Genomic DNA, 144,179 nt, shown 5'->3' on the forward strand with positions numbered 1-144,179 from the left:
TGGAGGAGAGCGGCGATTCTGAGTACGGAGAGTTATAGGCCATGCAATGCCCCATGGGAAATAACATATGCAAATTTCCTTTTGCCAGATGCAGAGAACAGGGTCTCTAGCGCCACCTACAGGAGGCGGAAATCCTAGGAGTCAATATCAACTTTTCAACCCCGTCCCGATGGGGCAAATTTCCATTTTTTCATTTTTTTCCTCCCCTTCTTCTATAGGCCATAATATTTATATTTTTCCATCCGCAGATGTTTGAGCTCTTCTGTTTTTTACATGACAAATTGTGCATTTTACCGTATAATGTGCCGAAAAACAGGAAAAATTCCAGATGAGGCCTAACAGTTAATAAAAAAAAGAAACGCTATTCCACATTTATGTTTTGGGTTTTGTGACCTCGCTGTGAATTTCCAGGTCATTACAGTTACGGTGATTCCAAACTTCCATTTTTTTTTTTTTAGAATATATTTTATGGGTTAAATATTCAGAACTGTTCCTGACCCATCACTATCTTCCGTTATCGGAGCTGTGTGAGGGCTTCTCTTCTTGAATGGCCGCTGACCTTTTTATTGGTACCATTTTAGGGGTGTCTGTGACTTTTTGATCGTTGTTCTTTCATTGCAGTTTTGGGAAGGTGATTTTGATGTTTTGTTGTTTTTTTCCTTATGGCGTTTACCGTGTGGGATAAATCCTGAAGTGAAAATGCCAAATATGTTTTTTTTTTAAAAAAATAAAAATAAAATTCTTCTCATTTTGGGAGACAAAGCAAAAATAATGGCGACTTCAACCTAAGATCCTTGTTACGGATCCGGGTGGTGAAACCTTTGTGCTGCGGTGCAAGGAGGGACCAGAGGGGCGTGACTAAGGTCGCACGGTGGCTCAGTCGACTCCGTGAACCAGGGAGGGACCAGGTGCCACTCTGGGACCTACCTTGTATGAGAGCAGGTGACTCCCACGGGTCAGATGGCAGTAACTGACCGGTACAGCGGATGAGCACGGCAGGCAGGTGGTCCGGGTAGACAAGCAGGCTGATAGCCAGACGGGTGCTCCGGGTATGCAAGCTGGCGGGCACAGCAGGTAACTGGCAGGTGCTTCCAGGTAAGCAGGCTGGCGGGCACGGCAGGTACAGGCAGGAGCTTCCAGGTAAGCAGGCTGGCGGGCACGGCAGGTAACATAGTAACATACATAGTAACATAGTTTGTAAAGCCGAATAAAGACTTGCGTCCATCAAGTTCGACCTGTAAGTTCTGTAATTGCTAAAGTTGATCCAGAGGAGGGCAAAAACCCCAAATGATTTAGCCAATCTTCACCTGAGGAAAAATTCCCTCCCGACTCTGAAACCAGCAGTCAGAATAAATCCCTGTATCAACCTACTATTTTATTTTATTTTTAAGTATACAGTGAAATCTGCCTGGTATCTAGAAATGCATCCAGTCCCCGCTTGAACTGGTGTAGTGAATCCGACATTACCTTCTCCTCACTCAGTGAATTCCATATTCTCACTGCTCTTACCGTAAAGAACCCCTTCCTATGCTGGTGCTGAAACCTTTTCTCTTCCAGTCTTAGTGAATGCCCTCTTGTTACCGTAATATCCCTCCTTTTGAACAAATCCCGGGCAAGGTCTCTATACTGTCCCCTAACATATTTGTACACATTTATTATGTCCCCCCTCAACCTTCTCTTTTCCAGGCTGAATAGTCCTAGTTTTGCCAACCTCTCTGGGTATTGCAGTCCCTCCATTCCCTTTATTAATTTTGTTGCCCTCCTTTGTACCTTTTCAAGCTCATTTATATCCTTTCTATATATTGGGGCCCATAACTGAGCACAGTATTCCAAGTGTGGTCTGACCAGAGCTTTGTACAGTGGAAGAACAATGTTCTCATCCTTTGCAGCTATACCTCTTCTGATACATCCCATTACCCTGTTTGCCCTTACAGCAGCCGCCTGACTTTGTGCACTCCAATTTAGTTTGCTATCAATCAAGATGCCCAAGTCCTTCTCCATCTCTGAATTCCCCAATGATTTCCCATTCAGTGAGTACTGGTAACTTCCATTTTTCCTTCCCATATGTATGACCTTACATTTCTCCTCGTTAAACCTCATTTACCATTTAATGCTCCACCTACCCAGCTTATCCAAATCCCTCTGTAGGTCTGCACTATCCTCTTTTGTATTAATTGTTTTACATAACTTTGTGTCATCTGCAAATATTGATATTTTACTATTTATCCCGTTGACTATGTCGTTAATAAAGATATTAAATAACATTGGGCCTAGTACAGACCCCTGTGGTACCCCACTAGTGACGCTTACCCAATCTGAGTATATTCCATTTATAACCACCCTCTGCCTTCTATCCTTTAGCCAGTTAGCTACCCACTTGCAGACATTTTCCCCCAGCCCCATCATTCTCATTTTGTATACCAACCTATTATGTGGCACGCTATCGAACGCTTTTGAGAAGTCGAGATACACGACATCCACTGGTTCCCCCTGATCTACTCGAGAGCTAACCTCCTCGTAGAAGTCAATCAGGTTAGTTTGGCAGGAGCGATTCCTCATGAATCCATGTTGGTTCGGGGTTAATAGATTATCAGCATCAAGATGCTCCATAATTGCCTCATTAATAAAGCCTTCAAAAATTTTGCCCACAACGGACGTCAGACTCACCGGCCGATAGTTTCCGGCGTTACTTTTTGCTCCCTTTTTGAATATTGGCACTACATTCGCCTGTCGCCAATCAAGTGGTACAGACCCAGTCTCAACAGAGTCCTTAAATATAAGATATAACGGTCTGTCTATCACATTACTTAGTTCCCTTAGTACCCGTGGGTGTATGCCATCAGGTCCTGGTGATTTGTTTATTTTAATGTTACTGAGGCGTTTCTGTACCTCAACTTGGGCCAGGGACTTTTTAGGACGGCGCTCACGGCCCCTTTAAGAGGGAGGGGGCGCGCGTGCCCTAAGCACAGTGCCAGGGAAGCTGCGTGCACAAGCAGCAGCAGAGAGGCCAGAAGATGCCGGAGCAGGACTGCGACGGTAAGGGGGACGGCGTCTCTGCCTGGAAGGGGGCAGAGACGCCGATGCTACAGTACCCCCCCTTTACGCCCCCTCATTTTTAGGCCAGGAAGAAATTCTTTAAGAAGAAGAGGAGCATGGATGTTCTCCCTGGGTCCCCAAGACCTCTCCTCCAGGCCAAACCCCTTCCAATCGACCAGTAAAAAGTTTTTTCCTCTTACCCTTTTGGTGGCCAAACTGTTCTCTACCTCATAGACGTCTTTATCGGAGACTGGAGCTGGATTGGTACCTGGATCGTCAGAAAAAGAATTAAGAACAACTGATTTGAGGAGAGATACATGGAAGGAGTTGGGAATCCTTAAGGTGGCTGGGAGTTTTAGCTTGATTTGCTTGAGAACCTCAAACGGACCGATGAACCACGGACCCAACTTATACAATGGTATTTTGAGCTGAACATGTTTGGAGGAGAGCCAGACCCTGTCTCCTGGACGGAATTGAGGCGGATGCAGACGCTATCATCGGCATGTTTCTTCATCTGCTCAGAGGGCTGAAGGAGTGCGGATCTAGTGTCCTCCCAAATAGAAAATTCTCTGACCAGAGACCCTGCGGCAGGATTGTCCACAGAAGCGGAGACGGGAAACGGAATCCGGGGGTGTTGACCGTAGACCACAAACAACGGGGATTTGGAAGAAGACTCACACATGGTTGTTATAGGAGAACTCAGCCCATGGTAGGAGCTCAACCCAATCGTTATGGTGAGCATTGATAAAATGCCGGAGAAAGCTGGTCAGGACCTGGTTGATACATTCCACTTGACCATTGGACTGAGGATGATAAGCAGAGGAGAAATCCAGGGTGACATCCAGCACTTACACGTAGCTCTCCAGAAGTGCGAACTGAACTGGACCCCGCGATCAGACACAATGTGGGGGGGTAGGCCATGGAGACGAAAGATGTGGTGGATGAAGTCCTTAGCCAGCACAGATGCGGACGGGAGACCAGGCAGAGGGATGAAGTGGGCCATTTTAGAAAAGCGGTCAGCGACCACCCAAATGACAGTACAACTGGCAGAAACAGGGAGATCCGTAATAAAGTCCACAGCGATGTGTTGCCACGGAGAGGAAGGTACGGGTAGAGGCAGGAGACGGCCGGCGGGAAGATGCCTGGGAACTTTGTTATGGGCACAGGAGGAACAAGCCTTGACGAAATCCGCAACATCCTTGCATAGAGAAGGCCACCAGTAAGGCTGGGCGATGAGCAGGAAAGTCTTCCTCTGGCCTGCATGGCCTGCTAGTTTGGACGAATGACCCCAGAGAAGAACCTTCTTACGATCCGGAAGAGCTACAAAAGTCTTACCGGGTGGAAGACGAGACAGGTCAAACGGGGCTACAGTCATTACTCTGGAGGGGTTGATGATATGCAGAGGCTCCTCCTCTTGGTCGTAGGACAGTAATGAGCGGGATAGAGCATCGGCTTTAATGTTCTTGTCCGCAGGGCGGTAATGTAGAGTAAAGCAGAATCGGGAAAAGAATAGAGACTCCCGGGCCTGACGCGGATTGAGTCTCTGGGCGTTTTGTAAATAGGCCAGGTTTTTGTGGTCTGTGTAGATGATCACCGGGTGCAGAACCCCTTCCAACAGAAGACCAGTCTCGGAGATAATATATCCCAAGAACGGAAGGGAAGTCTGCTCGAAGAGACATTTCTCAAATTTTGCATAGAGACGATTCTGCCGGAGCCTAAGCAGAACCTGACGAACATCCCTCCGGTGTGTGGGCAGATCCGGAGAGAAGACTAAGATATCGTTCAGGTACACCACTATGCAAGAATACAAGAGATCACGGAAGATGTCGTTAACCGGCTCCTGAAAGATGGCTGGGGCATTGCAGAGACTAAAGGGCATAACGTAGTATTCATAGTGACCGTCTCGGGTATTGATTGCCATCTTCCACTCATCTCCCTGGCGGATCTGGACCAAATTGTACGCCCTACGAAGATCAAGCTTAGTGAAGATCTTCATGCCTTTAAGGTGGTCGAACAGCTCCAAGATGAGAGGAGAGGCAGGGGGTACTTATTCTTGATGGTAATCTGGTTAAGACCCCTGTAGTCGATACATGGCCGTAGCAAGCCGTCTTTCTTTTTAACGAAGAAGAATCCTGCTCCAGCCGGGGAAGTAGATTTCTGAATGAATCCCCTAGCAAGATTCTCCTCAATGTACTCAGACATGGCCCGGGTCTCAGCCAGCGACAAGGGGTAGATACGCCCGCTGGGAGGAGAAGCACCGGGTACCAGATCGATTGGGCAATCATACGGCCTATGAGGTGGTAGTGTTTCAGGTTCCTTCTTGTCGAAGACGTCCGCATAGGACCAGTAGGGTGCCGGCAGACCAGGTAGATTAGCCGGAGTAGACGGAGGTCAAGCCGGACGAACCGGAGCCAGGCAGGTCTCATGGCAATCCTGACCCCAACGGAGCACCTCACCAGATCGCCAACTCAGGACGGGTTCATGTCTTTGTAGCCAGTGTAAACCTAGCAAAAGGGAGTGAGAGAGTCCGGATAGCACATGAAAGGAGATCCTCTCCAAGTGCAGCATTCCCACCTGAAGGGTTACAGGCTCTGACGAGGAAGATGGTCTCCGGAAGGAGTCTACCATCCACGGAAGCGACTGCCATTGGTTCGGCCAGACGTTTGGTAGGAATCTGATACCGCTCCACAAGAGCCTGAGAAATGAGATTCCCAGCGGCTCCAGAATCCAGGTGGGCGGTCTCAAAGAAGCGGGTCTCACCACTGGAAATAGAAACGGATAGCGTCAAGGACGGAGAGGATTTACTCTTGCCTAGGACGACCTCTCCGTACAGTCCTAGACACTGGAGTTTCCCGGCTTCACCTGACAGGAGCTGATCAGATGTTCCTTACTGCCACAGTAGAAGCTGCTCCCCTCGGCTCGGCGCGTCTCTTGGCGAGACTTGGCCATCTTGGTCTGGTCAATTTGCATGGGTTTGGGCGAGCATGCCCGGGGAATTGTGGGTTGGGAGACAGGTTTCTGGAATACAGGAGCGAGACGAGGAAATCTTCTCTCCCGGTTAGTCTCCTTAACTCGTTCCAAGAAACGGATGTCAATCCGGGTAGCTAATGACACCAGGTCGACCAGGGTGGAAGGAATGTCCCGACTGGCTAGCTCGTCCTTGATCCGTCCGGAAAGACCCTCCCAGAAGGTGGACACCAGCGCCTCGTTGTTCCAGGCAAGCTCAGATGCGAGAGTGCGGAAATGTATGGCATACTGGCCCACGGTGAGACTCCCTTGGTGGAGAAGAGAAGAGGCAGTAGAAGTCTTTCGTCCGGGCTCATCGAAGACCTTCCGGAAAGCATCGAGGAAAGCCGGAAGATCGGACACCAGGGGATCCCCTCTCTCACATAGAGGGTTTAGCCATGCCAATTGTAGCATCGGCGTCTCTGCCCCATTCTAGGCAGAGACGCCGTCCCTCTCACCTCCCCGCTCCTGGCGCGGCGTCCTCCAGCGCTTCTCTCCCCGCTGCTTCCGGTACGCGCTCCTTCCCCGGCAGTGTGCTTAGGGCGCGCGCGCGCTCCCCCTCTCTTAAAGGGACCGCGCGCGCCGTCCTAAGGAGTCCCCGGCCAATTGCCGGAGGACCTCCCATATAAAAGGCACCTCCTCCAAAATGGAGGTGCCCGAGCAATGTTGTAGCACTGTTCACTACTCTGCTTCAGCCCTCAGGTCCCGTTGCCAGTTACCTGCCAGATACCTGCCAGATTCCTGCCAGTCTGCTGTCTAATTCCTGCCTGATATCCTGCTACCTGCCTGCTAGCCTGAGGTCCGACGGTCTGCCTTCCAACTCCTGTCAGTCTGTCTAAGGACCAGCTTGCCCGCTCACCTGGGAGCGCACATCTTCTACCTGCCTGCTTGCCTGAGGTCCGATGGTCTGCCTTCCAACTCCTGTCAATCTGTCTAAGGACCAGCTTGCCCGCTCACCTGGGAGCGCTCATCTGCTGACTGTCTGCTAGCCTACCAGGAGGCTCTGCCGTCACGTGCTGTGACCACCCGCCTGTCCAGAGACTCCTGCCCGCTCACCTGGGAGCGCTCATCTGCTACCTGTCTGTTGGTCTTCCTGGAGGCTCCGCCGTCACATGCTGTGACCACCCGTTTATCCAGAGACTTTCGCCTGCTCACCTGGGAGCTCACGTCTATCATCTGCCGCCACAGGTCGTACCAATCCTTTACCCAGAGACTGCCCCGGTCACTTGCCGTGACCTCCTGCCCGTTCATCCAGAGACTGCCCTGGTCACTTGCCGTGACCTCCTGCCCGTTCATCCAGAGACTGCCCCGGTCACTTGCCGTGACCTCCTGTCCGTTCATTCAGAGACTGTCCCGGTCACCTGCTGTGACTGCCTGCCCGTCTACCCTGGTCACCACCCGCTCCCTTACAAGGACCGCCCCCTTGTATAGTAGCTCAGAGGTTCCGCCGCCCAGACCCGTTACAGTTTGCTCGGGCCATGGAACCCGGTGGCACCCAAGCTCCCTCGCTCTCGGACCTGTGTCATGAACTGTCCCGTCAGAGGTCCCAACAGGAGTCCATCCTGGGTCACCTGCGGAATGTCAATTCTCGCCTGGACACTCTGACTGCTCTGCCTGCAACCACCGCCAGTGCCATGACTCGCAATCCGGCAGCTCCACTGCTCACTAATAACATGGTATCCTACCCCGGACCCCGGCTTTCTGCACCTCCTCGTTTCGGAGGCGACTCCGCCCAGGCTCGGGGCTTCATAAATCAGTGCACCCTGCACTTTGAACTCCTGTCTCACCAGTTTAACTCCGACCGGGCCAAAATTGCCTTCATCATTTCCCATCTCACCGGGGAGGCCCTGGCCTGGCTAAATCCTCTATGGGAGAGAGGAGACCCCCTGGTGTCCGACTTGCCTGCCTTTCTCACGGCTTTCCGGAAAGTCTTCGACGAACCCGGACGGAAGACCTCATCCGCATCATCTCTGCTACGCCTCCGTCAGGGAAGTCTCACCGTGGGCCAATATGCCATACGGTTCCGTACCCTTGCCTCGGAGCTGGCCTGGGATAATGACGCTCTGGTTTCCGTCTTCTGGGAGGGTCTGTCCGGCCGTATTAAAGATGAACTTGCCGGTCGGGACATTCCTACCACTCTCGATGACCTAATAACTCTTGCCACCCGGATTGACCTGCGGTTCCAGGAGCGTGCCAAAGAGGTCACCCGTGAGAGGAGGTTTCCACGTCTAGCTCCTACTTTTCAGAAACCCGTCACGCCCTCCGTCTCTCCTCAGGTACACTCTCCTGAGCCTATGCAAGTCGACCAGACCAAGATGGTCGGTTCCCGCCAAGAATCTCGCCGAGCCGAGGGAAGCTGTTTCTATTGTGGCAGTATGAAGCACTTCATCCGTTCCTGCCCGGAAAAGCCGGGAAACGCCAGTGTCTAGGACCACTCGGAGAGGTCGTCCTAGACAAAAGTAAGCCCTCTCCGTCTCTGACCTTACCGGTCTCTATTGCTTGGGGAGAGAACCGTCTCTTTGAACTCGCCCATCTGGATTCTGGAGCTGCTGGAAACCTCATCTCCCAGTCTCTGGTAGAGAGATGCCATATTCCCACCAAGTCCCTGGCTGAACCATTGTCAGTCGCCTCCGTGGATGGAAGTCTTCTCTCGGAGACCATCCTGCTCGTCACTGAACCCATAACCCTGCAGGTGGGAATGCTGCACTCTGAGGAGATCTCATTCCATGTGCTGTCCGGACTTTCTCACTCCCTGTTGCTAGGTCTACCTTGGCTCCAGACACATGAACCCGTATTGAACTGGCGGTCCGGTGAAGTACTCCGCTGGGGTCCTGACTGCCATAGGACCTGCCTGGTCCCGGTCCGTCCACTTCGCCCTCAGCCTACTCCAGCTAACTTACCTGGTCTCCCGGCTCCCTACTGGCCCTATGCGGACATCTTCGGTAAGAAGGAAGCTGAGACGTTGCCACCCCATAGGCCATATGATTGCCCGATCGACCTGGTACCTGGCACCACTCCTCCCCGTGGGCGTATCTACCCGTTGTCTGCAGCCGAGACCCGAGCCATGTCTGAGTACATTGAAGAGAATCTGGCTAGGGGATTTATCCGAAAATCTACCTCCCCGGCTGGAGCCGGATTCTTCTTTGTCAAAAAGAAAGACGGCTCGCTACGTCCCTGTATTGACTACAGAGGACTCAATCTCATCACGGTAAAAAACAAATATCCCCTGCCACTCATCTCCGAATTGTTTGACCGTCTCAAGGGCGCCAGGATCTTCTCCAAGCTGGATCTACGAGGAGCGTATAATCTGGTCTGTATCCGTCAAGGAGACGAGTGGAAGACTGCATTCAATACCCGGGACGGTCACTACGAGTACCTTGTGATGCCCTTCGGACTCTGTAATGCTCCCGCGGTCTTTCAGGAACTAGTCAACGACATCTTCCGTGACCTCCTGTACTCCTGCGTAGTGGTATACCTGGACGATATCTTGGTCTTCTCTCCGGATCTCCCCACACACCGGAGGGATGTTCGTCAGGTCCTGCTTAGGCTTCGGCAGAACCACCTTTATGCCAAATACGAGAAGTGCCTCTTCGATCAGACCTCCCTTCCGTTCTTGGGCTATGTCATCTCCCAAACAGGTCTGCAAATGGATCCCGAGAAGCTCTCTTCCGTTCTAAAATGGCCTCTTCCTGAAGGTTTGAAGGCGATACAGCGATTCCTGGGCTTCGCTAATTACTATCGTCTTTTCATCCCACACTTCTCGTCTCGGACTGCTCCCATATCTGCACTTACCCGTAAGGGGGCTAACCCCAGGACATGGTCGCCTGAAGCCGAGGAGGCCTTCCTTTCCCTAAAGAAAGCCTTCGCCTCTGCTCCCGTCCTGCACCGTCCGGACTGTAATAAACAATTCTACCTGGAGGTTGATGCCTCCTCCTCCGGAGCCGGAGCGGTGCTCACCCAGAAGTCTTCTACCGGGAGAATGGTAACGTGCGGCTTCTTCTCCAAAATCTTCTCCTCGTCGGAGCGCAACTACTCCATAGGAGACCGTGAATTGCTAGCCATCAAATTGGCACTGGGAGAGTGGCACTATCTGCTTGAAGGGGCTCTCTACCCGGTAATTATCTACACGGATCACAAAAACCTGGCATATCTCCAAAATGCCCAGAGACTCAATCCTCGCCAGGCCCGGTGGTCGTTGTTTTTTGCCCGCTTCGACTTCATTCTTCATTTCCGTCCGGCGGACAAGAACGTCAAAGCTGATGCCTTGTCCCGGTCCTTCCTGTCCTCCGATCAAGAGGAGGAACCTACGCACATCATCGACTCCTCCACGGTGATGAATGTGGCCCCCTTGGATCTGACTCGTCTTCCACCCGGTAAGACGTTCGTAGCTGTGCCAGATCGGGAGAGGGTTCTTCGCTGGGGACATTCTTCTAAACTAGCTGGCCATGCTGGCCAAAAGAAGACCTTCCAACTTATTACCCGGCATTACTGGTGGCCTACCCTGCGTAAGGACGTGGTAGACTTCGTCGCGGCCTGTTCATCCTGTGCCCGTAACAAAGTTCCCCGACATCTACCTGCCGGCCATCTCCTGCCCCTTCCCGTACCTGCTGCTCCTTGGCAACACATCGCTATGGACTTTATCACCGACCTTCCAGTTTCTGCCGGTTGTACTGTCATTTGGGTTGTCGCTGACCGTTTTTCTAAGATGGCCCACTTCATTCCCCTGCCTGGTCTTCCGTCTGCACCCGAGCTGGCTAAAGACTTTATCCGCCACATCTTCCGTCTCCATGGTCTGCCCCTCCACATCGTGTCGGATCGTGGGGTTCAGTTCACCTCTCGCTTCTGGAGAGCCACATGTAAGCTGCTGGACATTACCCTGGATTTCTCCTCCGCTTACCACCCTCAGTCCAATGGTCAAGTGGAGCGGATCAATCAGATCTTGACCAGCTACCTCCGGCACTTCGTTGATGCTCACCACTCGGACTGGGTGGATCTCCTACCATGGGCCGAGTTCTCTTATAACAACCATGAGAGCGAGTCCTCTTCCAAATCCCCGTTCTTTATAGTCGGTGGCCAACATCCCCGGATTCCACTTCCTGTCTCCGTTTCTGTGGACAACCCTGCTGCGGAGTCTCTTGTCAGCGAATTTTCTACTGTTTGGGAGAGCACCAGGTCCGCTCTTCTTCTCTCCTCTGAGCGGATGAAGAGATATGCTGATAAGAGACGTCTGGATCCACCCCAATTCCGTCCGGGAGACAAGGTTTGGCTTTCATCCAAACATGTGCGGCTCAAAGTATCCTCCTACAAGTTGGGTCCTCGATTCATCGGCCCCTTCGAAGTCCTCAGGCAAATTAACCCTGTGGCCTACAAATTAAAACTCCCGGCCACCCTACGGATCCCCAACTCCTTCCACGAATCCCTCCTCAAACCCGTTGTCTTTAACTTTTTTTCCAAAAATCCAGGTGCTCCTCCTGCTCCGGTTTCCGCTGATGACATCTTTGAGGTAGAGAGTATTCTGGCCTCCAAGAGGGTAAGAGGAAAAACCTTTTTTCTGGTAGATTGGAAGGGGTTTGGTCCTGAGGAGAGAACTTGGGAACCCAGGGAGAACATCAACGCCCCGCTTCTCCATGAGAAATTTCTTTCTGGCCAAAAAAAGAGGGGGCCTAAAGGGGGGGGTACTGTAGCATCGGCGTCTCTGCCCCGTTCTAGGCAGAGACGCCGTCCCTCTCACCTCCCCGCTCCTGGCGCGGCGTCCTCCAGCGCTTCTCTCCCCGCTGCTTCCGGCACGCGCTCCTTCCCCGGCAGTGTGCTTAGGGCGCGCGCGCGCTCCCCCTCTCTTAAAGGGACCGCGCGCGCCGTCCTAAGGAGTCCCCGGCCAATTGCCGGAGGACCTCCCATATAAAAGGCACCTCCTCCAAAATGGAGGTGCCCGAGCAATGTTGTAGCACTGTTCACTACTCTGCTTCAGCCCTCAGGTCCCGTTGCCAGTTACCTGCCAGATACCTGCCAGATTCCTGCCAGTCTGCTGTCTAATTCCTGCCTGATATCCTGCTACCTGCCTGCTAGCCTGAGGTCCGACGGTCTGCCTTCCAACTCCTGTCAGTCTGTCTAAGGACCAGCTTGCCCGCTCACCTGGGAGCGCACATCTTCTACCTGCCTGCTTGCCTGAGGTCCGATGGTCTGCCTTCCAACTCCTGTCAGTCTGTCTAAGGACCAGCTTGCCCGCTCACCTGGGAGCGCTCATCTGCTGCCTGTCTGCTAGCCTACCAGGAGGCTCTGCCGTCACGTGCTTTGACCACCCGCCTGTCCAGAGACTCCTGCCCGCTCACCTGGGAGCGCTCATCTGCTACCTGTCTGTTGGTCTTCCTGGAGGCTCCGCCGTCACATGCTGTGACCACCCGTTTATCCAGAGACTCTCGCCTGCTCACCTGGGAGCTCACGTCTATCATCTGCCGCCACAGGTCGTACCAATCCTTTACCCAGAGACTGCCCCGGTCACTTGCCGTGACCTCCTGCCCGTTCATCCAGAGACTGCCCTGGTCACTTGCCGTGACCTCCTGCCTGTTCATCCAGAGACTGCCCCGGTCACTTGCCGTGACCTCCTGTCCGTTCATTCAGAGACTGTCCCGGTCACCTGCTGTGACTGCCTGCCCGTCTACCCTGGTCGCCACCCGCTCCCTTACAAGGACCGCCCCCTTGTATAGTAGCTCAGAGGTTCCGCCGCCCAGACCCGTTACACCAATGTTTCCCCGGTGAGGTGAGACATGATGAACGCCACTTTGGCCCGGTCGGAGGGAAACTGATGTGCCAGGAGTTCAAAGTGCAGCGTGAACTGGTTTAGAAAACCCCAACGGGGTCACCACCAAAACGTGGAGGCGCAGAGAGCCGGGGACCAGGGCCGGATGCCATGGCACTAGTAGGCAGAGGCGCCGTTGGAGCGGGTGCCGCTCGGCTCGAGACGGATGCGGGTGGGATGGACAGCGTGTCCAGGCGGGAGTTGACAGACTGCAGGTAGGTCAGGATAGTTTCCTGTTGGGATCTCTGACGACAAACCTCCTGGTACAGGTCAAAAAGCGAAGGAGCCTGGGGGCCACCGGGTTCCATGGCCCGTGCAAACTGTTACGAATCCGGGTGGTGGAACCTCTGTGCTGCGGTGCAAGGAGGGACCAGAGGGGCGTGACTAAGTATCTACTCGGCCTGACCAAGGTCGCACAGCGGATCAGTCGACTCCATGAACCAGGGAGGGCCCGAGCAGAGGGACCAGGTGCCACTCTGGGACCGACCTTTGTATGAGAGCAGGTGACTCCCACGGGTCAGATGGCAGGAACTGACCGGTACAGCGGATGAGCACGGCAGGCAAGCTGACGGGTGGTCCGGGTAGACAAGCAGGCTGATTCGGCTGATAGCCAGACGGGTGCTCTGGGTATGCAAGCTGGCGGGCACAACAGGTAACTGGTAGAGACGCCGATGCTACAATCCTATTCATACCGGGCTTCATAGGAAAACCATGGAGGCAGAGACGGGGGTCTTCTGCAGGCCGCTGGTAGTCATGGCAAACCGTTGTTGGGATCCTCCGATTAATTGACTGATTGGCAGGAGAATGGGACACCCAACCACATAAAGGGAACCTGTCATGTAAAATAACACTATTAACCTGCAGATGTTCCCTAGCAGTGTTCGGTTTCCAGTCATAGAGTTTCGGCCGGCGCAGCAACAGTCCCTGTTGAGTGTATAGAGAGCAGCTTATGTTACCGCGCCCCCCGGCACTGACTGACAGCCGGGTCAACATTTGAGCTGGCTATCAGTCAGTACCTCGGGGCGCAGCTTCAGTCTCTCCTCAGTATACAGTGAGCAGCGGCTGAATCCGCACCCCCGGCACTGACTGACTGCCAGCTCTAATGCTGAGCCGGCTGTCAGTCAGTGCCGGGGTGCGGTAAGTGCTGCCGCTCTATTTACACTGAGCAGTGACTGTATCTGCTCCGGCCCAAACTCTATGACCGGAAGCCAAACACTGTGGAGTGGAATAAGGTTCATTTCCTACCGGCAGCGTGGCTGTAAGTGTGGGCGCCAAGCAGGTTCAAAATGCTATTAACCTGTAGATTAGCCTGATGTCTGCAGGTTAATAGCATTGTTTTACATAACGGGTTCCCTTTAAATGGCACTGCTAGGCTGTCAGCAGCAGTGAAGTGGTTAAATGGCAGCAATTGGAGCTCGCTCCACATACGTGCACCTGGCATGCTCCATGCATGAACACCAGATATCAGCAAGGGGTTAAAGAGCGTTATCACATGATATCAGAATGCGCGGGACGGGGTGTTCTCGCCTCAAGGGCTCAACGATAGCAAAATGTCAGGTGGTGCGCTCCTCCTCTTCATGGGGTCTGATCAGAACGATATAAGTGGGATGATGACGCAGGTGTTGGCCCTGCAGGAACATCGGGCAGCACAAGGGTGGTAATAATAAGTGTAAGTCTCCCTTACAGGGATGTTTGTTCAGAAGAATATGTATTATGGAGCTTTTCTGTGGAGTCTGACCAGACAATCTCTCCTTGGCTCCCCGTGTGCATCAGTAAGCGCCCATGACCCCGGTGCCGGCTCTCTAGTTGTCCTTTCTACACATTGATAGGTGCTAACCGCTGCGTACCGGGTGCTCCCCACAACACCGTCCTTCCGGGTGCTGTGACTTCATCCGTCAGTCGTACATGTGCCTTTTTTCCTCCTTTAGAAACAAACGCAGAACTTGCTGCCTATTTTAGTGTTTATATCGAGGCGGATATTGAGATTTCTCTCTATTTAAAAAATAATAAAAACGCAGTAACTCGTCTTTTAATAGGAGGATGTCAGGTTCTCTCCTCTGAGTGATCCCAGAGGATCCTGTCCAGGAGGGAGGCCACATCCACATGGTGACATTGTTTTTTGAGAGCTCACAATCACTGGTAAATGGTAACCATCCGTCCCCCAATCTCCATAATGGCGAATTAGGAAAGGAACCGATGGATGGAAATGTGGAGCTTTCTCCAGCTCCTCTGTGGTTCCATCCCTGGTGGAGATGAATCTTGGAGAAGTTGTGTTTCTTAGTACGGCTCCTTCATCTGACTGACGAGGGTCTTCTCCAGGGCTGTGGAGTCGGTAAGCCAAACCTCCGACTCCTCAATTTCCATGACACCGACTCCAACTCCCTCATACACAGCTCATGTTTAAGTGATAAATTTACTGTAGCACAGATTAATCTCAGCTAAAAGTCTAGACCCTTAGATCAGGAATAGGACGGACATTTATAGGACATTTCATAACTTTCCCAAATTCTTATGAAAAAATATTTCCCACAAACTGCATTGAATTTCTATACCCAATTTATTATATATTTTAGGAGTCAGTCGGTCCATTTTATATCGACTCCAGCAAAATGGGCTCCGACTCCACAGCCCTGATCTTCTCTGTCCCTCTCCTCGGGGTCTTCATCCTCCGAGTGCAGAGCAGAGAGCATTAGGCTTTGGTCTCGCTGATTATCACTTCATACTTGAGGCCACAATGTGCTGGGACCTCGGTACCGGTGGTGAGGACCACAACAATGTAATTTAGTCCCTGATGCATAAACATAGAATTACTGGTTCTGAGAGACGTGTTTCATATATAGACCGATACACGGCAGGTCATGTATTCAGTCTGTGTGTCTCCACAGATGGATCCAGGAGGAGAAATCCACCAGAGAGATGTCCCCGTCCTCTGTATTCACAGGACTGTCCAGAGGAGAATCACAACATCCCGGAGGATCATCAGGTAGATGACACTGAAGTCCCCACAACATCTGACCATGAAGTGATGGGACCTGAGCTCATCTTACATTGTTCTTTTTAGGGTGAAGATCTGGTTGATATTAAGGTTGAGGTTATACATGGAGCACAAGAGGCGACCGCAATATGGGCCGATCAGCAGGGTGAGGAGGGAGACTGTCATGTCTGTTCTGTGGTCACCTACTACTACTCCCATCATCACATGACACAATCTGCAGTGTCATGTAAAAGTTCGGTCACCCTTGGTCAAAATGACTTATTGTGAACAGTTAAGCAAGTTGAAGATGAAATGATCTAAAAGACCTAAAGTTAAAGATGACACATTTCCTTTGTATTTTAGGAAAAAATAAGAAATATTGACATTTTTTACATTTTAAAAACTACTAAAAGGAAAATGGGCTGATGTAAAAGTTTGTGCGCCCTTGGAGATTTGTGTGCTCAGATGACTTCAACCAAGGTCTCAGACCTTACTTAGCCTGTTAGGGTTATGGTTGTTCACTATCATCGATAGTAAAGACCAGGTGATGCAAATTTCTTAGCTTTATAAAAACCCAGCCTCCTCTAACATTGTGCCAAATACAGCAGCCATGGGTTCTTCTAAGCAGCTGCCGAGCACTCTGAAAATGGTGGAGGCCACAAAGCAGGAGAAGGCTATAAGAAGATAGCAAAGCGTTTTCAAGTTGCCCTTTTCTCAGAAATGTAATTTAGAAATGGCAGTTACCAGGCACAGTGGAGGTCAATATAAGGTCTGGAAGACCAAGCAAAATTTCAGTGCTAGCTGCTCGTAGGATTGCTAGAGAGGCAAATCAGAACACCCAGCTGACTGCAAAAGACTTTCACAAAGATTTAGCAGACTCTGGAGTTGAGGTACATTGTTCTACTGTTTAGAGACACCTGCACAAATATGGCCTTCATGGATGAGTCATCAGAAGAAAACCTCTCCTGCATTCTCATCATAAAATTCAGCGTCAGAAGTACAAAAGAACATAAAGACAAGCCTGATGAATTTTGGAAACAAGTTCTGTGGACCGATGAGGTTAAAATAGAAAATGATCAGAGGTATGTGTGGAGAAAAAAGGGCACAGAATTTCAGGAAAAGAACATCTCGCCAACTATTAAGCATTGGGGTGGATCAATCATGCTTTGGGGTTCTGTTGCAGTCAGTGGCACTGGCAACATTTCACGGGTAGAGCGAAGAATGGATTCAATGAAATTTCAACAAATTCTTGATGCAAACATAACACCATCTGTAAAAAAGCTGAAGGTGAAAAGAGGATTCTACAAATGGATAATGATCCTAAAAACATGTCAAAATCCACAATAGAAGACCTGAAAAGGCGCAAGCTGAAGGTTTTACAATGGCCCTCACAGTCCCCTGATCTGAACATCTTGAAAATCTGTGGCTAGACTGCAAAAGAGCCGAGGAGGCAAGACGACCCAAGAATCTCACAGAACTGGAAGAATTCTCAAAGGAAGAAAGGATGAAAATCCCTCAAACAAGAATTTGGCCAGAAAAAGGTTTACAAGCTGTGATACTTGCAAAAGGGGGCGCTACTAGGTACTAACCATGCAGGGTGCCTAAACTTTTGCATTATTTATTTATTTATTTTTTGCCTAAAATACAAAGGAAATGTGTCACCTGTAACTTTAGGCCTTTTAGAGATCATTTCATCTTCAGCTTGCTTCACTGTGCACAATAACAGTAATTTTGACCATTGGAGCCCAAACTTTTACATGCCATTGTATTGCGTCACTTTGTGTTTCCTACAGATGGACTCATGGAAAGAAATCCACCAGAGAGATGTCCCCGTCCTCTGTATTCCCAGGACTGTCCAGAGGAGAATCACAACATCCCGGAGGATCATCAGGTAGACGGCGCTGAGCCCTGTACCGGAACTGTATATGGGGGGACATTTCTGATCGAGGTCATAGATGTCACAGATTTTGGTGGTTTCTTGTATTGTGCTGATTGTTACATCTGATATATCAGGAGGAAGATCCGACTAAGAATAAAGTGAAGGACGAGACAGAAAAAGAAGCAATGACGAGGGGGGATCAGCCGTGTGTGAGTGACGGGAAGGAGGAGATTCCGGTAGATGTTTCCACAGGTGTGTAATAATGTCCAGTGTATAATAATGACTGGCTTTAATATTACTTCCATATTATTCTTACACAAGTCTCATGCTGCCATATAAATGATTGAGCTTGTGATTCAGACAGAACCCCGGGGGAAGATTCCCTATAATGAGACAGATGGAGACACTGTGAACGCCGTCTGACCTGTGATCCGTCGGTGTCCTTTTTTTTAAGCGTGCATAAAAGTGCGGTCCGCCACAATGTTGTGCACTTTTGAAAAGAAGAACACCGCTGATCAGAGCCAACACAGACTCCAGTGTAACTCTGCTGCCTCATTATAATGAATGGATTCCTCTCGGGTGTCATCTGAAACACGTATTTTATAGATTTAGATTGAAACCCCGATGTAAGTGCTCAGCGTAGAGCACCGGACAAATGTGATCCAAAATGTTCTGTACCCCAAAATTCCACCAATAAAAGCTTCTACTCAACCCACAAAAAACAAGTCCCCACTCAGGTTCATCATCTGTAAACAGAAGTATAGGTTGTGTTCACATTACTGGTAGAACAAAGGCTCTGGAAAAGTCACGTGGCTCCCACTAAAAGAAATCAAGCAAAATCTGCGCTCCCAAATCCAAATACCCCCTTACTCCTGGGCCGCACAGTGTGCCAAAACCGCAGTTAGCGTCCACATGTTTGTCATTAATGTAGATAGAAGAGCCAACATAATTTACAGGGTGCGTGACTCCAGAAGCACGAGCCGGGCATAATGTAATGGGCACTACAATGTAATGGGCGCTACAAAGTACTGGGCACTACAATGTACCAGTCACTACAATGTACCGGGCACTATAATGACATATTTCCATTTTCACTTGGCAACATTCATTGCTGCTTGTTTCTGGTCACTTGGGTCACTTGAGGGGGAATTTTGCTCTTCTGCCACTTAGGGGCTCTGTATATGGAGTCTGCAAATTATTCTATGAAAATTTGTTCTCCAAGAGTCAAATATTGCTCCGTCCCTCCCGAGTCTCGCCATGTGGCTAAGCAGTACAGTACAGACACATATGGGGTATCGCCACGTTCAGCAGAAATTGTATAACAAATTATGTGGTCATCTTTGGCCATTTTCGCTTGTGAAAATGTAAAATCTGGGGCTAAAACAACATTTTAGTGGTAAATATGTAATTTTTGTTCTTCACCGTTCACTGGTATAACATTTTGTGAAACACATATGGAGTCAATATGATCACTGCACCCCTGGATGATTTCTTTGTGAAAATGAAAAATTTGTGGCTAAAACAACATTTTTGGAGAAAAAACATAATTTTTAATTTTCACAGTCCAATTTCTTAAAATTTTGTGAAGCACCTGTGGTTTCAAAATGTTCACCATACCTTTAGATAAATTCCTTGAGCGTTGTAGTTTCCAAAATGGGGTCAGTTGTGTGGGGTTTCCACTGTTTAGGCACATCAGGGGCTCTGCAAACGTGACATGGCGTCCGCTATCTATTTAGACGATTTTGTACTCCAAAAGTCAAATGGCGCTCCTTCCCTTCTGAGCCCTGCCATGCACCCAAACAGTAGGTTTCCCCCCACATATGGGGTATCGGTGTACTCAGGAGAAAGTGCACATCAAATTGTATGATGCATTTTCTCCTTTCATCCTTTTAAAAATGCAAAATTTGGGGCTAAAGCAACATTTTTGTGGGAAAAAAATAATTTTTCATTTTTCTCTTCCACATTGCTTTCATCCCTGTAAAGCACCTAAAGGGTTAATAAACTTCTTGAATGTGGTTTTGAGCAATTTTGATTGGTGTAGTTTCTCAAATCGTGTCACTTTGGGGTATTTTCTGTCACATAGGCCCCTCAAAGTCAAACATGATGTGGTCCCTAAAAAATAGGTTTTGTAAATATTCTTGTAAAAATGAGAAACTTCTGATAAATTTCTAACCCTCTAATTCCGTAACAAAAAAAAAAAATGATTTAAAAATGACTCTGATGTAAAGTAGACATGTAGTAAATGTTAGTTTTACCACCAAAAATAGTTAATAAATATCTGGTTTAAGGGCATAAAAATTCAATGTTGGAAAATTGCAAAATTCTCAATTTTTTTTTGTACAATTTTTGATATTTTCATAAATAAATGCAAATAATAACGACCAAAATTTACCACTAACATGAAGTGCAATGTGTCATGAAAAACATTCTCAGAATCATTGGGATGTGCGGAAGCTCCAGAGTTATTACCACATAAAGTGACGCCGGTCAGAATTGTAAAATGAGGCCGGGTCATTAACATACAAAGTGGCTCGGTCCTTAAGTGGTTAATGTGTCTTCAGTGCTATTCCAGTCTTCTAAGGTTTCCTATCATGCTAGTAGACATACTGTGGACATGATTACTGATGAGAGATAAAGTAAATCCAGCTCACCTGTGTGGTTCATGATTGGAGCACGGGAGAAGCTTCTGATCAAAACGTGATGAATAACCAAAGAAGATGCGGTATCCAGCTCCAAGTAAAAACATGCGTTTAATTAGTCCATGTTTAAAAATTACATCCATGGGGCGTGGCCGGACATGTGAGTGGAAGTGTGCTAGGAGAGCCCCTGGGATAACTAGCCTGCCGGAGGATCCATTGGTCCCCTAACTTAATAAAAAGCGGTATTACCCCTTCTATACACGTCCTAGCACTTACCGGTGTGCATAGGAGGAGCGATCATGGCCAGAGGAGCAGCAGCGAGACGACGGGGAGCAGGAGGGAATGGAGGCACCCAAGATGGCGCAGGCTCCTCTGCAGCAGGTAGCAGAACAGGGAAGTCAGTGGCTGCAGGCACAGCACTGAGGCTGGCTGGATGTGTTAGAGCTTCAGACACAGGAGCCTGCACTGACAATGAGGCACAGACACAAATCATTGAGGTGTCTAATCCTTTCTCTGTGCTCTCAGAGGAATTCAATAACACTGCTGATAAGGTCTCTGCAAGTTCCCGTGCCCGCAGCCTCAGCCAGAAATCACTGCTTCCCACCATAATACAGATCAGAACATTAATGAGCCCACGATAAAGGATGTGTTGTGGCTGTAACACAGTATGAAGCTGCTTTAGCCTCACTTAACAGTCAGATGGGAGAGATTAAAGAGGAACTTTGTTTTATGAGGCAAGGGCTACAAAAGGTTAACGACCGCACTACAGCAGCAGAGGGCAGAACCAGTGATCTGGAGGATAAACAGTCTCAGATATCACAGGACAGCCACAGACATGGACAGCAGATCATGACCCTATTACCTAAAACAGATGATTTGGAGAACAGACTCCGGCGAAATAATATAAGAGTGATGGGTTTCCCTGAAAAAATTGTGATCAATAATCCGAATGAGTACTTTGAGACATGGTTATGTTCTTTGTTTGGGGCTGATTGCCTGTCTGCCTTCTTTGCTGTGGAAATGGCGCACAGGGTGCCAACCCGGCCACTGTCACCAGGGTCCCCTCCACGTCCAGTGTTAATAAAGCTGCTGCACTACAAAGACAGAGATGCCACCCTTAAGGCCGCCCGTGATAAAGGGGGCATCTCTATTAACGGCCAAAGAATTTCTTTTTTCCGGATTACTCCATTGAAGTTTCAAAACGTAGGGCGCAGTTTCTTGATGTAAACTGAAGGCTGCGTAGTCTGCAAACCTCATACTCCATGATTTACCCTGCGAAACTTAAAGTGGCGGCTCTGGGAGAGACTTTCTTTATTGAACATCTGAAAGACGCACTCCGCTGGATTGATCTGAATGAGCCGAGGATCCATCAAAATCAGTAACTGTGAACCTGGATAATTAAAGATATATACGATCAGAGTTTCCCGATTGACTGTTGGGGTCATATCCTTTACTGCCTAGCCCACGGCCCAGTGGACACAACTATCCTGAGCTATATCTGAATATTGCAGGCCCCCAGGAAGTGTTTAACCCTTTTAGTTTTAGGTTGATTGTTCGCTTGCCTTGTGTACGGCTACAGGATGGACTGGTGGCTTTCTTCATTCGCTTGCCTTGTATACGGCTACAGTATGGACTGGTGCCTTTCTTCATTCGCTTGCCTTGTATACGGCTACAGGATGGACTGGTGACTTTCTTCATTCACTTGCCTTGTATACGGCTACAGGATGGACTGGTGCCTTTCTTCATTCGCTTGCCTTGTATACGGCTACGGGATGGACTGGTGCCTTTCTTCATTCGCTTGCCTTGTATACGGCTACAGGATGGACTGGTGCCTTTCTTCATTCGCTTGCCTTGTATACGGCTACAGGATGGACTGGTGACTTTCTTCATTCGCTTGCCTTGTATACGGCTACAGGATGGACTGGTGCCTTTCTTCATTCGCTTGCCTTGTATACGGCTACAGGATGGACTGGTGCCTTTCTTCATTCGCTTGCCTTGTATATGGCTACAGGATGGACTGGTGCCTTTCTTCATTCGCTTGCCTTGTATACGGCTACAGGATGGACTGGTGGCTTTCTTCAATCGCTTGCCTTGTATACGGCTACAGGATGGACTGGTGCCTTACTTCATTCGCTTGCCTTGTATACGGCTACAGGATGGACTGGTGCCTTTCTTCATTCGCTTGCCTTGTATGCGGCTACAGGATGGACTGGTGACTTTCTTCATTCTCTTGCCTTGTATACGGCTACAGGATGGACTGGTGCCTTTCTTCATTCACTTGCCTTGTATACGGCTACAGGATGGACTGGTGGCTTTCTTCATTCGCTTGCCTTGTATACGGCTACAGGATGGACTGGTGACTTTCTTCATTCTCTTGCCTTGTATACGGCTACAGGATGGACTGGTGCCTTTCTTCATTCGCTTGCCTTGTATACGGCTACAGGATGGACTGGTGGCTTTCTTCATTCGCTTGCCTTGTATACGGCTACAGGATGGACTGGTGCCTTTCTTCATTCGCTTGCCTTGTATATGGCTACAGGATGGACTGGTGGCTTTCTTCATTCGCTTGCCTTGTATACGGCTACAGGATGGACTGGTGGCTTTCTTCATTCGCTTGCCTTGTATAAGGCTACAGGATGGACTGGTGGCTTTCTTCATTCGCTTGCCTTGTATACTGCTACAGGATGGACTGGTGCCTTTCTTCATTCGCTTGCCTTGTATACGGCTATAGGATGGACTGGTGACTTTCTTCATTCGCTTGCCTTGTATACGGCTACAGGATGGACTGGTGGCTTTCTTCATTCGCTTGCCTTGTATACGGCTACAGGATGGACTGGTGACTTTCTTCATTCGCTTGCCTTGTATACGGCTACAGGATGGACTGGTGACTTTCTTCATTCGCTTGCCTTGTATAAGGCTACAGGATGGACTGGTGGCTTTCTTCATTCGCTTGCCTTGTATACGGCTACAGGATGGACTGGTGGCTTTCTTCATTCGCTTGCCTTGTATACGGCTACAGGATGGACTGGTGCCTTTCTTCATTCGCTTGCCTTGTATACGGCTACAGGATGGACTGGTGGCTTTCTTCAATCGCTTGCCTTGTATACGGCTACAGGATGGACTGGTGCCTTTCTTCATTCGCTTGCCTTGTATACGGCTACAGGATGGACTGGTGCCTTTCTTCATTCGCTTGCCTTGTATGCGGCTACAGGATGGACTGGTGACTTTCTTCATTCTCTTGCCTTGTATACGGCTACAGGATGGACTGGTGCCTTTCTTCATTCGCTTGCCTTGTATACGGCTACAGGATGGACTGGTGGCTTTCTTCATTCGCTTGCCTTGTATACGGCTACAGGATGGACTGGTGACTTTCTTCATTCTCTTGCCTTGTATACGGCTACAGGATGGACTGGTGCCTTTCTTCATTCGCTTGCCTTGTATACGGCTACAGGATGGACTGGTGGCTTTCTTCATTCGCTTGCCTTGTATACGGCTACAGGATGGACTGGTGCCTTTCTTCATTCGCTTGCCTTGTATATGGCTACAGGATGGACTGGTGCCTTTCTTCATTCGCTTGCCTTGTATACGGCTACAGGATGGACTGGTGGCTTTCTTCATTCGCTTGCCTTGTATAAGGCTACAGGATGGACTGGTGGCTTTCTTCATTCGCTTGCCTTGTATACGGCAACAGGATGGACTGGTGCCTTTCTTCATTCGCTTGCCTTGTATACGGCTATAGGATGGACTGGTGCCTTTCTTCATTCGCTTGCCTTGTATACGGCTACAGGATGGACTGGTGGCTTTCTTCATTCGCTTGCCTTGTATACGGCTACAGGATGGACTGGTGGCTTTCTTCATTCGCTTGCCTTGTATAAGGCTACAGGATGGACTGGTGGCTTTCTTCATTCGCTTGCCTTGTATACGGCTACAGGATGGACTGGTGCCTTTCTTCATTCGCTTGCCTTGTATACGGCTATAGGATGGACTGGTGACTTTCTTCATTCGCTTGCCTTGTATACGGCTACAGGATGGACTGGTGGCTTTCTTCATTCGCTTGCCTTGTATTCGGCTACAGGATGGACTGGTGACTTTCTTCATTCGCTTGCCTTGTATACGGCTACAGGATGGACTGGTGACTTTCTTCATTCGCTTGCCTTGTATACGGCTACAGGATGGACTGGTGACTTTCTTCATTCGCTTGCCTTGTATACGGCTACAGGATGGACTGGTGCCTTTCTTCATTAGCTTGCCTTGTATAAGGCTACAGGATGGACTGGTGGCTTTCTTCATTCGCTTGCCTTGTATACGGCTACAGGATGGACTGGTGGCTTTCTTCATTCGCTTGCCTTGTATACGGCTACAGGATGGACTGGTGCCTTTCTTCATTCGCTTGCCTTGTATACGGCTATAGGATGGACTGGTGACTTTCTTCATTCGCTTGCCTTGTATACGGCTACAGGATGGACTGGTGACTTTCTACATTCGCTTTCCTTGTATACGGCTACAGGATGGACTGGTGGCTTTCTTCACCCAGATTGAATGGATGGATTAATGTTTTCTTGTTTAAATGTGTTTGTGGGGTTTTTGTTTCTATAACTTGTTTTTTGCTTCTGCAAATACTAGCGGTCAAGCCGACTAAGTGGAAATACTGTAAAGAGGGTCATAAAAGGGAAGAGAAAGGTGAGATACCTTACAATTCACCTGTATTTTTCAATCCCTTATAACCATATATAATGGCTGATAAAGTAAAATTCCTTTTGTGGAATGTCAGAGGTCTGGGGGACTCCTTAAAGAGAGCGGCGGTCATGGAGTATATCCGGGATCACCTGCCTGCAGTGGTGCCATCCTCATGGCTGCCCGGGTCAGAGGTCTGGGGGACTCCTTAAAGAGAGCGGTGGTCATGGAGCATATCCAGGATCACCTGCCTGCAGTGGTGCAATCCTTAAGGCTGCCCGGGTCAGAGGTCTGGGGGACTCCTTAAAGGGAGCGGTGGTCATGGAGCATATCCGGGATCATCTGCCTGCAGTGGTGCCATCCTCATGGCTGCCCGGGTCAGAGGTCTGGGGGACTCCTTAAAGAGAGCGGTGGTCATGGAGCATATCCAGGATCACCTGCCTGCAGTGGTGCCATCCTTAAGGCTGCCCGGGTCAGAGGTCTGGGGGACTCCTTAAAGAGAGCGGCGGTCATGGAGCATATCCGGGATCACCTGCCTGCAGTGGTGCAATCCTTAAGGCTGCCAGGGTCAGAGGTCTGGGGGACTCCTTAAAGAGAGCGGCGGTCATGGAGCACATCCGGGATCACCTGTCTGCAGTGGTGCCATCCTTAAGGCTGCCCGGGTCAGGGGTCTGGGGGACTCCTTAAAGAGAGCAGCGGTCATGGAGCATATCCGGGATCACCCGCCTGCAGTGGTACCATCCTTAAGGCTGCTCGGGTCAGAGATCTGGGGGACTCCTTAAAGAGAGCGGTGGTCATGGAGCATATCCGGGATCACCTGCCTGCAGTGGTGTCATCCTTAAGGCTGCCCGGGTCAGAGGTCTGGGGGACTCCTTAAAGGGAGCGGTGGTCATGGAGCATATCCGGGATCATCTGCCTGCAGTGGTGCAATCCTTAAGGCTGCCCGGGTCAGAGGTCTGGGGGACTCCTTAAAGGGAGCGGTGGTCATGGAGCATATCCTGGATCACCTGCCTGCAGTGGTGCCATCCTTAAGGCTGCCCGGGTCAGAGATCTGGGGGACTCCTTAAAGGGAGCGGTGGTCATGGAGCATATCCTGGATCACCTGCCTGCAGTGGTGCCATCCTTAAGGCTGCCCGGGTCAGAGATCTGGGGGACTCCTTAAAGAGAGCGGTGGTCATGGAGCATATCCGGGATCATCTGCCTGCAGTGGTGCAATCCTTAAGGCTGCCCGGGTCAGAGGTCTGGGGGACTCCTTAAAGGGAGCGGTGGTCATGGAGCATATCCTGGATCACCTGCCTGCAGTGGTGCCATCCTTAAGGCTGCCCGGGTTAGAGATCTGGGGGACTCCTTAAAGAGAGCGGCGGTCATGGAGCATATCCGGGATCACCTGCCTGCAGTGGTGTTTGCAGCAAACGCACTTTGAGAAAAACAGTGTTGTGGGCATGAAATACTCATGGATCGGCCACAGCTTCCACTCTGCCTTCTCCACATACTCTAGGGGGGTCAGCATCCTAGTACATAGGACGATCCCTTTTGAATTAATTGATTCCAAGATAGATGGAGAAGGCAGATTTCGGGGATCCACTGTAAAAATATTTACAAAAGAAATTCTACTTGTGGCCGTCTATGTTCCTCCTCCATATAACAACATTAGTCTGAAAAATATTGCTTCACTAATGAATAAGAGACCGGCAGTTCCAGTCCTTTGTTTGGGAGATTTCAATAATGGTGTTCATCCATATTGGGATAGACATAAATCAGAGACTGCTACAAAAACTGCCCCATAACTAAGTTAGGAGAAATACTATCAGAACTATCATTAGTGGACATATCGCGTCTCACATATCCTAACGCTAGACAGTTTTCTTGCTATTCTAAGACACATAAAACATTATGGCGTATTGATCTGGTATTGGGCACAGAACATATTTCCCCCTTGGTGAGAACAGTGGAATATCTGCCCAGACGCTATCAGGTCATTCACCCTCGCTGACTACTCTCTGTTTGTTACCCAGGCCGCTGGATTCTCTGACTATATCGGCCATGAATCCCTTCTGGCTTCAAATTATAGATATTACACGGATCACATCGACCTTAGAACATTATTTTAAGGAAAACGACAAACGAGTGTCGCAAACACATTATGGGATGCCATGAAAGCGGCTTACGAGGAGTCTTAATACAGGCCATTAACAGATCCAAAACTAAGACAAAACAGTTTGGGGAGTTTTTATGGGATAGAATTAGATCTACAGAAGAGAAATTTGTACTAACCGTGTAAAAGAGGACCTGATGGAGTGGGCAGAGGCGCAAGAAGCATATACCACACATATTAGGAAAAAAGCTAAAAACAAACGCATGTTTTACCCAGACACACTTCATCGAGGAGGGGGATAAGACAGGAGACTTATTGGCCATGATGGCAAGAGCCCAGACGGGGAGGTCTATTATTGGTGCTGAAGGACTGGGAAGGAGCGGTAGTAAACCAGACTGACCAGATCTCAAACACTCTGCTAGAATTTTATAAAGATCTATATACACCCAAACTGCAATTTAATAGAGAACAAATCTTATCTTACTTGAGGGAAATGAAACTACCGACATTCAGCGGTAAAGATCAAGAATTATTAAACAGACCACTACAGCTGGAGGAGGTACAAATGGCAGTAGCCTCTATGGCTAATAACAAATCGCCAGGACTAGACGGGCTTCCCACAGAAATATATAAGAAATTTGGAGATATTCTACTTCCCCACTTACTGGCTACCTGCGGAGACGGTGAGGGGGTAAAACCCTACCCCATTCAATGCAAGAGGCGGTGTCACGCTGTCTCTGCGTACAGGAGGTCAGGGGCCTAAGCTGACCCTAAGCTGGGGCCCTGACTAATCCCTCTACCTGGAGGTACTGTTAAAGGTACAGAGGTCCAGGCCGCCAGCGTAACCCCTACCTCCTGAGGATCCCTGCACCTCAGTAATCTAGTCCTGAGAAGGACCCCGATCACAACAATAGGGGACAGGAAATAATATGCCAACACTCAGTACTTAGACGAACGAGACAGTACAAGGGTCAAACCAAAAACTACCTTGCATACAAAAACTACTCACAACAACAGAGGGAACACCAACGGGAAAGGAGATAAATGATAAAGCGAGGAAGGGAAAAATCACACCAAATACACTTAGCTCAGAACTCCAAAACACCACGATCCGCTCTGTTTGTCTGTATGAAATGCTTTCACCGACACTTCCCTAACAGACCGGCAGGCATTTGAAGGAGTCCCACTACAGCAGCATTGATTGCAGCTGGGCGAGGCTGGACCTGTCTAGCACAGAGAGAGAGAGAGAGTTAACTCCCTCACTGCCGAAAAACACAAAGCACCAAAAACTCAGCTGCGAGAAGTCAGGCTGTGTAATCGTGACGATCTTCGTGGCGACACACCCGTGACAGTACCCCCCCTTCTACGAGGGGCCTCCGGACCCTCAGGGCCAGGTTTATCCGGGTGAGTCGTGTGGAAGGCCCGAACTAATCGGTCTGCGTTAATATCCGACGCAGGAACCCACATCCTCTCCTCAGGACCATACCCCTTCCAATGAACCAGGTACTGAAGGGACCGGCGATTAAAGCGTGAATCGATGACCCTCGATACCTGGAACTCCAAGTTACCATTGACCACCACTGGAGGGGGAGGTAAAGGTGACGGTACCACCGGCGCCACATACCTCTTAAGCAACGATCTGTGGAACACGTTGTGAATTTTAAACGTAGGGGGGAGGTCAAGACGGAATGCCACCGGATTAATTATAGAACTGATCCTGTACGGCCCGATGAACCTGGGACCCAGTTTCCAGGAGGGAACCTTAAGTTTTATATTCCTGGTAGACAACCATACCCGATCGTTCACACTTAGGTCCGGACCAGACACTCTCCTCCTATCAGCCATACGTTTGTATTGGTTCCCCATAGTATTCAGATTCTTCAGCACCCCTCTCCATACTGAAGCGAGTGATGAGGAAAATCGTTCCTCCTCAGGAACCCCCGAAGAGCCCCCCCTACTGAAAGTACAAAACTGGGGGTGAAAACCATATGCCCCAAAAAACGGGGACTTACCAGTGGACTCGCTCCGCCTATTATTAAGAGCAAACTCTGCCAGAGGTAAGAAAGAAGCCCAGTCCTCCTGGTTCTCTGACACAAAACACCGGAGATATGTCTCCAAGCTCTGGTTCATACGTTCCGTCTGTGTTATGTTCTGCTACCAAAGCTAAGGAAAGAGAGGAGATCTGTCCCTACTATAGGACTCAGCTGAATCCCTACGATGTAACAGGGAACCTGATCCTGCGATCAGACCTGCTAAAGTCCTAATCTAGTCTGTACGGAGACCTATAGATGTGGGGAGGGAATCCCTACAAGTACTAAGGACTGGGAGGAATATGGGACACCTCCTAACAGAAATAGTAGCAGACAGACGAACAAACAAAATAGATAGAACATAGAGGTCCGTAGACCAAGCAAACTAACAGAGCAAGACACAGAGCACAGGCTAGCTAGAAAGTAGATATACAATGAAGTCCAGCAAAGCCAGAAGGGCGGAGCAGGATTAAATAGGCCAACAAGGTCATGTGACCAGCAAAGGAAAAAAAACCTAACAGCAAGGTTCTAACAGTACCCCCCCTTCTAAGAGGATCCTCCGGATCCCCTAGGACCAGGCTTATCAGGAAATCTCCTGTGAAACGCTCTGATAAGTCTGGATGCGGAAACATCATCTGACCTCACCCAAGAGTTATCCTCGGGTCCGAAACCTTTCCAGGCCACAAGATACTGCAAACTACCTCTATACCGTCTAGAGTTAAGGATGCGAGAAATTTCATATTCCCCGTCCTCCACCACCGGAGGAACAGAGGCAGAGGCGTCACCATCCGACACAACAGCTTTTTTTAACAGAGAGACATGAAATACCGGATTAATTCTCCAGGAGGTAGGAACCTCCAACCTAACAGCAGATTGGTTGACAACCTGAAGCACCTTAAAGGGCCCTACAAACTTGGGACCCAATTTCTTAGAAGGAATCCTCAACCGCAGATTCCTAGAGGACAACCAAACCATGTCACCAACAGCGAACAAAACCTCCTGTCGTTTCCTATCAAAGTAGTCTTTAGATTTTCTGTTGGCCTCCTGAAGATTACCACGCACATCCGTCCAAACTCTCTCCAAATCACCGGAAAAATTCTCCTCCTCAGGCACGGCAGATCCCAACTTGGAGAACGACCCAAACGACGGATGTCTCCCAGAACAACAAAAAAAAGGCGAACAACCAGCAGAAGAAGATGTATGATTGTTCAGAGCAAATTCAGCAAGTGGCAGAAACTCAGACCACCCCTCTTGATTGTCTGCCACAAAACAACGCAAGAACTGCTCAACATCCTGGTTTTTCCTTTCTGTCTGGCCATTAGATTCAGGATGATATCCGGACGAAAACGACAAATGAATTCCCAACCTGTCACAAAAGGCACGCCAAAAACGAGCCACGAACTGAGGACCCCTATCAGAAACAATGTCAGTAGGAACGCCATGAAGTCTGACAATTTCCTTGACAAAGGCCTTAGCGAGAGTTTTAGCGCAGGGCAGTTTGACGAAGGGAACCAAGTGACACATCTTGCTAAAACGGTCCACGACCACCCAGATGACAGTAAAACCCTCAGAGGGGGGAAGGTCAGTTATAAAGTCCATAGCCAAATGTGTCCAAGGAGCACTGGGGACCTCCAAAGGACAAAGCAACCCCGCAGCAGGAGTATGTGAGGACTTAGATCTAGCACATATAGTACATTGGCGCACCCACTTAATGACTTCCTTCTGCCATCCAGGCCACCAAAAACGGCGACCCACCAGTCTCTTGGTCTCAGAGATTCCGGGATGACCTGCCAACCGAGATTCGTGACACTCAACAAACAAATCTCTCCTAAAGGTCCCAGGCACAAACAATCTCCCATGAGGAGTGTTAGATGGGGCATTCTCCTGAGCTTTAAGAATCTCATCTTCCAAAACGGAGTCTAAAGCAGCTATCACAACACCTTCTTGTAAAATGTTTTCCTCTTTCTCAGTACCGACTATGGGAGAAAAACTGCGAGACAAGGCATCCGCCTTAACATTCTTAGTACCAGGGATGTAAGTAACGGAGAAATTAAACCGCGAGAAAAACAGTGCCCACCTAGCCTGACGGGCATTCAGGCGCTTGGCAGCATCAAGATATATCAGATTTTTATGATCCGTAAGAACCTGAACGGGAAATTCCGCACCTTCCAAGAAGTGGCGCCAGTGTTCAAATGCGAGTTTAATAGCCAATAATTCCCGATTACCAATATCGTAATTCAGTTCAGTTTCCAAAAAATTTTTTGAAAAAAAGGCACAGGGATGTAATCCATCCCCTTTATCCTGAGACAATACTGCTCCAACCCCCACAGAGGAAGCATCAACCTCAACCAAAAACGGCTTAGTCACATCAGGCTGCATAAGGATGGGAGCAGAGGTGAACCTCTCCTTGAGATACACAAAAGCTTCAATGGCCTCAGAAGACCACTGAACCGCATCAGCACCTTTCCTGGTGAGATCGGTCAGAGGTTTGACAATACTAGAAAAATTTTTTATGAATTTTCTGTAATAATTGGCGAAACCTAAAAACCTCTGTATCGATTTCAAACCAATAGGCCTAGGCCATTCCTGTATAGCTTGAACTTTAACCGGATCCATCTCAAAACCTTCGCTGGAGATAATGTAACCCAAAAAACTAATTCTCTGTACAGCGAATTCACATTTCTCTAGCTTAGCAAAAAGCGAATTGTCCATTAATAACTGTAATACCTCACGTACGCTCCGCCAATGAGACTCCAGATCCGGCGAATAAATCAAAATGTCATCCAAATACACAACCACATTTTTGCCAATCAAAGGCCCAAGGATGTCATTAATAAGATTCTGAAAAAATGCAGGAGCATTGGTAAGACCAAAAGGCATCACCAGATTCTCAAAATGACCCACAGGAGTGTTAAAAGCAGTCTTCCATTCGTCACCCTCCTTCATGCGCAACAGATTGTATGCCCCCCGGAGATCAATTTTAGAGAACCACTTGGCCCCCATTAACTGGTTAAACAGATCAGGAATCAATGGCAGTGGGTAAGGATTGCGTACAGTAATTTTGTTAATCTCACGAAAATCCAGACAAGGACGTAAACCACCGTCCTTCTTTTTTACAAAAAAAAATCCAACCGCCATAGGAGACTTAGAGGACCTAATGTGACCGGCGGCCAAACTTGTCTGTATGTATTCCTCCAAAGCCTTCCTCTCAGGAATAGTAAGGTTAAATAAACGACTTTTAGGAAGAGTCGCTCCAGGGACAAATTCAATAGAGCAATCATAGTCTCTATGGGGAGGCAAAACCTGCGATTCCTTCTCAGAAAAAACTCTCCAAAAATCCTGAATAGGAACAGGCAATTCTCCCCTATCCAAAGCTGCAATACGCCCGTTACAACACTTGTCATAACAATTATGGCTCCAGGATTTAATTTCACTGGTAGACCAATCCAGTACAGGATTGTGAAATTTTAACCAGGGCAAACCCAATATTACTGGAGAAGGCAAGTTATTCAACACTACCAAATCCAATTTCTCATGGTGAACACCATTAATAGTGAGAGGAAATTCACTGACCTTGAGAGTAATATTCTTCAAAGGGGAACCATCCACAGAAACCACAGCAATGGGGGATGATAAAGGTTCAGGTTTTAAATTGAGTCTTTCCACAAATCCCCCATCAATTACATTCAGAGTAGACCCACAACCCACAAACACCCGAAATTCCATTAATTTTTCCTGAGCAATCGTGGAAGCAGCTAAAAATATACCCTTGGAATTTAAACAGGCAATACGGGCATGACTGACCTTTTTTTTTTCTTTCTTCATACGAAGCTCACAGCCTTTAATCAAATGACCAGATTTTCCGCAATAGAAACACAAGCCTTCCGAAAAATGACGGTCTTTTTCTTGAGAGCGAGGTGTCACCGATCCAATCTCCATCGGTTCACCACTGTTAGTACACACATTCTCATAACCAGAAACTGACATAGCAGAGGATTTGCTCTCATTAACCCTAGCACGCAGTCTTCTATCCACCCGTATAGCTAATTGCATAGCCTGTTGCAAATCTTCAGGTGTAGGATAAGCAATTAGCAGGTCTTTAACCCTTTCACTGAGCCCAGCAAGAAATAGACTTTTCAGAGCAGAATCGTTCCACCCTGTTTGAGTGGACCAACGACGAAAATGAGTACAATATTTTTCCACATTACCTGATCCTTGTTTTAAACGTCTCAACTCAGTCTCAGCTGATGCCACACGGTCAGGATCATCATATAATAGTCCTAAAGCAGAAAAAAAACTATCCACTGATCTGAAGCATGTATCACTAGGTTGCAAAGAAAAGGCCCACTCCTGAGGCTCTTTGCGCAAAAGTGACATTATGAACCCTACGCGCTGGGATTCATCCCCAGAGGACTTGGGTCTCAAACGAAAATACAATAAGCAAGCATTTTTAAATGAAAAAAATTCTCGATGTTCACCAAAAAATAAATCCGGCAAACATACCTTAGGCTCCAAGAAATATGCTCCAGGACAGTTACTCACGTGCTGACGGAGCTCGGCCACTTCCAGAGAGAGTCCCTGCAGGTGTTTAGCCAAATCCTGAACCGACACCATGATGGAACAGAAAAATCTTTCCTTAGAGAATTTGCTGGCTGGACTTACTGTTATGTTCTGCTACCAAAGCTAAGGAAAGAGAGGAGATCTGTCCCTACTATAGGACTCAGCTGAATCCCTACGATGTAACAGGGAACCTGATCCTGCGATCAGACCTGCTAAAGTCCTAATCTAGTCTGTACGGAGACCTATAGATGTGGGGAGGGAATCCCTACAAGTACTAAGGACTGGGAGGAATATGGGACACCTCCTAACAGAAATAGTAGCAGACAGACGAACAAACAAAATAGATAGAACATAGAGGTCCGTAGACCAAGCAAACTAACAGAGTTAGATACAGAGCACAGGCTAGCTAGAAAGTAGATATACAATGAAGTCCAGCAAAGCCAGAAGGGCGGAGCAGGATTAAATAGGCCAACAAGGTCATGTGACCAGCAAAGGAAAAAAAACCTAACAGCAAGGTTCTAACAGTCTGACCATTGGTCTGAGGATGAAAAGCCGATAAGAACGATAAATGCATCCCCCGCCGTGTACAAAACGCCTTCCAGAATTTGGACACAAACTGAGACCCCCGATCTGACACCACATCGGAGGGTACCCCGTGAAGCCTCACAATCTCCCCAATGAACACCTGCGCAAGAGTTTTAGCATTAGGAAGAGCAGGAAGAGCGATAAAATGTGCCATCTTGCTGAACCTGTCCACTACAACGAGTATGACCGTTTTACCCGAAGACGGCGGGAGGTCCGTAATAAAGTCCATAGACAGATGAGTCCAAGGACGCTCCGGGATCTTCAAAGGTAAGAGGGCCCCAGACGGACGGGTATGTGAGGTCTTAGAGCGCGCACAAACCCCACAGGACGCGACAAAAGTTACCACCTCCTTATGTAAGTTAGGCCACCAAAACCGACGCGAGAGGAGATCCACCGTTGCTTTACTCCCCGGGTGTCCTGCAAAAACTGAGTTATGGTGTGCCTCGATCACCTTTTGTCGCAACTGATCTGGAACAAACAGTCTCCCCGGAGGTCCAACAGGGGCGTCCCCCTGAGCTTCCAATACCTCCTCCTCAAGCTCAGAGCATACTGCCGACACCACCACCCCCTCCTGAAGGATAGGAACCGGGTCGTCCGTATTCCCGGCCCCAGGGAAACTACGAGATAAGGCATCCGCCTTTACATTTTTTGACCCAGGACGATATGTAACGACAAAATTAAACCTGGTAAAAAACAATGACCACCTAGCTTGTCTGGGATTCAGACGTTTTGCGGACTCCAGATATAGCAGGTTCTTGAGATCGGTGATGACGGTGACCGGATGGACTGCCCCCTCTAAAAAATGGCGCCACTCCTCAAAAGCTAACTTAATGGCCAAGAGTTCCCTATTGCCGACATCGTAATTCCTCTCAGCGGACGACAATTTTTTTAGAGAAAAAGGCGCACGGATGCCACTTACCAGGGGACGAACCTTGTGACAATACTGCTCCCACCCCTACCTCGGAAGCGTCTACCTCTACAATGAATGGCTGTGACGCATCAGGTTGAATGAGTATGGGTGCCGAGGCAAAACATTTTTTCAAGGAGGAGAATGCTTGACAAGCCTTGTCAGACCACCTAGAAAAATCCGTCCCCTTTTTAGTCATGTCTGTGAGAGGCTTAACCGTGGACGAGAAATTACGAATGAACTTCCGGTAATAATTAGCAAACCCCAGGAAACGTTGTAGTGCCTTAAGATTCTCTGGCCGATCCCACTCAAGAACTGCCCGCACTTTTCCAGGGTCCATACGAAAACCGGACGCTGAAACCAGGAAGCCTAAAAACTGGAGTTCCTGTACGGCGAACACACACTTTTCCCATTTGGCATACAGTTTATTATCCCGCAAGATCTGTAACACCTGCCTAACGTGCTCCTGATGAGACACCAGATCCGGCGAGTAAATTAAGATATCATCCAGATATATGACAACAAACTGTCCCACCAGGCGGCGAAAAATGTCATTAACAAAGTGTTGGAACACCGCCGGGGCATTAGTCAGACCGAATGGCATGACAAGGTTCTCATAATGCCCCTCAGGAGTGTTAAACGCCGTCTTCCACTCATCCCCCTCCTTCATCCTAATCAGATTGTACGCCCCCCTGAGATCCAACTTAGAGAACCATTTGGCGCCCACGATCTGATTAAAGAGATCGGGAATAAGTGGGAGCGGATACGGATCTCGGACCGTAATCCGATTAAGTTCACGGAAATCCAGGCAAGGGCGTAGGCCTCCATCTTTCTTCTTAACAAAGAAGAACCCCGCTGCCACCGGTGAAGATGAAGGTCTAATATGCCCCTTAGCCAGACTTTCTGAAGTATAATCCTTCATGGCCTGCCTCTCAGGACCAGAAAGGTTATACAACCTAGCTTTAGGTAACTTGGCCTCAGGGAGCAGTTTTACAGAACAGTCATACTCGCGATGAGGAGGTAGTTCCTGACACCCTTTCTCCGAGAATACATCCTCAAAGTCCGCCAGAAATGGAGGTAAGACCCTAGGAGTAACCGCACCGATGACCGTATTCATGCAGTTTTTATTACAGAATTTACTCCATTGGCTTATCTCTCTGGATTGCCAATTAATAACCGGGTTATGCTTAGTTAACCAAGGAAGGCCCAACACTATAGGAGTGGGAAGACCCTCCAACACGTAGCAAGACAACAGTTCTTTATGTATCGCCCCCACTTGAAGTTTTACGTTATGCACAGCTTGCAAAAAAGTTCCCTGACTGAGAGGCCTGGCATCGATCGAGAATATGGGGATGGGTTTAGCCAACTCACTCAATCGCATACCTTGAACCCGGGCAAACCGAGCGTCCACCAGATTAGCCCGGCCCCACTATCCAGAAGAACAGATATCCTCTCAGTTCTCGTACCCACCACCACCTCCGCCGGTACGAGAAACTGAGACGAACCTAGGGACGAAATACCTACTCCCAGATTGCCGTCCACCACACAACCTGGGATCAACAGTTTTCCGACGACTCTTCACTCTGCAAGGGACAGGATGGACACCCCCCAATAAAATGTCCCTTTCTCCCGCAGAAGAAACACCTTCCTGTCTTATGGCGCACCACCGGTCCCCTCCCCCCAAATGATGTCCCTCCTAATTGCATAGGCTCCTCTGGACTGACCAGGGGAACCTCCATATGAGAGGACCTTGTAGGAGGTGGAGTCATCACAGGGGGTGGAGTTACCCCGCTGCTCTCCCGAAGCCGTCTGTCAATGCGAATAGCAAGGGCCATAGCGGCTTCCAGTGACGCGGGAGGGTCATACTGTGCCAACACATCCTTTAATTTGTCGGATAAACCTTGACAAAACTGGCTCCTAAGAGCCGGGTCATTCCACTGGGTGTCCGTGGCCCACCTACGGAACTCCGAACAGAATTCCTCCGCCGGACGATCTCCCTGCTGGATCCTACGTAACTTAGATTCAGCAAGGGAGATCCGATCCGGGTCATCATATACGAGACCCAGAGCTGCAAAAAACCTATCCACTGACTGGAGAGCCGGGGAGCCCGGGGGAAGAGAGAACGCCCAAGATTGTGGGTCCCCTTGTAGGAGCGAGATGACAATTCCCACCCTTTGTTCTTCACTCTCCGATGACCGAGGCCGCAGCCGAAAGTACAACTTGCATGCCTCCCGGAAAACAAAAAACTTGTCCCACCCCCCAGTGAACCTGTCAGGGAGAGCTACTTTAGGTTCTGGTCCGGCTTGCTCCTGGGGATACAAAACCTTAGACCTAACGTCCGCCAGCTCCATTTATAAGCTCTGCAACTGCCGAGCTAGACTGGCTACTGGATCCATGGTAGCTGGAGAGAATCTTAGTTGGTCGGTGAAAATGTCACGCTGTCTCTGTGTACAGGAGGTCAGGGGCCTATGCTGACCCTAAGCTGGGGCCCTGACTAATCCCTCTACCTGGAGGTACTGTTAAAGGTACAGAGGTCCAGGCCGCCAGCGTAACCCCTACCTCCTGAGGATCCCTGCACCTCAGTAATCTAGTCCTGAGAAGGACCCCGATCACAACAATAGGGGACAGGAAATAATATGCCAACACTCAGTACTTAGACGAACGAGACAGTACAAGGGTCAAACCAAAAACTACCTTGCATACAAAAACTACACAACTACAACAGAGGGAACACCAACGGGAAAGGAGATAAATGATAAAGCGAGGAAGGGAAAAATCACACCAAATACACTTAGCTCAGAACTCCAAAACACCACGATCCGCTCTGTTTGTCTGTATGAAATGCTTTCACCGACACTTCCCTAACAGACCGGCAGGCATTTGAAGGAGTCCCACTACAGCAGCATTGATTGCAGCTGGGCGAGGCTGGACCTGTCTAGCACAGAGAGAGAGAGAGTTAACTCCCTTACTGCCGAAAAACACAAAGCACCAAAAACTCAGCTGCGAGAAGTCAGGCTGTGTAATCGTGACAATCTTCGTTGCGACACACCCGTGACAGGCGGTGATAGTAGTCATACCTAAGCCAGGTAAACACCCTTTAATCCCTGACTCATACAGGCCCATATCTTTATTGTCAACTGACGTTAAAATCATTGCGAAGGTTCTGGCGTCTGGATTGAATACAATAATTTCTACAGTAATTCATACCGACCAGTCAGGCTTCATGCCGGCTAGATCCACAGCTGTTAATATCCGCAGATTGTTTCTTAATCTTCAGTTGCCGGTGGATGGTGATGGGGACAGGGCTGTATGTTCTCTGGACGCCGCTAAGGCTTTCGATTCTGTTGAGTGGGAATATTTATGGGCGATGTTGGAGAAGTTTGGTATAGCACATAGTTTTATTTCATGGGTTAGATTGCTGTATGGTAAGCCGGTGGCTAGAATACAGGTAAATGGACACCTCTCCCCGGCTTTTGGACTGAGTAGAGGTACGAGGCAGGGGTGCCCATTGTCCCCCCTGCTCTTTGCACTGGGCATTGAACCCCTGGCATCGGTTATCAGGGAACATCCAGGAATAGTTGGGTTTCGTAGAGGGAACAGTGAAGAGAAGGTCGTGTTATACGCTGATGACTCTTTATTATTTCTGGCTAAAACTTCTGAGTTCCTTCCTATAGCAATGGAAACGATAGAAATATTTGGAAAATACTCTGGTCTGAAGATAAACTGGAGCAAATCAGTCATACTTCCATTGGATAATACAGATGAGAATGCTTCCCACTACATTAACTCGGGTTCACAATTGGTGTCGGAGTTTAAATATTTAGGCATCAATATATCAGCAAAAATAAATGATTATGAGAAGTTGAACCTTGACCCAGTCTTGATTAAATTTAGAGGTAAACGAGGCGCCTGGTCTAAGTTACCGTTGTCGGTGGTGGGCCGTGCTAACCTGGTCACAATGACCCGGATGCCACAACTGCTGTATGTTCTACACAACTCCCCAATATGGATAAGTCAGAGGCTTTTCTTTAAAGTCAGTCAGGAGCTTAGAGAATTAATATGGGGCAAACAGACTCCGAGAATTACACTGGAAACATTGCAAAGAAACTAAACAATGAGAGGGCTTGCAGTTCCTAACCCATGGGTGTATTATTCGGCATCTCAGCTTCAACCTATCCGGGGATGGGACGACCCTGGGGGAGGGGGGGCTCAGCGTATGTGGAGATGGGACGACCCTGGGGGAGGGGGGGCTCAGCGTATGTGGAGATGGGACGACCCTGGGGGAGGGGGAGCTCAGTGTATGTGGGGATGGGACGACCCTGGGGGACGGGGAGCTCAGCGTATGTGGAGATGGGACGACCCTGGGGGAGGGGGGGCTCAGCGTATGTGGGGATGGGATGACCCTGGGGGACGGGGAGCTCAGCGTATGTGGGGATGGGACGACCCTGGCGGAGGGGAGTTCAGTGTATGTGGGGATGGGATGACCCTGGGGGACGGGGAGCTCAGCGTATGTGGGGATGGGACGACCCTGGCGGAGGGGAGCTCAGTGTATGTGAAACATTGCAAAGAAACTAAACAATGAGAGGGCTTGCATTTCCTAACCCATGGGTGTATTATTCGGCATCTCAGCTTCAACCTATCCGGGGATGGGACGACCCTGGGGGAGGGGGGGCTCAGCGTATGTGGAGATGGGACGACCCTGGGGGAGGGGGGGGCTCAGCGTATGTGGAGATGGGACGACCCTGGGGGAGGGGGGGCTCAGCGTATGTGGAGATGGGACGACCCTGGGGGAGGGGGAGCTCAGCATATGTGGGGATGGGATGACCCTGGGGGAGGGGGGGCTCAGCATATGTGGGGATGGGACGACCCTGGGGGAGGGGGGGGCTCAGCGTATGTGGGGATGGGACGACCCTGGGGGACGGGGAGCTCAGCGTATGTGGAGATGGGACGACCCTGGGGGAGGGGGGGCTCAGCGTATGTGGGGATGGGATGACCCTGGGGGACGGGGAGCTCAGCGTATGTGGGGATGGGACGACCCTGGCGGAGGGGAGCTCAGTGTATGTGGGGATGGGATGACCCTGGGGGAGGGGGAGCTCAGCGTATGTGGGGATGGGACGACCCTGGGGGAGGGGAGCTCAGCGTATGTGGGGATGGGATGACCCTGGGGGAGGGGGAGCTCAGCGTATGTGGGGATGGGACGACCCTGGGGGAGGGGGAGCTCAGCGTATGTGGAGATGGGACGACCCTGGGGGAGGGGGTGCTCAGCGTATGTGGAGATGGGACGACCCTGGGGGAGGGGGGGCTCAGTGTATGTGGAGATGGGACGACTGTGGGGGAGGGGAGCTCAGCGTATGTGGAGATGGGACGACCCTGGGGGAGGGGAGCTCAGCGTATGTGGAGATGGGACGACCCTGGGGGAGGGGGTGCTCAGCGTATGTTGCTACAGCATTATTTCCAATCAGATAAACTCTATGAGGTATTGGAGGCGCATAAGTTTGGGACACTTGGAGGCAAAATACCGACTATGCTGTTATGTCACAAACTTTGGGGGACGGTGAAAGAATTACAAGGAATAGAAGGTGTTTTGAAATTTTCTTCATTATGGAACACTCCTTGGCTTCCAAATCTACAGCAACTGGTGGGATTTAACTCCTGGAGCTCCAAGGGTTTAAACAGACTTAATCAAGTGCTGATAGGTGATGTGATTAAGGAATTCTCACAGCTACACAATGAATATGAGTTACCTCCTCTGAATTCTATAGATACTTACAATTTAGGCGCGCGTATCGGGGGGAAGGCATTGTTCTGGAAGGAGGGGTACCCCGAAACCTAATAAAACAGAGAATAGCAAATCTACACAGTTCTCGTGGACTGATCTCATTACTTTATAATATTATATTGACAAACCAGCTGACGCGATCAAAGGAGAAATGGGAGAGTGTAATGGGACCATAGAGGAAAATCACTGGTCAGATATACTGGAAAGAGTTCCACAATTGTCTGTAAGTGAATCCCATAGACTGTCCCATATATATGTGATACACCGGGTATACAGGACACCTCAATTCTTATTGAACATCGGATTTCGTTCAAGTCCCCACTGTCCTAGATGCAAAACTACCATAGCAGACCTGCTTCATATGATGTGGAACGGTCCTAACCTGGTGTCCTTCTGGAAGAGTGTTGTAGCAATGATTAGCAGGGTTTATTCAGTTGACGTAGAGCATTCACCATTACTATGTATACTGGGATATGTTGAAGATCTGACTATTGAGGAGTTCGGCAAAATTGCGGCGGCACGTATGTTATATATGGCAAGAAAATAGATAGCAGATCAGGAGCCCATGATATCAGAATGATAAAGGTAACTGGCTGGTAAATTTGGAAAAAGGCATATACCTAAAAGGAGATGCTGTCTGTAAATGTGACAAGATCTGGGGTCTATGGATTGATGGCTCTGGTCTGACATCTAGAGACCTGAGGGGCTTTCGCTTGCTTTGCGTTACGTTTATTCGATGCCTCAAATGAAAGTTATATGAAAACTAATATAAATGTTATTATCACTTCCACCGGTTATATGTAATTGGATGGACTATTGTTACTATCTTCAGATGTTTCTTCATCTAATTCTGCTGGTTTTGCGGAGCCGATGTCGGTGCATCTTACATTCCATTGATAATGACAAACCGGTGCTGATGTATCAGACGGTTAGGCGCGTCCACAGACGCCATCACCGAGAAGAAACCCGCATGGATTCCGGAACAGTGTGTCAGCGCAGCCTGAATGCTCTCAACAAGCTGCAGACTGGCATCTAAACATTTAATGTCTCCACATAATAGACAGATTTCATCTTTACGTGTTATGGGTATAGAAGGAGTTATTACATCTACCCGGGGCGGCGATCGTATGAGACGACTGTGCACCACAGAAGCCTTCTGGAGTTACAGTTTGGGCTCGTGTGTTCCCCGGTCTGAACCTGCGCAGAGAGGTAATGCTTCACTACTCAATAATCCAGAGAGGTAATGCTTCACTGCTCAATAATCCAGAGAGGTAATGCTTCACTACTCAATAATCCAGAGAGGTAATGCTTCACTGCTCAATAATCCAGAGAGGTAATGCTTCACTGCTCAATAATCCAGAGAGGTAATGCTTCACTACTCAATAATCCAGAGAGGTAATGCTTCACTGCTCAATAATCCAGAGAGGTAATGCTTCACTACTCAATAATCCAGAGAGGTAATGCTTCACTGCTCAATAATCCAGAGAGGTAATGCTTCACTACTCAATAATCCAGAGAGGTAATGCTTCACTGCTCAATAATCCAGAGAGGTAATGCTTCACTGCTCAATAATCCAGAGAGGTAATGCTTCACTGCTCAATAATCCAGAGAGGTAATGCTTTACTGCTCAATAATCCAGAGAGGTAATGCTTCACTACTCAATAATCCAGAGAGGTAATGCTTCACCACTCAATAATCCAGAGAGGTAATGCTTCACCACTCAATAATCTAGAGAGGTAATGCTTCACCACTCCATAATCCAGAGAGGTAATGCTTCACCACTCCATAATCCAGAGAGGTAATGCTTCACCACTCCATAATCCAGAGAGGTAATGCTTCACTACTCAATAATCCAGAGAGGTAATGCTTCACCACTCAATAATCCAGAGAGGTAATGCTTCACTACTCAATAATCCAGAGAGGTAATGCTTCACTACTCAATAATCCAGAGAGGTAATGCTTCACTACTCAATAATCCAGAGAGGTAATGCTTCACTGCTCAATAATCCAGAGAGGTAATGCTTCACTACTCAATAATCCAGAGAGGTAATGCTTCACTGCTCAATAATCCAGAGAGGTAATGCTTCACTGCTCAGTAATCCAGAGAGGTAATGCTTCACTACTCAATAATCCAGAGAGGTAATGCTTCACTGCTCAATAATCCAGAGAGGTAATGCTTCACTGCTCAATAATCCAGAGAGGTAATGCTTCACTGCTCAATAATCCAGAGAGGTAATGCTTCACTGCTCAATAATCCAGAGAGGTAATGCTTCACTGCTCAATAATCCGGAGAGGTAATGCTTCACTGCTCAATAATCCGGAGAGGTAATGCTTCACTGCTCAATAATCCGGAGAGGTAATGCTTCACTACTCAATAATCCAGAGAGGTAATGCTTCACTACTCAATAATCCAGAGAGGTAATGCTTCACTGCTCAATAATCCAGAGAGGTAATGCTTCACTGCTCAATAACCCAGAGAGGTAATGCTTCACTGCTCAATAATCCAGAGAGGTAATGCTTCACTGCTCAATAATCCAGAGAGGTAATGCTTCACTACTCAATAATCCAGAGAGGTAATGCTTCACTGCTCAATAATCCAGAGAGGTAATGCTTCACTGCTCAATAATCCAGAGAGGTAATGCTTCACCGCTCAATAATCCAGAGAGGTAATGCTTCACCACTAAGTAATCCAGAGAGGTAATGCTTCACTACTCAATAATCCAGAGAGGTAATGCTTCACTACTCAATAATCCAGAGAGGTAATGCTTCACTGCTCAATAATCCAGAAAGGTAATGCTTCACTGCTCAATAATCCAGAGAGGTAATGCTTCACTACTCATTAATCCAGAGCGGTAATGCTTCACTACTCATTAATCCAGAGAGGTAATGCTTCACTGCTCAATAATCCAGAGAGGTAATGCTTCACTACTCAATAATCCAGAGAGGTAATGCTTCACTACTCAATAATCCAGAGAGGTAATGCTTCACCACTCAATAATCCAGAGAGGTAATGCTTCACCACTCAATAATCTAGAGAGGTAATGCTTCACTACTCCATAATCCAGAGAGGTAATGCTTCACTACTCCATAATCCAGAGAGGTAATGCTTCACTACTCAATAATCCAGAGAGGTAATGCTTCACCACTCAATAATCCAGAGAGGTAATGCTTCACCACTCAATAATCCAGAGAGGTAATGCTTCACTACTCAATAATCCAGAGAGGTAATGCTTCACTACTCAATAATCCAGAGAGGTAATGCTTCACTGCTCAATAATCCAGAGAGGTAATGCTTCACTACTCAATAATCCAGAGAGGTAATGCTTCACTGCTCAATAATCCAGAGAGGTAATGCTTCACTGCTCAGTAATCCAGAGAGGTAATGCTTCACTACTCAATAATCCAGAGAGGTAATGCTTCACTGCTCAATAATCCAGAGAGGTAATGCTTCACTGCTCAATAATCCAGAGAGGTAATGCTTCACTGCTCAATAATCCAGAGAGGTAATGCTTCACTGCTCAATAATCCGGAGAGGTAATGCTTCACTGCTCAATAATCCGGAGAGGTAATGCTTCACTACTCAATAATCCGGAGAGGTAATGCTTCACTACTCAATAATCCAGAGAGGTAATGCTTCACTACTCAATAATCCAGAGAGGTAATGCTTCACTGCTCAATAATCCAGAGAGGTAATGTTTCACTGCTCAATAATCCAGAGAGGTAATGCTTCACTACTCAATAATCCAGAGAGGTAATGCTTCACTACTCAATAATCCAGAGAGGTAATGCTTCACTACTCAATAATCCAGAGCGGTAATGCTTCACTACTCATTAATCCAGAGAGGTAATGCTTCACTGCTCAATAATCCAGAGAGGTAATGCTTCACTACTCAATAATCCAGAGAGGTAATGCTTCACTACTCAATAATCCAGAGAGGTAATGCTTCACTACTCATTAATCCAGAGAGGTAATGCTTCACTACTCAATAATCCAGAGAGGTAATGCTTCACTGCTCAATAATCCAGAGAGGTAATGCTTCACTACTCAATAACCCAGAGAGGTAATGCTTCACTACTCAATAATCCAGAGAGGTAATGCTTCACTACTCAATAACCCAGAGAGGTAATGCTTCACTACTCAATAATCCAGAGAGGTAATGCTTCACTGCTCAATAACCCAGAGAGGTAATGCTTCACTGCTCAATAATCCAGAGAGGTAATGCTTCACTGCTCAATAACCCAGAGAGGTAATGCTTCACTGCTCAATAATCCAGAGAGGTAATGCTTCACTACTCAATAATCCAGAGAGGTAATGCTTCACTGCTCAATAATCCAGAGAGGTAATGCTTCACTGCTCAATAATCCAGAGAGGTAATGCTGCACTGCTCAATAATCCAGAGAGGTAATGCTTCACTGCTCAATAATCCAGAGAGGTAATGCTTCACTGCTCAATAATCCAGAGAGGTAATGCTTCACTGCTCAATAATCCAGAGAGGTAATGCTTCACTGCTCAATAATCCAGAGAGGTAATGCTTCACTGCTCAATAATCCAGAGAGGTAATGCTTCACTGCTCAATAACCCAGAGAGGTAATGCTTCACTGCTCAATAATCCAGAGAGGTAATGCTTCACTGCTCAATAGTCCAGAGAGGTAATGCTTCACTACTCAATAATCCAGAGAGGTAATGCTTCACTGCTCAATAATCCAGAGAGGTAATGCTTCACTGCTCAATAATCCAGAGAGGTAATGCTTCACTGCTCAATAACCCAGAGAGGTAATGCTTCACTGCTCAATAATCCAGAGAGGTAATGCTTCACTGCTCAATAGTCCAGAGAGGTAATGCTTCACTGCTCAATAATCCAGAGAGGTAATGCTTCACTGCTCAATAATCCAGAGAGGTAATGCTTCATTGCTCAATAAACAAGAGAGGTAATGCTTCACTGCTCAATAACCCAGAGAGGTAATGCTTCACTGCTCAATAATCCAGAGAGGTAATGCTTCACTGCTCAATAATCCAGAAAGGTAATGCTTCACTGCTCAATAATCCAGAGAGGTAATGCTTCACTGCTCAATAATCCAGAGAGGTAATGCTTCACTACTCAATAATCCAGAGAGGTAATGCTTCACTACTCAATAATCCAGAGAGGTAATGCTTCACTGCTCAATAATCCAGAGAGGTAATGCTTCACTGCTCAATAACCCAGAGAGGTAATGCTTCACTGCTCAATAATCCAGAGAGGTAATGCTTCACTGCTCAATAATCCAGAAAGGTAATGCTTCACTGCTCAATAATCCAGAGAGGTAATGCTTCACTACTCAATAATCCAGAGAGGTAATGCTTCACTGCTCAATAATCCAGAGAGGTAATGCTTCACTGCTCAATAATCCAGAGAGGTAATGCTTCACTGCTCAATAATCCAGAGAGGTAATGCTTCACTGCTCAATAATCCAGAGAGGTAATGCTTCACTGCTCAATAATCCAGAGAGGTAATGCTTCACTGCTCAATAATCCACAGAGGTAATGCTTCACTACTCAATAATCCAGAGAGGTAATGCTTCACTGCTCAATAATCCAGAGAGGTAATGCTTCACTGCTCAATAATCCAGAGAGGTAATGCTTCACTGCTCAATAATCCAGAGAGGTAATGCTTCACTACTCAATAATCCAGAGAGGTAATGCTTCACTGCTCAATAATCCAGAGAGGCAATGCTTCACTACTCAATAATCCAGAGAGGCAATGCTTCACTACTCAATAATCCAGAGAGGTAATGCCTCACTACTCAATAATCCAGAGAGGTAATGCTTCACTACTCAATAATCCAGAGAGGTAATGCTTCACTACTCAATAATCCAGAGAGGTAATGCTTCACTGCTCAATAATCCAGAAAGGTAATGCTTCACTGCTCAATAATCCAGAGAGGTAATGCTTCACTGCTCAATAATCCAGAGAGGTAATGCTTCACTACTCAATAATCCAGAGAGGTAATGCTTCACTGCTCAATATTCCAGAGAGGTAATGCTTCACTGCTCAATAATCCGGAGAGGTAATGCTTCACTACTCAATAATCCAGAGAGGTAATACTTCACTACTCAATAATCCAGAGAGGTAATGCTTCACTACTCAATAATCCAGAGAGGTAATGCTTCACTACTCAATAATCCAGAGAGGTAATGCTTCACTACTCAATAATCCAGAGAGGTAATGCTTCACTGCTCAATAATCCAGAGAGGTAATGCTTCACTGCTCAATAATCCAGAGAGGTAATGCTTCACTGCTCAATAATCCAGAGAGGTATGCATCTCTCCTCTCTATGTTTCTCCTTAGATGGGGTTTTTGGATGTTTTTTATACTAATTCCCATTTTTCATTGTATATTTGTTTTTCCCTTTTTGTATTTGCACTTATTCTCTATGTGCCGCTGCATAATTGTGTTTTCTTCTGGCAGCGATGTCGGTTCATAATTTGATAATGGCAAGCACGGTGGCTCAGTGGTTAGCACTGCCCGGTGGCTCAGTGGTTAGCACTGCACGGTGGCTCAGTGGATAGCACTGCACGGTGGCTCAGTGGTTAGCACTGCACGGTGGCTCAGTGGCTAGCACTGTACGGTGTCTCAGTGGTTAGCACTGCACGGTGGCTCAGTGGTTAGCACTGCACGGTGGCTCAGTGGATAGCACTGCACGGTGGCTCAGTGGTTAGCACTGCACGGTGGCTCAGTGGATAGCACTGCACGGTGGCTCAGTGGTTAGCACTGCACGGTGGCTCAGTGGTTAGCACTGCTAGGTGGCTCAGTGGTTAGCGCTGCACGGTGGCTCAGTGGCTAGCACTGTACGGTGTCTCAGTGATTAGCACTGCATGGTGGCTCAGTGGATAGCACTGCCCGGTGGCTCAGTGGCTAGTACTGCACGGTGGCTCAGTGGTTAGCACTGTACGGTGGCTCAGTGGTTAGCACTGCACGGTGGCTCAGTGGTTAGCACTGTACAGTGGCTCAGTGGTTAGCACTGTACAGTGGCTCAGTGGTTAGCACTGCACGGTGGCTCAGTGGTTAGCACTGCACGGTGACTCAGTGGTTAGCACTGTACAGTGGCTCAGTGGTTAGCACTGTACAGTGGCTCAGTGGATAGCACTGTATGGTGGCTCAGTGGTTAGCACTGCAGCCCTACCGCACTGGGGTCCTGGGTTCAAATCCCACCAAGGACAACATCTGCAAGGAGTTTGTATGTTCTCCCCGTGTTTGCGTGGGTTTCCTCCAGGTTCTCCGGTTTCCTCCCACACTCCAAAGACACACTTATAGGGAATTTAGATTGTGAGCCCCAATGGGGACAGTGCCCATAATGTCTGGAAAGCGCTGTGGAATTAGTGGTGCTATATAAGTGAGTAAAATAAATAATAAATGTGAACTAATTATTTCACCAGTCTGCAATTGTTTTTAGATCCTTCAGGATGCGCTGACACACTGTTCCGGAATCCATGCTGATTTCTTTTCAGTGATGAGGTCTGTAGACATGGCGACCCATCTGATTAAATCACACACTGTTCCAGAAGCTGTGACAAAGAACGCCAGATCGTTAAAAACGCGTAGCACTGTCCACCTACCCCCCATACCCTTTCCTCATGGATGTAATTTATAACATGGACTAATTAAAAGTATCTTTTTCCTTGGATCTGGATACCACATCTTCTGTGACTTCATTACTGAGGCCGGAGCTCCACTGCTCCTGGATGTACGGCCGCCTTTGTGATTAGTCAATCTCATTTATATATGATACTGAAATGTTAAAAAGTAATTTTTAATTGTGTGGACACTTTTCTACACTGATGACATGATAGGAAGCTTGAGAGAGTGAAATGGCACTGGTGGTACATTAAGGGGGTAAATCCTGATGACAGGTTCCCTTTAAGAACTGTCTATTTGCTGTCTAATCTCTGCCACCCCTGACTTGTGCCAATGTCCCCAATTTATAAGTGTTATTCACTTTACCTGTCATTGTGTTCATGTTATGGCATGGAGTTGCCCTCCTTATTACCGGTACTTTCACTGACGAGGGTTTTGTTTGTGAGATCCAGAAAATACATTGAGAAATCCATTTTGTGTTGAAGAAAAAAAATCACATCTAATCTATCTTTCATGCTATAGGAAATCCTGAGAATAACGGTTTATCACTAAATTGTAAAAAAGAAGATATCAGGAAGCACTCTAATGGAGAAAACCTCTTCACCCTTCCTGCACCTCCTGGACTTCACAGCACTTCACCTTCTTATAATCCTCCTAGTCATGAGGAACCCTCTCCTGAGCAATCTCACATTGTTACCGAAAGTTCAGGTGACACAGTGGATATAAGACTTCAGTGTGACAAGCAATTTACTAAAAGCTCAGATTCTTTAACACAGAGAAGGCACAAAAGAGAGAAGCCATACTCCTGTTCAGAATGTGGGAAATGCTTTACATATAAATCAAAATATGTTATACATGAGAGAATTCACACAGGAGTGAAGCCATTTTCATGTTCAGAATGTGATAAATCCTACACAGATAAAGGGAATCTTATTACACATCAGAGAATTCATACAGGAGAGAAGTCGTATTCATGTTTAGAATGTGGGAAATGCTTTACATATAAAAGGAGTCTTATTAGACATCAGAAAACTCACACAGTTGAGAATCCATATTCATGTTCAGCATGTGGGAAATGCTTTACAGATGAAGGGAATCTTATTAGACATCAGAGAATTCACACAGGAGAGAAGCCGTATTCATGTTCACTATGTGGGAAGTCCTTCACAGATAAAGCGCATCTTACTACACATCAGAAAATTCACACAGGAGAAAAGCCACATTCATGTTCACTATGTGGGAAGTCCTTCACAGGTAAAGGGCATCTTAGTAGACATCAGAGCATTCATACTGGAAAGAAGCCATATTCATGTTCCGAATGTGAGAAATGCTTTAGAGATAAATCAGATCTTGTTAAACATCAGAGAATTCACACAGGGGAGAAACCGTATTCATGTTCATTTTGTGAGAAATGCTTTGCAAAAAAATCAAGTCTTTTGGAACATGAGAGAAGTCACACAGGAGAGAATCTGTATTCATGTTCAGAATGTGGGAAATCTTTTATATATAAATCACACCTTGCTACACATGAGAGAATTCATACAGGAGAAACCCCATTTTCATGTTCAGAATGTGGGAAATCTTTTTTATATAAATCAAATCTAGCCACACAGAGAATTCATACAGGAGAGAAGCCATTTGCATGTTCAGAATGTGAGAAATGTTTTGGAAGTAAATCAGAGCTAGTTAAACATCAAAGAATTCACACAGTAGAAAAACCTTTTTCATGTTTACAATGTGGAAGGTGCTTTGCCGATAAATCACAACTTGTTACACATCAGAGAACTCACACAGGAGAGAAGCCGTATTCATGTTCATTCTGTGAAAAATGCTTTACAAAAAAATCAACTCTTGTGCAACATGAGAGAAGTCACACAGGAGAGAAGCCATATTCATGTTCAGAATGTGGGAAATCTTTTTTATATAAATCACACCTTGTTGCACATGAGAAAATTCATACAGGAGAAAAATCATTTTCCTGTTCAGAATGTGGTAAATGTTTTATATATAAATCAAATCTTGCAACACACAAGAGAATTCATACAGGAGAGAAGCCATTTTCATGTTCAGAATGTGGGAAATGTTTTGGAAGTAAATCAGAGCTTGTTAAACATCAAAGAATTCACACAGGGGAAAAACCTTTTTCATGTTTAGAATGTGGAAGGTGCTTTACAGATAAATCTCAACTTGTTACACATCAGAGAACTCACACAGGAGAGAAGTCATATTCATGTTCACTATGTGAGAAGTCCTTTGCAGTTAAAGGAAGTCTTATTAGACATCAGAGAATTCACACAGGAGAGAAGCCGTATTCATGTTCAGAATGTGGGAAATGTTTTAGAAAAAAATCAAATCTTGTTGAACATCAAAGAATTCACACCGGGGAGAAACTGTTTTCTTGTTTGCAATGTGGGAAAACCTTTAGAAATAAATCAAAACTTCTTATACATCAGAGACTTCACACAGGAGAGAAGCCGTATTCATGTTCACTGTGAGAAATGCTTTACAAAAAAATCAAGTCTTGTGAGCCACGAGAGAAGTAACACAGGAGAGAAGCCGTATTCATGTCCACAATGTGGGAAATCTTTTATACATAAATCATATCTTTTAAAACATGAGAGAAGTCATACGGAAAATAAATTGTAATTATGTTCACTGTGTTTCATAAATGTAATAAACATTGCTCAGCATAAATAAGTACACCCCCTTTGATAAGTAAGATTTTATTTAATATCTTACTGAATAAATTTCTAAAATTTTGCCAGCACTGAATTTCATAGAACATTTTTTTGTAATCAAAATATGAAAGTAAGGGTAATAATATAACTCTTATTACAAAATCTTCAGTTTTACTCAAATTATTTGGTGCAAAAATGAGTACACCCCACATCAAAAGCTACTACATCTAGAATTTTGTATGGCCTCCATGATTTTTAAGCACAGCACCAAGTCTTCTAGGCCTTGGTGACATAATACAACATCTATCTTTTTTCTCTCTTTCAATAACGAGCTCTTAGAGCCTGGATGCTGGATGGAGCGATGACAACTTGTCTCTTCAGAATTCCCCATAGGTGTTTGGTTGGGTTCAGATCAGGAGACACTTGGCCACTGAATCACTGTCACCCTGTTCTTCAGAAATGCAACAGTTGCCTTAGATGTGTGTTTTGGATCATTGTCATGTTGGAGAAGTGCAGGTCTACCAATGGCACGGAGTGATGGCAGCATCTTTTCTTCCACTATAGAGTGTAACGCTGCTGCCGACGCCTTTGCATGGTGTCTTCTTCTCCCTCCATGCAAAGACGCTTCCTGACCGCTGCGGCTGTGGGCGTGTTTCCTGGCGCTCTCCTTGTCCTCTGTTCTTGTGAATGCGTTGCAACTCCTGGCGCTGTCTAGTATGCGCGTGTTTCCCTGTTCTTAAGGGGCAGTGTGCGCCTTATGCTAAATGCATTTAGCATAAATAGTACACCTGCAAGATGGCTCCCAACCAATAGCTGGGAGGCATCTTGTATAAAAGACTCACTCTCCCCTTAGCAAGGTGTACTGCTAGTGACTTGTGAGGTCCCCTGGTCTTGGGGTGACCAGGGTCCTGAGTCCGTAAACCACTGGTCCCGCTGTGGCCAGAGTCCTGTACCCGAATTCCTGGTCCTAGAGTGGCCCGGGCCTAAAACCTCATCCCCTGGTCCTGGAGCAGCCAGTGCCTGAACCCTCATCCCCTGGTTCTGGAGTGGCCGGTGCTTGTACCATCGTTCCTTGGTCCTGGAGAGATCAATGCCTGTACCCTTGTCCCCTGATCCTGGAGTGACCAGTGCCCGAACCCTCATCCCCTGGTTCTGGACTGGCCAGTGCCTGTACCATTGTCCCCTGGTTCTGGAGAGGCCAGTGCCAGTACCGTCATCCCCTGGTCCTGGAGAGGCCAGTGTCTGTACCCTCGTCCCCTGGTCCTGTAGCGGGCAGTGCCTGAACCCTCGTCCTCTGGTCCTGTAGCGGCCAGTGCCTGAACCCTTATCGCCTGGTTCCAGAGCGGCCAGTGCCTGTACCCTCGTCGCTTGGTCCCGGAGCAGCCAGTGCCTGACCCCTTGTCAAATGGCCTGGTTCGGCCAGAGCCCTGAACATTTTCCCCTGGTCCTAGTGTGGCCATTCCTGTTCCTGAAGTCCCCTGGTCACAGTGCGTCCAGTGTCTGAACATTAACCTAAGTCTCTATGTCAGTGATCCTGGACTGTATCTACTAAGTCTGAATGGAGCCGTAATCAGTGTCAGCTAACCTGACCTCTGGGCTCAGCAGCTACTGCCGGACACCACCCTGGAGTTGTACTTGGCAGCTACCTCCTGCACAAGCCTGACCTCACCACTAGAGGCTCCAGTGAACACCAAAGTAGCTGCTTAGTTACGCCCCTCCAGGGTCGGCCCGGTGGGTCCAGAAATCCACTTGCACCACCAGTGGGCGTAACAAAGCAGAACATCTATGAATTCATGATGTCATCAATGACCTGTAGCTCCCCGACACCAGCAGCGCTCATGCAGCCCCACATGAGGACACGGCCACCACCAGGTTTCTCTGTAGACACCATGCATTCTCATTGTATTCCTCACATTTGAGACAGTTTTGAAGCCATCAGTTCCAAACACATTTATCTTGGTCTCATCACTCCAGAGTATAAAGTCCCAGGAGTCTTCATATGTTTCCGCATGTGTCCTGGCCGATTGTAGGGCGGCTTTTTTGTGCATGGGATTTAGGAGAGGCTTTCTATGTGGACAACACCCATGTCTGCCATTCCTCTATAGAAAAATATGTCTGCTTTCAGCTCATCTCTCAGTGCTTGGTGAGATCCGTGGGAAGTGCTCGGAGGGAAAATAACAGTTGGGAAGGAATGGATGGAATTTATTAAGTTACTGATAATCCAGCACCTGTTTTCCAGTGTGAATAAAAACAAAAACTTATATGAAAAAATACAAATTAAAATCGTAGAAACATTAAAAAGCAATGTGCACACTGTGCGTTTCTGATGTGTTTTCGCTGCGTTTTTTCCGCTCGGAAATGCACCAAAAGCGCTAGGTAATCCGTGTGCCAGCTAATGCAATGACAATCCTGAAGTGCTGTGCACATGATCAGGAATTATCTTGACCGGATTGTCATTGCGTTTAAATCTGCAGCATGTCAATTCTTTGTGCGTTTCTGCAGCGTTTTTCACCCATAGACTTGAATTGAGTCAATCAAATCTGCAACAAAAAATTCAGGTATAAATATATTTGCGGATTTGCTGCGGATGTTTGCTGCATATTGGACTGACTCAATTCAAGTCAATGAGTCAAAAACGCTGCAAAACCGCACAAAGAATGGACCGCGGAAGACTACACCTCCTATCATCCGATGGCCGATCCCGCTGATAACAGTGGGAGCAGGTGCAGCTGAGGGGAGACCGGGACTGTGCGTGGGGAGCAGCGACCATTCACTCTCCTTAGTAGCGCACACACTGTACCCGCAGCACGGCTCCTGCTGCCGCTTTGTGGTCTGTGTGCCGCTATTAAAGACCATGAATATTCACTACAACCCATGGGAATATTTTTTTACTGTGCATACAGCTGAATTTCACCCACCAAAAAAATGACAAAGTGGGCTACTATAGCTTGCACTGTCCCATTAGCAAATGAAAAAAAAAAGTTTTGTGCTCTGCTGAGTCTGCATATAGCTGAATTTCAACCCCACAAAATCAATAGGTGGGCTGCAAGGGCTTGCTAGCTTTATCGCATTAGCAAGTGAAAAAATAGATTGAAGGGATACTGGTGCATACAGCACAATACAAGCCGTGCACAACGCTGTTCTGTGGCACGGGCCCTGCTGATTCTGTCTGAATCTCAGTAATTGCACAATAAAAATAAAAATGTGCTGCAAGGTCGATTTCACAGGTACACAGCAGAGGACTTATCTACACTATCTGACTTCCAAACAAGCGCCCATCTATCTAGCTAATATCTCTCATTTGGAGCGTCTATCACCGGCAGTGTGACATGCATAAAATGGCGCTGAGGGAACATGACCGCTCATTATATAGAGAGGACATGTGATTTCAGCAGCCAATGGCAGAAGCCCTTGTGTCTAGACAGTGTGGATGCTTCCTGCGCTCTGATTGGCTAGCCGCGCTTTCCTCTTAAAAGTTACAGGAAAAAAAAATTACAAGTGTGCCGCTGATCTGACCTGTTCTGAGCTCTCCCCAGCCCCTCCACTCATGTACCACGTCCCCCTGCTCATCATACACAGGCACTATGCTAGACAAACTGTTAAAAACGCTGTAGTTGCCCCGCAATCACGTTCCCGAACTTTGCCGATTTTCCCGAATTTAAGTAAAAATGCTCGCCTTTACGATCACGAATCCGAATGTGCCACATTCGTGCCAAATTTAACTTTTGAGATCGGATTTCGAACATATTCAGTCATCACTACCCACTATCCAGAATTGAAATCGAACCCCCTTTAGCTGCAGCTCTAATTACTTTATTAGGGTTGAGCTCAGAGCCGTATTTGGCATTCATGCTGCCCTAGGCACTTTAAGTGGTCACGCCCCCTACTGGTAACTCAAACTAAAAGTGCCCATACCCTCTAGGTCCCCTCCACCGGATACACTTAAACTCGTACACCCATTATAATTTATGGGCTGAGCACATGTCCGTGTATTTACACGGACCGGACGTCCGTGTGACCCACCCGTGGACATGTCTGTTTTTTTCCGGCAGAACAGACGTCAATACGTTCTGCACACAGATGACAAAGTGTGACATCCATGTGCCGTCCGTGTGACACATACCAGAATAGAATGCAGAATAGAAATGACAGATATTTAGGTGTTAGATGTGCAAAGATCGAGATAGATGAAAAATAATCAGTGAGATATATAATTAGTGCCGTGTGTGTAGTTTACTGTACTTGTATTTAGCTAAAAAATAAATGAAAAAAGCAACGTGGGGTCCCCCTTATTTTTGATAACCAGCCTAGGTAAAGCAGACAGCTGCTGGCTGATATTATCAGGCTGGGAAGGTCCTCAGTTGTTGAGCCTTTTCGAGCCTAAAAATACCAGCCCGCAGCCACCCCAGAATTTGTGCATCTAATGTGATTAATAAAGACTTCCTTACTATACAGTCATGGCCAAAAGTATTGAGAATGAGACAAATAGTAATTTTTCCAAAGTTTACTGCTTCATTTTTTGTAATGGCAATTTGCATATACTCCTGAATGTCAAAGAGTGATCAGCTTAACAGCAATTACTGTACTTGCAAAGTTAATATTTGCCCAGAAAATGAACTTTAACCCCCAAAACACATTTCAACATCATTGCAGTCCTGCCTTAAAAGGAGCAGCTAACATCGTTTTAGTGATTGATCCATTAACACAGGTGTGGGTGTTGATGAGGACAGGGCTGGCGATCAATCAGTCATGATTAAGTAAGAATGACATCACTGGACACTTTAAAAGGAGGCTGGTTCTTGGTATCATTGTTTCTCTTCAGTTAACCATGGTTATCTCTAAAGAAACACGTGCAGCCATCATTGCACTGCACAAAAATGGCCTAACAGGGAAGAGTATCACAGCTACAAAGATTGCACCTCAGTCAACAATCTATCGCATCATCAAGAACTTCAAGGAGAGAGCTTCCATTGTTGTCAAAAAGGCTCCAGGGCGTCCAAGAAAGACCAGAAAGAGCCAGGACCGTATCTTAAAACTGTTTCAGCTGCGGGATCGGACTACCAGCAGTGCCGAGCTTGCTCAGGAATGGCAGCAGGCTGGTGTGAGTGCTTCTGCACGCACTGTGAGGCGGAGACTCTTTGAGCAAGGGCTGGTTTCAAGGAGGGCGGCAAAGAAGCCACTTCTCTCCAGAAAAAACATCAGGGACCGACTGATATTCTGCAAAAGGTACAGGGAGTGGACTGCTGAGGACTGGGGCAAAGTCATTTTCTCTGATGAATCCCCTTTTCGATTGTTTGGGACATCTGGAAAACAGCTTATTCGGAGAAGAAGAGGTGAGCGCTACCACCAGTCTTGTCTCATGCCAACTGTAAAGCATCCTGAAACCATTCATGTGTGGGGTTGCTTCTCAGCCAAGGGAATCGGCTCACTCACAGTCTTGCCTAAAAACACAGCCATGAATACAGAATGGTACCAGAATGTCCTCCAAGAGCAATTCTCCCAACCGTCCAAGAGCAGTTTGGCACCCAACAATGCCTTTTCCAGCATGATGGAGCACCTTGCCATAAAGCAAAGGTGATAACTAAATGGCTCATGGAACAAAACATAGAGATTTTGGGTCCATGGCCTGGAAACTCCCCAGATCTTAATCCCATTGAGAACTTGTGGTCAATCATCAAGAGACGGGTGGACAAACAAAAACCAACAAATTCTGGCAAAATGCAAGCATTGATTATGCAAGAATGGACTGCTATCAGTCAAGATTTGGTCCAAAAGTTGATTGAGAGCATGCCAGGGAGAATTACAGAGGTCTTGAAGAAGAAGGGGCAACACTGCAAATATTGACTTGCTGCATTAACTCATTCTAACTGTCAATATAACCTATTGGTACTCATAATATGATTGCAATTATATTTCTGTAAGTGATATAAACATCAGACAAACACTAATAAAAACCAGAGGCCAGCAGATCATGTGAAAATATAATTTTGGTGTCATTCTCAAAACTTTTGGCCATGACTGTAGTTCACCAATTTATTGAACAAAAAAAAATCCCCTGCAGGTCCGCAGGAATCCATCGAATCCGATATAGTCCAGAAATGGAAACCTGAAAAACATAAAACTAGAGAAATAAAAACAAGAAACAGTCCCTCGTTCACCAATTTATTACCAAACATTTTCCCAGAGCTCGGATGTCGTCCATGCTCCCTGAAACCGGCTCTGGCGTCTGTGAATAGACGTAAAGTGACCGCTATCCACAGGCGCCAGGTACAGACTACAACTCTCATCAGAGCAGGTGGGTCTCGCTGAGCACAGTGTGAGCCAGCAACTCTTTAAGGTGCATCTACACTGGCCAATAATCGGCCGATCTAAACAGGCTGACAGTCACCCGATGTACAAGCAAAAAACGTAGTTACTTACCGGTAACGGGATTTCTGAGAGCCCATGAAGGCACCACGGAGAGTGGGGATCCGCCCTTCAGGGACAGGAAACCTACAGATAAAAGGGCGGTACCTCTCTCCCGCATCAGTTGTTTACAGAGCATGAGAGGACCACCAGGTTAGTAACACGAAATTTTACAATTTAAGACCTCGTCAGACACACCACATGGCTACAACAAGTAACCACTAAGTGTGCGCACCCACACGTGAAGGGAGGGAATGTACGGGTGCCGTCATGGGCTCTGAGAAATCCCGTTACCGGTAAGTAACTACGTCTTTCTCCTTCCCCCATGACGGCACCACGGAGAGAATTACAGAGAAGTGACTCATTAGGGTGGGACCACAGCTTCCAGAACCCTTCTCCAGAAAGTAAGATCCGAAGAAGAGGTTAAGTCAAGCCGGTAGTGATTAAAGAAGGTAGAGGGGGAAAACCAGGTTGCTGCTCTACTTATCTGCTCTATCGTAGCACCGGCCTTCTCCGCCCAGGAGGCTGCCACCGCTCTCGTTGAGTGGGCCTTCAGTTTCTCCGGGCCAGCTTCTCCCCGTGAGGAGTAAGATAGTGTGATGGCCTCCCTTACCCATCAGGCCAGCGTGCCCTTAGAAGCTTTCTTCCCCTTACGAGGGCCCTGGAAGCAAACAAAGAGAACTATCCTGCCTACACTCGTGTCGCCTCTAGATATTGGATTAGGCATCTTCTGACGTCTAGTGTATGCAAGACCTTCTCTTTCGTGTTCCTAGGGTTAGGGCAGAAAGAAGGAAGGGTGATTTCCTGGGACCTGTGAAATCTTGACGCCACTTTTGGTAGATAGGCAGGGTCGGTTTTCAGAATAACCCTATCCTCCAAGATTTGTGTGAAGGGGGAGCCTGCCGATAAAGCCTGAATATCACTAACCCTACGTGCGGATGTGAGAACTACCAAGAGTGCTGTCTTTAGGGACAGAATTTTTAGGGATGCTTCCGACGGGTTCAAAGGGGGCATACGTTAAAGCTGAAAGGACCAAGTTTAAATCCCAGGGTGTAGTATTTCGGGATGGGATGGGATCTAGCTGATGCCTTAATAAACCTAGATACCCATCTATCCCTAGCCAGGTCAAAATTATAGAGCGCTCCCAGGGCCGCAACTTGAACTTTTAAGGTACTTGTGGCCAGACCCTGCTCCAACCCCCTGTGTAAAAATTCCAGGATGGCTGTGAATGGAACCTCCCTACCCAACCTGGAACCTGAGACTGAAAGGAATTTCTTCCAGGTTTTCCCCGTACAGCTTGGTGGTGACTGGTTTTCTACTTTGAAGTAGTGTGGTGATAAGATTTGGGGAGAAACCTTTGTCTTTCAGAAGAGCCCTCTCAAATTCCAGGCTGTCAAGTATAAGCTTGACGCCCGAGGATGGAGGACTGGACCCTGAGAAAGAAGGTCCGGGAGCTCCCGAAGAACCCATGGGTCGGAGATTGATATCCTCCTCTTCCATGAAAACCATGCCCTCTTTGGCCAAAAGGGGGCTATCAAGATTACCCTTGCTTCCTCTTCTCTGATTTTCCTCAGAACAGCTGGAATCAGAGCGGTCGGAGGAAAAGCGTAAGCTAGAGGGTAATTCCATGGGATCATGAAGGCATCCATGGCTACGGGGTTCCCTTTGGGATCTAGGGCGTAAAAAGAGCGTGTGTTTTTGTTCTGATTGTTGGCGAACAGATCTATGGAGGGCCGGCCCCACCTTTGTACAATCTGCCGAAAAACAGCTTGACTTAATTCCCACTCGCCCTGCTTCAGCTGTGTCCAACTCAGAAAGTCTGTGGTGCGATTTTCTATCCCTTTTATGTGTAGAGCGGATAGGGATTGTAAGTTCCCCTCGGCTAAGTGAAAGATGACCTCTTTCGTCTGCATTAGGGAATGGGACCGTGCACCCCCCTGGTGGTTCAGGTATGCCACTACTACTTGGTTGTCTGAAAAGACCCTCACGTGATGACCCTGTAGCGTATGCATGAATTCCCGGAGTGCCTGCTCTACTGCTAGGAGCTCCTTCATGTTTGAGGACATTAGTTTTAGGCATTCTGTCCAGACCCCCTGAGCTACCAGATTGTTGAGGTGAGCCCCCCAGCCTTGCATCTGTGGTCAAGATTTGCGGTGTTGGGATTGTCCAAGGAATCCCCCGGGCTAGATTGTCTAATGTTCCCCTACCACTCTAGGGGAAGTATGGTTTTTGCAGATAGCGTTAAAAGCCCTTCTAAACGCCCTTTTAGGGCTTTTTCTGCCTCTAGGATTTCCCACTGTAGGGTTCTGGTATGTATTTATGCCCATTCGATGGCCGGAAAGCATGCTGTCAGGGAACCTAGTAGGGACATGGCTTTCCAAAGGGACATAGACGGGTGGTACTTTGCCCGAGATATCTGGCTTAGGATTTATTGAATTTTCCCTGAGGGGAGACGACACTCCTGACCTTTTGAATCCAGCACGATGCCTAGATATTCCTGTATTTGGCATGGTTCTGTTTTGGAACTTTCCAGATGCAAAAGCCATCCTAAGCGAGTCAAGGAATCCATGACCTTTTTCAGATGGGATTTGCAGTCTAGGAAGGAGCTGCCTATTATCAGGAAGTCGTCTAGGTATGGGACGAGCAGGGTGTTCTGTTCCCTTAGATGAGCCATCACCTCTGCAACAACTTTGGTGAAGATTCTTGGGGCTATGGCAATGCCGAATGGGAGGGCTGTATATTGGTAGTGTTCGACCACTCCACCCATAGGAACTGCTACCCTGAGGAACTTCCGGTAGTCTTAGTGTATCGGGACGTGATAATAAGCGTCCTTTAAGTCCAGGACGGCCATGAAACAACCGGGAAACAGCATTCTTACTGAAGATTTTATTGTTTCTATTTTGAAGGCTTCCACCTTCAACAGTTTGTTCAGTTTTTTTAGATTCACAATCGTCCTATATGGCCCATCTGTTTTTTTTTTCTCAGGAATAATGGAGAATAGAAGCCCATGCCACCCCCCCCCCCCCCGGGACCTCCTGAAGGACTGCCTTCTTTACCAGTCCCTGGATTTCCTGCTCCAAGGCCAGTTGCTCCTCATTTGAAGACCTTTTGGGGGTTATAACAAAGTTTTGCTGAGGGAATTTGAGGAACTGCAGTTTCAGGCCCGATTGTATTATGCTCAGAATCCATGAGCTGTTGGATATTAGCTCCCAGGCCGGGAGAAAACTTGATAGCCTTCCCCCCACCCGGGGCAAATCTTCATTGGGGGGCCTTTCTGTTATCACTGGAGGGCTTGTTAAATAGGAATCCCTTGGTCTTCCTTCTCCTGTCTTCCCATCTATCCTGTTCTTTAGGGGGCTTCCTACGTATAAACCTTCTACTCCGAAAAGGTTTCCTGTAAGTAGTGTTAGGATAGGAAACCGCTTCTTATTGTCCCCTGCCTTATATCTAAGATATCATGAAGGGCGGACCCAAATAGAAACTCGCCCTCACAGGGGATGGAGCACAACCTAGACTTAGTTTACAGATCCCCGGGCCAACATTTGAGCCAGAGGGCTCGTCTAGCCGCGTTAGCAAGCCCTGCTGCTCTAGCACCTAACCTGACGGAGTCCGCCGAGGCGTCAGCCAGGAAGGCCGCTGCCCATTTCATTATCGGGATAGATTCAAGGATTGTGTCTCTCGATGTTTTTTGCCTCAGTTGTGATTCAAGCTGATCCAGCCAGACCATTAGTGACCTGGCCATACACGTGGCAGCTACCGCAGGTTTTAACCCCCCTCCAGCGGCTTCCCAGGAACCCTTTAGGAAGGTGTCTGCCTTTTTATCCATGGGGTCTTTTAAGACGCCCATGTCCTCAAATGGAAGGGAGTATTTCTTTGAGGCCTTGGCTATGGTGACATCTAGTTTTGGTGCTTTCTCATATAGTTACATAGTTACATAGTTTATAAGGCCGAAAAAAGACAAGCGTCCATCCAGTTCAGCCTATTTCTTGTGCACTGCAGCTATTCCGCAGCGTTGATCCTGGGGAACGCAAAAAAAACAAAAAAAAAAAACATGCGGTATAGGCCAATTGACATCATTGAGGAAAAAATTCACTTCCCGACACCAATCTGGATTAATTAACTATCACTAAGCATGAGATGTAATTTTATTGTTCTCAAGAAAGGCGTCCAGGCCTCTCTTGAACTCATTAAGTGAGTTGGACATCACCACTTCCTCTCCCAGAGAGTTCCAGAGTCTCACGGCTCTGACCGTAAAGAATCCCCTTCTATGCTGGTGCAGGAACCTCCTTTCCTCCAGACGCATAGTGTGCCCCCTCGTCTTTGTCACCATCCTTGGTATAAACAGGTCATGGGAGAGATCTCTGTACTGCCCCCTGATGTATTTATACATGTTTATGAGGTCTCCCCTAAGCCTTCTCTTTTCCAACGTAAATAGGCCTAATTTTGACAACCTCTCTGGGTATTCTAGTCCCTCCATTCCCTTTATTACCTTAGTCGCCCTCCTTTGTACCCTCTCTAGCTCCAATATGTCTTTCCTGAGCACCGGAGCCCAGAACTGTGCACAATATTCTAAGTGCGGCCTTACCAGCGCTTTATACAGAGGAAGAACAATGTTCTCATCATATGCCCCTATTCCTCTTCTGATGCATGCCATGACTCTATTTGCCTTCGCAGCTGCTGCCTGACACTGGGCACTCCAATTTAATTTGCTATTAACCAAGACGCCCAGGTCCTTCTCCATGTCAGATTTCCCCAACGGTTTCCCATTTAATATGTATGGGTGACTGCTGTTTTTCTTTCCCATGTGCATGACCTTACATTTATCGGCATTGAACCCCATTTGCCATTTTTTGGCCCAACTCCCCAATTTATCTAAATCCTCCTGTAGCTGTGCCCTATCCTCATCTGTGTTAACTACTTTACAAAGTTTAGTATCATCTGCAAATATTGCTATTTTACTATGCAACCCTTCCACTAGATCATTAATAAATATATTAAATAATATAGGGCCCAAGACAGACCCTTGAGGCACCCCGCTAGTAACCCTGACACCCCCTGAGCTTACTCCATTGATAACCACCCTCTGCTTTCTATCACTCAGCCAGCTATTTACCCACTTACACACATTATCCCCCAGACCAAGCATTCTCATTTTATATCCCCCAGACCAAGCATTCTCATTCTCATTTATTCTCCCAAAAGGAACATACTGGGTCCTCAAACGGGTACTTTCATTTGGGGGAAAGGAAGTCCTTCCTCTCCGGTCTTTTCCACTCTTTCTTAATCAGCGAGTGAACATGTTCGTTGAGTGGAAAAGATCTCCTCTTTTTTTGTTCTAGACTGCCGAACATCACGTCTTGTATGGATTTTTTAGGCCGGGTATCTGTTAATCCCATAGTAGATCTGACAGCCTTGAGGAGGCTGTTTCCTCGATAGGGAAACAGCTCCGTCCTCCTCTATCTGAAGATGAGGAAGAGGAGGAAGAGATGGAAGTGTCCGAATCTCCGCCATCCTCAGAACTGCTAGACCTGGACTTGGGGGATATGTTTTTAGTTTTCCTTAACCTTTTGCCCCCCTGAAAAGATTTAATGGTGTTTTCGACATGCGATTTAATCAGGTCTCTAAGTTCAGAGGCAAATCTCAGGGTTCCCTCGCATATAGTCTGCTCAATGCAGGAGCTGCAGAGTCTCTTATCCCAAGTAGTGGGCAAGGTTTCAGTGCATAGTGCACAAGTCCTATTTTTTGTTTTCCCTGTACTCTTTTTTCCCTATAGGAGACAAAAGAGAGAGAGAGCAAGGGCCCCTAGTTACAAAGTGGACTTTCACAAAGCTCACTTACCAACCAGACGGAAGAGCGGGTACCGATTCAGGAGGTGGAGCCATCTTTGCAGACGGAATCCTCCTGGAAGATGCCGAGGTGGAGTCCTAGCTGCGCTGCGACGATCTGCCAGAGCGCCCGCTTCCACTGTTCCGGTCCTGGTGTCCCGTCTCTTCTTTCGTTGGGTTGGCGGTGGCGACTGAGGAGGTAGCTCTTGCTCACTCATTATTATATATGTATAAATATATCCTTCTTTTTTTTTCTCTACACAGCGTGCCAGAGCTCTGATGAGCAACTACTGGCGTCCTTCGCTGTCTTTTTAAGGCACTGGGAGTCCCTCCCATAGTGCCTGTGGTGACCCGACGCCCCCTGCACCTGCAGGAGGACGCCCGCGCCTGCGCAGACTGGCTACCCAGTCATGCATTGCGGCGCCGCGTCATCCAAGAGCGCCCCGCGCGCACACCCGGAAGTTGAAATGCATGCCGCCGCGCCGCACTCTCACCTCCGCAACCAGGGGGGTCCAGCACAGTCCTCGATGGCCCCGACAGGCCCTGCCTCTTCGTCCGGACCCCCTCCGCACACCCCAAGGGCCCACTGACCGCAGCGGTGGCGCATCAGGACACCGCACCAGCCGAGGCAGGGGAATCCCGCTGCCTGGATCGGACTGGCCGGGCCTGGCATCCCACGACATTCATCTTCTGGCACCCCACAGGTATGCCTCCTCCGGACTGTAGGGTCCCGACAAGGACAGGAAACCAACTGATGTGGGAGAGAGGTACCGCCCTTTTATCTGTAGGTTTCCTGTCCTTGAAGGGCAGATCACCTCTCTCCGTAGTGCCATCATGGGGGAAGGAGAAACATTAGTTTGTCAGGGGAAATCATTAAGCTTAAATATCACTGTTCTGGGCAGCAGGTCATCCTGTGTAAACGTGCTGCCGAGAAGAATGCTATACTCTACGCACAGAACCATCATATTAAGGTTCACAGGTGATTAAACGACTGCTTATCGGCTACATATAACCAGTCGGGAGGCATTTTGGCTGCGTTTGTCCAGTGTAAATGCAGCCTTAGGTCCCGGTACCTTATAGGAGATGTCTTCTCTGGTTGCTCACATCCTTTTTCCCCTTCACGCATGACGGCACACCCGCTGCAGTTGGTTTCCTGTCCTTGATGGGAGACCTCATGAAGTATCAGGCGGCTCACCAGGATAAAGATCCACTTACCCAGGCCTGTCCCAGCGGTGGAAGAGCGGGCTGGTGTTCCGTGGCGCCGGCCTTTAGGGCCTGGTAGCGCCGTCCACAGGTTCCCTGGGGACCTGCTGCATGTGGGGGCAGAGGTCCTGGGCTTCTGTGCACCGCGGCGCCACCCTCCCCCTGCAGCGCACATGACCAGGAGTAAGCGGTCACGTGCCTCTGAAGTCGCGGGGCATGCTGGGCAGGGCGTGCCCCGGTGTTGTTGGCGGCGGCGCCGGAAGTAAGATGGCGGCGCCCTGTGAATTGCCGGCCGTATAGCCCAGTGGCTGACGTTGGCAGGAGGAGACCGCAGGGATTTGGTGGCTGACCCCGCCCTCCTCCCTATATAAAGGTGCACCTACGGTCAGAACACTGCTCAAGGAGTCCGCCATAATGTTAGACATGGAGCAGCAGCAGCTGTCGCCACAGCCACAGTCGTTACCAACCTCATCACCACCTCCATCTGCTCGCCGTTCCAGAGGGTCCAGCGGTAAAAGCAGCAGCTGTCCCAGTCAGAGGAGTAAAGCTTCTCAGGACTCCACGGTCTCCAGGAAGGATGGGTCGCGTATCCTGAAACAGTCTTCAATTCCGGTATCCGCAATGGCGGGGTGAGTGATCTTCGTGAATGTCACTATATATATTTGCTACTGGGCCTCCTGTTGTGTGTTTAATCACCAGGAGCCCAAGAAAGTTACCGACGAGAAGCGGAACAAGGAATGTGCAATATGCAAAGGTCAGTCATCAGATCAGAGGTAGAGGGTTCCCTTAAAACAATTTTAAGGAACAGAAGGAAGGTCATATCAGATTCTTCGGTGTTGTCAGGGGGACAGTGTTGCAGTGAAGCTTCATCCTCATCCTCCTCGGACAGTGATGGGGGGGGCATGCTTCCCCATAGAAGACACCGAGAAATTGATAAAAGTCATCAGAACCACTATGGGGTTAAAGGAGGATAAATCCGTAAAATCCCTAGAAGACATTATGTTTTGAGGGTTAGAAGAGAAGAAAAAACGCACCTTTCCGGTAAATGCAAAGGTCCAGGCACTTATTAATAGAGAATGGAGGAAGCCGGAGAAAGTAGGGGCCTTGCCTTCATCCTCAAAAAGGAAATATCCCTTTGAGCTTAAGGACTCTGAAAATTGGGACAAGGTGCCAAAAATTGACGGTGCTGGATCTAGGTCATCTAAGAGATCAGCACTCCCCTTTGAGGACTCAGGGGTGCTTAGAGACCCCTTGGATAAGAAGGCAGATACTTTCCTAAAACATACTTGGGAATCAGCAGCAAGTGGCCTAAAACCAGCTATTGCAGGAACATGTACTGCCTGTTCCCTGAGGGTCTGGTTGCAGCAGTTGGAAAATCAACTAAAAGACAAAATACCTCAAGAGACAAAATGCCTTCCTGGCAGATACTTCTGCCGATTCTGTTAAGCTCGCAGCTAGGTCAGCCAGTCTGTCAAACGAGGCAAGACGAGCTCTGTCGCTCAAGGGATGTCCTGGAGATTTACAATCAAAGTCTAGGCTGTCTTCCATACCTTGTGGCGGTCAATTTCTCTTTGGGAAGAAGTTGGAAGACGTCCTTGAAAAGGCGAGAAACAAAAAATGAAGATTCCCTGGGTTTTCAGCAGACACCAGGAGAACCTATTTTCGGAGGGGGAAATTTAATAGAGGTCTCCCCTCGGGGGAGAAAAGGAAATTGGATTTCAAGAACAGAAAAGAGGATATATGTTCGGTGGTCCCTCCTCCACCTCCAAAAAGCCTCCACAATGACGCCAGGCCACAAGTAGGAGGGAGGCTCTCTCATTTTGTCCAGGCCTGGGAAAACATCTCGAGTTCCTGGGTCCTCAACATATTAAAGGGATGGACTGAAGATTCAATTCCTTCAGCAACCACGGCAAATATTTGCGATGACCCCGGTAAGGAAGTTCCCGGACGAACAGCTGGCTCTGGAATCAGAGATCCTTACCCTTTTGGAGAAGCGAATGCTATGCGAAGCTCTGGTCAGTCAGAAAGGAAGGGGATTTTATTCCCCTCTCTTTCTAATAAAAAAAAGGACGGTTCTTTCAGGACTATTATAAATTTAAAAGGCCTCAACCGTTTCATAAACAACCATACATTCAAGATGGAATTCAGCAATTAAGCTTCTGTTTCAAAATTGTTTTATAGCAGTGACAGATCTGAAAGACGCGTATAATCACGTCCCCATTCACCCAGATGACCAACAGTATCTAAGGTTGCGCTTTACATCCAAGGAAGGTGCAGGCACTTCCAGTTCTGAGCTCTCCCCTTCAGGTTGTCGATTGCCCCAAGGGTGTTCACCAAACTAATAGCCGAAGTAACGGCCTTTCTTCGCATTCAAAACACGGTCATAATACCGTATCTGGACGACTTCCTTATTGTAGGGAATTCAGAGAGCCATTGTGTTTCTCAGCTGAAAGAAGTCATGATGACCTTGCAGAACCCTGGGCTGGATAGTGAACACACAAAAATCAAGACTAGAACCCACTGGACCCCTAAAGTTAAATTTGACCTGTCCATCCACCACAAGAGGGAGTTTCTGGTATGTAAGGAGAGATGTAACTTTCCTTCTAAATACTCTTTTAAAATTTTTGTGCTGACAAGATTTCCCACTGAAGGACTCTTGTGTGAAATTGAGCCCACTTGACTGCCGGAATGCACAATGTTAGAGTACCTAGCAGGGACAGTGCTTTCCTCAAGGACATATCTGAGGTCCGTATAGCTGCAGAGACCAACTTTGTGACTTTGTCTATCTTGCTGTCAGATAGAATACAAGTCTGACACTCGGAGTTTAGAGAAAACCCTAGAAAGGTCTGGACCCTTGTGGGACACAACAGTGCACAACATCATCATGACCGATGCGAGCAACTCAGGGTGGGGGGCACACCTGGGAAACCACATAATTCAGGGCTCTTGGTCAGTCCTAGAGGAAAAAGGGTAGTCAAACTTAAAATAGCTATAGGCAGTGTGGAACGCTTTAGAGGGCTTCCTCCCTTTACTCCGGGGCAGTCATGTTCGGGTTATGTCGGACAACAGAAGCACCGTGGCTTACATAAACCACCAGGGGAGAACAAGATCTCATTCCCTTCTGGAAGCAGTAAGCAGACTTTTTCAAGTAGCGGAGCAAAATCTCCTATCTCTTTCAGCACTACACATATGTGGCATAGAAAATACAAGAGCAGACTTCCTAAGCCACAACAATTTAAGACAGGGGGAATGGGCCCTGAACCCCAGAGTATTCCGGCAGATAGTACAGCTATGGGTCTGCCAGAAACAGATTTGTTCGCCGACAAAAACAACAGAAAGGTGGAGAAGTTCTGCTCACTAGATCCAAGGGGAAACCCATTGGTGATAGACGGCCTCCAGATTCCCTGGGGTTTCAAGTTGGCCTACGCCTTCCCTCCAATAGCTATGATACCTCTTGTAGTGAGGAAGCTCAGAAAGGATCGAGCAAGAGTGATCCTCATTGCCCCCTTTTGGCCGAAGAGACCATGGTTCTCCTTCCTGAGAATGATGTCCCCATCAGACCTATGGATCCTTCTGGAAATCCCAGACCTTCTGGCACAGGGACCAATATTCCACTCTCAAGTAAAGGGTTTCCACCTTGCAGCTTGGAATTTGAGAGGGCAATATTGAGGGGGTAGAGGTTTTTCGTCAGGATTAGTTTCTACTCTGTTGAGGAGTAGGAAGCCCATAACCACCAAAATCTATGGTAGAACATGGAGGAAGTTTTTAGATTTCCTAGGGAAGCCGTTAAGCCAAAAACCTCCAATTAATTCAATCCTGGAGTTTTTAAAAAAGGGGTTTGAGTTGGGTCTAGCTACCAGTACGCTCAAAGTCCAGGTTTCAGCCCTAGGAGCGTTGTATAACTGCAAACTCGCAGCCAATAAATGGGTTGCAAGGTTCATTAAATCTTGTGATAGATCTAGGCCGGTCTCAATACCCAAAGTTCCCCCATTGGACCTGAATTTGGTGCTTGAGGCTCTAACTGAGGAACCTTTTGAACCAATCCAGGAGATGTCTGCAAAATACATTACTCTCAAAACAATTCTTTTGGTGGCTTTGACATCTGCCCGTAGAGTAAGCGATTTACAAGCCCGATCCATAAATCCTCCATATACAAAAGTATTTGACGATAGAATAGTATTGAGGCCTGACCCAGCTTACCTCTGTGAGAGAAAAGAATCCATCTTGTTTGTCTGTGGTATCCATATTGTCTTCACTCTTATGTAATGGTCATCAGGTAACACTGAGGGGCAGTGAGGTTTCACATTACTGTTCACTCCCCTATGGTTACTATTGGTTCATAGGTCAGAGGGAACTATTCCTTTGTCTCTGACCCTATTTAAAGTGTCACATGTGTTAATAAAGCAGAAGTCTTTTTCTAGTACACCATTCCTGGCTGTGCTGTACTGATTTCCCGAGCGCTCATAAAACAAAACTTATTAATTTGGAGTTCGGAAGGCATAGAAGAGAGCGTATTTCGCTCACACCTCCCTAAGGTAGTGCTCAAATTTCATAGATCTCAGTAAATTGTTCTGCCCTCCTTTTGTGATAACCCAAAGACCCTAGGGGAACAAAAGTTTCATAACCTTGATGTTAAAAGGGCCTTATTACAATATATACATGTAACTAGTCAGTGGAGGCGAGTCCAATCACTGTTTGTAGCTTTCCAGGGGAGTAGGAAGGGTTATGGAGTGACCAAATGGACTATAGCCAGATGGATTAGAGAGGTCATTTCCTTAGCCTATTCGGCAAGTGACACCCCGATCCTTGAAAGCATCATAGCTCACTCCACCAGAGCCATCGCTACCTCTTGGGCGGAAAAGGCAGAGGTATCGATAGATCAAATCTATAAGGCCGCTACCTGATCGTCACCATCTACCTTCTTCAAACACTATCGGTTGGATCTATCCTACCTTACTGACTTAACCTTTGGTAGAAGGGTGCTGCAAGCGGTGGTCCCTCCCTTCATAATAATAATAATTTTTATAGCGCCAGCATATTCCGCAGCACTTTACAATTTTAGGGGGGGCTTGAATAGACAAAAAGACATTACCAAATAAGCATAACTCAGATATTAAAAGGAGTGAGGGACCTGCTCGCAAGCTTACAGTCTATGAGGAATTAGGGGGGAGGAGGGTGTGGGACACAATGTAAAACATACAAATATTGTATAATACAGCCATAATATGCTAAATAGGGTAAGTACAAAGCACTACATGAACTGGTCGCCTGCCAGTGTGTGTACAGTACAGACAGAGGCTATTCAGTGCATGGATGGGATAAACATGATTTTGAAGAAAATTTTGATATGGGCCAAACTGGGACAGTTAGACAAGTGTGTTAAGGCGATAGGCCAGCCTAAAGAAATGGGTTTTTAGGGCATGCTTAAGGCTGTGGGTATTGGGAATTAATCGAATTGTCCTGGGTTGTGCATTCCAAAGAATTGGTGCAGCACGTGAGAAATCTTGGAGACGGGAGTGGGAGGTTCGGATTAAGGAGGATTTTAGTTTGAAGTCATTAGCAGAACGGTGGGCACGTGTAGGGTGGTAGACTGAGATGAGGGAGGAGATGTAGAGTGATGCTGAATCGTGGAGAGCTTTGTGGGTAAGAGTGATAAGTTTATATTGAACTCTGTATTGGATGGGCAACCAGTGCAATGACTGGCACAGGGAAGAGGCATCGGTGTAGCGGCTGGCGAGGAATATGATCCTGGCTGCTGCATTCAGGACAGATTGGAGAGGGGAAAGTTTAGAAAGTGGGAGACCGATTAGTAAAGAGTTGCAATAGTCCAGACGAGAGTGAATAAGAGCTACAGTAAGACTTTTTGCTGAGTCAAAGGGAAGAAAAGTTCTGATTATAGAGATGTGTTTGAGGTGTAGATGACACGAGAGAGCAAGTGATTTTATGTGAGGAGTGAAGGAAAGATCTGAATAGAGTATGACCCCAAGACAGCGGGCTTGCTGCTGGGGAGTAATTGTGGAGCCACAAACGGGAATGGCGTTTTTTTCACCAAAAGTCTCTCAGGTGTGCCATCATGGGTGAAGGGAAAACACTAAGATTACTTACCGGTAGCCGGTTTTTCCAGAACCCATGACGGCACCCGTATATTCCCCTCCTTCCTTCTTTCTCACCATATGGGTGTGCACGTTTGTTGGGTGTTATATAATGTGGTGTTGGATTTTGTGTATAACTCTTTCTATGAAGGTCCTCTCAATGCTCTGTAACCAACTGAAGCGGAGGAGAGGAGCCGCCCCTTTTATTTCAGATGGTTTCCTGTCCTTGGTCGGCGGATCCTCTCTCTCAGGTGTGCAGTCATGGGTTCTGGAAAAACTGACTACCGGTAAGTAACCTTGTTGTTTCTTCTTCAGCTGCCCCTGATTCCAGGGTAAGTTTTCACATCCGCAGCTCGTCTCCACACACGTCCCTTTTCTTCGGTCTTCTGCAGCACATGCCGACACTGCCCGTAAAAATAAGGGTCATTATAATGCCGCCTGAATAAAAATAGCTGCCCCTGCTGTGCCCTAAATAATCCTGTGCTGTGCCCCTGAATAAATAATAAATCCATACACAAAAGATAATATCCACGCTGTCCCTCTTATGATACATGACCTCCTCTTCTATAAAATATTGCCTCCACACCGTCGCTCCCCCTGAACAATAATTGTCAAACCATCGCCCCTTAAAAACTATGACCTATACACTGTCCATCCTACACACTACACCTACATTATGTCCTATAGCCACCACACTGTCCCCATCTGCAGTGCCCCTCCCCACAATGCCCCCTCTTCATACTGCACTCCCTCCATACTGTACCTACACAATGTCCCTCCGTATACACTACCTCCCATACTGTGCCCCATCTCCACATTGTACTCCCTCCATACTGTGCCTACACAATGTCCCTCCGTATACACTGCCTCCCATACTGTGCCCCCTGTCCACACTGTACTCCCTCCATAATGTGCCTACACAATGTCCCTCCATATACACTGCCTCCCATACTGTGCCCCATCTCCACACTGTACTCCCTCCATACTGTGCCTACACAATGTCACTCCGTATACACTGCCTCCCATACTGTGCCCCATCTCCACACTGTACTCCCTCCATACTGTGCCTACACAATGTCCCTCCGTATACACTGCCTCCCATACTGTGCTCCCTCTCCACACTGTACTCCCTCCATACTGTGCCTACACAATGTCCCTCCATATACACTGCCTCAAATATTGTGCCCCATCTCCACACTGTACTCCCTCCATACTGTGCCTACACAATGTCCCTCCGTATACACTGCCTCCCATACTGTGCCCCCTCTCCACACTGTACTCCCTCCATACTGTGCCTACACAATGTCACTCCGTATACACTGCCTCCCATACTGTGCCCCCTGTCCACACTGTACTCCCTCCATACTGTGCCTACACAATGTCCCTCCGTATACACTGCCTCCCATACTGTGCCCCATCTCCACACTGTACTCCCTCCATACTGTGCCTACACAATGTCCCTCCGTATACACTGCCTCCCATACTGTGCCCCATCTCCACACTGTACTCCCTCCATACTGTGCCTACACAATGTCCCTCCGTATACACTGCCTCCCATACTGTGCCCGATCTCCACACTGTACTCCCTCCATATTGTACCTACACAATGTCCCTCCGTATACACTGCCTCCCATACTGTGCCCCATCTCCACACTGTACTCCCTCCATACTGTGCCTACACAATGTCCCTCCGTATACACTGCCTCAAATACTGTGCCCCATCTCCACACTGTACTCCCTCCATACTGTGCCTACACAATGTCCCTCCGTATACACTGCCTCAAATACTGTGCCCCATCTCCACACTGTACTCCCTCCATACTGTGCCTACACAATGTCCCTCCGTATACACTGCCTCCCATACTGTGCCCCCTCTCCACACTGTACTCCCTCCATACTGTGCCTACACAATGTCCCTCCGTATACACTGCCTCCCATACTGTGCCCCATCTCCACACTGTACTCCCTCCATACTCTGCCTACACAATGTCCCTCCGTATACACTGCCTCCCATACTGTGCCCCCTCTCCACACTGTACTCCCTCCATACTGTGCCTACACAATGTCCCTCCGTATACACTGCCTCCCATACTGAGCCCCCTCTCCACACTGTACTCCCTCCATACTGTGCCTACACAATGTCCCTCCGTATATACTGCCTCCCATACTGTGCCCCCTCTCCACACTGTACTCCCTCCATACTGTGCCTACACAATGTCCCTCCGTATACACAGCGCCCCATCTCCACACTGTACTCCCTCCATACTGTGCCTACACAATGTCCCTCCGTATACACTGCCTCCCATACTGTGCCCCATCTCCATACTGTACTCCCTCCATACTGTGCCTACACAATGTCCCTCCGTATACACTGCCTCCCATACTGTGCCCCCTCTCCACACTGTACTCCCTCCATACTGTGCCTACACAATGTCCCTCCGTATACACTGCCTCCCATACTGTGCCCCATCTCCACACCGTACTCCCTCCATACTGTGCCTACACAATGTCCCTCCGTATACACTGCCTCCCATACTGTGCCCTCTCCACACTGTACTCCCTCCATACTGTGCCTACACAATGTCCCTCCGTATACACTGCCTCCCATACTGTGCCCCATCTCCACACTGTACTCCCTCCATACTGTGCCTACACAACGTCCCTCTGTATACACTGCCTCCCATACTGTGCCCCATCTCCACACTGTACTCCCTCCATACTGTGCCTACACAATGTCCCTCCATATACACTGCCTCCCATACTGTGCCCCATCTCCACACTGTACTCCCTCCATACTGTGCCTACACAATGTCCCTCCGTATACACTGCCTCCCATACTGTGCCCCATCTCCACACTGTACTCCCTCCATACTGTGCCTACACAATGTCCCTCCGTATACACTGCCTCCCATACTGTGCCCCATCTCCACACTGTACTCCCTCCATACTGTGCCTACACAATGTCCCTCCGTAAACACTGCCTCCCATACAGTGCCCCCTCTCCACACTGTACTCCCTCCATACTGTGCCTACACAATGTCCCTCCGTATACACTGCCTCCCATACTGTGCCCCATCTCCACACTGTACTCCCTCCATACTGTGCCTACACAATGCCCCTCAGTAAACACTGCCTCCCATACTGTGTCCCCTCTCCACACTGTACTCCCTCCATACTGTGCCTACACAATGTCCCTCCGTATACACTGCCTCCCATACTGTGCCCCATCTCCACACTGTACTCCCTCCATACTGTGCCTACACAATGTCCCTCCATATACACTGCCTCCCATACTGTGCCCTTACTGAACCTTCAGCTCCACTAAGGAGCACTTACTTTCCCCTACTTTGTGGCGCTCTATCACACAGCCAGCACCCCATGTACCTCCCAAATACAGCCAGCACCCCATGTACCTCCCAAATACAGCCAACACCCCATGTACCTTCCAAATACAGCCAGCACCTCATGTACCTCCCAAATACAGCCAGCACCCCGTGTACCTCCCAAATACAGCCAGCATCCCGTGCACCTCCCAAATACAGCCAGCACCCCGTGCACCTCCCAAATACAGCCAGCACACCGTGTACCTCCCAAATACAGCCAGCACACCGTGTACCTCCCAAATACAGCCAGCACCTCATGTACCTCCCAAATACAGCCAGCACCCCATGTACCTCCCAAATACAGCCAGCACCCCATGTACCCCCCCAAATACAGCCAGCACCCCGTGCACCTCCCAAATACAGCCAGCACACCGTGTACCTCCCAAATACAGCCAGCACACCGTGTACCTCCCAAATACAGCCAGCACCCAATGTACCTCCCAAATACAGCCAGCACCCCATGTACCTCCCAAATACAGCCAGCACCTCATGTACCTCCCAAATACAGCCAGCACCCCATGTACCTCCCAAATACAGCCAGCACCCCATGTACCCCCCCAAATACAGCCAGCACCCCATGTACCTCCCAAATACAGCAAGCACCCCATGTACCCCCCAAATACAGCCAGCACCCCATGTACCTCCCAAATACAGCAAGCACCCCATGTACCTCCCAAATACAGCAAGCAACCCATGTACCCCCCAAATACAGCCAGCACCCCATGTACCTCCCAAATACAGCCAGCACCCCCATGTACCTCCCAAATACAGCCAGCATCCCATGTACCTCCCAAATACAGCCAGCACCCCATGTACCTCCCATATACAGCCAGCACCCCATGTACCTCCCAAATACAGCCAGCACTCCATGTACCTCCCATATACAGCCAGCATCCCATGTACCTCCCATATACAGCCAGCATCCCATGTACCTCCCAAATACAGCCAGCATCCCATGTACCTCCCAAATACAGCCAGCACCCCATGTACCTCCCAAATACAGCCAGCACCCCGTGTACCTCCCAAATACAGCCAGCACCCCATGTACCCCCAAATACAGCCAGCACCCCGTGTACCTCCCAAATACAGCCAGCACCCCGTGTACCCCCAAATACAGCCAGCATCCCATGTACCCCCAAATACAGCCAGCATCCCATGTACCCATCCTACTGCACCCCGCATACAGCCAGCACCCCATGTACCCCCAAATACAGCCAGCACCCCATGTACCTCCCAAATACAGCCAGCACCCCATGTACCTCCCAAATACAGCCAGCACCCCATGTACCTCCCAAATACAGCCAACACCCCGTGTACCCCCAAATACAGCCAGCATCCCATGTACCCATCCTACTGCACCCCGCATACAGCCAGCACCCCATGTACCTTCCAAATACAGCCAGCACCCCATGTACCTCCCATATACAGCCAGCACCCCATGTACCTCCCAAATACAGCCAGCACCCCATGTACCCCCCAAATACAGCCAGCACCCCGTGTACCCCCAAATACAGCCAGCATCCCATGTACCCATCCTACTGCACCCCGCATACAGCCTGCACCCCATGTACCTCCCAAATACAGCCAGCATCCCATGTACCTCCCAAATACAGCCTGCACCCCATGTACCTCCCACATACAGCCAACACCCCATGTACCTCCCAAATACAGCCAGCACCCCATGTACCTCCCAAATACAGCCAGCACCCCATGTACCCCCCAAATACAGCCAGCACCCCATGTACCCCCCAAATACAGCCAGCACCCCGTGTACCCCCAAATACAGCCAGCATCCCATGTACCCATCCTACTGCACCCCACATACAGCCAGCACCCCATGTACCTCCCAAATACAGCCAGCACCCCGTCTACCCCCAAATACAGCCAGCATCCCATGTACCCATCCTACTGCACCCCGCATACAGCCAGCACCCCATGTACCCCCAAATACAGCCAGCACCCCATGTACCTCCCATATACAGCCAGCACCCCATGTACCTCCCATATACAGCCAGCACCCCATGTACCTCCCAAATACAGCCAGCACCCCATGTACCTCCCAAATACAGCCAGCACCCCATGTACCCCCCCAAATACAGCAAGCACCCCATGTACCTCCCAAATACAGCAAGCACCCCATGTACCTCCCAAATACAGCAAGCACCCCATGTACCCCCCAAATACAGCCAGCACCCCATGTACCTCCCAAATACAGCCAGCACCCCATGTACCTCCCAAATACAGTCAGCACCCCATGTACCTCCCAAATACAGCCAGCACCCCCATGTACCTCCCAAATACAGCCAGCACCCCATGTACCTCCCAAATACAGCCAGCACCCCATGTACCTCCCATATACAGCCAGCACCCCATGTACCTCCCATATACAGCCAGCATCCCATGTACCTCCCATATACAGCCAGCATCCCATGTACCTCCCAAATACAGCCAGCACCCCATGTACCTCCCAAATACAGCCAGCACCCCATGTACCTCCCAAATACAGCCAGCACCCCATGTACCTCCCAAATACAGCCAGCACCCCGTGTACCTCCCAAATACAGCCAGCACCCCATGTACCCCCAAATACAGCCAGCACCCCGTGTACCTCCCAAATACAGCCAGCACCCCATGTACCTCCCAAATACAGCCAGCACCCCATGTACCTCCCAAATACAGCCAGCACCCCATGTACCTCCCAAATACAGCCAGCACCCCGTGTACCCCCAAATACAGCCAGCATCCCATGTACCCATCCTACTGCACCCCGCATACAGCCTGCACCCCATGTACCTCCCAAATACAGCCAGCACCCCGTGTACCCCCAAATACAGCCAGCATCCCATGTACCCATCCTACTGCACCCCGCATACAGCCAGCACCCCATGTACCCCCAAATACAGCCAGCACCCCATGTACCTCCCAAATACAGCCAGCACCCCATGTACCTCCCAAATACAGCCAGCACCCCATGTACCTCCCAAATACAGCCAACACCCCGTGTACCCCCAAATACAGCCAGCATCCCATGTACCCATCCTACTGCACCCCGCATACAGCCAGCACCCCATGTACCCCCAAATACAGCCAGCACCCCATGTACCTCCCAAATACAGCCAGCACCCCATGTACCTCCCAAATACAGCCAGCACCCCATGTACCTCCCAAATACAGCCAGCACCCCATGTACCTCCCAAATACAGCCAGCACCCCATGTACCCCCCATATACAGCCAGCACCCCATGTACCCCCCAAATACAGCCAGCACCCCATGTACCTCCCAAATACAGCCAGCACCCCATGTACCTCCCAAATACAGACAGCACCCCGTGTACCCCCAAATACAGCCAGCATCCCATGTACCCATCCTACTGCACCCCGCATACAGCCTGCACCCCATGTACCTCCCAAATACAGCCAGCATCCCATGTACCTCCCAAATACAGCCTGCACCCCATGTACCTCCCAAATACAGCCAACACCCCATGTACCTCCCAAATACAGCCAGCACCCCATGTACCTCCTATGCAGCCAGCACCCCATATGTACCTCCCAAATACAGCCAGCACCCCATGTACCCCCCATATACAGCCAGCACCCCATGTACCTCCCAGATACAGCCAGCACCCCATGTACCTCCCAGATACAGCCAGCACCCCATGTACCTCCTATGCAGCCAGCACCCCATGTACCTCCCAAATACAGCCAGCACCCCATGTACCTCCCAAATACAGCCAGCACCCCATGTACCTCCCAAATACAGCCAGCACCCCATGTACCTCCCAAATACAGCCAGCACCCCATGTACCTCCTATGCAGCCAGCACCCCATATGTACCTCCCAAATACAGCCAGCATCCCATGTACCTCCTATGCAGCCAGCACCCCATATGTACCTCCCAAATACAGCCAGCACCCCATGTACCTCCCATATACAGCCAGCACCCCATGTACCCCCCATATACAGCCAGCACCCCATGTACCTCCCAGGTACAGCCAGCACCCCATGTACCTCCCAGATACAGCCAGCACCCCATGTACCTCCTATGCAGCCAGCACACCATGTACCTCCCAAATACAGCCAGCACCCCATGTACCTCCCAAATACAGCCAGCACCCCATGTACCTCCCAAATACAACCAGCACCCCATGTACCCCCTATGCAGCCAGCACCCCATGTACCTCTCAAATACAGCAAGCACCCCATGTACCTCCCAAATACAGCAAGCACCCCATGTACTTCCCAAATACAGCAAGCACCCCATGTACCCCCAATATACAGCCAGCACCCCATGTACCTCCCAATATACAGCCAGCACCCCATGTACCTCCCAAATACAGCCAGCACCCCATGTACCTCCCAAATACAGCCAGCACCCCATGTACCTCCCAAATACAGCAAGCACCCCATGTACCCCCCAAATACAGCCAGCACCCCATGTACCTCCCAAATACAGCAAGCACCCCATGTACCTCCCAAATACAGCAAGCAACCCATGTACCCCCCAAATACAGCCAGCACCCCATGTACCTCCCAAATACAGCCAGCACCCCCATGTACCTCCCAAATACAGCCAGCATCCCATGTACCTCCCAAATACAGCCAGCACCCCATGTACCTCCCATATACAGCCAGCACCCCATGTACCTCCCAAATACAGCCAGCACCCCATGTACCTCCCATATACAGCCAGCATCCCATGTACCGCCCATATACAGCCAGCATCCCATGTACCTCTCAAATACAGCCAGCATCCCATGTACCTCCCAAATACAGCCAGCACCCCATGTACCTCCCAAATACAGCCAGCACCCCATGTACCTCCCAAATACAGCCAGCACCCCGTGTACCTCCCAAATACAGCCAGCACCCCATGTACCCCCAAATACAGCCAGCACCCCGTGTACCTCCCAAATACAGCCAGCACCCCATGTACCTCCCAAATACAGCCAGCACCCCATGTACCTCCCAAATACAGCCAGCACCCCGTGTACCCCCAAATACAGCCAGCATCCCATGTACCCATCCTACTGCACCCCGCATACAGCCTGCACCCCATGTACCTCCCAAATACAGCCAGCACCCCGTGTACCCCCAAATACAGCCAGCATCCCATGTACCCCCAAATACAGCCAGCATCCCATGTACCCATCCTACTGCACCCCGCATACAGCCAGCACCCCATGTACCCCCAAATACAGCCAGCACCCCATGTACCTCCCAAATACAGCCAGCACCCCATGTACCTCCCAAATACAGCCAGCACCCCATGTACCTCCCAAATACAGCCAACACCCCGTGTACCCCCAAATACAGCCAGCATCCCATGTACCCATCCTACTGCACCCCGCATACAGCCAGCACCCCATGTACCTTCCAAATACAGCCAGCACCCCATGTACCTCCCATATACAGCCAGCACCCCATGTACCTCCCAAATACAGCCAGCACCCCATGTACCCCCCAAATACAGCCAGCACCCCATGTACCCCCCAAATACAGCCAGCACCCCATGTACCTCCCAAATACAGACAGCACCCCGTGTACCCCCAAATACAGCCAGAATCCCATGTACCCATCCTACTGCACCCCGCATACAGCCTGCACCCCATGTACCTCCCAAATACAGCCAGCATCCCATGTACCTCCCAAATACAGCCTGCACCCCATGTACCTCCCAAATACAGCCAACACCCCATGTACCTCCCAAATACAGCCAGCACCCCATGTACCTCCCAAATACAGCCAGCACCCCATGTACCCCCCAAATACAGCCAGCACCCCATGTACCCCCCAAATACAGCCAGCACCCCGTGTACCCCCAAATACAGCCAGCATCCCATGTACCCATCCTACTGCACCCCACATACAGCCAGCACCCCATGTACCTCCCAAATACAGCCAGCACCCCGTGTACCCCCAAATACAGCCAGCATCCCATGTACCCATCCTACTGCACCCCGCATACAGCCAGCACCCCATGTACCCCCAAATACAGCCAGCACCCCATGTACCTCCCATATACAGCCAGCACCCCATGTACCTCCCATATACAGCCAGCACCCCATGTACCTCCCAAATACAGCCAGCACCCCATGTACCTCCCAAATACAGCCAGCACCTCATGTACCTCCCAAATACAGCCAGCACCCCATGTACCCCCCCAAATACAGCCAGCACCCCATGTACCTCCCAAATACAGCAAGCACCCCATGTACCTCCCAAATACAGCAAGCACCCCATGTACCCCCCAAATACAGCCAGCACCCCATGTACCTCCCAAATACAGCCAGCACCCCATGTACCTCCCAAATACAGCCAGCACCCCCATGTACCTCCCAAATACAGCCAGCACCCCATGTACCTCCCAAATACAGCCAGCACCCCATGTACCTCCCAAATACAGCCAGCACCCCATGTACCTCCCAAATACAGCCAGCACCCCATGTACCTCCCATATACAGCCAGCACCCCATGTACCTCCCATATACAGCCAGCACCCCATGTACCTCCCATATACAGCCAGCATCCCATGTACCTCCCATATACAGCCAGCACCCCATGTACCTCCCATATACAGCCAGCATCCCATGTACCTCCCATATACAGCCAGCACCCCATGTACCTCCCAAATACAGCCAGCACCCCATGTACCTCCCAAATACAGCCAGCACCCCATGTACCTCCCAAATACAGCCAGCACCCCGTGTACCTCCCAAATACAGCCAGCACCCCATGTACCCCCAAATACAGCCAGCACCCCGTGTACCTCCCAAATACAGCCAGCACCCCATGTACCTCCCAAATACAGCCAGCACCCCATGTACCTCCCAAATACAGCCAGCACCCCGTGTACCCCCAAATACAGCCAGCATCCCATGTACCCATCCTACTGCACCCCGCATACAGCCTGCACCCCATGTACCTCCCAAATACAGCCAGCACCCCGTGTACCCCCAAATACAGCCAGCATCCCATGTACCCATCCTACTGCACCCCGCATACAGCCAGCACCCCATGTACCCCCAAATACAGCCAGCACCCCATGTACCTCCCAAATACAGCCAGCACCCCATGTACCTCCCAAATACAGCCAGCACCCCATGTACCTCCCAAATACAGCCAACACCCCGTGTACCCCCAAATACAGCCAGCATCCCATGTACCCATCCTACTGCACCCCGCATACAGCCAGCACCCCATGTACCTCCCAAATACAGCCAGCACCCCATGTACCTCCCAAATACAGCCAGCACCCCATGTACCTCCCAAATACAGCCAGCACCCCATGTACCTCCCAAATACAGCCAGCACCCCATGTACCCCCCATATACAGCCAGCACCCCATGTACCCCCCAAATACAGCCAGCACCCCATGTACCCCCCATATACAGCCAGCACCCCATGTACCCCCCAAATACAGCCAGCACCCCATGTACCTCCCAAATACAGCCAGCACCCCATGTACCTCCCAAATACAGACAGCACCCCGTGTACCCCCAAATACAGCCAGCATCCCATGTACCCATCCTACTGCACCCCGCATACAGCCTGCACCCCATGTACCTCCCAAATACAGCCAGCATCCCATGTACCTCCCAAATACAGCCTGCACCCCATGTACCTCCCAAATACAGCCAACACCCCATGTACCTCCCAAATACAGCCAGCACCCCATATGTACCTCCTATGCAGCCAGCACCCCATATGTACCTCCCAAATACAGCCAGCACCCCATGTACCCCCCATATACAGCCAGCACCCCATGTACCTCCCAGATACAGCCAGCACCCCATGTACCTCCCAGATACAGCCAGCACCCCATGTACCTCCCAGATACAGCCAGCACCCCATGTACCTCCTATGCAGCCAGCACCCCATGTACCTCCCAAATACAGCCAGCACCCCATGTACCTCCCAAATACAGCCAGCACCCCATGTACCTCCCAAATACAGCCAGCACCCCATGTACCTCCCAAATACAGCCAGCACCCCATGTACCTCCTATGCAGCCAGCACCCCATATGTACCTCCCAAATACAGCCAGCATCCCATGTACCTCCTATGCAGCCAGCACCCCATATGTACCTCCCAAATACAGCCAGCACCCCATGTACCTCCCATATACAGCCAGCACCCCATGTACCCCCCATATACAGCCAGCACCCCATGTACCTCCCAGGTACAGCCAGCACCCCATGTACCTCCCAGATACAGCCAGCACCCCATGTACCTCCCAAATACAGCCAGCACCCCATGTACCTCCCAAATACAACCAGCACCCCATGTACCCCCTATGCAGCCAGCACCCCATGTACCTCCCAAATACAGCAAGCACCCCATGTACTTCCCAAATACAGCAAGCACCCCATGTACCCCCAATATACAGCCAGCACCCCATGTACCTCCCAATATACAGCCAGCACCCCATGTACCTCCCAAATACAGCCAGCACCCCATGCACCTCCCAAATACAGCCAGCACCCCATGTACCTCCCAAATACAGCCAGCACCCCATGTACCTCCCAAATACAGCCAGCACCCCGTGTACCTCCCAAATACAGCCAGCACCCCGTGTACCTCCCAAACACAGCCAACATCCCGTGTACCTCCCAAACACAGCCAGCACCCCGTGTACCTCCCAAACACAGCCAGCACCCCGTGTACCTCCCAAATACAGCCAGCACCCCGTGTACCTCCCAAATACAGCCAGCACCCCGTGTACCTCCCAAATACAGCCAGCACCCCGTGTACCTCCCAAATACAGCCAGCACCCCGTGTACCTCCCAAATACAGCCAGCACCCCATGTACCTCCCAAATACAGCCAGCACCCCATGTACCTCCCAAATACAGCCAGCACCCCATGTACCCCCAAATACAGCCAGCACCCCGTGTACCTCCCAAATACAGCCAGCACCCCGTGTACCTCCCAAATACAGCCAGCACCCCGTGTACCTCCCAAATACAGCCAGCACCCCGTGTACCTCCCAAATACAGCCAGCACCCCATGTACCTCCAAAATACAGCCAGCATCCCATGTACCTCCTATGCAGCCAGCACCCCATGTACCTCCCAAATACAGCCAGCATCCCATGTACTTCCCAAATACTGCCAGCACCCCATGTACCTCCCAAATACAGCCAGCACCCCATGTACCTCCCAAATACAGCCAGCACCCCATGTACCTCCCAAATACAGCCAGCATCCCATGTACCTCCCAAATACAGCCAGCATCCCGTGTACCTCCCAAATACAGCCAGCATCCCGTGTACCTCCCAAATACAGCCAGCACCCCGTGTACCTCCAAAATACAGCCAGCACCCCGTGTACCTCCAAAATACAGCCAGCACCCCGTGTACCTCCAAAATACAGCCAGCACCCCATGTACCCCCTATGCAGCCAGCACCCCATGTACCTCCCAAATACAGCCAGCACCCCATGTACCTCCCAAATACAGCCAGCACCCCATGTACCTCCCAAATACAGCCAGCATCCCATGTACCTCCCAAATACAGCCAGCACCCCATGTACCCCCCAAATACAGCCAGCACCCCATGTACCCCCCAAATACAGCCAGGACCCCATGTACCTCCCAAATACAGCCAGCACCCCATGTACCTCCCAAATACAGCCAGCACCCCATGTACCTCCCAAATACAGCCAGCATCCCATGTACCTCCCAAATACAGCCAGCACCCCATGTACCTCCCAAATACAGCCAGCACCCCATGTACCTCCCATATACAGCCAGCACCCCGTGTACCTCCCAAATACAGCCAGCACCCCGTGTACCTCCCATATACAGCCAGCATCCCATGTACCTCCCAAATACAGCCAGCACCCCATGTACCTCCCAAATACAGCCAGCACCCCATGTACCTCCCAAATACAGCCAGCACCCCGTGTACCTCCCAAATACAGCCAGCACCCCATGTACCTCCCAAATACAGCCAGCACCCCATGTACCCATCCTACTGCACCCCGCATACAGCCAGCACCCCATTTACCTCCCAAATACAGCCAGCACCCCGTGTACCTCCCAAATACAGCCAGCATCCCATGTACCCATCCTACTGCACCCCGCATACAGCCAGCACCCCATGTACCTCCCAAATACAGCCAGCACCCCGTGTACCCCCAAATACAGCCAGCATCCCATGTACCCATCCTACTGCACCCCGCATACAGCCAGCACCCCATGTACCCCCAAATACAGCCAGCACCCCATGTACCTCCCAAATACAGCCAGCACCCCATGTACCTCCCAAATACAGCCAGCACCCCATGTACCTCCTATGCAGCCAGCACTCCATGTACCTCCCAAATACAGCCAGCACCCCATTTACCTCCCAAATACAGCCAGCACCCCATTTACCTCCCAAATACAGCCAGCACCCCATGTACCTCCCAAATACAGCCAGCACCCCATGTACCTCCCAAATACAGCCAACACCCCATGTACCCCCCAAATACAGCCAACACCCCATGTACCTCCCAAATACAGCCAGCACCCCATGTACCTCCCAAATACAGCCAGCACTCCATGTACCTCCCAAATACAGCCAGCACCCCATGTACCTCCCAAATACAGCCAGCACCCCATGTACCTCCAAATACAGCCAGCACCCCATGTACCTCCCAAATACAGCCAGCACCCCGTGTACCTCCCAAATACAGCCAGCACCCCGTGTACCTCCCAAATACAGCCAGCACCCCGTGTACCTCCCAAATACAGCCAACACCCCATGTACTTCCCAAATACAGCCAACACCCCATGTACTTCCCAAATACAGCCAGCACCCCATGTACCCCCCATATACAGCCAGCACCCCATGTACCCCCCATATACAGCCAGCACCCCATGTACCCCCCATATACAGCCAGCACCCCATGTACCTCCCAAATACAGCCAGCACCCCATGTACCCCCCAAATACAGCCAGCACCCCATGTACCCCCCAAATACAGCCAGCACCCCATGTACCTCCTATGCAGCCAGCACCCCATGTACCCCCCAAATACAGCCAGCACCCCATGTACCTCCCAAATACAGCCAGCACCCCATGTACCTCCCAAATACAGCCAGCACCCCATGTACCTCCAAAATACAGCCAGCACCCCGTGTACCTCCCAAATACAGCCAGCACCCCATGTACCTCCCATATACAGCCAGCACCCCATGTACCCCCCCAAATACAGCCAGCACCCCATGTACCTCCCAAATACAGCCAGCATCCCATGTACCCCCCAAATACAGCCAGCACCCCATGTACCTCCCAAATACAGCCAGCACCCCATGTACCTCCCAAATACAGCCAGCACCCCATGTACCTCCCAAATACAGCCAGCACCCCGTGTACCTCCCAAATACAGCCAGCACCCCGTGTACCTCCCAAATACAGCCAGCACCCCATGTACCTCCCATATACAGCCAGCATCCCATGTACCTCCCAAATACAGCCAGCACCCCATGTACCTCCCATATACAGCCAGCACCCCATGTACTCCCCCAAATACAGCCAGCACCCCATGTACCTCCCAAATACAGCCAGCATCCCATGTACCCCCCAAATACAGCCAGCACCCCATGTACCTCCCAAATACAGCCAGCACCCCATGTACCTCCCAAATACAGCCAGCACCCCGTGTACCTCCCAAATACAGCCAGCACCCCATGTACCTCCCAAATACAGCCAGCACCCCATGTACCTCCCAAATACAGCCAGCACCCCATGTACCTCCCATATACAGCCAGCACCCCATGTACCCCCCCAAATACAGCCAGCACCCCATGTACCTCCCAAATACAGCCAGTGACGCGCCCCTGGGCCTGTGTCGCGCTGCGTTGCACATGCGGGAGCTTACCCGGAGCCGGATCTGTTGAGGGTTGTAGTCTCGTGGCGGTGACCCGGTCCGTGCCCAGGGAGTCAGCCTAAGTGGCGCTTTATTAGCAGTGATGTTAGATGACTACGCCACCCGTTGAATGCAGCTTTAGAGCTGCTGCTGCAGGGCAGACCGCTGAGGCCGGTGGTAGGATTGTGCAGCGTGGTAGTATAACCCCCAACGGGAGGGGTATGGCCTCAGGGCAGCCGACGTGGATGATGGGGATAGCAGGAACCACTCGGAGACGGTACGGTGAAGTTCAGGGTCTTTACTGGTAACAAAGATAGACCCTCCCGGAGTACTGGCTAGCGATTGGAGCCTGGTCAGTCCTTGAGCAGATGGGATCTCCCCTGGCCAGGCGGAGTTGTAGGCCTCCCAAACTAACGATACTCTTCTGGCTACCTTGCTAGAGGCGGGTATAAGTAGCCCACGTCCCTGAGTGTACCGTGTGGTGCTCACCCGTATGGCCGGTGACTCGGGGCCTTCTAATGGCTTCCGCTCCACGATGGCGGTGCTGGTCCCACTCTTGTGACCGTGCCTTCGGGTTTCTGGGCCAGAGGACCTGCAATCCCCTGCCGGTCGGTTTCTGCTGCTGGGTAGAGATTAGTCCCCACAGCCTCGGACTCCGGGTCCGGTGATACTTCTCAGTCAGGGCGAGCTCTGCAGCTGCCAGCCCCTGACTCTTTGTAACACTGCTCCCACAGAGCTCCTGTTGTTTCTTCCTATGCTGCTTCTCTGTCTCTACTTCTGTTCTTCTTCTACTCACTAACCCTGCCTCAGCCCCAGGTTTATATAGGGGAAGTTCTTCCCCTCCCAGGACTGGGCAGGAGGTGTGGCATGCACAGGATCCCTGACCAAAGGACCTCCCACCTGCTCTCAGACATAATATTGCATTACTGTGGAAACCAGACCCCTGGGGTGCCACACCAGCATCCCATGTACCCCCCAAATACAGCCAGCACCCCATGTACCTCCCAATACAGCCAGCACCCCATGTACCTCCCAAATACAGCCAGCATCCCATGTACCTCCCAAATACAGCCGACACCCCATGTACCTCCTATATACAGCCAGCACCCCATGTACCCCCCATATACAGCCAGCACCCCATGTACCCCCCCAAATACAGCCAGCACCCCATGTACCTCCCAAATACAGCCAGCACCCCATGTACCTCCCAAATACAGCCAGCACCCCATGTACCTCCCATATACAGCCAGCACCCCATGTACCCCCCCAAATACAGCCAGCACCCCATGTACCTCCCAAATACAGCCAGTGACGCGCCCCTGGGCCTGTGTCGCGCTGCGTTGCGCATGCGGGAGCTTACCCGGAGCCGGATCTGTTGAGGGTTGTAGTCTCGTGGCGGTGACCCGGTCCGTGCCCAGGGAGTCAGCCTAAGTGGCGCTGTATTAGCAGTGATGTTAGATGACTACGCCACCCGTTGAATGCAGCTTTAGAGCTGCTGCTGCAGGGCAGACCGCTGAGGCCGGTGGTAGGATTGTGCAGCGTGGTAGTATAACCCCCAACGGGAGGGGTATGGCCTCAGGGCAGCCGACGTGGATGATGGGGATAGCAGGAACCACTCGGAGACGGTACGGTGAAGTTCAGGGTCTTTACTGGTAACAAAGATAGACCCTCCCGGAGTACTGGCTAGCGATTGGAGCCTGGTCAGTCCTTGAGCAGATGGGATCTCCCCTGGCCAGGCGGAGTTGTAGGCCTCCCAAACGAACGATACTCTTCTGGCTACCTTGCTAGAGGCGGGTATAAGTAGCCCACGTCCCTGAGTGTACCGTGTGGTGCTCACCCGTATGGCCGGTGACTCGGGGCCTTCTAATGGCTTCCGCTCCACGATGGCGGTGCTGGTCCCACTCTTGTGACCGTGCCTTCGGGTTTCTGGGCCAGAGGACCTGCAATCCCCTGCCGGTCGGTTTCTGCTGCTGGGTAGAGATTAGTCCCCACAGCCTCGGACTCCGGGTCCGGTGATACTTCTCAGTCAGGGCGAGCTCTGCAGCTGCCAGCCCCTGACTCTTTGTAACACTGCTCCCACAGAGCTCCTGTTGTTTCTTCCTATGCTGCTTCTCTGTCTCTACTTCTGTTCTTCTTCTACTCACTAACCCTGCCTCAGCCCCAGGTTTATATAGGGGAAGTTCTTCCCCTCCCAGGACTGGGCAGGAGGTGTGGCATGCACAGGATCCCTGACCAAAGGACCTCCCACCTGCTCTCAGACATAATATTGCATTACTGTGGAAACCAGACCCCTGGGGTGCCACACCAGCATCCCAGGTACCCCCCAAATACAGCCAGCACCCCATGTACCTCCCAATACAGCCAGCACCCCATGTACCTCCCAAATACAGCCAGCATCCCATGTACCTCCCAAATACAGTCAGCACCCCATGTACCCCCAAATACAGCCAGCACCCCATGTACCCCCCAAATACAGCCAGCACCCCATGTACCCCCCAAATACAGCCAGCACCCCATGTACCTCCCAAATACAGCCAGCACCCCATGTACCTCCCAAATACAGCCAGCACCCCATGTACCTCCCAAATACAGCCAGCACCCCATGTACCTCCCAAATACAGCCAGCACCCCATGTACCTCCCAAATACAGCCAGCACCCCATGTACCTCCCAAATACAGCCAGCACCCCATGTACCTCCCATATACAGCCAGCACCCCATGTACCTCCCATATACAGCCAGCACCCCATGTACCCTCCAAATACAGCCAGCACCCCGTGTACCTCCAAATACAGCCAACACCCCGTGTACCTCCCAAATACAGCCAGCACCCCATGTACCTCCCAAATACAGCCAGCACCCCATGTACCTCCTAAATACAGCCAGCACCCCATGTACCTCCCAAATACAGCCAGCACCCCGTGTACCTCCAAATACAGCCAACACCCCGTGTACCTCCCAAATACAGTCAGCACCCCGTGTACCTCCCAAATACAGCCAGCACCCCGTGTACCTCCCAAATACAGCCAGCACCCCATGTACCTCCCAAATACAGCCAGCACCCCATGTACCTCCCAAATACAGCCAGCACCCCATGTACCTCCCAAATACAGCCAGCACCCCATGTACCTCCCATATACAGCCAGCACCCCATGTACCTCCCAAATACAGCCAGCACCCCATGTACCTCCCAAATACAGCCAGCATCCCATGTACCTCCCAAATACAGCCAGCACCCCATGTACCTCCCAAATACAGCCAGCACCCCATGTACCTCCCAAATACAGCCAGCACCCCATGTACCTCCCAAATACAGCCAGCACCCCATGTACCTCCAAATACAGCCAGCACCCCATGTACCTCCCATATACAGCCTGCACCCCATGTACCTCCCAAATACAGCCAGCACCCCATGTACCTCCCATATACAGCCAGCACCCCATGTACCTCCCAAATACAGCCAGCACCCCATGTACCTGCCAAATACAGCCAGCACCCCATGTACCTGCCAAATACAGCCAGCACCCCATGTACCTGCCAAATACAGCCAGCACCCCATGTACCTCCCAAATACAGCCAGCACCCCATGTACCTCCCAAATACAGCCAGCACCCCATGTACCTCCCAAATACAGCCAGCACCCCATGTACCTCCCAAATACAGCCAGCATCCCATGTACCTACCAAATACAGCCAGCACCCCATGTACCTCCCAAATACAGCCAGCATCCCATGTACCTCCCAAATACAGCCAGCATCCCATGTACCTCCCAAATACAGCCAGCACCCCATGTACCCCCCCAAATACAGCCAGCACCCCATGTACCTCCCAAATACAGCCAGCACCCCATGTACCTCCCAAATACAGCCAGCACCCCATGTACCTCCCATATACAGCCAGCATCCCATGTACCCCCCCAAATACAGCCAGCACCCCATGTACCTCCCATATACAGCCAGCACCCCATGTACCTCCCAAATACAGCCAGCACCCCATGTACCTCCCAAATACAGCCAGCACCCCATGTACCTCCCAAATACAGCCAGCACCCCATGTACCTCCAAATACAGCCAGCACCTCATGTACCTCCCATATACAGCCAGCATCCCATGTACCCCCCCAAATACAGCCAGCACCCCATGTACCTCCCATATACAGCCAGCACCCCATGTACCTCCCATATACAGCCAGCACCCCATGTACCTCCCAAATACAGCCAGCACCCCGTGTACCTCCCAAATACAGCCAGCACCCCATGTACCTCCAAATACAGCCAGCACCCCATGTACCTCCCAAATACAGCCAGCACCCCATGTACCTCCAAATACAGCCAGCACCCCATGTACCTCCCAAATACAGCCAGCACCCCATGTACCTCCCAAATACAGCCAGCACCCCATGTACCCCCCAAATACAGCCAGCACCCCGTGTACCTCCCAAATACAGCCAGCACCCCATGTACCCCCCAAATACAGCCAGCACCCCATGTACCTCCCAAATACAGCCAGCACCCCATGTACCTCCCAAATACAGCCAGCACCCCATGTACCTCCCAAATACAGCCAGCACCCCATGTACCTCCCAAATACAGCCAGCACCCCGTGTACCTCCCAAATACAGCCAGCACCCCATGTACCTCCCAAATACAGCCAGCACCCCATGTACCTCCAAATACAGCCAGCACCCCATGTACCCCCGCATACAGCCTGCACCCCCATATCCCTCCCACATGCCGCCATTACTGCCCGTGTGCACAGCCCCTCATACAGCCGCACAGTATGTCCTCCAGAGAGATAGAGTGAGCAATCGCCTTAGAAGCCCCCTGATTAGTGCTGCCCCCCTGTGTGACGCCCCCTCAGTATAACCAGTATGGAGCGGCTGTAGGACTCGTCCTTATAGACCGCGCTGTGTGCACAGGAGCCTCAGTGCAGGAACTCCATCTCCTCACCTCTGCAGTGACACCGAGGAGGGGGCGGAGCTCTGAGGAGGGGCGGAGCTCTGAAGAGGGGCGTGGGCGGAGCTCTGAGGAGGGGCGTGGGCGGAGCTCTGAGGAGGGGGAGTGGGCGGAGCTCTGAGGAGGGGGAGTGGGCGGATCTCTGAGGAGGGGGCGGAGTTCTGAGGAGGAGGCGTGGGCAGAGCTCAGAGGAGGGGCGTGGGCAGAGTTCTGCGCAGGGGCGTGGGCGGAGCCCTGAGGAGGGGCGTCTTATTCGTGGCCCGGGGCCCCACATGCTGAGGGCTCAGTGCTGGAGTCCCCGCCCTGTACACAGACAGCAGCCTCCGCTGTGACTCCATCCATCACCACTGGGGCTGACACCAGAGAGCAACAGAGCGCAACACAGACCTATACCGAGCGGGAGGCGCTGCGGTGACGTCATCACATCACATGGCCTTCACATCTCTCCGGAGCCCCGCCCCTGATCACATGGCGGTGACGTCACCACAGGTCCTTCACCGCCTCTCTCCTGGGCTCCGCCCCCTGATCACATGGCGGTGACGTCACCACAGGTCCTCCCGCTCTCAGTGCAGCAGCTCCGTCCTGGTTGTGCGCAGCTCTTGCTCTCTGGTATCAGCCAGCAGCAGGTTTCCGCTTCCCGCCATTCCGGTGAGATTACAGGGAGGGTTTGTGGTGAATCTGTGAGAGGAGAGTGTGGGGTGAGATCAGAGCTGTTCCTGTGGAGGCTCCTGCTCCATGTGACTGCGGCTCCTCAGTGTTGTATGGGGGATGTGCAGCGGCTCCTCCTCACCTCACCGCCCCCGCTGGAGGTGGAGTTACCACGGTGACCGACCCCCACTGGAGGTGGAGTTACCATGGTGACCGACCCCCACTGGAGGTGGAGTTACCACGGTGACCGCCCCCGCTGGAGGTGTAGTTACCACGGTGACCGTCCTCCGCTGGAGGTGGAGTTACCACGATGACCGTCCCCCGCTGGAGGTGGAGTTACCACGGTGACCGCCCCCGCTGGAGGTGGAGTTACCACGGTGACCGCCCCCCGCTGGAGGTGGAGTTACCACGGTGACCGCCCCCGCTGGAGGTGGAGTTACCACGGTGACCGCCCCCGCTGGAGGTGGAGTTACCACGGTGACCGTCCCCCGCTGGAGGTGGAGTTACCACGGTGACCGTCCCCCGCTGGAGGTGGAGTTACCACGGTGACCGTACCCCGCTGGAGGTGGAGTTACCACGATGACCGTCCCCCGCTGGAGGTGGAGTTACCACGATGACCGTCCCCCGCTGGAGGTGGAGTAACCACGGTGACCGTCCCCCGCTGGAGGTGGAGTAACCACGGTGACCGTCACCCGCTGGAGGTGTAGTTACCACGGTGACCGTCCCCCGCTGGAGCTGTAGTTACCACGGTGACCGTCTGCTGGAGCTGTAGTTACCACGGTGACCGTCCGCTGGAGGTGTAGTTACCACTGTGACCGTCCCCTGTTGGCGGTGTAGTTACCATGGTGACAGTCCTCTGCTGGTGGTGTAGTTTCCACGGTGACCGTCCTCTGCTGGAGGTTTAGTTACCACGGTGACCGTCCTCCCCTGGAGGTTTAGTTACCACGATGGCCGTCCTCCCCTGGAGGTTTAGTTACCACGGTGACCGTCCTCCCCTGGAGGTTTATTTACCACGGTGACCGTCCCCCGCTGGAGGTGTAGTTACCACGGTGACCATCCTCCGCTGGAGGTGTAGTTACTACGGTGACCGACCTCCTACGAGGCTGATAATGTGCGGTCAGATCGGTGGAGGAGGTCGCGGTGGAGTTTGTGGCTTTTCCTCCAGATTCTTCCTGATAAATGTCGGATATTTGGGGCAGAATTCAGTGATTGTTGTTATATCGTCCCCTGTGATCTCCATCTTCTTCTTTATCATGAAGACGCCGGCAGGACGAGATCCCTCCAGCTGATCCAGTGCTCATCCCTCCTTCTCCTGAATGACCCCGAGGATGGACGAGGACGAGACCACCAGAAGATTATTACACTTCACCCTGGAGATCATCTCCCTGCTGAGCGGAGAGGTAACTCCTCTACATTTCTATCAGCTTTATTGTGTTATGTAACAAGTCCGACATCGGGAAGAGGAAATCCAGAAGCGGAAGAGAAGGATTCTTTACTGTAAGAGCAGTGATTGTGTGCAGCTCTCTGCCAGGAGGAGTTGTCATGGGGATTCCCTATAAGAGCTGTAGAGGGGCCTGGATGTCTGTCCTGAGTGTAATAATATTCCAGGTTATGGCCCCAGATTACTGGAGACGGTTATTGATCCCGGGATTTCTACTGATTGTCAGATCTGGAGTCGGGAAGGAATTCTCCCTAAGTGTCTCTCTCCATACACAGGATTACACAATAGTGAGGAAGACACCGGGGGAGGGTGTGACTCCCATCATCCATCTCCAGGAGTCAGGAGGGCGGAGCCCAGACCCCATCACAGAGCCTCCCCCGCACCCCCCTATACATGAGAGGAAGAAGAAGAAGATCCTAGAGCTCAGCAACAAGATGATTGAGCTGCTGAGCGGAGAGGTGACTGCTGGGACATTATACAGGACAGCACTGGAGGATTCTGGGTGATGACTGGAGAGGTGACTGCTGGGACATTATACAGGACAGCAATGGAGGATTCTGGGTGATGAGCAGAGAGGTGACTGCTGGGACATTATACAGGACAGCACTGGAGGATTCTGGGTGATGACCGGAGAGGTGACTGCTGGGATATTATACAGGACAGCACTGGAGGATTCTGGGTGATGAGCGGAGAGGTGACTGCTGGAACATTATACAGGACAGCACTGGAGGATTCTGGGTGATAACCGGAGAGGTGACTGCTGGGATATTATACAACACAGCACTGGAGGATTCTGGGTGATGACCGGAGAGGTGACTGCTGGAACATTATAGAGGACAGCACTGGAGGATTCTGGGTGATGACCGGAGAGGTGACTGCTGGGATATTATACAGGACAGCACTGGAGGATTCTGGGTGATGACCGGAGAGGTGACTGCTGGGACATTATACATGACGGCACTGGAGGATTCTGGGTGATGACCGAAGAGGTGACTGCTGGGACATTATACAGGACGACACTGGAGGATTCTGGGTGATGACCTGAGAGGTGACTGCTGGGACATTATAATGGACAGTACTGAAGGATTCTTGGTGATGAGCGGAGAGTTGACTGCTGGGACATTATACATGACGGCACTGGAGGATTCTGGGTGATGAGTGGAGAGGTGACTGCTGGGATATTATACAGGACAGCACTGGAGGATTCTGGGTGATGACTGATGGGACATTATACAGGACAGCACTGGAGGATTCTGGGTGATGACCGGAGAGGTGACTGCTGGGACATTATTCAGGACGGCACTTGAGGATTCTGGGTGATGACCGGAGAGGTGACTGCTGGGACATTATTCAGGATGGCACTGGAGGATTCTGGGTGATGACCGGAGAGGTGACTGCTGGGACATTATACAGGACGACACTGGAGGATTCTGGGTGATGACCTGAGAGGTGACTGCTGGGACATTATAATGGACAGTACTGAAGGATTCTTGGTGATGAGCGGAGAGTTGACTGCTGGGACATTATACAGGACAGCACTGGAGGATTCTGGGTGATGACCGGAGAGGTGACTGATGGGACATTATACAGGACAGCACTGGAGGATTCTAGTTGATGAACGGAGAGGTGACTGCTGGGACATTATACAGGACAGCACTGGGGGATTCTTGGTGATGAGCGGAGAGATGACTGCTGGGATATTATACAGGACGGCACTGGAGGATTCTGGGTGATCAGCGGAGAGGTGACTGCTGGGACATTATACAGGACAGCACTGGAGGATTCTGGGTGATGACCGGAGAGGTGACTGCTGGGACATTATACAGGACAGCACTGGAGGATTCTAGTTGATGAGCGGAGAGTTGACTGCTGGGACATTATACAGGACAGCACTGGAGGATTCTGGGTGATGACTGGAGAGGTGACTGCTGGGACATTATACAGGACGGCACTGGAGGATTCTAGTTGATGAGCGGAGGTGTGACTGCTGGGACATTATACAGGACGGCACTGGAGGATTCTGGGTGATGACCGGAGAGGTGACTGCTGGGACATTATACAGGACAGCACTGGAGGATTCTGGGTGATGATTGGAGAGGTGACTCCTGGGACATTATACAGGACAGCACTGGAGGATTCTGGGTGATGAGCGGAGAGTTGACTGCTGGGACATTATACAGGACGGCACTGGAGGATTCTGGGTGATGAGCAGAGCGGTGACTGCTGGGACATTATACAGGACGGCACTGGAGGATTCTAGTTGATGAGCACAGGTGTGACTGCTGGGTCATTATACAGGACGGCACTGGAGGATTCTGGGTGATGACTGGAGAGGTGACTGCTGGGGCATTATGCAGGACAGCACTGGAGGATTCTGGGTGATGAGCAGAGAGGTGACTGCTGGGACATTATACAGGACAGCACTGGAGGATTCTGGGTGATGACTGGAGAGGTGACTGCTGGGGCATTATACAGGACAGCACTGGAGGATTCTGGGTGATGAGCGGAGAGGTGACTGCTGGGACATTATACAGGACGGCACTGGAGGATTCTGGGTGATGACCGGAGAGGTGACTGCTGGGACATTATACAGGACGGCACTGGAGGATTCTGGGTGATGACCGGAGAGGTGACTGCTGGGACATTATACAGGACAGCACTGGCGGATTCTGGGTGATGACGGTGTTGTTGTTGTCAGGTTCCTATAAGGTGTCAGGACGTCGCTGTCTATCTCTCCATGGAGGAGTGGGAGTATCTAGAAGGACACCAGGATCGGTACCAGGAGGTGATGATGGAGGAGCTCCGGCCTCTGACATCACCAGGTGAGAGGAGACTCTTGTTGGCTCCGGTGGATGTGATGACGTCTCTCAGCCTCGTCCTATAATAGATGATTTTTCTCCAGACTTGCTCTGGTTTTCTCTACATTTTCTCACAGCTTTCATTCCCTGATTATTCTCTTCTGATCTGTGAGTCGCGGTTTCTCCTCTGTCGTCTTCATCAGTCTTGAGTCTTCGTCCTCGGCGGCTTCTTTCAGAATCTTTCACCTTCCTTAGAGCATCGGTCACATTTTGTCTGCAGATGTCCCAGCGCTTCTGTCCTTTCTCTCCTGTGAGATATTTCGGTACCTGAGTCTGTCGTGGATTGTTACTCAGCAGAGTCGGGGTTAATTTACTGGTGATTTTCCCCCTAATCCGCTGTCGCTCGTCCGTCCCTCAGAATCGGTGCCGGCTCAATGTCGTCATCAGTCGTGGTTGGGCGTCCGGCTCCTCCCTCTTGGCTGACACTTGTGTGACCTTCCTTGGTCTCCTCCGTTCATTCTTCTTTTTTGTGACAAATCACTTTCTCCATACTGAGCACAAAGTCCTGGATAAATATCGGCATCGGACCGTCCCTCAGACCCCGAAACACGAGTCCTGACATGAAGATGGAGCGTGGTGGAGCCGATCACCCCCCAGAGCCTGACATGGGGGCTCCAGCAGTTCTCGGCCCCCGCGTCTATTCACCACTCGCTCTGCCGGCGGAGAAGCACAGAACTTTCCGCACTGGAGGAGAAGGTCGGATCACCGCGCACTCCTCTCTATAGGGGGTAATGTGTCTCCTGGAGGAGAGCGGAGATTCTGAGTACGGAGAGTTATAGGCCGTGCAATGCCCCATGGGAAATAAGATATGCAGAGAACGGGGTCTCTAGCGCCACCTACAGGAGGCAGCAATCATAGGAGTCAATAGCAATGTTTCAACCCCATCCTGTTGGGGAAAATTTCCATTTTTTTCATTTTTTTTTCCTCTCCTTCCATCAGCATTTCTATTTTCTATCCACAGATGTTTGAGGTTTTGTGGTTTTTTCACAGGACACATTGTGCATTTTACCATATAATGTGCTGAAATCAGGAAAAAAAATCCAGCTGCGGTGAGACAGTTAGTGAAAAAAAACCAAAACGCAATTCCACATTTATATTTTGTTTTTTGTTTCTCTGCATTTATTGGGCGGTAAGAACGACCTTGTGGCGATTTTCCAGGTCAGAACAGGTACAGCGATTCCAAACTTGTTTTTTTGTTTTTTGAATATATTTTTTGGGTTAAACAGATTCTGTGGCATCGGACCAGACAATCTCTCCTTGGCTCCCCGTGTGCATCAGTAAGCGCCCATGACCCCGGTGCCTGCTCTCTAGTTGTCCTTTCTACACATCGATAGGTACTAACCGCTGTGTACCGGGTGCTCCCCACAACACTGTCCTTCCAGGTTCTGTGACTTCATCCGTCAGCCGTACATGTGCCCTTTTTTCCTCCTTCAGAGACAAACGCAGAACTTTTCAGCACTTGCTGCCTATTTTAGTGTTTATATCGAGGTGGATGCGGAGATTTATGTCTATTTAAAAAGGAATAAAAACGCATTAACTCGTGTCTTTTTTGGCTCTCAAAATACAATCACTGGTAAATGGTCACCGTCCTTCCCTCAATCTCTATACAGTAAATTAGGAGAGAAGAAACCGATAGATGGAAATGTGGAGCTTTCTCCAGCTCCTCTGTGGTTCCGTCCCTGGTGGAGACGAGACTTGGAGAAGTTGTGTTTCTTAGTACGGCTTCTCCATCTGACTGACGAGGGTCTTCTCTGTCCCTCTCCTCAGGGTCCTCATCCTCCGAGTGCAGAGCAGAGAGCATTAGGCTTTGGCCTCGCTGATTATCACTTCATAGTTGAGGCCACAATGTGCTGGGACCTCTGTACCGGGGGTGAGGACCACAACAATGTAATTTATTCCCTGATGCATAAACCTAGAATTACTGGTTCTGAGAGACGAGTCTCGTATATAGACAGATACACGGCAGGTCATGTATTCAGTCTCTGTGTCTCCACAGATGGATCCAGGAGGAGAAATCCACCAGAGAGATGTCCCCATCCTCTGTATCCCCAGGACTGTCCAGGGGAGAATCACAACATCCCGGAGGATCATCAGGTAGATGACACTGAAGTCCCCACAACATCTGACCATGAAGTGATGGGACCTGAGCCCATCTTACATTTTTATTTTTAGGGTGAAGATCTGATTGGTAATAAGATTGAGGTTATCGATGAAGAAGAAGAGATGATGGATTCATGGACCAATCAGCAGGGTGAGAAGGGGAGACTGTCATATCTGTTCTCTGGTCACCTACTACTACTCCCGTCATCTCATCACATGACACAATCTATTCCATCAGTGAATTCATCATCTTTCCGCCATCCCATTCACCCCCCCCCCCCCAACTGACCTATCTATCAATGTCAATGGCTGTCCACTCTCCCCAGTCCCTCAAGCTCGCTGCCTTGGAGTAACCCTGGACTCTGATCTCTCCTTCAAACCACATATCCAAGCCCTTTCCACTTCCTGCCGACTCCAACTCAAGAATATCTCCTGGATCCGCACATTCCTCAACCATGAATCTGCAAAAACACTAGTGCACGCCCTCATCATCTCCCGCCTCGACTACTGCAACCTCTTGCTCTGTGGCCTTCCCTCTAACACTCTCGCACCCCTCCAATCTATCCTAAACTCTGCTGCCCGACTAATTCACCTGTCCCCCCGCTATTCCCCGGCCTCTCCTCTCTGTCAATCTCTTCACTGGCTCCCCATTGCTCAGAGACTCCAGTTCAAAACCCTAACCATGACATACAAAGCCATCCACAACCTGTCTCCTCCATATATCTCTGACCTAGTCTCCCGTTATGTTATGCACACGCCCGGGCTAAGCGGCGTGTGCGTGTGATTGGTAGTGATTCCACTGGACCGTGCCGGAGAGTGAATGCCTGGAGGGGCGTGACTAGGTATTCACCCGATCCGACCAGGGTCGCACGACGGCATACGACGCCAGTGCACCAAGGAGGAACCGAGCAGAGGGACCAGGTGCTACTCCAGGACAGACCCCGGACACGGCTGTTGACCCACACAGGGGAATACAGGAACAGGCTGGTAGGCTGGCACACAGACTGGTGGGTATAGGCAGGCACGACTGGTATGCAGGCAGGCGGGTATGCAGGCAGGGGGGTAAAGGCAAGCACAGCTAGAGTGCAGACAGGGAGGCACTAGCAGGTAGGAACACAGGCGGGATAGGACCCAGTACACACCGGGACTCAGGAACAATACAGGCAGAGGGTTACAGGCAAGCACAGCTAGAGTGCAGACAAGGCTGAGCAGGGAGGACAGGGCTCTGTTCACACGGAACAGACAGGAAGGGAAAGACAGAGCCAGATACTCACACAGTACTTGCAGAGACAACAAGCAGGAGTTAGGTACGAGTTCAGACTCTGCAGAAAAAGGAAGGGAACGGACATAGAGGCAAAACAGGTAAAGGACAGGAGAGAGTTCAGACTGGAACTGAGTGTACGGAGGAGACCGACACTGCAGCGGGATACAGGAGCGGGTCTGGGAATACTGCCCCCAGAGAGGCGGGACGAACAGGCAAGGAGCGTGTTCAGACAGGACAGACAAGATACAGGAGCGGGTCTAGGTAATCGGCCCCTAGAAGTCGGGAGGAACAGGCTAGGAGCGAGTTCAGACAGGACAGACAAGATACAGGAGCGGGTCTAGGAAATCGGCCCCTAGAAGGCGGGAGGAACAGGCTAGGAGCGTGTTCAGACAGGACAGACAAGAGAACACAGAAAGGACTCAGTTCAGACACGGGAACTGATACAAAAAGCAGGAGACAAGAGACGGGACCTGGCACCTTCAGAGTGCAAGCACACACTGAAGGAAACACTATGCTCAGGCAGGGATAGAAGGGAGCTGCTGAGCTATATACCAAGTGTCAGACAGCAATAGGCTGAGGACGCACAAGGGGTGTGACCCACAGCAGGTACAAAAGGCAGGAAGTGATCGGGCGCCGCCCTTAAGCAGCAGAAACAGACACAAACAGACAGCATGGAGGGAAGCCAGAGAGACATTCTGGACAGGAGATCAAGTGCGCCCTCTTGCACAGTGGGAGATGGACCACCATGCAAGGACGCCGCCAGGTATGTTACAGTACCTCCCCCCTTACGCCCCCTCTTCTTCAGGCCTGCCAGAATCTTCCGCAGGGAATTCGAGGACCAGTCGTTCACTGGGTTGGAGGGGGACAGAGACTTAAGGGTAATCTCTGCTTCGAGGTACATCTTGTCAAGCTCACAGGAAGAAATAGACGGGTTATCAGGTACATAATGAGGAAAAGTCACTGTCTCTTTGTTATCTGGTGGTATCCCGGAGGATTCAGGAAACAACTGGAGGTCCTCCGCCGGGTCAGAAGAGTGCAGAGGCTCAGAGAAAACAACTGCTTCAGAGTACACTAGGTCGGACTCACTGGAGGAAGCAGGCGAGGTATCGGGTACCGAGTATAGGAAAGTCTCTGTCCATTCACCACCAGGTGGCACCCCGAAGGGTTCTGGAGACAGCTGGCGGTCCTCCACCTGGTCAGAGGGGTGTAGAGACTCACGGGTAACCTCTGCTTCAGAGTACACTAGGTCGGACTCACTGGACGAAGCAAGCGAGGTATCAGATCCAGGATATAGGAAAGTCTCTGTCCATTCACCACCAGGTGGCACCCCGAAGGATTCTGAACACAACTGGAGGTCCTCCGCCTGGTCGGAGGGGTGTAGAGACTCAGGAGTAACCTCTGCTTCGGAGTACACTAGGTTGGACTCACTGGACGAAGCGAGCGAGGTATCAGGTACAGAGTATAAGAAAGTCTCTGTCCATTCACCACCAGGTGGCACCCCGAAGGATTCTGAACACAACTGGAGGTCCTCCGCCTGGTCGGAGGGGTGTAGAGACTCAGGAGTAACCTCTGCTTCGGAGTACACTAGGTTGGACTCACTGGACGAAGCGAGCGAGGTATCAGGTACAGAGTATAGGAGAGTCTCTGTCCTTTCGCTACCAGGTAGCACCCCGAAGGGTTCAGGAGACAACTGGAGATCCTCCGCCTGGTCGGAGGGGTGTAGAGACTCGGAGGTAACTACCACTTTGGAGTACCCATTGTCAGGCTCACAGGACGAAGCGGACAAAGTATTGAGTACCGGGTGTAGAGAAGTCTCTCTCCATTTGTCATCGAGTGGTATCCCGGAGGGTTCAGGAGGCAACAGGGGATCCTCCGCCAGGTAGTAGAGGTGCACAGACTCTGAGGTAACCACAGCTTTGGAGCATCCTTGGACATGCACACCGGTTAAAGAGAAAGAAGCATCAGATGCCGGGTGCAGGAAGTTCTCCTGTGTGGAGTCTGGATGGGCAGAAGTCTCTTCGGCCAGGAGAACTGGTGCACTACCCACGCACATTACCCATTGGGGTTTCTCCGGGATACAGGGAGATGAAGCTTCAGTAGGGACTTCAAGGTTGGGGTCAGGAGGTCTCAGGGAGGACAGACCCTGGCGTGACGGCTTGCCTCTAAGTCTAGCACGTCTGGACTGCCTCTTGAGGTTGAGAGAAGTATTCCGGAAAGCGTAGTCACCCTGTGAGGATTCTGGGTGGGCAGTAGTCTCATTGGGCTGGAGGACTATTGCGCTACCCACACACATTACCCGTCGGGGCTGCTCCGGGATATTGGGAAGTGAAGCTTCAGCAGGGGCTTCAGAGTTAGGGTCCTCGAAGACCATACGAAAGGCCACCAGGAAGGCCTGCAGGTCAAGGATGACAGGATCCCATGCTTCCCATAGGGGGGTGACCCATTTCAAGGCATCACCCGCTAGGTAGTCAATCATAAAGGCCACTTTAGCCCAATCGGAAGGAAAATAGAGAGGGTAGGCCTTAAAGTGTAGCATGCATTGCTCCACAAATGCACGACACTGTCTTGGATCCCCATAGTAACGTGGCGGATCCGCAGGAACGAGAGCTGATAGATCCATCTGGACGGGTGCGTAATTCGCCTGGAACTCAGCTAAAGGGGGAAAAAAAATTTATTTATTTATTTTAATGCATGTATTCGCTGGAAAACTTCTCAGAAAGCGAAGGCCGTGGGGCTCAACGGGAACCATGGCCTGAGCATGCTGTTATGCACACGCCCGGGCTAAGCGGCGTGTGCGTGTGATTGGTAGTGATTCCACTGGACCGTGCCGGAGAGTGAATGCCTGGAGGGGCGTGACTAGGTATTCACCCGATCCGACCAGGGTCGCACGACGGCATACGACGCCAGTGCACCAAGGAGGAACCGAGCAGAGGGACCAGGTGCTACTCCAGGACAGACCCCGGACACGGCTGTTGACCCACACAGGGGAATACAGGAACAGGCTGGTAGGCTGGCACACAGACTGGTGGGTATAGGCAGGCACGACTGGTATGCAGGCAGGCGGGTATGCAGGCAGGGGGGTAAAGGCAAGCACAGCTAGAGTGCAGACAGGGAGGCACTAGCAGGTAGGAACACAGGCGGGATAGGACCCAGTACACACCGGGACTCAGGAACAATACAGGCAGAGGGTTACAGGCAAGCACAGCTAGAGTGCAGACAAGGCTGAGCAGGGAGGACAGGGCTCTGTTCACACGGAACAGACAGGAAGGGAAAGACAGAGCCAGATACTCACACAGTACTTGCAGAGACAACAAGCAGGAGTTAGGTACGAGTTCAGACTCTGCAGAAAAAGGAAGGGAACGGACATAGAGGCAAAACAGGTAAAGGACAGGAGAGAGTTCAGACTGGAACTGAGTGTACGGAGGAGACCGACACTGCAGCGGGATACAGGAGCGGGTCTGGGAATACTGCCCCCAGAGAGGCGGGACGAACAGGCAAGGAGCGTGTTCAGACAGGACAGACAAGATACAGGAGCGGGTCTAGGTAATCGGCCCCTAGAAGGCGGGAGGAACAGGCTAGGAGCGAGTTCAGACAGGACAGACAAGATACAGGAGCGGGTCTAGGAAATCGGCCCCTAGAAGGCGGGAGGAACAGGCTAGGAGCGTGTTCAGACAGGACAGACAAGAGAACACAGAAAGGACTCAGTTCAGACACGGGAACTAATACCGCAAAGCAGGAGACATACAGGACTCAGTTCAGACACGGGAACTGATACCGAAAAGCAGGAGACATACAGGACTCAGTTCAGACACGGGAACTGATACAAAAAGCAGTAGACAAGAGACGGGACCTGGCACCTTCAGAGTGCAAGCACACACTGAAGGAAACACTATGCTCAGGCAGGGATAGAAGGGAGCTGCTGAGCTATATACCAAGTGTCAGACAGCAATAGGCTGAGGACGCACAAGGGGTGTGACCCACAGCAGGTACAAAAGGCAGGAAGTGATCGGGCGCCGCCCTTAAGCAGCAGAAACAGACACAAACAGACAGCATGGAGGGAAGCCAGAGAGACATTCTGGACAGGAGATCAAGTGCGCCCTCTTGCACAGTGGGAGATGGACCACCATGCAAGGACGCCGCCAGGTATGTTACACGTTACATACCCGCACGCAACCTCCGATCCTCACAAGATCTCCTTCTCTACTCCCCTCTTATCTCCTCCTCCCACTATCGCATACAAGATTTCTCCCGTGCATCCCCCCCTACTCTGGAACTCTCTACCCCAACACATCAGACTCTCTTCGACCATGGAAACCTTCAAAAGGAGCCTGAAGACCCACCTCTTCCAACAAGCCTACAACCTGCAGTAACCACCACTCCACAAATAGCGCTGCATGACCAGCTCTACCCTCACCTACTGTATCCTCACCCATCCCTTGTAGATTGTGAGCCCTCGCGGGCAGGGTCCTTGCTCCTCCTGTACCAGTCGCTGTCACATTGTGTTCAAGATTATTGTACTTGTTTTTGCTATGTATAACCCATTTCACATGTAAAGCGCCATGGAATAAATGGCGCTATAATAATAATAATAATCACTGTGTGTTTCCTACAGATGGACTCATGAAAAGAAATCCACCAGAGAGATGTCCCCGTCCTCTGTATTCCCAGGACTGTCCAGAGGAGAATCACAACATCCCGGAGAGTCATCAGGTAGACTGTGCTGAGCCCTGTACCGGATCTGTATATGGGGGGACATTTCTGATCGAGGTCATAGATGTCACAGATTTTGATGGTTTCTTGTATTGTGCTGATTGTTACATCTGATATATCAGGAGGAAGATCCGACTAAGAATAAAGTGAAGGACGAGACAGAAGAAGAAGCGATGACGAGGAGGGATCAGCCGTGTGTGAGTGACGGGAAGGAGGAGATTCCGGTAGATGTTTCCACAGGTATGTAATAATGACCGGCGTGTGATGATGATGACTGGCGTATGACGATGATGATTGGCATGTGACTATGATTAGCGGCGTGTGATGATGATGACCGGCGTATGACGATGATGATTGGCATGTGACTATGATTAGCGGTGTGTGATGATGATTGGCATGTGACTATGATCAGCGGCGTGTGATGATGATAATGACCGGTGTGTGATGATGATGATGATGATGACTGGCGTGTGGTGATGATGATGACCGGTGTGTGATATTGTGTGGAGTCTCCGGTGCAGTGAAGCTTTATCCGCTGTCCACATCACAGCAGAAGAGTCCGGTGATGGCGCGGCTGCTCCTGTAGGGTCCGGATGCGCACAGATGACTAACGGGGCCGCCTCCACACCTGTTTTTGATGATTTAGGAATCAAATTCTTAATTTTCCTAATTATATGACTTGTAATATTACTTCCATATTTTTATTACACAAGTTCCGTGCTGCCATATAAATGACTGAGCTTGTGATACAGACAGAACCTTTGGCAGAAGATTCCCTGTAATGAGGCAGATGGAGGCATTGTGGACCCCGTCTGACCTGGATTTGGCATTCTCCGTCTTTTTCAGCGTGCGTAAAAGAGCCGTTAGCACAGTTTTGTGCATCTCTGACAAGATGGACACAGCTGAACAGAGGCCTGACGGTGTCCAGAGTAACTCTGCGGCCACATTATAGTGAATGGATCCCTTGGGGGTGTCATCTGAATCACGTATTTTGTAGATTTAGATAGAAACCCTGATGTAAGTGCTCAGCGTAGAGCGCAGGATAAATGTGATCTAAAATGTTTTGTTCCCCAGAATGCCACCAATAAAAGCTTCTACTCAACCCACGAAAAACAAGTCCCCACTCTGGTTCATCATATTAACAAAAACATAGCGTGTCCACATTATGTGACGTGGCTCCCACCTAATGAAATCCAGCAAAATCTGCTCATCTAAATATCCTCTCCTCCTGTTCCCCACAGTACGCTTAAACCACAAGTTAGCGTCCACATGTTTTGCATTATTGTAGCAAGGAGAGCCCACTTAATTTACAGGGTGCGTGTCTCCAGAAGCTCGAGCTGAGCATAATGTACTAGGCACTGCAGTATACCGGGCACTACTGTGTACTGGGCACTACATCGTATGGGCGCTGTGACGATACATCTTAAAATTTTAATTAGCCAGATGATTAGATTTGTTAAGTCACAGTGGCTCAGTGGTTAGCACTGTAGCCTTGCAGCGCTGGGGCCCTGGGGTCAAATCCCACCAAGGACAACATCTGCAAATAGTTTGTATGTTCTCCCCGTGTTTGCTTGGGTTTCCTATAGGTTCTCCGGTTTCCTCCCACATTCCAAAGACATCCTGATAGGGAATTTATATTATGAGCCCCAATGGGGACAGTGCCCATAATGTCTGTAAAGCGCTGTGGAATCAATGGCGCGATATAAGTGAGTAAAATATATAAATGAATACACTATTATCTTGGTGTTGACTTGTAAATGTTTGTGTATTTATGTGCCTGGTCAATAAGAACAGACCAGTATTTGTATAACCCTGAATATTAACTTCTATTTGTTTGGAAACAAGGATGTTTACTATGCTAAAGACATGTTGCACTAAAAGGCAACTAGATGTTTATTTACAAGACCCCCCTGTGATACCAACTATGTAAATTGATTAGCTCAAACAATGCCCTCCCTAACACCTTACCTGTGAATGTGTACTTGCACAGACAACTGTAGCTATTTTTAAGGGACATGTGCTTCTGTAGTAGTTAGTCTTGAAGCAGAGAATCAGAAAGGAGAATGAGAGACATCCTTCAGGACAGTAGATGGGTAGCATGTCAATTCCATTCAAAGAGACACAGATTTGGATTCTACATGACTCCGGCATAAGGGTATCATCCCTAAATGGAAAGATACGGATCTCTGCTCCATTGACAATCAGAGAACAAGGATACATTTGGGGAGACCAGGTTGGGATGATGAAGTCACTTGGCCCCATGGATATGTTGTTTGGAGTTGCCGGGAGGGACCCACTGGTCGCCTGGAACCCATGGAGACATTCAAAGAAGCCAGATTGGGACCCACTGGTCACCTGGCCCCATAGAAACTCTTGGAAAAGCCAGGGTGGGACCCTCAGGTCAACTGGCCTTGTACCTTGATGGACTACTAGCTTCCTAAGCTTACCGCTACCTTCTCTCTGTGGGGACCCGCCATAAGCGAGAAGCCACTGGTTGAGGTAGTTGGCCCTGGAAGTTTCCAAAGTCGCAGCTGTTCTATCCCAGGCGGGCGTAGTGGAATGGTGAGACTGTGTAATGTTGTACCATCTTAGGTATTTGCTGGGACTGTTCTGTGTGTTTATTGTCCTCTTTGTGGGTCAGTAAAGTATTGCCACGCTGTTTTACCCTCACCCTGTGTTGTCTTAGTAGCATATCGCCCATGGAAGACCCCGGGTCTTCACAGGCACTATAATGGAATATTTGCATTTTCACTTTGCAACATCCACTGCTGCTCGTTTCTGAAAATCATTGATGGAGTCAAATCAATCACTATACCTGTAGATAAATTCCCAGATAGGTGTAATTTCCAAAACGGGATCACTTGAGGGGGGATTCTGCTCTTCTGCACTTAGGGGCTCCTTATATGGAGTCCGCAAACTATTCTAAAAAAATTTGTTCTCCAAGAGTCAAGTAGCGCTCACTATATGCTGCCCCACGCTGCATATCTGGCCGTCTTTTCCAAACTGTATCTATCTGTCTCCCGGTATGTTCCCTGCATCCAATATCTGCTGTGTATCCACTGATCCCTGCTAATTTCATTCTATCTGTCCTTGGTATGTTTGATCCCATCTGCACGTTCATCACCTCAATCCTTTGATCCCAAAACACACTGGTCCTTGACTGTCTGTTTCCTGAATACATTTAGCCTCTGTGTCCTAATTACTCCCCCCTCCACCCATGCTTTTGTGAGCAGTCTTCCTGCGGCTCCTGCACACCTGAGCCATCTCATGTGCTGTTCAGAGCTCCATAAATCAAGTGAGCCAAGTCTGGCACAGACAAGTCTGGTTTCTAAAGGGTCGCTTTTTAAGGGTCTAAAAATGAAATATGCCAGAAATGGGCCAGAAGTGACCAGAATGTACGAATAACTATTTACTAATTGTACTTAGATTCTCTTTCTCATTCACACTTAACATTCATTATACTAACATACACCCTTACTGTTTTTGCCCCACTAATCCTAACTGTGCTTCGCTATCCCCAAACCCCAGCACTCTCTAACCAAATCATCATCTCTCCTTCCCTCTTACCTCCCCACCTGACCTCATCTACAGACCTGCTCCTCAACCTCAGGTCTATCCTACCAAAACATAACACAAGCCGGACACTCTCCTTCTCCCACCTGCTCTCCCTCTCTCTACTTCTCCTCACTGCTGGCGACATATCTCCCAATCCTGGACCCCCACAGCTTGTGCCTTCGACCAATTCCCCCACCTATCGCTTCAAACCAACTGCAAACTACCACAACCTCTCTTATGTAAAACCCGTGCCCATGATGCCCACCCCCCTGCTCCCTCTCTCTGGAGCACCCTGGAATGCCCGCTCTGTCTGCAACAAGCTCCATTTTGTCCACAACCTCTTTACCTTTCGCAGTCTCCTTCCTGGGCATCACAGAGACATGGCTGACACCTTCTGACACTGCCTCCTCTGCTGCGCTGTGTTACAGTGGCTTGCACTTCACCCGCACTCCTCTCCCTGGTGACAGACATGGTGGAGGAGTGGGTCTTCTCCTTTCTAACAACTGCACCTTTGGCCCTATTCCCACTCTACCCGACACCTTCCGACACTGCTTCCCCTGCTGCGCTGTGTTACGATGGCTTGCACTTCACCCGCACTCCTCGCCCTGTTGACAGACATGGTGGAGGAGTGGGTCTTCTCCTTTCTAACGTCTGCACCTTTGGCCCTACTCCCCCTCTACCCTCCCTTATTCTCCCTTCTTTTGAAGTCCACTCTGTCCTCATCTACTCTCCCTCCAACCTCCAAGTGGCTGTCATATACCGACCGCTAGGCTTGGTCACTGCCTTTATTGACCAATTCGCCACCTGTCTTCTTTACTTTCTCTCTGCTGACATTCACACAATCATCATGGGCGATTTCAACATCCCCACTGACACATGCCAGTCAACAGCACCCAAACTCCTGTCACTTACTTCATCCTTTGGACTTACTCAGTGGTCCTCCTCAGCCACCCACACAGACGGACACACCCTAGACCTCATCTTCATCCGACTCTGCTCCCTATCTAACCTCACAACCTCCCCCCTTCCCCTATCTGACCATCATCTACTCACTTTCTCATCCCTGTCCTCGTCACCTGTCACCCATGTCCAGCAACTAGCACACCCCCTCAGAAACCTTGTATATCTAGACACTCACAAACTCTCTGACTCTATTCTACCACTGACATCCATATCTTCACTCCACAACACAAACTGCGCCACTGCTTTCTACAATGCCACTCTCGCATCAGCTATTGACTCGGTTGCCTCTTATGCATGGCAAAGCACGACGAGTCAATAGGCAAACCTGGCATAAAAACCTCACTAAACAGCGTAGCAACACTCGCATTCAAATCAGCACTCACCTCTGCTAAACAGGCCTACTTCACAACCTTCATATTTTCCCTGTCCTACAACCCCAAATAATTATTCAACACTTTTAACTCTCTCCTCTGCCCTCCACTTCCCCCTCCGACCTCTGTCATCTCTGCTGAGGAGTTTGCCACACACTTCAAAAACAAGATTGACCAAACAGGGCAATTCTTTACTGCCCAACCACCACAATCCCTTTGTTTTCCACACCATTGCTCTTCCCCCATAACCACCCTTCCCAATTTCACGGAAAGAGACCTTACTTGTCTCCTCTCCAAATCACACCTCACCACTTGTGCACTCGACCCCATCCGTAACCCATCTCTTCAACCTATCACTAACTTCAATTACCTTCCCCGCTGCCTTCAAACATGCCACAATCACACCCATCCTCAAAAAGCCATCCCTCGACCCAACTGCCTTGTCCAGCTATAGCCCCATTTCTCTCCTCCCATTTGCCTCCAAACTGCTTGAGCAACATGTTCACGCTAAACTTTGCTCCCACTTCTCATCTAATTCTCTCTTCGACAACCGACAATCCTGCTTCCGCCCCCACCATTCCACCGAAACTGCTTTTACCAAAATCACCAATGACTTACAGCCAAAGCTAACAGACAATTCTCTGTACTACTTCTTCTTAACCTGTCCTCTACTTTCGATACAGTTGACCACTGCCTCCTACTGCAGATCCTCTCTTCCTTTGGCGTCAAAGACCTTGCTCTGTCTTGGATCTCCTCATACCTTTCTAACAGCACATTTAGCGTCTCCCACTCACAAACTACATCCTCACCCCTCCCCCTCTTTTCTCAATCTATACCCTTGGCCTGGGACAGCTCATAAAATCCCATGGCTTCCAGTACCATCTGTACGCTGATGACACCCAGATCTACCTCTCTGCTGTCCAGAATCCCAGCGTGTCTATCAGCCATATCCTCCTTCTTCTCCTCTCGCTTCCTCAAGCTCAATGTGCACAAAACTGAACTCCTCATCTTTCCCCCAACTCGCATATTTTTCCCACTTGATCTTTCTATCACAATAAAGTACATCATGCATCCCCTGTACCAACAATCCGCTGCCTCGGAGTAACCCTGTCCTTCAAACCTCACATCCAAGCTCTCGCCACCTCCTGTCGCCTCCAGCTCAAAAATATTTCCAGAATTCGTCCTTTCCTCAACCCTCAATCTACTAAACTGCTTGTGCATTCCCTCATCATCTCCCGCCTCGACTACTGTAACATCCTCCTCTGTGGCCTACCTACTAACACTCTCACACCCCTCTGGTCCATCCTTAACTCTGCTGCGCGACTGGTCCATCTCTCGCATCGCTACTCCTCTGCTACCCCCTTTGCAAATCCCTTCACTGGCTCCCAATTGCCCAACGTATCCAGTTCAAGCTACTAACACTGACCTACAAAGCCATCCATAACCTCTCTCCTCCGTACATCTCTAAACTAATCTCCCGATACATTCACTTACGTAATCTCCGGTCCTTTCAACACCTCCTTCTCTTCTCCACACTTATTCGTTCCTCGCTAAATCGCCTCCAAGATTTCTCCTGAATATCCCCCATCCTATGGAATTCTGTGCCTCAACACGTCTTATTATCCGCCATATTTGGATCCTTCAGACGGAACCTGAAAACCCATCTCTTCAAACAAGCTTACAGCCTGCTATGACCTTGCTTGCTGCCACCTCAACAACACCGGAGCTATTGCAACCCCCCCAACCTACTGTCTCCTTCCCCGCTCCTGTAGAATGTAAGCCCACAAGGGCAGGGTCCTCTTCCCTCTGTACCCGTCTATCATTGTTAGTTTGTTTACTGTAAGTGATATCTGTATTTGGCATGTAACCCCTTCTCATGTACAGCACCATGGAATCAATGGCGCTATATAAATAAATAATAATAACGCTCCTTCCCTCCCGAGTCTCGCCATGTGGCTAAGCAGTACTGTACAGCCACATATAGTTCAGCAGAAATTGTGTAACAAATTATGTGGTCATTTTTACCCATTTACCTTTGTGAATATGTAAAATCTGGGCCTAAAACAACATTATAGTGGTAAAAATTAATTCTTTGTGTCTTCTCCGTTCAATGGTATAACATTTTGTGCAACACATATGGCGTCAAAACGCTCACTACACCCCTAGATAATGTATTTGTGAAAATGATTCATTTGTGGCCAAAATAACGTTTTTTGGGAAATTTTTTTCCCTTCCACATTGCTTTAATTCCTGTGAAGCCCCTAAAGGGTTAATAAACTTCTTGAATGTGGTTTTGAGGACTGTGAGGGGTGCAGTTTTTAAAATAGTGTCACTTTTGGGTATTTTCTATCACAGGACCCTCAGTCACTTTAAATGTGATGTTTTCCCTAAAAAAATATGGTTTTGTAAATTTTGTTGGAAAAAATTAGAAATTTCTGATAAACTTTTAACTCTTCTAACTTCCTAACAAGTTTCATCAATGATGCTGATGTAAAGTAGACATGTGGAAAATGTGATTTATTAACTATTTTGTGTGATATAACTCTCTGGCTTAATGGCATAAAAATTCACAGGTTGAAAATTACAAAATACTAAAAAAATTTTTGCCAATTTATTTTTATATTTTCATAATTAAAGGCAAATAATAACGACCAAAATTTACCACTAACATAAAGTACAATCTGTCACGAAAAAAACAGTCTCAGAATCAGTGGGATACGTTGAATTACCACATAAAGTGATGCTGGTCAGAATTGTAAAATGAGGCCGTGTCATTAACCCACATAACGAGCAAAGTATCTTGGTCCTTTAGGGGTTAATGTACCTTCAGCACTATTTCAGTCTTCTGAGGTTTCCTATTATGCTCTTATGCATGCTGTGGACATGATTACGGTGGCCGGAGCTCGACTGCTCCTGGATGTAGGGCCGCCTTTGTGACTAGTCAATCTCATTTTCATTTGGTACTGAAATATTAAAACTCCATTGAGTGGACACTTTTCTACACTAAGGGCATGATAGGAAGCTTGCTACGAGAGTTAAATGCCACTGGTGCTACATTAAGGGGTTAATTCCTGATGACAGGTTCCCTTTAAGAACTGTCTATTTGCTGTCTAGTCTCTGCCACCCCTGACTTGTGCCAATGTCACCAGTTTATAAGTGTCATTCACTTTACCCGTCATTGTGTTAATGTGATGGCATGTAGTTGTCCTCCTTATTACCGGTACTTTCACTGACGAGGGTCTTCATTGTGAGATCCATAAAATACATTCAGAAATCTCTTTGGATATGATTTTTTTCTTTAACACAAATCTATGTTTCATCCTTATAGGAAATCTTTGTGAGAATAACGGTTTATCACTAAATTGTAAAAAAGAAGATATCATGAAGCACTCTAATGGAGGAAACCTCATCACCCTTCCTGTACCTCCTGGACTTCACAGCACTTCACTTTCTTATAATCCTCCTAATCATGAGGAATCATCTCCTGAGCAATCTCACATTGTTACCAAAAGTCCAGGGGGCAAAGTGGATACAAGACTTCAGTGTGACAAGAAATTTACTAAAAGCTCAGCTCAGACACAAAGAAAACATAAAGGAGAAAAGCCATACTCCTGTTCAGAATGTGGGAAATGCTTTACAAGTAAATCAAAATATGTTATACATGAGAGAATTCACACAGGAGAAAAGCCGTTTTCATGTTCAGAATGTGGGAAGTCCTTCACAGTTAAAGGGAGTCTTATAAAACATCAGAGAATTCACACAGGTGAGAAGCCATATTCATGTTCAGAATGTGGGAAGTCCTTCACAGATAAAGGGAGTCTTATAAAACATCAGAGAATTCACACAGGAGAGAAGCCGTATTCATGTTCAGAATGTGGAAAATGCTTTACAGATAAAAGGAATCTTATTGCACATCAGAGAATTCACACAGGAGAGAAGACATATTCATGTTCAGAATGTGGAAAATGCTTTAAAGATGAAGGGAATCTTATTAGACATCAGAGAATTCACACAGGAGAGAAGCCGTATTCATGTTCAGAATGTGGGAGATGTTTTATAGATAATTCAGTGCTGGTTAAACATCAAAGAAGTCACACAGGAGAAAAGCCTTTTTCATGTTTACAATGTGGAAAGTTCTTTACAGATAAATCAGATCTTGTTAAACATCAGAGAATTCACACAGGAGAGAAGCCATATTCATGTTCGGAATGTGAGAAGTCCTTCAGAGGTAAAGCGAGTCTTATTATACATCAGAGAATTCACACAGGAGAGAAGCCATATTCATGTTCAGAATGTGAGAAATGTTTTATAGATAATTCAGTGCTTGTTAAACATCAAAGAATTCACACAGGAGAAAAGCCGTATTCATGTTCAGAATGTGGGAAATGCTTTACAGTCAAATGGAGTCTTATTATACACCAGAGAATTCACACAAGAGAGAAGCCATATTTGTGTTCAGAATGTGGGAAATGTTCTAGAAGTAAATCAGATCTTGTTAAACATCAAAAAATTCACACCAGGGAGAAACCGTTTTCTTGTTTACGATGTGGAAAAAGCTTTAGAGATGAATCAAAACTTCTTGTACATCAGAGAATTCACACAGGAGAGAAGCCGTATTCATGTTGACTTTGAGAAATGCTTTACAAAACAAAATCAAGTCTTTTGAGCCACGAGAGAAGTCACACAGGAGAGAAGCCGTATTCATGTTCAGAATGTGGGAAATCTTTTGCACATAAATCATATCTTGTAAAACATGAGTAGTCAAACAGGAAAGAAACTGTAATTATGTTCTCTGTGTTTCATCAATTTTAATAAACATTGCTCAGCATAAATGAGTACACCCCTTTTGATAAATTTTATTTAATATCTCACTGAACACAAGAACAATTTCTAAAATTTTGCCAACACTGAATTCCATAGAAATTTTTTTAGAATCAAAACATGAAAGTAAGGTTGATTAGTGATTTGGCACTCGCCCGAGCATCTCAGTGCACGAGATGCTTGGTACTCGGTGAGCAAATTTGGAATGCTCGGGCGGGAGCCTGAGTCCTCTCCCTGCATGTTTGGTGCTGTTCAGACATTTAGACAGCCAATTAACATGCAGAGATTGCCCGCCAGTCACGGTAATGCCTCAGCCATGTTGGTTGTGGCATTACAGTGATTGGCTGGCCGCATAGCGTCATTGGGTCTATATAAGATCTGGCGCCGCCATGCTCGACACAGTCACTCCGGAATCAGACAGTGTAGGGAGAGGTGCTGCTGAGCTAGGGAGAGAATTGGCGGTTGTTTTAGTGAGGTATTCCACAGCATTACAAATCTACACTAACAGTCCTTCTAAAGACTAATGCTACTGAATATTAATCCTGGTGATAGCAGGAGTTAGGCAGGCAGAGTTTGTGGAGAGCGTATACAACACAATAGGATCCTTTGCATATTCTTTCTGCTGCTGTTACTCATATCCATAGTTCTAGATATCAGGGCTAATATTCTTATTGCTCTTAATCCTGATAATTTTGGTGAAAGCAATATAATACACCATTTTTACTGCTCCATTTGCTTGTTAGCAGCATACAGTCAGATTTGGTTGATTTTAACCCCTTCGCAACCCTGGGATTTTCCGTTTTTGCATTTTCGTTGTTTGCTCCCTTTGTTCCCAGAGCCATAGCGTTTTTATTTTTTGGTCAATATGGCCATGTGAGGGCGTATTTTTTTGCGGGACGAGTTGTACTTTTGAACGACATTACTGGTTTTACCATATCGTGTCCGGGAAAACGGGAAAAAAATTCCAAGTGCGGTCAAATTGCATAAAAAGTGCAATACCACAGATTGTTTTAAAAATTTTTTTACCACGTTCACTGAATCCTAAAACTGACCCACCGTTATTATTCTCCTGGTCATTACGAGTTTGTAGACACCAAACATGTAGAGGTTCTCTTTTATTTAAGTAGTGAAAAAAAATTCCTAATTTTGCTTAAAAAAAAAAAAAAAAAAATGGCAGCATTTTCCAAGACCCGTAGCGTCTCCATTTTTCAGGATCTGGGGTTGGGTAAGAGCTTATTTTTTGTGCGCCGAACTGAAGTTTTTATTGATGCCATTTTGGGGTAAATCCGATGTTTTGATTGCCCATTATTGCATTTTATTGCAATGCTGCGGCGACCAAAAAGCGTAATTCTGGTGTTTCGAATTTTTTTCTTGTTATGTCGCTTACCGATCGGATTAATTCTTTTTTTTATATTGATAGATCGGGCGACTCTGAACGTGGCGATACCAAATATGTGTATGTGTTTTTTTATTATTATTTTATTTTGAATGGGGCGAAAGGGGGGTGATTTTAAACTTTTATATTTTTTCAATTGTTTAATATTTTTAAAAACTTTTTTTTTTTCACTTTTTGCTTGCTTCTATAGTCTCCATAGGAGACTAGAAGCAGCACTTGTCTGATCGCCTCTGCTACATACAGGGGATCAGCAGATCACCTCTATGCAGCAGAAATGCTCCTGTGCTATGAGCACCAACCACTAGGTGGCGCTCATAGCGATCAGCTCATGACAACCACTGGAGTCAGCTGCAGACCCAGGGTTGTCATGCTCACGCATCGGTGACCCGCGATCAAGTGACGGGGTCACGGATGGGCGGGGTAAGTGATGTGCTTCCGGCGCGGCAATGTTAAATGCCGCTGTCAGAGATTGACAGCGGCATTTAACATGTTAACAGCCGCAGGTGGATCGCAATTTTCACCCGCGGCTGTTGCGGACACATGTCAGCTGTAATAATCAGCAGACATGTGCCCTCTTGAACAGGGGGTTACAGCCTGGTGCGTACTAATAGGCCACAGGCTGTAAAGGGGTTAATAGCATTGCTGTATTGTGGAAGCAGAGAAACTTGTCCATCATCTCAGGTGGTCAGATATTACTGCGGTAATAATCCAGACATTTTTGGGAACGTGACAGATATTATACTCCATTTAAAGTCTGCCAGTTGTGTGTTTAAACCTATTCACACTTGGTCGCTGACCAATAGCTTATCTATTAGGGCAGTGTTCCCCAACTCCAGGCCTCAAGGCCCACCAACTGGCCATGTTTTCAGGATTTCCTTAGTATTGCACAGGTGATATTTACATCACCTGCACAGGCAATAATCCCATCACCTGTGCAATACTAAATCCTGGAAACATGATCAAAGCTATACATGGAGTGAACATGCATGATTATATATAAAAGACCCACCAATACCATTCAAGATTGACATCACATGATTAAACTACCAATACAAAAGACAAGATAATGTCAGATGGGGGGCATGGCCTAGCCAGGGATGTAGGCAGACGTGGTTCGGTGCTCTCTCGCCGACCGTCGCTGTGTGCGCCGACCCGGTATACCGCTGAGCCCTTCAGACACCGCCGGATCCTGTGAGAAGCTCTCCTGCCGCCCTGGGGAGCATTTCTGATGAGCAGGAAAGAAGTAATGACCCGCACCAGGCAGCGAGATACTGGCCCTGGTAGAGGGGGCAGGGGCCAAGATGGCGCTGAGATTCAGGAGGAGGCGGCCAGAGAGAATGTGGCGTGCTCCAGGAGGATGTCGGCTGCTGCGCGCCTTGAGAGGTTTGCAAGGGTGGAAGTGGGTGAACACAGTGCTGGACTCTCAGAACGGGAGGCTGGGACAGAAGATGTTATGGAGGATCAGGAGAATACTGTGGGTGCAGGAGACTGTGCAGCTGATGGCTCTGGAGATGAGGTGCAGGACAAAAATATGGAGTCTGCTGCTGACCCTGCTGTGGAGGAACCCACCCTGAAAGATGTGTTCACTGTGGTGTCATACTGCAAACAGGTGCTTACAAAATTGTCAAAGCAGGTTACGGGTGTGCAAGCAGAAATTACTAACATTAAAGCTGCCATGCAGAAAGCCGATGTCCGCACAGGAGAGGTAGAGGAAAGAGTGAGCGCGGCTGAGGACACCATAATATCTGTACAAGCTGCTCAGAAAAAGCCAGACAAGCAACTAACAGATGTCATTGCTAAAAATGATGACTCGGAAAACAGGTCACGACGTAACAATGTCAGGATAGTGGGGGTCCCGGAAAAATCAGAGGGATCAAACCCTACAGAGTTTATTGAGAAATGGCTGCTGGAAAAATTTGGAGCTGATAAACTGTGAAAGGTCTTTGTTGTAGAAGGAGCTCACAGAATCCCACTGAGACCCCGGCCTCCTGGAGCAGCCCCCCGAGCCGTGCTGGCTAGGCTCTTAAATTACAGGACAGAGACACTATCTTAAGTACGGCGAGGAAGATCAAGGATTTAACAATTGATGGACAAGATATCTCGTTCTACTCAGACTATTCACCCACGGTGCAAAGAATGCGCATGAATTATAGAGTTGTAAAGAAAAAATTGAGAGACATGGGACCGGCGTATTCTGTGATGTATCCGGCCAAGCTGAGACTGGCTGCACTGGGGAGAGGACACTTTCTGCAATCTCCAGAAGAAGCTCTGGACTGGATTGAAAAGAATTCTAGACAAGTGCGAGAGCACAAGGACGGCTGAAGAGAGGCAGATTGTGGTTTTGTGAATGTGATTTATAATTATCCTTTGTTATCCTTTTTCGGTTGCGTTTAACTATTTGTTGCAGGATACAAGTCTGCTCATGGACTGGAGCGGCGTACTGGTGGTGCATACAGTTTATATACCTTTTATAGAATATGTTTTTCATAAGGCGGGAGAGACCTTTGGGAAGATAGTTGGTGGAATAGGCCGGTTTCATTCACCCACTCTCGGATAGAGAGAACGGAACGACAAATTGGGAGGTGGTTTGGGGGAGATAGGGGCGGTCAGAGGAGTTTTGGTTTGGGGCATGGGGGAGGGGGGGGTTGGATGCAGGGGGGGGCAGGGACGGACGGCATGGGGGACATCTTATGATGTGGTTATATACACAGAAGTTGAATCTGATAAACAATGGCGGGTATGGTTAAGGTGTTAAGCTGGAACATACGTAGTTTGGCAGACCGTAAGAGACGGGCTATTGTTCTCCAAAATATTATGGCCCACGGGCCTTCCATTATCTGCCTCATGGAAACACACTTGACGAGGGACAAAATTGGGCTCCTGGCGAGGAAATAGGTTCAAAAAGCATACCACTCTACCTACTCTGCATATGCGAGAGGGGTTTCCATCTTGGTGCATGTGGGGACTCCATTTGAGGAGGTTGAGGTTAAAATAGATAAAGATGGACAGTACGTTTTTCTAGTCTGCAGACTTTATGGTAAATTATATTGCGTGGTGGCAGTGTATTTCCCACCGCCATTTACTGGGACAAAACTGCAAGAGATTATAGAGCTCACGAGGCATTGGACAGGGACCCCTGTGTTGCTGATTGGAGATGTTAACAATATAATGAATAAAATTTTGGACAAAACTAGTAGGCAACTGGGAAGAACTGACGGAGAGGGGGAGACACCCTTTGCTAAGTATGTGTCAGAGGTGGGCCTGATAGATCTATGGAGAGTGAGACATATGGGAGTGAAGACATATTCATGTTACTCCTTGACGCACGGTTCTATGTCTAGAATAGACTTAGCCTTGGGAAATGGGTTGGTTAACCAAAAGATCACTCATATTGATTATTTGCCTAGGATACTCTCTGATCATTGTCCCTTGCTGGTGGAGCTGAGGTTCGGTATGTGTGGGAATGGTGGACGGAAAGAGTGGAAGGTTCACCCGGTATGGCTGGAAACGGTAGATATTCAGAAAATCGCAGGAGAGGTGGAGGAATTCTTCCAGAACAATGTGGGAAGTACAGCCATAGGAACTGTGTGGGACACAATGAAGGCCTATGCTAGGGGTTTACTGATTCGAGATATATCCAGATGTAAAAGTCAGAACCGATTGGAGGAAAGAGAGGCATTGGCTGCGCTGAGGGGGGCAGAGGAGGAGTTGGTGCTTAATCCCACCGTAGAGGCGCAACAGAACAGAAGGAAGCTGAAAAAAAGGTGGATAAAATATTTCTGGCCAATGGGGAAAAGAAGAGGGAATTCCAAAAAATTGCCTTTTATGAAGAGGGTGAAAAAGTTGGTCACCTGTTGTCTGCTATAGCGGCAGCGCAGAGGGAACCGGGATTTGTGTATGGTCTCTTGGATCAAACTGGCACCCTAGTCACTGAAACGCGAGATATCTTGAGGCTGTTTAGAGACTTCTATAGTGACCTATATAGCTCTAAATTAAGGAACAAGGGAGATGATATAGACCAATTTTTGAGGGGTACTCAGATATCTGGGCTTAGTGAGGAGGCTAGGGATAGCTTGGAGGGCCCCCTGACGGTAGAGGAAATGGAGGAAGCTCTGGCTTCAGTGGCAAATAATAAAGCCCCAGGTGCAGATGGTTTACCAGCAGAATTCTATAAACATCTTAGAGATGTACTATTGACAAAATTAAAAGATGTGGTTTTGGCTCTGGAGGTGGGAGAATTACCGGAGTCAATGCGGGAGGCTACGGTGGTGGTTCTGCCCAAGGCAGATAAGGACCGGACACGGCCAGATTCGTATAGACCCATATCCTTACTACCGGCTGATATTAAAATTCTAGCTAAAGTAATGTCTAACCGATTGAGCCGGGTGGTTTCTGGTGTTGTACACCCGGATCAGTCAGGATTTATGCTGGATAGATCGACGGCCATTAACTTGAGGTGGCTAATCCTTAATATGCAATTGGCTGCTGATAATGCTGGGCATAGAGTGGTGGTCTCATTAGACACACGGAAAGCCTTTGATAGTGTGGAGTGGAGTTATCTTTTTCGTGTTCTCCAGTTGATGGGAATTGGTCCATTTTTTTGGGCATAGATAAAATTATTATATACATGCCCGGTGGCCAGATTGAGAGTAAATGGGGAACGGTCAGATAAATATGATATGACTAGAGGAACTAGACAGGGCTGCCCCCTCTCCCCGCTGTTATTTGCCCTGGCCATAGAGCCGTTGGCTGCTGTACTGAGACAGTCAGACGTGGTGAGGGGATCCCGGTATGGTGTGGCGGAGGAGAAGATAGCGTTGTACGCAGATGATATTTTATTATTCTTACAGGACCCTCAGATGTCATTACATGGAGCAATAGCTATTATCAATAGATTTGGTTTATTATCTGGGTTACAAATTAACTGGGATAAATCTCATATTATGGAAATAGACTCCCTGAATAGTTTAGATGTTGAACAGGTGGAGCGGACACAACTCAAGTTGGTACGAGAATTTAAGTATCTTGGAATTACAATAACATTACCAGTAAAGGAGTACCTTCAGTTGAATGTATACCCGATACTGGGGAAATTAAAGGATAAAACATCTACATGAAACAAAATGCGCCTCTCGGTGGTGGGACGCACCAATCTTCTTAAAATGGTGCTGATGCCCAAATTGTTGTACGTTTTACATAACTCCCCTGTGTGGATTCTTCAGCCGGTGTTCCAACGTATTAATTCAATATTTAGGGATCTGGTCTGGGGTGGAGGGCAGCCTAGGATTAAGCTGGAGACTCTCCGGAGGCTGAAGGAGGAGGGGGGGTCTCGCTCTACCAAACCCATGGGTATATTTTTTGGCAGCACAGTCCCAACATATTAGAGGGTGGGCGCAGACAGCAGGGAAGGGGACTATTCAGGCGGTTCTGGAACTTCATATTAAAAAGAGTCCATTGGTAATGGGTCTAGAAACGGGACTTTTTAGGAGGATGGGCAAGTCATACCCGACCTGAGGCCTAGTCCATAAATTGTGGACAAGGGTGAAGAAGATTAGAGGCATAGTGGGGCTGACAATGTATACTCCTATTTGGGATAATGAAAACCTATGTGAATTTTACAAAATAAGAGAGCTGAGAGGCTGGGTGGCAAAGGGTATAAAAATACATCTTCGTCGTCCTGGTTGATGAACCTTGTAGTTCACATCACCAAGCTTGTCTATCACCTCATACAGCCCTTGCCATTTGGCCAAGAACTTACTCTCTATAGTAGGAATTAACACAAGCACTCGGTCTCCGGTTCTGAATTGCCTCACTCTGGCTGACCAGTTGTAGACCCTGGCCTGAGCTTCTTGTGCCTGCAAGAGATGTCCTTTTACGATGGGCATCACCTTTGCGATCCTCTGCTGCATCAGTGTCACATACTCGATGACGCTTCTGTGGGGCGTGACCTCAGCTTCCCAGGTTTCCTTGGCTATATCCAGGAGATCTCGTGGATGTCGGCCATACAGAAGTTCGAATGGTGAGAACCCCATAGATGACTGTGGAACCTCTCGGATGGAGAACAACAGATACTGTAAGAGACAGTCCCTGTCTCTACATTCCTGTTCGATGGCCTTCCTCAGCATACTCTTCAGCGTTTTATTAAATCTTTCCACCAGGCCATCTGTCTGAGAATGGTACACTGAAGTTCTCAGTCGGGAGATTTGTAGGACCTTGCAGAACTCCCTCATCACCTTACTCATAAAAGGTGTTCCCTAGTCGGTCAGGATCTTGTATTTCCAGCAGCAGCTGCCGATCTCCTATAGGTCCCTCAATGAATATGTCTTGGAGTTGCACAAACATCTAACTGTTACAGCCGTGTTCTTTCCTCCATCCCAGACCTCAACTGTATAAATACACACACACTGGTACTAGGAGACTGGGTCGTGGTCAAGAGACATATGAGGAGACTACTGAACCCAGATACAGTGAGCCATTTTAAGTACTTACCACTGCTATTTCTGTCAACCTCCAAGGCAAAGATACTTGGATCAATGCCAGCCACTGGAAAATGGTCTTGATCCCTGGCAGCAGCAAAGATGATGACCCTGCCCCTTTGGACCATTCTGATGGCAGTTGCATTCCTTGCCCTAACTCTCAATGATGTAAAAAAAGAGGAGAGGACTGGGACAACAAACTCATAAGTATCACCAAGTACTGCTTTGAGACACAGTTTCTAAAGACATTCCTAAGAACTACTGGATATGCACCCATAACCCAATATCCTCTGATACGTTGTCATATTGTGCGGGCTGTGTGGAGAATGTCTACTCCTCTCCCCTGTAGAACTGTACTGTTTTAGTAATTCTATGCATGTTTTAGTCATCTGAAAATGTGTTATTTTCAGGTATGGCCATTAGATGGCAGCAGAGGTACTGTTTGATACTACATTACCCTTATGTCAGTGGGACACAGGGTTAACTAGTTTGGGGGCTGTCCTCAGTGGCAAGCAAGAGACTGAGGGATCTCTGGGAGTGAGATTCGGCCATCTTGGTTATTTAAGAAGTAGCAGTGAGTGAGGAAGGACAGAGAAGAGAGACGGGTGTGTGTGGGAGAAACCAGTATGATTAAAAGGAACAGGCACATCACAGTATAATCTATACTCTAAAGGTCAATTTGTGGATCCTGGCCTCTTCCAGCCAATAGGCAGTAACGGACGTGCCTGGACTAGGGAGCCTCAGAATCCGAGGTAGTCCCTGCTAAAGTTAGGTATTGGGAGCCGTGGGGTGAAGCAGGAACTTCTCCAAGAGAGAGTCCAGAGGCAGTTTCCCCTAGGTCCGAGTCACACCGTGATTAGCACCGTGTGGGGATTAAGACTGTGTTTTACCATCTGTGAATGCCGTGTTTCTCTACAAGTGTTGTACCTGTAATCCCCTGTTTCTAAGGCCGCGCTGAACAAGTAAACTGGACTGTTTTGTTTTTAAAGAACTATGTTGTCTTTTATTTAAAGCACAGAAGATCTGAACCCGTCTGAACCAAGGATGAAAGTGAGTAAAGACTTCCACAGCATACAGTCCAAACTACAGCACCCCACACTCACTCAGGGACAACAACGTCCCCATATTTCTGTAGAGGGCCAGGGTGATGACACTGCAACACTCACCCATGACTATTGTTACATTTGGCGTAGTCGGCTGGATGCGAAGTTCTCGCATCCAAACAGCGGGGTGAATAGGTCCTGTGGCACAAGAGAGAAAATGCTGGATAAGGACCGCAAGAAAAAATGTCTCTGGCGCAGATGAAGCACCTGAAGATAGACAAAGAGAACTAAAGATAGTGAAAAACGTACGAACCAAGATGGTGGACGAAGATGGCGATTGGAAGATGGCGGCCGGCAAAGTGGATCCGAAGATGACGAAGATTGGCGGTAAAAGACTGACCTTTCGTGGGCGGGGACAGCACATTGAGGCGCGAAAATACCCCAACCCACTCAGAGGCCGGCCTGGAGAAGAGGACGTCCAGTAGCCAAGGTTCGGCCCAGAAGATGAGTCGTCTATAGGAAGAGGGCGCGGTTCAAAATGAAGACCGGCTCACCAGGTAAGCAACGACGTGGGCACGGCCGCGGGCGGAACTGCCCAGAGTGATGGGTGACGCTGATTGTTTTGCGTCATCTGGCCGGCCCAGGAAGAGGTGGAGTCTGGACTAGGGAAGGGAATGTTAGAACCTTGCTCTTAGGTTTTTTCCTTTGCTGGTCACATGACCTTGTTGGCCTATTTAATCCTGCTCCGCCCTTCTGGCTTTGCTGGACTTCATTGTATATCTACTTTCTAGCTAGCCTGTGCTCTGTGTCTTGCTCTGTTAGTTTGCTTGGTCTACGGACCTCTATGTTTTATATATTTTGTTTGTTCGTCTGTCTGCTACTATTTCTGTTAGGAGGTGTCCCATATTCCTCCCAGTCCTTAGTACTTGTAGGAATTCCTTCCCCACATCTATAGGTCTCCGTACAGACTAGCTTAGGACTTTAGCAGGTCTGATCGCAGGATCAGGTTCCCTGTTACATCGTAGGGTTTAAGCTGAGTTCTATTGCAGGGACAGATCTCCTCTCTTTCCTTAGCTCTGGTAGCAGAACATAACAGTAAGTCCAGCCTGCAAAATCTCTAAGGAAAGATTTTTCTGTTCCATCATGGTGTCGGTTCAGGATTTGGCTCATCGCCTGCAGGGACTCTCTCTGGAGGTGGCCGAGCTCCGTCAGCACGTGAGTAACTGTCCTGGAGCACATTTCTTGGAGCCTAAGGTATGTTTGCCGGATTTATTTTTTGGTGAACACCGAGAATTTTTTTCATTTAAAAATGCTTGCTTATTGTATTTTCGTTTGAGACCCAAGTCCTCTGGGGATGAATCCCAGCGCATAGGGTTCATAATGTCACTTTTGCGCAAAGAGCCTCAGGAGTGGGCCTTTTCTTTGCAACCTAGTGATACATGCTTCAGATCAGTGGATAGTTTTTTTTCTGCTTTGGGCCTATTATATGATGATCCTGACCGTGTCGCATCAGCTGAGACTGAGTTGAGACGTTTAAAACAAGGATCAGGTAATGTGGAAAAATATTGTACTCATTTCCGTCGGTGGTCTACTCAAACAGGGTGGAACGATTCTGCTATGAAAAGCCTATTTCTTGCTGGGCTCAGTGAAAGGGTTAAAGACCTGCTAATTGCTTATCCTACACCTGAAGATTTGCAACAGGCTATGCAATTAGCTATACGGGTGGATAGAAGACTGCGTGCAAGGGTTAATGAGAGCAAATCCTCTGCTATGTCAGTTTCTGGTTATGAGAATGTATGTACTAACAGTGGTGAACCGATGGAGATTGGATCGGTGGCACCTCGCTCTCAAGAAAAAGATCGTCGATTTTTTGAGGGCTTGTGTTTCTATTGCGGGAAATCTGGTCATTTGATTAAAGGCTGTGAGCTTCGTATGAAGAAAGAAAAAAAAATGGTCAGTCACGCCCGTATTGCCTGTTTAAATTCCAAGGGTATATTTTTAGCTGCTTCCACGATTGCTCAGGAAAAAGTAATGGAATTTCGGGTGTTTGTGGATTGCGGGTCTACTCTGAATGTAATTGATGGGGGATTCTTGGAAAGACTCAATTTAAAACCCGAACCTTTGTCATCCCCCATTGCTGTGGTTTCTGTGGATGGTTCCCCTTTGAAGAATATTACTCTCAAGGTCAGTGAATTTCCTCTCACTATTAATGGTGTTCACCATGAGAAATTGGATTTGGTAGTGTTGAATAACTTGCCTTCTCCAGTAATATTGGGATTGCCCTGGTTAAAATTTCACAATCCTGTACTGGATTGGTCTACCAGTGAAATTAAATCCTGGAGCCATAAATGTTATGACAAGTGTTGTAACGGGCGTATTGCAGCTTTGGATAGGGGAGAATTGCCTGTACCTATTCAGGATTTTTGGAGAGTTTTTTCTGAGAAGGAATCGCAGGTTTTGCCTCCCCATAGAGACTATGATTGTTCTATTGAATTTGTCCCTGGAGCGACTCTTCCTAAAAGTCGTTTATTTAACCTTACTATTCCTGAGAGGAAGGCTTTGGAGGAATACATACAGACAAGTTTGGCCGCCGGTCACATTAGGCCCTCTAAGTCTCCTGTGGCGGTTGGATTTTTTTTTGTAAAAAAAAAGGATGGCGGTTTAGGTCCTTGTCTGGATTTTCGTGAGATTAACAAAATTACTGTACGCAATCCTTACCCACTGCCATTGATTCCTGATCTGTTTAACCAGTTAATGGGGGCCAAGTGGTTCTCTAAAATTGACCTTAAGGGGGCATACAATCTGTTGCGCATGAAGGAGGGTGACGAATGGAAGACTGCTTTTAACACTCCTGTGGGTCATTTTGAGAATCTGGTGATGCCTTTTGGTCTTACTAATGCTCCTGCATTTTTTCAGAATCTTATTAATGACATCCTTAGACCTTTGATCGGCAAAAATTTGGTTGTTTATTTGGATGACATTTTGATTTATTCGCCGGATCTGGAGTCTCATTGGCGGAGCGTACGTGAGGTATTACAGTTATTAATGGACAATTCGCTTTTTTCTAAACTGGAGAAATGTGAGTTCGCTGTACAGAGAATTAGTTTTTTGGGTTACATTATCTCCAGCGAAGGTTTTGAGATGGACCCGGTTAAAGTTCAAGCTGTACAGGAATGGCCTAGGCCTATTGGTTTGAAATCGATACAGAGGTTTTTAGGTTTCGCCAATTATTATAGAAAATTCATTAAAAATTTTTCTAGTATTGTCAAACCTCTGACCGATCTCACCAGGAAAGGTGCTGATGCGGTTCAGTGGTCTTCTGAGGCCATTGAAGCTTTTGTGTATCTCAAGGAGAGGTTCACCTCTGCTCCCATCCTTATGCAGCCTGATGTGACTAAGCCGTTTTTGGTTGAGGTTGATGCTTCCTCTGTGGGGGTTGGCGCAGTATTGTCTCAGGATAACGGGGATGGATTACATCCCTGTGCCTTTTTTTCAAAAAATTTTTCGGAAACTGAACTGAATTACGATATTGGTAATCGGGAATTATTGGCTATTAAACTCGCATTTGAACACTGGCGCCACTTCTTGGAAGGTGCGGAATTTCCCGTTCAGGTTCTTACGGATCATAAAAATCTGATATATCTTGATGCTGCCAAGCGCCTGAATGCCCGTCAGGCTAGGTGGGCACTGTTTTTCTCGCGGTTTAATTTCTCCGTTACTTACATCCCTGGTACTAAGAATGTTAAGGCGGATGCCTTGTCTCGCAGTTTTTCTCCCATAGTCGGTGTTGAGAAAGAGGAGAACATTTTACAAGAAGGTGTTGTGATAGCTGCTTTGGACTCCGTTTTGGAAGATGAGATTCTTAAAGCACAGGAGAATGCCCCATCTAACACTCCTCATGGGAGGTTGTTTGTGCCTGGGACCTTTAGGAGAGATTTGTTTGTTGAGTGTCACGAATCTCGGTTGGCAGGTCATCCCGGAATCTCTGAGACCAAGAGACTGGTGGGTCGCAGTTTTTGGTGGCCTGGATGGCAGAAGGAAGTCATTAAGTGGGTGCGTCAGTGTACTATATGTGCTAGATCTAAGTCCTCACATACTCCTGCTGCGGGGTTGCTTTGTCCTTTGGAGGTTCCCAGTGCTCCTTGGACACATTTGGCTATGGACTTTATAACTGACCTTCCCCCCTCTGAGGGTTTTACTGTCATCTGGGTGGTCGTGGACCGTTTCAGCAAGATGTGTCACTTGGTTCCCTTCATCAAACTGCCCTGCGCTAAAACTCTCGCTAAGGCCTTTGTCAAGGAAATTGTCAGACTTCATGGCGTTCCTACTGACATTGTTTCTGATAGGGGTCCTCAGTTCGTGGCTCGTTTTTGGCGTGCCTTTTGTGACAGGTTGGGAGTTCATTTGTCGTTCTCGTCCGGATATCATCCTGAATCTAATGGCCAGACAGAAAGGAAAAACCAGGATGTTGAGCAGTTCTTGCGTTGTTTTGTGGCAGACAATCAAGAGGGGTGGTCTGAGTTTCTGCCACTTGCTGAATTTGCTCTGAACAATCATACATCTTCTTCTGCTGGTTGTTCGCCTTTTTTTTGTTGTTCTGGGAGACATCCGTCGTTTGGGTCGTTCTCCAAGTTGGGATCTGCCGTACCTGAGGAGGAGAATTTTTCCGGTGATTTGGAGAGAGTTTGGACGGATGTGCGTGGTAATCTTCAGGAGGCCAACAGAAAATCTAAAGACTACTTTGATAGGAAACGACAGGAGGTTTTGTTCGCTGTTGGTGACATGGTTTGGTTGTCCTCTAGGAATCTGCGGTTGAGGATTCCTTCTAAGAAATTGGGTCCCAAGTTTGTAGGGCCCTTTAAGGTGCTTCAGGTTGTCAACCAATCTGCTGTTAGGTTGGAGGTTCCTACCTCCTGGAGAATTAATCCGGTATTTCATGTCTCTCTGTTAAAAAAAGCTGTTGTGTCGGATGGTGACGCCTCTGCCTCTGTTCCTCCGGTGGTGGAGGACGGGGAATATGAAATTTCTCGCATCCTTAACTCTAGACGGTATAGAGGTAGTTTGCAGTATCTTGTGGCCTGGAAAGGTTTCGGACCCGAGGATAACTCTTGGGTGAGGTCGGATGATGTTTCCGCGTCCAGACTTATCAGAGCGTTTCACAGGAGATTTCCTGATAAGCCTGGTCCTAGGGGATCCGGAGGATCCTCTTAGAAGGGGGGGTACTGTTAGAACCTTGCTCTTAGGTTTTTTTTCCCTTTGCTGGTCACATGACCTTGTTGGCCTATTTAATCCTGCTCCGCCCTTCTGGCTTTGCTGGACTTCATTGTTTAACTACTTTCTAGCTAGCCTGTACTCTGTATCTAACTCTGTTAGTTTGCTTGGTCTACGGACCTCTGTGTTCTATGTGTTTTGTTTGTTCGTCTGTCTGCTACTATTTCTGTTAGGAGGTGTCCCATTTTTCCTCCCAGTCCTTAGTACTTGTAGGGAATCCTTCCCCACATCTATAGGTCTCCGTACAGACTAGCTTAGGACTTTAGCAGGTCTGATCGCAGGATCAGGTCCCCTGTTACATCGTAGGGACAAAGCTGAGTTCTATCGTAGGGACAGATCTCCTCTCTTTCCTTAGCTCTGGTAGCAGAACATAACACCTATGTGGGCTGCGGGATCTGGCAATGAAGGCTGGTTCCATAGTGCCAATAGGACAAGCACCCCCTGTAGGACTGTGGGTTTTGGTAACTGCGGCCGGCTCGCGGCCTTGAACTTTTTTTTACATGGGTACCTTCTGCTACCCATCCGGGTTCCAGTACCATCAGCTGGTTCTCGGCAGTGCCTTTGGATTAGGTGCCTCCTTCTCGGTATCCAAGTTCCACCAACGTCTGCTGGTCCTTGGTAGTGCTTTCTGGCACAGGTACCTCCTGCTTAGTAACCGAGTTCCAGTAACATCAGCTGGTCCTTGGTAGTTCCATTGGCTCTTGTACCTTCTGCTACCCATCCGGGTTCCAGTACCGTCAGCTGGTCCTCGGTAGTTCCATTTGCTCTTGTATCTTCTGCTACCCATCCGAGTTCCAGTACCGTCAGCTGGTTCTCGGCAGTGTCTTTGGCACGGGTACTCCCTCCTGCCCAGCCTGGTTCCAGCACGCCAGCTGTTTCCGGGTAGTGTCAACGTCACTTTGCCTCCAATGCGTTGTCCTGTCGTGTTGCGGTCGGGTTAGCCGACTCTATGGTGCCTGCAGTTTAGGTGACTCCTATGTGGGCTGCGGGATCTGGCAATGAAGGCTGGTTCCATAGTGCCAATAGGACAAACACCCCCTGTAGGACTGTGGGTTTTGGTAACTGCGGCCGGCTCGCGGCCTTGAACTTTTTTTTACATGGGTACCTTCTGCTACCCATCCGGGTTCCAGTACCGTCAGCTGGTTCTCGGCAGTGCCTTTGGATTAGGTGCCTCCTTCTCGGTATCCAAGTTCCACCAACGTCTGCTGGTCCTTGGTAGTGCTTTCTGGCACAGGTACCTCCTGCTTAGTAACCGAGTTCCAGTAACATCAGCTGGTCCTCGGTAGTTCCATTGGCTCTTGTACCTTCTGCTACCCATCCGGGTTCCAGTACCGTCAGCTGGTCCTCGGTAGTTCCATTTGCTCTTGTATCTTCTGCTACCCATCCGGGTTCCAGTACCGTCAGCTGGTTCTCGGCAGTGTCTTTGGCACGGGTACTCCCTCCTGCCCAGCCTGGTTCCAGCACGCCAGCTGTTTCCGGGTAGTGTCAATGTCACTTTGCCTCCAATGCGTTGTCCTGTCGTGTTGCGGTCGGGTTAGCCGACTCTATGGTGCCTGCAGTTTAGGTGACTCCTATGTGGGCTGCGGGATCTGGCAATGAAGGCTGGTTCCATAGTGCCAATAGGACAAGCACCCCCTGTAGAACTGTGGGTTTTGGTAACTGCGGCCGGCTCGCGGCCTTGAACTTTTTTTTACATGGGTACCTTCTGCTACCCATCCGGGTTCCAGTACCGTCAGCTGGTTCTCGGCAGTGCCTTTGGATTAGGTGCCTCCTTCTCGGTATCCAAGTTCCACCAACGTCTGCTGGTCCTTGGTAGTGCTTTCTGGCACAGGTACCTCCTGCTTAGTAACCGAGTTCCAGTAACATCAGCTGGTCCTCGGTAGTTCCATTGGCTCTTGTACCTTCTGCTACCCATCCGGGTTCCAGTACCGTCAGCTGGTCCTCGGTAGTTCCTCAGCTTTCTTGTACCTTCTGCTACATTTCCAAGTTCAAGCTTTTTGAATTGGTTCTTGGTAATCACTCTGGATCTCCCTGACGAGGACCCTGAAGACGAGGACCCTGAAGACCAACCCTAAGAAGACGAGGACCCCGAAGACAATGACCCTGAAGACGAGGACCCTGAAGACCACCCCGAAGAAGACGAGGACCCTGAAGACCACCCCGAAGAAGACGAGGACCCTGAAGACCACCCCGAAGAAGACGAGGACCCTGAAGACCACCCCGAAGAAGACGAGGACCCCGAAGACGAGGACCCAGAAGATCAACCCGAAGAAGACGAGGACCCCGAAGACGAGGACCCCCGAAGACGACGACCCTGAAGACCACCCCGAAGAAGACCAAGAAGATGACCCTGAAGAAGTTGACCAAGAAGACAAAGAAGAGAAGACAAGCACCAAGATACAGAAGAACAAGAGACAGAAAACCAAGAAGCAGAAATACAAGAAGCTGCAGAACAAAAAGCGGAAGAACATTAAGCATAAGACTAAAAATCAGAGCAAAAGATAATATCTAAATTATAAGCAGAAGATGACTAAGCAGTGTATGGGGGTGAGTCCGTTCCTCCTCGTGGTGCCCCTGGAAAAGACCTGCTGCTGCAGGCCAAACTGAACGCGGACAAATCCTGTTGTAAATCTTTTGTGACGGGCAGAACGAAAGGTGTAATGTCCAACCTTTTATAGATAACAACTACAGGAATGCCTGTCACAAATAAGAATATGATGAAGAAGAAGAATATGAAGAAGATGAAGAAGTAGAATATGAAGAATGTAAAAAAAAGAATAATACGAAGAAGGTGAAGAAGAAGAAGGTGAAGAAGAAGTGGATGAAAAAGATGCTGAGGATGATGAAGGAGAAAGTGTGGGAGAAGTAAAAAAGAAGGTGAAGAGCATGGAAGTAGTGAAACATAAATATCTGACAAAATATAAAAATACTTAACATAGTTAATATTTCCGTAACTCAGAACGTCTTAAAAAAAATATTAATTCCTGCTATTCCATTTGACTGGGCTAAACCTCTATGCCTTTATTGTCTCCCCCACCTCCCCCAATACATTCTACATTATTCTTAGTTGTTTTCCTTCATGTAGAAATAACCTACAAGGAAAGAAAGGGTTTATTTTAATTCCGATATTTATGTCCCATTGACTTGCATTGGTTTCCGGTATCGGAATCGGCGATATCCGATACTTTTTCGGTATCGGTCCGATCCAATCCGATCCGATATTTCCCGATATCGGAAGGTATCGCTCAACACTAGTGGTGACAACTTGTCTCTACAGAATTCCCCATAGGGGAATTATAGCATGAATATCAATATGTCCTTTACATTTCCCCCCTAAAAATTATGTTATTATCAACAATAGAGGTGCTATCCCAGGGTCATGCTTTGAGCCTGAGGGACATTGGTCTTCACTCAATTAGTGCCCTTGTTACCAATCGAGGTTGTCGCGGCATGTCCATCCCCCCTTGTTGGTTGATATAATCATAAAGCTCTGATCTTCAGACGTGAGGTTGGTCTGGGCATGCGGGTAAAGGTCATCATTCCCTTGTCATCCAGGTCCTCAATGCTGGTTACATCTGGGAGGTCCGTGTACAGTAGCACTGGATGTCGGTTAACAGCGTCCTCCTTGCTCTCTGATGGCTGGCAGGTTTTCCTCATGAAAAATGGGATGCAATAAAAGACTAGTTTTAGTAAGACATATATTAACGAGATACAAGCAGCAATATGCAACACTTCTTGTAATATTCCAGCAATCCATCCACCAATCCCTTTAAACCAATTAGCAGGATTCAAAAAGGAAAATGTATCAGACCCCCAATTGTCTTTGGTCAATTCGTTATGTTTGTTATACTCTTCCCTGAGTTTCCTAATGTCTTCCATTTTAGTCTTTAACCGTATGGTAGAGTCGGGATCAATATAGTGACAACAGGCTGGGCCTATAACCTGACACATCCCTCCTTGAGCTGCTGTCAAATAGTCCAGCACTAACGTATGTTGATTGGCCACTATGATAAGCTGATTCAGCACCGCAACAGTAGTATTAATTACTTCCAAAATATTCCAAATCTGGTCATCTAAGTAATCAGTGACTTCCACTAACTTGTCCCACATTTGTGTTACCATAGGGTAGAGGAAGACGGTACTGGCTATCTTATTGGGTATACTCATTTGAATTAAATGAGGTCTTCCTGATGGGCGTGGGGTGTTGTCTTTGGCACGTTTATAGATGGTATGAAGAGGGATGGCTCTCATATCTACTTTACTATGGGGAAAAAGATAAGTGGCTGGAGTTAGCCGGGCCAACGTACAAGTCCCCACTACTCGACTGGGAGCCATTTATATGCATTATTCCCACAGACCCAATATGTGGCTGACGGTAGATCCCATAAAGCAGAGTGCTGTAATACTAATTTATGTACCAAATCGTTAAAAACTGTGTTATTTGATAACATACACCATGAAGGCATTTGTCCCAGGGGGCTACAATATCCAACATTCGGATTGCCACATGTTGGATCACTAGGCTTATATTCAGAGGATTCATTGCAAGGGATATTACCAGATATTTTATAACATGTGTCATTGGTACCTTTTATAAACAGATTTGCATGTACCCATGAGTGATTATGAATGTATCTTTCCAACAATGACGGTTTAAAAGCATCTGCCGTACTAGAGGTAGCATTAAAACTGATTTGCAGACCTTCAGTTGGTATGAAGCCTAAATTAGTCAAGGAAGACTTGTTTCTGGGCACCCATTTGTTTCCATTAAGGGCAAGGAATTGTAGGTATTTGCTGGCGGCAGTAAGATTTCCTTGCCACCAGGGGAGATCCACCCACCCAACTACTGGTATACCTACAGTGGTGCTCCATAATCTACTAAACATAGTAGCGTTATTAGCAAGGGCGTCGCTACAATTGGGCCAGTTTAGTATTTCTTCCAGAGTGACTGGGACCGCCAGAAAGGGCATACTAGCGGCTGAAACTGGTGAGTGAGTACATATCCAACAGTCACTGATCTGGTTGTTCTCTAATTGTCTCAATTCTTGTACCAAAATCTGGTGGTGAGTAATGAACTTGTTATTAAAAGGGTCAGTACTCTGTTGTAGGCTATTCCAGGTATTGCCTAGTCCAACTGTGGCACCCCAAGGGTCTGGTTGCCACAGTGGTATTGCCTCCCTCAAAAGAGGTAATACCATGTCTGGAAGCAAACAGGGGTTTCCTGGTCAGGAACACTACATATGCAACACTTCCTGGCTCCAGACCAGCAAGGGGAGGAGACTCCCCTTGATAACTGGATCTGGAGGCGGGGTTAATTGAGTCTAGTGTGAGGAGTTGAGTTTAGGACATTGAGGAGAGAGGAGCTAGGGACTGGAGCTGGAGATAGCTCGTCCTAGCTGGAATACACAGAGAACCGGACACCGGAGTCCGAGGCTGTAGGGCACTTCAGGCCCAGCAGCAGATACCGCAGGACAGGAGATTGCAGGTCTCCTGGCCCCATCAGACGCTCGGAGGCTCAGCAGCACCGAAGGACCAGTACCGCCACGGAGGAGTGAAGCATCCGCAAGGCCCAAGCTGCTAGCCATACAGGTGAGCACAGCACGTTACACTCAGGGACGTGGGCTACAACACAGCTACAACCAGTAAAGCCACGGAGTATATTAGAACGGCAGGCCTACAACTCCACCTGGCCAGGAGAGCTCTATGCTTGCTCCCAGGCTGACCAGACTCTTATCTCTAGCCAGTACTCCAGTCCAGGCCTGTCTAATTGCCACCAGTAATGACCCTGGGACTGCACTATACGGACTTTGTGGTTATTTATGCACCGCGACACCCTGCACAACCACCATCATCCACACGCTGCCCTGAAGCTAACTCTTCCTGTGGGGAGATTACGGACCGGGTCACCGCCACAGTGACTACAACCCCCAGCATCTACCGGCTCGGCTCCGGGTACCCCACGGCTCAGGGGGCGCGTCATAACCATACATATTATCATAAAACATCTCAGGATGGTTGACGTTTGCAGTGTGAAGCATGGATCCATGTTGACTTCCCTTCAAGTTTTACTGCTGTTGGGGTTGTCAGGAGCACTTGGTATGGTCCATCATATAATGGTTCTAGTCCGTGTTTCCGAACATGCTTCTTCACATACACGTAATCTCCAGGCTTGGGGGTATGACAACCTTCTGCATCAGCTGGATCTGGAATAGAAGATGATACTAACGCATGGGTGTTAGTGCTTTGGCAAGCTGAATTACATATTGCACAACATGATCTGTTTCTTCTGATAATTGTTGTGGAGTAAATAGAGCTATAGCTGGTTGTGACCCAAATAGTATCTCATATGGTGACAGTTTCTGTTTCCCTATGGGGGTGGTGCGTATGTGATATAGTGCAATGGGAAGGAGCTCAGGCCACTGGGCCGTAGTCTCCTGCATCATTTTGGTCAACTGCCTTTTCAGTGTGCCATTCAATCTCTCCACCTTGCTGCTTGACTGTGGATGATAAGGAGTATGCAGCGCCACTGTTGATCCGATCATGGCAAGTATTTCTTGATACATGCATGAGGAAAAGGCTGGTCCTTGATCACTTTCAATAACTTCTGGGACTCCATACCGGCAAACAACTTCAGAGACCAGCTTCTTGGCGGTAGTCTTGGCAGTTATGTTTGGAATGGCGAATGCTTCTGGCCAACTGGAAAACATATCCACTACTACTAAGCAGTATTCATATTGTCCTGCTTTAGGGAGAGTGATGTGATCAACTTGCAATCGTTGGAACGGATACTCTGGTTTGGCAAGGTGTTTTGTCGGTACCTTCTGTAATCAGCCTGGGTTGCAGGTTTGGCATATTGTGCAACCTTTGTTCTGTGCACTCAACACGGTGGAAATTCCTGGAGCCCAATAGAGTTTCTGTACCAGTAGCAAAGCTTGATTCTTCCCTCGATGTACCGGTCCATGGGCCCAGGCTGCAGTGGCTGGATATAGGAGTCGAGGCAAACAATACAGTTGTTCCTTCTTCCATAGCCCATCTATCAATTTAGCACCCGCCTCCTTCCATGACTGGCATTCTTCTTTAGAGACTTTCTGCTGTGTGGAGCGTAGCTTTGTGATTGGAGGGACCGGTTGATGCTCTTCTGCAGGTTAATCCTGGGTTGGCACGGAATTTAGCTGTTTGGCCTGTTGCCGCGTAACAGCCATGGACATGGATGTCGGAAGAAGAGCTGCTCGCTTAGCATGGAGATCAGCAAGTGCATTACCTCTGGCTTTAGGGGCATCTGGTCGGGTATGAGCTTTTACCTTTACGACAGTCAACTGACTTGGTAGTTGCACCGCTTCCATCAATTGTCTGACGCTTTCAGCATTTTTCACAGGAGAACCTGCAGTCAGAGCTTTGAGCTCTGCTTCCTGTGCTGACATACTGGGAGGTAAGGCTGCAGCTTCTACCAATGTATCTTCAGTTGTGACAGCATATCCAGTATGAAACCTACCAGAGTGTCTTCTTTTAATCGTCATATAGGGGCTGCATCAGACGTGAGGCGTCTGGGATCCATTGTCTGCAATATGTACATAGTCCAAGGAACTGTTGCAGCTCTATGGGATCTTTTGGGAATGGTAGCAGGTAGATGGCCGTCTTTCTTTCTTCTGCAAGATGTCTGGCACCCTGAGTAAGGCAGTGGCCTAAGAAGACCACTTGACCAAGGCAAAACTGAAGTTTCGAGGCTGAGACTCGACAATTCAGTTTTGCCAGATGCTTGAGGAGGCTAACACTGGCCCTGATGGACACTTGCTCCGTGGGGGCACACAAAAGAAGATCATCCACGTATTGTAACAGTACTACCTCAGAGTTGTCCAGCTGCCATGGCAGCAGACAGCTAGACATGTTCTTTGCAAACTGATTAGGCAAAGATACCGGTGGAAATAAATGGCAGGGCTAGGGTTGGGACCGCATGAAGCTGTGATGCGTATGCTATGGTGTTTTGAATTGTTTCTGTGAGCAGGTGTTGTGACCTGGGTACATCCAGGGGATCATATTTTGGTCCCACCGCATGTATAACATACTGACATGATGATCTTCATCATACACATTCCGGGTGTAGTGCTGCCTGTATTCCCGGTGTGCCAAGATGGCCGCCACCAAAGGGACATGTGGTCAGAGGCTGGAGGTGATGCAATGGGTGTAGCAACATGGCTGCTGCAGGAAGGGTTGGAACTTTGGGCGGACATAGGTATAACAGATGAGGATGGGGCACTAGGAGTGGTTTGGGTAGTAGCAAGGGGTGGGCCTCCTGGACGGGGCGCGTGACATGCAACACAATAATCTGCTGACTGGAATTTGTACAGGTCCATCTCCCTCCCGTCTGCCATTATCGGGCGGTGGCTGGAGAGCAGTATCTTTGTAATACACATAGCATGGCATCTTTCCCTTATTGTCTGTATTTTCTTCCTTCATCCATCCTTTTTTTTTGGCTACAACTACTACAACTATCTTTTTTCTCTTTTTCAATAACGAGCTCACTTGGAGCCTGGATGCTGGATGGAGCCATGACAACTTGTCTCTTCAGAATTCCCCATAGGTGTTTGGTTGGGTTCAGATCAGGAGACACTTGGCCACAGAATCACTTTCATCCTGTTCTTTAGAAATGCAATGGTGGCCTACCAAGGGAACAGAGTGATGGCAGCATCTTTTCTGTCACTATAGAGCAGAACATCTGTGAATTCAAGATACCATCAATGAAATGTAGCCCCTCATGCAGCCGCACATAAGGACTCTGCCACCACCAGGTCTCACTGTAGACCCCATGCATTCTCATTGTATTCCTCATCTCTTCAATGTCATACAGTTTTGAAGCCATCAGTTCAAAAAAAAAACCTTTATCTTGGTCTGATCACTCCAGAGTATAAAGTCCCAGGAGTCTTCATATGTTTCCGCATGTGTCCTGGCAGATTGTAGGGCGGCTTTTGTGTACATGGGATTTAGGAGAGGCTTTCTATGTGGACAACACCCATGGCTCTTCACGATTGCCCTGGTGCGGTGGCAATCGGTGTAATGGTGGTTAGGGTTGATGACAGCTGTGATTTGTCAAAAAACACAGCTGTCTTCAAGCCCTCAGGTTAGTAATGGAGAGGTAAAGAAAAGAGATCCCGGCACTCACCTGTAGTCAATCATTTATTCCACATCCACAGATCTGCAAAACGTTTCAGCTCCTCCAGAGCTTTTGTCAATTGTGGGCAATCACATAGAAATACAACATTTATATAGAAAAAAAACAAGGAAATGACATCACAATGAAATAAAAAATGAAGAAAGCTACAAACATTCATATAATCATATTAGTCTCATTATATAAAATATAGACTGCTCAAAAAAATAAAGGGAACACTTAACAGAATATAACTCCAAGTGAATCAAACTTCTGTGAAATCAAACTGTCCACTTAGGAAGCAACACTGATTGACAATCAATTTCACATGCTGTTGTGCAAATGGAATAGACAATAGATGGAAATTATTGGCAATTATCCAGACACCCTCAATAAAGGAGTGGTTCTGCAGGTGGGGACCACAGACCACATCTCAGTACCAATGCTTTCTGGCTGATGATTTGGTCACTCTTGAATATTGGTTGTGCTTTCACACTCGTGGTAGCATGAGACAGACTCTACAACCCACAGAAGTTGCTCAGGTAGTGCAGCTCATCCAGGATGGCACATCAATGTGAGCTGTGGCAAGAAGGTTTGCTGTGTCTGTCAGCGTAGTGTCCAGAGACTGGAGGTGCTACCAGGAGACAGGCCAGTACACCAGCAGACGTGGAGGGGGCCATAGGAGGGCAACAACCCAGCAGCAGGACCGCTACCTCCGCCTTTGTGAAAGGAGGAACAAGAGGAGCACTGCCAGAGCCCTACAAAATGACCTCCAGCAGGCCACAAATATGCATGTGTCTGCACAAACGGTTATAAATCGACTCCATGAGGATGATATGGGGGCCTGATGTCCACAGATGGGGGTTGTGCTCACAGCCCAACACCGTGCAGGACGCTTGGCATTTGCCACAGAACACCAGGATTGGCAAAGTCGCCACTGGCGCCCTGTGCTCTTCACAGATGAAAGCAGGTTCACACTGAGCACATGTGACAGTCTGGAGACGCCGTGGAGAGCGATCTGCTGCCAGCAACATCCTTCAGCATGACCGGTTTGGCAGTGGGTCAGTAATGGTGTGGGGTGGCATTTTCATGTGCTCGCCAGAGGTAGCCTGACTGCCATTAGGTACCGAGATGAGATCCTCAGACCCCTTGTGAGACCATATGCTGGTGCGGTTGGTCTTGGGTTCCTCCTAATGCAGGACAATGCCAGACCTCATGTGGCTGGAGTGTGTCAGCAGTTCCTGCAAGATGAAGGCATTGAAGCTATGGACTGGCCGCCCGTTCCCCAGACCTGAATCCGATTGAGCACATCTGGGACATCATGTCTCGCTCCATCCACCAACGTCACGTTGCACCACAGACTGTGCAGGAGTTGGTGGATGCTTTAGTCCAGGTCTGGGAGGAGATCCCACAGGAGACCATCCGTAACCTCATCAGGAGCATGCCCAGGCATTGTAGGGAGGTCATACAGGCACGTGGAGGCCACACACAATACTCAGCCTCATCAGGAGCATGCCCAGGCATTGTAGGGAGGTCATACAGGCACGTGGAGGCCACACACAATACTCAGCCTCATCAGGAGCATGCCCAGGCATTGTAGGGAGGTCATACAGGCACGTGGAGGCCACACACAATACTCAGCCTCATCAGGAGCATGCCCAGGCATTGTAGGGAGGTCATACAGGCACGTGGAGGCCACACACAATACTGACCCTCATCAGGAGCATGCCCAGGCGTTGTAGGGAGGTCATACAGGCACGTGGAGGCCCCACACAATACTGAACCTCATTTTGACTTGTTTTAAGGACATTACATCAAAGTTGGATCAGCCTGTAGTGTGTTTTCCACTTTGTACAGAACAAAGTATTCAATGAGAAGATTTCATTCATTCAGATCTAGGATGGGTTATTTCAGTGTTCCCTTTATTTTTTTGAGCAGTGTATATACACAAAAATGAAAAAACGTCCATAACAAAGTATATTAACTATCAAATAAAATATGTAATTTTACACCAATACACATTGCCACAAATATATATATAGGCGTATATAGGAAATGCAAAAAAAACATAATAAGTTTTATTTATATAGCGCCAACATATTCCGCAGCACTTTACAATTAAGCGGGGACATGTACAGACAATAACTTCAATACAAGGTAAGACAGTGTAAACAGTTACATTAGGAGCGAGGGTCCGGCCGCTCGCACACTTACATTCTACAAGGAAATGAGGGGACACAGTAGGTGAAAAGTGCTTGTTATTTCAGGTCTGACAATTATAATAAATAGGGATTTTCATATAAAGCTGCATGATCCGGTCATCAGCCCGTATGTATAAGTGTAATAATCAAGTATCGAGTGCAGTTATCGTGTGCATGGAGGGTGTGGAGACAGATGAATAGTAGGGAACAGATTCTGAATAATATTTAGAAGGAGGGGACAGGGGAAAGTTGGTTACTGAGTAGTTGAGGTGGTCGGCTTGTTTAAAGAGATGGGTTTTTAAAGCGCGCTTGAAGACATGGGGGCTAGGCATCAGTCGGATCGCCTGGGGTAGAGCATTCCAGAGAACTGGCGCAGCACGAGAGAAGTCTTGGAGACGGAGGTGCGAGGTTCGGATTATGGGGGATGTTAGGTCATTTGTAAAACGGAGGGCACTTGTAGGGCGATTTACAGAGATGAGATAGGAGATATAAGGCGACGCAGAACTGTGGAGAGCTTTGTGGGTGGGAGTGATGAGTTTATATTGGACCCTGTAGCGGACGGGCAACCAGTGTAATGACTGGCACAAGATGGAGGCATCGGTGAAGCGGCTGGACAGAAATACGACCCTGGCTGCCGCATTCACTACGGATTGGAGAGGAGAAAGTTTGGTAAGAGGGAGACCGATCAGAAGAGAGTTGCAGTAGTCCAGACGGGAGTGAATAAGAGCGACAGTAAGAGTTTTAGCAGTTTCAAAGGTGAGAAAAGGTCGGATTCTGGAGATGTTTTTAAGATGCAGGTGACAAGAGTGAGTGAGTGATCGGATATAGGGAATAAAGGAAAGGTTAGTGTCGAATATGACCCCAAGGCAGCGGCCGTGCTGCTGGGAGTTATGGTTGAACCATCCAAGGTAATTTCAATGTCAGGTAGAGTTGGGTTAGTAGAGGGGAGAAACATAAGAAGTTCAATTTTAGAGAGATTCAGTTTAAGATAGAGGGAGGACGTGATGTTAGAGACAGCAGACAGACAATCCTTGGTATTTTCTATTAGGGTAGGGGTGATGTCAGGGGAAGAAGTGTATAATTTGTCGTCAACATAGAGATGATACTGAAACCCAAATCTGCTGATTGTTTGTCCAATAGGGGCAGTGTATAGAGAGAAGAGGAGGGGGCCTAGGACTGAGCCCTGCGGGACCCCGATAGTAAGGGAACGAGGAGAGGAAGAGGAGCAGGCAAAAGATACATTGAAGGAGCAGTCAGAGAGGTAGGAGAACCAGGAGAGAACGGTTTCCTTGAGGCCTATAGAGCGGAGCATAGTGAGGAGGAGCTGGTGATCCACAGTGTCAAATGCGGTAAAGAGATCCAGGAGAATCAGCAGGGAGCAGTGACCTTTGGATTTAGCTGTTAGTAGATCATTAGAGACTTTAGTGAGGGCAGTTTCAGTGGAGTGTAAGGAGCGGAAACCAGATTGTAGAGGGTCAAGAAGAGAGTTATCTGAGAGATAGCGGATTAGACGGGAGTGGACCAAGCGTTCCAGGAGTTTAGAGATGTAAGGAAGGTTAGAGACAGGTCTGTAGTTAGCAGTGCAGTTCTGGACCAGGGATGGCTTTTTAAGTAAAGGGGTTATTATGGCATGTTTAACTGAGGAGGGAAAGATACCTGACGAAAGAGAGAGGTTAAATATTTTAGTCAGGTGAGTGGTGACCACCGGTGAGAGAGACTGCAGGAGATGTGAAGGAATGGGGTCACTGTTGCAGGTTGTAGGTCGAGGAGAAGCGAGGAGCTGGGTAACTTCTTCTGTAACAGGCTCAAAGATGGCTAGTGAGCTTGAAGTGCGGCAGGGAAGGGGATCCAGGCACTGAGGAGTTTGGGCTGAGATGTCCTGATGGATGTGGATTCTAACCACATTATAATAACTCGGACTATACTCCGTGGATAATGTAATGACATTATTGGTAGCGGCTGTCGTGCATTATATTATGTGTGAATATGGGATATTATATGTTGTATGCTTCCTTCCCTCAGATACTATACTCTGGCTCCATTTAACCCCTAAATAACATCTGACGTACTAATACGCGTCTGTGCCCTGGGACTTAAGAGCCAGACCCGTATTAGTACGTCATCGCGATCGCGCGCGCACACAGGCTGTGCGGGCGCGATCGCCGCCGGGTGTCAGCTGATTGTCACAGCTGACACCCGGTAGTATGTGCAGGGAGCGGTCCTGCACCGTTCCCAGCACATTAACCCCCGCGATGCTGCGATCGAAGTCGATCGCGGCATTGCGGGGGCAAGGGGAGGTGATCGGCGATACTCACCTCCTCTTCCAGCGCAGTCTGCAAAGGCTTCCCGGGTGTTGCCATGACGACCCGATGTCGTCATGACAACATCCGGGTCACCAGAGAGCAGGAAGATTGCTTGGACATGCGCAGTGCATCTCCAAGCAATCTTCACACTGTGCACTTCTGACAGCCTTCATGGCATAGGGATGGTGCTCCATTCCTGTGCCATGCAGGCGATGAGAAAAAAAAAAGTGAAAGTCCCAGAGTGGGACAAAGTAATAAAGTGTATAAACTGTGTGAAAGTGGAAAAAAAAAAAAAAAAAAATGTGCAAAAATATTATAAAAAAAAAAAAATAATACACCAAAAATAAAAATATAATGTACCCATCAATAAATATTATTATAAAAAAAATAAAAAAAAAACAATAAAAGTACACATATTTGGTATCGCCGCGTCCGGAACAACCTGACCTATAAAACTGTCCCACTAGTTAACCCCTTCAGTGAACACGGTAAAAAAAAAAAAAAAAAAACTAAGCAAAAAACAATGCTTTATCACCATACCGCCAAACAAAAAGTGGAATAACACGCGATCAAAAAGACGCATATAAATAAAAATGATACCGCTGAAAACGTCATCTCGTCCCGCAAAAAACAAGTTGCCATACAGCTCCATCAGCCGAAAAATAAAAAAGTTATAGCTCTCAGAATAAAGCGATACAAAAAAATATTTTTTTCTATAAAATAGCTTTTATTGTGTATAAGCGCCAAAACATAGAAAAATGATACAAATGTGGTACCGCTGTAAACGTACTGTCAGGGTAAAAGAGAATATATATATTTGTAACTTTTATACTTTTGTAACTTTTATACGCTTTTTTGCTAATGTACTAACCACCATTTTGTGTCATATAACAATAAGCTTTCCTTGCTACGTAATTACTCAAATCGAAACTTAAATTAAGACATTTCCAGTGTTGTCAAGACTTATTTCAGAGAAACGAAACAAGATTATAAGCTGACGGCTGCAATATCTGCCCAGAGACTGAGATAAGGAGATGTGGACCAATCAGGAGTGGCCAGACACTGGACTTTCATGGTTTAACCCGCCCCGGACAACCCCTTTTCCCTCCCATTATGTAGTGTATTTAGATTTGTGCATGTAAAAATAAAGGCAGAACATTGCTGAGGAGGTTGACTGTAGTAGTCTTCTGAGCATGCTCTGAGCTTGAACCAGCTTGTTGTCTGACTCATTCTTTGAATGGTTGACCCATGCTCATAGTTTGAATTTGGAGTGACTGGAGGACGAGTGGAATGTCATCACGACCCCCACAGTACTGACCCGAAGAGTAAAGCTGCCTCATCAATTTTACCACACGCGGAACAGAATAAAAAAAAAAACAATTCCTGAATTGTTGGTTTTTGTTTATTCTGCCTCCCAAAAATCGGAATAGAAAGCGATCAAAAAATGTCACGTGCCTGAAAATGGCACCAATAACAACGTCAAGTCATCCCGCAAAAAACGAGCCGTCACATGACTGTCTGCCAAAATCTGGAAAATTATAGCTCTCAAAATATGGCGATGCAAAAACTAGATTTTACAAAAAATGCGTCTTTTAGTGTGTGACAGCTGTCAGTCATAAAAACCCCATATGATTCTGGCATTGCTGTAATCACCCCGACCCGAAGAATAAAGTCGTCTAATCACTTATACCGCACAAGGAACGGCGTCAAAAATAAACTCTTGGGTTAGGATTGGGCTAGGGTTAGGGCTGGGTTTGGGGCTAGGGTTGTGCTGGGGCTAGGGTTGTGCTGGGGCTAGGGTTGTGCTAAGGTTAGGGCTGGGGTTGGGATTTTTTTCAAAAGTAAGAAAAAAAGATGACGATATGGCGACTAGTGTTGAGAGCAAGTGCTCGCTACTTGAGTTTGCATCGGGTGCTCTGGTATGCATTGAGTATCGTGGGTATTTGAGTGACATGCTCGAGTCTCTGCCCCATATGCTTCGCAGCCAAAAAACTTTACGGGGATTGCCTGCCATGCACGAGTGATCCCCGCATGTTTTTTTTTGGGTGTCTAATAACCGTGAAACATGCGGAGCAGGGACTCGAGCATGTCACTCGAGCACACGCTGTACATGGTGCATACCTGAGTACCCGATGCAAACTCAAGTAGCGAGCACTTGCGCTCAAGAATAATGACAACTTATTCAATATGATGACCTAATGTAAACAAATTCTGTGCCGTACCTCTGGGTTCAAAATGTTCACTATACACCTTAATAAAATCCTTGAGGGGTATAGTTTCCAAAATAGGGACACTTGTGGGGGAGCTCCACTGTTTAGGCACATCACGGGCTCTCCAAACGCGACATGGTGTCCGCTAATAAATTGAATGGAAAATCGGCTCAAATTGTTAGCGGACGCCATGTTGCTTTTGGAGAGCCCCTGTGTGCCCAAACATTGGAGCTCCCCCACAAGTGACCCCATTTTGGAAACTAGACCCCCCAAGGCACCTATCTAGATGCATAGTGAGCACTTGGAACCCCCAGGTGCTTCACAAATTGATTCGTAATAATGAAAAAGTGAAAAAAAAAACACTTTTTCATTTTTATGAATCAATTTGTGAAGCACCTGGGGTTCCAAGTGCTCACTATGAATCTAGATAGGTGCCTT

At 48.7% G+C, this 144,179-nt stretch overlaps 1 pseudogene; it reads left to right on the forward strand.

The window, feature by feature from the left end:
* The first annotated feature begins 15,614 nt into the window (after positions 1-15,614).
* LOC141240615 (uncharacterized) lies at positions 15,615-113,694 on the forward strand (annotated as a pseudogene).
* The last annotated feature ends 30,485 nt before the right edge of the window (positions 113,695-144,179 follow it).

The sequence above is a fragment of the Phyllobates terribilis genome, unplaced genomic scaffold (genome assembly GCF_046119375.1).
Source record: "Phyllobates terribilis strain yellow unplaced genomic scaffold, ASM4611937v1 Scaffold_924__1_contigs__length_538081, whole genome shotgun sequence".
Lineage (NCBI taxonomy): Eukaryota > Metazoa > Chordata > Amphibia > Anura > Dendrobatidae > Phyllobates > Phyllobates terribilis.